Source organism: Xiphophorus hellerii, chromosome 16 (genome assembly GCF_003331165.1).
Source record: "Xiphophorus hellerii strain 12219 chromosome 16, Xiphophorus_hellerii-4.1, whole genome shotgun sequence".
Lineage (NCBI taxonomy): Eukaryota > Metazoa > Chordata > Actinopteri > Cyprinodontiformes > Poeciliidae > Xiphophorus > Xiphophorus hellerii.
The window spans coordinates 10,438,522-10,550,508 of NC_045687.1; the positions used below are offsets into that span (position 1 = coordinate 10,438,522).

A 111,987-nucleotide genomic window follows, 5' to 3' on the forward strand; every position below is an offset into this window, starting at 1 on the left:
GTCTAAATTTTACCAGTTAACTTTCTGATATGAGCTATTCTAACCAGTAAATAAAATCCTAAACCAATTGTTGCACAAGTGCATCTCAATTAATTAGAATATCACTGAAAAGTTAATTAATATGACTAATTGTTTTTGAAGCAGGTTGCTTTAAGAGAAGTTTTCAGTTCGTCTGGATTGTTTGGTCTGGCGTCTCTCATCTCCCTCTTGGCAATCCTCCATACATTTTCTATGGAGCTTAAGTTAGGAGAGATTGCACACAGTGATATCATGGTCACTAAACCAGGTGTTGGTACTTTTGGTGGTCTGAAGGGTTGCCAGGTCCTGCTAGATTTACATAAAGCTTTCTTGCTAGACAGCTGTGCTGACTTTGGACTTGATAAAACATGGTGGACCAACAACAGCAGTCATAGCTATGAAAATCATTACTGACAGTGAAAGCTGCAACTTGGATTTTGTGCCTCTTTGCTATTCCTCCAGATTCTGGAACCTAAACTTTTAAAATAAAATAAACTAAGAATCTATGTTGATTTAAAAGCAGTCCAGTCTTCTTTCTCTATACTCCAGGTAAGATGAGTCTGATGTTGTCTCTGGACTGGGAGGGGTTGTCTGGATACAATACTTACTTATAATAATTTATTGGCTCTTAAACACTTTTTCCTTCCACTGAACTTCCCATTATAGTACTCTATGAACAGTATTTTTTTAGCAATGATCTTTTGTGGCTTCCCCGTCCAACCGATCTGTGAACTGTGTCGGTCTCACAACACGCGGTTGTCACTGCATACCTAATACAGGTGTGTTGTGAGAATCTTTACCTCTTTTAGGCTAAATATTCTTACAACACCTAATATAGAAATCATTCCTCTTGCTTTTGGTTGATACAATATTAAGTTTTTTGCTTCAGTCAGAAATGCTACAGCATTCAATGTCTTTTTCTTTTTTGTAGCTCAATAAACCCCGTTAAGGAATGAAAAACAAATTTAAAATTCATCAGTGTAGTGGACATTCTACACATGCAAGATATGATCAGAAAAGCGAGATGCTTTGATACGCAGAGTCATGCAGCTCTTATAAAAGGTTCAATCTGCTGCTGAAAACCTCACATACTCTGCCTCAGGGCGGCGAGAGGCTGAGATGTGGAGGAGGGGCTGCACCTGATGAAAATGCGTTTCAGCATTTCGGTGTGGAAGTAAAGATGCCTGACTATTAGACCGTAGTATTGTCTGTGACCACGGCCCACAGGAGCTCGGAGCGGTTCTTGCATCACCCCTGAGTTATCCTTGTTCATCTTTTGTTTCAGATGAAGAGGGCAAAAGTCACATCCAGGAGCTGCTGCTGGCCAGTTTGCAACCCGGCTCAAAGCTCAGCATTTTCGGCAGCAGCAGCTGTTGCAGCACGCGACTGATAAAAATATGAGTACGTGGAGGTATTTGACCTGCTGACCCCGTCTGCTGCCACTGGTTTCTTCATTAGCAGCACTTTAAGCAAAAATGAATGACTATTACACATTTGAAAAGAAAGAGGACATGTATGATTATCAAAACAATTTGTATTTAACAGGAAAGGAAAGATTAATACATAAGAAAATAGTTTAAAACATGTGTTTCAGTATATTTTTCACAGAGAATACGTTGCTTCAGCTGTATGCAGCTTATTGACACAGAAGGTCCTTGAACTCTATTTATGGGCAAAGTTCACAGTATGTAGTTTGTTCAATAGTGTGTTTTGCAAGAAAAACTGTTTTGCTCAAACAGTCCCTGCCATTATCAGAAGAAATCTGCTGCTAGGGGGTGATTTCTTCACAAAAAGATGTGATAACCGGTGATGAAGGTGATTGATTGACGTTAATAAAATGCAAGAGAACCACCTTTGTTGTCTAGTGTTGTTCAACAAGATTTTCCCAAGGATTTAAAACAATGCTGACAGCGTGCGGGGCATCTGGAAAGCACTTATCTCTGCACACTCTGCAAAACTGTCAACCAGGTGATTGATTAGCTGCCCAAAAAGAGATAGTGTGAGAGGAGGAATTCTCAGAGTAAACATATATCATTTCAGCTTGGCGTCTCCACGGTGATCACATCAAATTTAGGTTTTATTTAGAGTAAAGAGACCGCCAGAGAGACACACACAAGAAATAACAGGCTCAGGTCTGCTCAGCAAGCCAATTTATATTGCTTTGACTCAGAGAAAAAAATTCACAAATTTTTAGAGAAATTACAGCTGAAAGGAGAGCAGAGTGTTGAATATTGGTCATTTTTCAAGCAGTCAATGTCATTTGAACTTCACTTGAAACAACCCCTGCAATGTCATCATTGTTTAAGGAATATTATCTCTGTTATAACATTTTTGGAGTTTGATACATATTCATTTTGGAATTATTTTTAAATCCTGATTTTAACTTTCTGAGATCTTCATGATCAAACTCCTTCCTATCTTATCTTCAAACCAAAATCTGCTCGTCCTGAGGACCAGCTATTGCTCAAGCAGATTGCTTTTTCCAGGCTTTTGCACCTCAACTGTTGATGAGAGTGAGCTTCATCTGTTTTGTTGAAAGCCTTGACTCAATTAAAAGCAGCTGAAGACATTCAAAGATATTTTTCCTATTTTAAAATTGTTTCTGATATTTCATCTCTATATCGTTTCTGTTGTTTTGTCTTTTAAATCACTTTTTTGACATATATCTGTGAAAGGAATTATATAAATAAAAATTCTTATTTAACTGTTTAGTCTTTCAGCAGCAAACAAAAATCAGTATAAGAATATTTTAATTAGTGCTTTCCAGGTAAACCGATTTCTTATGAACAGTATAGTACTATGTTCTCTCTTTTGGTTTTAAATACTAGCATATTGCAGTTTAATTTATTTTATTATGTTGTAATAAAATTAAACTCCGTGATGGTGCATCTTGTTTCTCTTTTTAACCTGCAGCTCCTGTTCCTCTTGCTAGTGCTGCAGTCACAAAAAGAAAAATTTCCTGAAGCAACATTTCCTTTGGGATTTTAGCTTTATTACTTTAAGCTTTCTTATGATGAACCAGCCCAGTCTCTTCTTAGAACCCCCAGACCTCCAGTTGTCTCCCATAATTGCTTAAATTTAAACGAAAGGTTTATTTATTTATGGAGAATGCGGATATTATTAGACCTAATTTGATTGTTTTTAGTATATATATCTCAACTAAGTAAGGTTTACCTTGTGTGCAAAAAATAAACATCATAGTGTGACCTTTCTTTGTGTTTGAACTTTGGTTTGCGCATAAACACATCTCAGCAAACGACAACCAATTATCCCTGATTGCTTTAAGCTCCGCCCTCTTTCCCAGATTCCACCGCATCCCTGCCGTAAATGTGAAAATCTTATAAAAAAGAAGTGAACACATGACACTGGTGATGTCTTAAGCAATTATGAACCCCCCCAAGTAAAGCTACTGAATAGGAAAAATACATCCAATTATTAAAATATTGTTTTCAAAGTGGAAAATGTTTTGACAGGTGAATACTAAAAACAAGAGAAGTCTCCATCAATAAAAACAAGCTGCACAAGTCCTGTGAGCACCTTCTTCACACTTTTAATAAATATAATTGGTCAGAAGCGCTTTGCGTCCATCTTTCGTCTCAACGAGACCAAGGCGACACCCGCACCCTCCTCCTCCCCCCCCCCCCCCGGCGTCCAGTTGCGTCACGCGGCTACAAGGAGCGGAGCGGCTGCAACACGCACACACACGCACACGCGGAAACACACATACGGCCACCAGCGCCCACCGCACGCAAACAACAAAGTGTTTCATTTCCTTTTACTCCTTCAGGAGTTTCGTTTCACGCCGCAGACCGACGGTGTTTCGCGGTGTCGCCGACAGGTCGGAGAACTGAACTTCTTCCTGAGGCGCTCCAGAATCTCTGTTGAAAGTTGGATTACAGCGCAGCGACCTGAACTGAGAGGGAATAAAGCTGCTCAGAGGATGAGCATTTGGGATATCAGCGGAGCTCAGTGCTGTCAACGGTAATTTGTTTCATTTTTATTATTAATAATACTATTATTAGAATTATTATTATTATTCGTAGTAGTGGCAGTAGTAGTCATAATAGTATTTGTTTCATTTTCTTTTTGCTGGTTGGGGTCAAGTTTACATTTCTTGATTTTTTTTTTCTTTCTTTAATTCCAGCAAATGCACTTAATATCTTTTATCGCTCCATTGTCAGTGCATTTCCATCAACACCATCCTTTCATCTGCAGCATTATAAACCAATCCCACGTGCAGAGAAGGAATTAGTGAATTTTTTGTCTGTGTAAACTGGTTTAATCTAAATTGCTCCAAATGAATATGACTCATTTAAGTTTTTCTTTGAATTATATTTCTCAATTTCACTTAAAATGAGAGTGCAACAGATCACATGAATGTGTAAATCCTGCCATTATTAGGCTAAACCAAGTGAAATATAAAGCGTATTTATATTTTCCCAGGCATGTTATTAATGTTAATTTCCACTATTTAATTTTTACAGATTAGAAAGGGAATATCTCAGCCTTTTCTATATGAACAAAACCACGACAGCTAAAGTTCTGCCCTCTTTGTTTCCATAATTGCGTGGCAAACACATAACTATATAACACATTAAAGGCTTTCTTAGTCCACGACATGTAACTATAATTACACACCAGGGAAATAGTACTTCTTAATGCAGAGTTTAACCGTGAATAAATCTGAATTTGATTGTTACAGGAGTTAATTGTCCAGGAACCATTCTGTTGTTAATTAGACTCACTTGAGCGGCATCATGCAAACCAACAAAAACATGTGGGTCCTCGGTCCCTTGTGCATCTTACCGAACTGGGTATTTGTGAAAAGATGGTACATTTTCTGATAAACACCCACCACACACAAGTAAACAAAGCGTATTCATTAGCAGCACATCTGCTGCAGTAATGCTACAGAGCAGCACAAACACCACCTTGGTGAGGAATCAGAGTCATGCTCTCAGGTGCACCACATGGCTGAAAGAGCTTTGGCTGCATAGAGTCTTTGAAGCTGATTTGCAAGCATTAGTGGGCAGTGAAGGTGTTTCAATGAATACTGAAAGTAAATTAGTGACGTTTTACAACGCATAAAGTGACCCTCTGCTCCGGGAGAGCTGGTGGACGCTGATGGACGACATTTGCAAGGCTCAGAGTTCAACTGTTTTTGTGGTTTAAAACAAGGGGTCTTAATTTTGGGCGAGTGTTTGCGCTTGGTCATTTATTTGAAGAGGTGACATGATAGAAACTCTGAAAATAAGGAGCACTTTTTGGTGTTTTCTTGGTTCTGTGTGGGTCTATATAATACATCTTTAATTTTCGTTAAGTGTTTTTTTTATATATCTTTGGGAAATGAAGGTTGTGAGGGACGGCTTGTAAACAGTAGGAGAGATGAAGCAAATAGGTTGAATACAGCTTTAAATTTTATGTTTCATTATCGTATGACTCATTGAATAGCCTATAAATGCATAATAAGTCACTGACATTATATGGTTAAAAATACTTCTGTAAATTAATAGTACCTTAAACATGATTAAATCATCTTTAATTTGTCATGTATGCAAATAATTTTCCCTATATTTGTCTTGACCTTATAGAATATGATTTAATTTTAATTTTTTTTTACCTTTCTATTCTTGTTAGAAAGAAAATAAAAAATGTAAAATTTAAAGCATTTAGTCATCTCGTGAAGGTATATGATAGCCTATTTGGAGCAAGAAATCAAGATCTGTGAGACGGCGGCTTAATATGGGCGAGCAGTATAAGACTTAGACGGGTTTGACAGCTTTAGCCTTTTAGTGTGATAAGTATGAGGGTTAGTGAAATTGATAGGTGGGAACAGAGAATAAAAAGGGCTCGTTTCTTGTATCCATCATTGCCTGTAGTAATAAGTGAAAAAACAGAAGGCAATGAAGAAGAGAAATGAAATTTTGATTTGAGCGAGACAAACCGTGAGTAAAGAGAAGAGACACGGCTACAGGAAGAGCCTCAGCTTGATCTTCTCTATAGGACGTGAGTGAGAGTAAGAGTGTTGGTGTCAGCCCACATCAAGTGATCAGGAGCATCATGTGGGGCACTCAGGGTTCTGATTCAGCTGGACCCTCACAATAAACCTAGCAAGGCTAATAATAGATTCCACAACAACGAACCTTCAGCCCAGATTGTGACAGAACTCTGATAAGAGTCTGTCTAGATTAGAATGCCTCTGTTCTCGTAACACCTTGTCAAAACTACACAGTTTGTCAGATCCTGAGGCAATTTGTTGAATTGCAAAGGAAAACTGAGAAGAGTCTTGGTACCAGGGATCATATTGGGATTTCAGAGAATCTTGGATGATGGTTTTAATGTTAGAGTAATTCCAAAAGGAAACTAAATTGTAAGGATGAATTATTTCATAGCTTTTCCATTGCTCTCCCCGTCACTGTTGATTTAACTGTTGATTTAAAAAAAGATAGTTTTGTATTGGTTCTGCCTCAGTTCACTGTATGTTTTGATGATTTCCCACTTTGGAATCTGGTTGGATACAGAATAACTAAATTTTCTTGAAGAATGTTAAATATGTGATGTTGGACTAACACCTGAGGACGAGAGTAAGACCAAATTAAAATATTACAGTAATATTATATTAGCAAATTAGACAGTTGTAGCAAAATGTACAATACAACCAGATCAGGCCACCCTCTAACCCTGTTAAGCAACACTTCTTCTGGGTTCATCCATTTTATTTTCTCCTCTGAGACTCAGTTCCTCTATTGCTTCTGTTTGCTTCCTGCAGAGGAGCATCAATAAGAGCTGAGCACCCAATCAGAAGATGACTTAATGTAATGTATAAAGATACCTCACGTTAGAATAGTCCAATAATATAAATGCATTCAATTCATATTTTCTTCATTTTAAAACACATTCTTTATATTTCAAGGTGAACGAAAATGGCAACAATCGTCCTATAATTGTTTCAAGACTGGGGCTGATTTCACATTCAAAGTTGTAATCATTGAAAAGTTCACCTTTGAGAGTTTAAACCAATCAATTTTTAAAGTTGTGCAGTTTTTATAAAGCTTTTTAAATTACAAAAAAATGGGCAAATAAGATTATTCACTTATATTGCTGAATTGAACACTTGTCAATGTCATAAAACATTCAGAATTGGGAAATTCTGGGACAATATGTGTGGAAGAAGAGGTGTAGTATTTAGAGAAAATGATTTGTTTTGTACTACTCAGTAATACACAGTGGTGCTTGTTGCCCTTTGTCTTACCATCTTACCTCTGTCTCTTAAAAATCATCTCAGAAAAATAGATTTTCCTCACGTTTTTGTAATCTAAAACCAGGCAAAGCAAAGATGTTTTATTAGACTGCTCAAAAGCAGTAGCAAAGAGAGTTGTACCTGTCAAAGTAACGACAACCGACAGGTTTGATTTTTTTTTATTTGACTGAGTGGCTTGACTATTTTGATAACTGTATTGTCTCTAAGGGAGCTTTTTGCCTGACCTCTCACACTGTACCAAGAACATTACATTGATCTGTACAGTTTGTTTATGTACAGGCTGACCCCAACTTTCTAAAAACTCAGTTTCTGTTGGATAGTTAGATGTATTTATCTAAGCCAGAGTACAAGCTGAGATGCCAAAACTCTGGCAAAATAATGGCACAGGAGGAAAGACAAAGCATGGTCTAAAATATCACATGTCTTAGCAAATTTCTGGTGCTGTGCACACAATGCTCATTCAGAGGGCGTTCCTGTGCTGCCAGACCCGTGCGGTTACAGATTTGGAAAGCTTTGACCATGAGTGAGTGTAAATCTAGATGTATGATTGGAGACTCCAGGAAATCAAATTTGAAATTTCTGATAAACAATAACATGGCAATTTATTTCCTCAACATCCTCTTTAGGGCAGCTCCACAACATCAAATTGCATGATGTGCTTAATTTAATTTAATTTATTTATTGCTTCTCTTCCAAACTGGAAACTTAAAAAATAATTCCAGTATAAATGCATCCTTTAGAGAAATCAATCTACATGTGAACCAACTGGTATTTGCAGCAGACTATATTTTGTGGTTAGATCAAACTTTTTTGAATGGAGTTCTTTCATGGGGTCAACTTAATGGCTGTGTCAGGCGGCTAATTTTTGTGTTTAAATTCAGTTGGATAACAATCTGAACTTGTCATTGGCTGAAACAAACAATTTCACCAGGAGCCTTGTTGAATGTCCCTGTGGTTGGTTGTTCTGGCTCATTAACAAACTGATTTCATCCACCTAAATGGACAAATTAAACTTGTAAATGCTTTGTGGAGTTAAAGCATAAAGGAATTTGGTTGTGTTGACCTCTTTGAAAACAGAATCACTTTAAATTTCACCTCTGCAGAATCCACTGGAACATCAAAACGGAAAAAAAAGACACCCTACGACAAACAGTTTTTTTCTAACATATTGGTATATTTAGATTTTTAATATAAATTTTTGACTGCCAAATATCTTTGAAATTCTTTCAGGTTAGGAATAATTAGGACACCTCTAAGTTTACTTTTGCTTGAAATAGCTAGAGTCACACAGTGGTTTGTCACTTTTGGTTACACATGATAAGAAAACCATTGCTCAGCATGTCAAAGTAGGTTTGCCCTGTTTAAACCTCTGACATTTAGTGTCATGTGCTCCTCACAGCTAAAGCAAGACTGATCACCATAGTAGGACTAAAGGAGCTAAGAGCTAAAACATTACCTGAAAGAAAACAAAGGCCAGAACTTCTGGAATAATGTTCTCTGAACAAACTAGTCTGATATAGAATGACTTTGGGCACCAGAAAAGACGACATGTTTGTTATAAAATAAGTGCAGCGTTCAAAGAAAAATAATCTCATGGCATCTTTGAAGCATGGAGCTGGAAATGTCGTGGTTTAGAGATCTTCTGCTGGATCCCTACACCATGTCAATAAATACAAGGATTGGTTGAGAACTAAAAATGGAAAGTCTCATCTCATTGCTGCAAACTTTACTTAGATGATGTCAGAGGCTGACGTCTGCAAAGTTATTTCTTCTAAAAGAAGGATATTTGCAGGCTAATAGGTGGAGGATGTCCTAACTTGTTAATAGCTTTTTTTTCATTACTGGAACAAGTACTTAGGTCCATTTAAATCACTTTATTTTACAGAGTTAAAAAAAAGTTAACATGTGAAGGTTTCATAATTTGGGTGACCTGTTTTTTTCTTCTAATTGCTAATCCTTATTGTCTAAAATCCCAATTGAACTTGAGAAATCAGGACCAGCAATTAACTTTGTGGAGCAGCAAACAACCAGTTTTTATGAAGTTGACCATTGACCATTGCTTCAAGCCACAGTCTAATGGATGATTGTGCTGAACTTTTAAGCACCTGCTTGCTTAAACCAATAAGACCCAAGTACACTCTAATAGTGTGTTAATAGCTGAATAAATTTCAGTTCCTGTAATGAAACCTCTTTAAATCAAGTTTGTTACTTCCAAAGCTAAATTGAACCTCTTCATCTTGTTTATTGAGCAAAAGTAGATGTGTTTTCGACTGCCAGAGAAGTTAACATCTTTGTGTTTTTTCTCATACAGACCAGCCACTAAGAGAATTATGGGCTTGTTTCTTTGCAGACATGTGCACACCTAATGTCTTGGCTGGAAACCATTTAGCCGTCTGCCCATTTTCAGCCATATTTTTCTGGTCTCTGGTTGGTGTTTGAGCCCATTTCCTCCCAGTTTTTCTTGTTCAGTACAGAAACTAGGATCAGATATTTGGCGCTGCACATTCCACCATTTACCCGTGGTTTGAATAGCTGCCAGCTGCTTCTAACCTTCTTGACCTAGGATACAATTCAAGACAGTATTTTGATGTTGTTTCCCTCTTGAGCTGGAAATTAAAATAATTATTGCAACAAAAAGAACCTCATTGTGCAAACCTCCTCAAATTTATCTGATTTGCTTGACATTTGTTTAAGCTCCATTCATTTTCTGTTCACTCAGTCAGAAACTGTTACGTCATACCATGTTTTTCAATTTCTCACACAGTGAACATAAGAAACCTATTATCATCTGTAACAGGCATCATTCTTGGTTCTGTAAGAGCTTTACGATGTCAGCTTCACAGCACGAAGACTCTCCACCACATTCATTTTGGACATCGGCCAGAGTCTGGAAGACCTAAATCACATTCTTTCTGTCTTCACTCAGTCGTTTGACTAAACTCTCACAAGTCAGGGGATCATCGATTCCTGTGATGTTCAAATTAGATGTTTGGAAATTTATTTTTAGTTTTAATTTCACATCTACTCACTGTTAATGTCAGTAACTTTTGGAGCAAATCAAATCTCTTTTGAGGAATTCTTCGCCATATAGATTTGAAGCTGGTTATCTCCGTGACTGTTTAACCGCCTTGCCCTTAGCCTCACATTTTTTTCTTAGAAATAGTGGAAACTTTAAGTATAGGTTTAAACATCCAAAACTGAAAGCTAATTTGCAGAGCTTGCTTGCTAATTTGCACAAATTTCCCCTGGTTGTTACTCTTATTTCAACACTTTCAGAATGACTTGGAGCTCCTGCACAGTGTCAGTTGTCTCTATTTAATGCGTCTCATTATGCCAATGACCAGGCTGTTGAAACTCAAAGGAGCAGGTTGTCCAATAATAATAAAATGCTGTAATGCAAATCAAGAACTCTTAAATTAGAGAAATTACCAGAGGGAAAAATTTAAAATTCTGTTCTATTTCCCCTCAAAAGGCTGCAAATGAAATCCTAGCCTTAAAAATTGTTTTAACCTGAAGAAGACTAAGAGAAGTTATACTAAAAGTTAGACATAGTGTAACTGTGATTAACATGGATTTCTGCATTTGTGAAAGGAGTCCAATCTGTAAATAGTTTTTTGGCTGAGGACCCATTCCACCGCTTCTAGTGACAAACTAGTGTTAGCGCTTGCTTATCACCAGTTCCTTGTGTTTCCACCATCACAAACACCGGCACTGATAAAGGCCAGACTAGCACTAGAACAAAATGAACTCATTATCCTTAATCTTTCCTGTACATATTTTGATATCGCCTCTCACAGAGTTTAATAGTAATAATTAATTATTTTTCAATAACAATGCTAAAAGTTCAGTTGGTTCCACCTTTTGTGCAATACCCTATAGTCGTAACAATACTTTTTGCAATTTTTTAAAAACAGTTGAACAGAGTCTTAAACATTGTAATTTGCACACAATATTAATGATACAAAATGCTCATATTGTTACGTCTCTAGCCCCGTTTTGTTTGAACTAGCATTAATAAAATAGGCTGGTGATATCACAACATTTGCTTGCAGGGATAGAGAGGAAAACAACTTGATATATAAGTGGCACCATGAGCTGCCTAAGAACTTCTTAAGTGGAAAAACTAAGTATGTAACATTAGGTTTAATCTCTGAGAACTTATCTGTTTAAGAATCCCGTGTCTGAGTTTGTTTTACAAACAGGGTAAGATGATGAGAACTCATAGCAACTCCACAGAACCCCATTTCAGTAAATGACAAATTTTTCTTTAAGTCACAAAAACATCTAGAAGTGGAGGTTAGTTTGTACAAGTGGCAGATCGAAATGAATTTGACTGATGGGACTGAACAAAATATATTTTTAAATAAAATATGAAAAAGTTGAGTCTTTCAACTGAAAGAAAAAACATAATTAGCTTCAGGGTTTCCTTAAAAAATAAGGTCATAAAGGCTCAATTTTCCCTATTGATGCCTTTAGGCTCCTCTGTCTAATAACACGCAAAGCAAACCCATGTGAGAAGTCACAAAAGATTTAAGTCAGATGCACAGATAATGAAATTTTGAATGAATAATTGTTTTAGGAGACCTTTCCATGGCATCATGACTAAACATTTTTTTTTTTCTGATTTTAAAAAAAGAATCACTTTTCAGATTGATATCAATCAATGATGTTTCTGTGCCTGGCCGCATTTAATGACGCATATGAAAAGCATCTTTTATACTTTGGTCTCAACTTTCTCTTTGTGACCAGTTTCAAGCAGGCAAAAAAAAAAAAAATCCCATGTGTTCGAGTCATATAAATCTATCAAACTGTCTCCAACTTCGATTATATAAGTAGAATAACAGGGATAGAAGCCAAAAAAGTCTGTTATTTAAGCAAAACAGATGCAGGCCAGCAATATTTCAGTGTTCTCTTTCATATGTTAATACTTATTCTAACCTCTTTATGTCTCTGGTAAGTAGCCGTCTGCAGAAAATTAGCATCCCCATTAAACTCAATCAGAGCCCAAAGATGAACTGAGACGTGCCTCATCACGCCGGAGAGGTCATGACTGGACGGATCTGAGGACTCATAAGTTATGCCTTGCTGAGAGGATTCAGTGGGTTGTGATGATGGAAACACACTGCTTGTGCTGTCTTTCTCTAAGATGAATTACACAATCAGGCTCAGCGTGGCCGATATGATTACCCCAGTAATGATCAACCTACACGCTACTGTGTTGACTGAGCAGGGGCCAAAGGTGCACGGCTCATCTGGGGTCACTCTTGGTTATCTGATATGTGAGTTTTTAATGGTGGCACTTAAGACGTTGTGAGGCTCAAATCTCACCCATTTGGGGGTGATAAAACGTGCCTGGACCCTCTTCCTCACAGAGAGAGATTTTGGCGGAATGAAAAAGCGCCTGCTTTATCATACAAAAGAATCAATACCTGCAGAAGGATTTGAAAAGATCAAAGAACACAAAAAAGCCTTAGTTTTTGTTTGAACTGCTTTGTAAACCCTGGAGGGGGTAAAACTATCGAGCCGTTTTCTGTTTGCTCAAATCTTCATCACTGATGCTCTAAAAATACCCCTCTCTTCCCTCGTAATCTGTGGGGGTCTAGGGTCAAGTGTGGTTCATTTTTGCCTCCTAACAGTGTGTTTTTTCGCCATCCAGTGCCCAAACTGCAGTTTCTGCTTCTCAATGGCTGCTCAGCTGGAAACTGTCGCAAACCCTCTCTTTGCCATGGGCTTTGGGTCGCACACCAACCACATGACAACATTTCTCCATCAGCAAACAAGTTATCTTCACATTCAGGTCCACTGACCACTTCAAAGTTTTGTCCTTTTTTAAGGCTCTTATCTTGAGTGTTTTTTTTTTTGTTGTTGTAGTTGTTTATTTTCTGAGTGAAACAGTTTGCAAAAAGAAAAAGATAGGGAAGTAAAAAAAACAAACAAACTCTGAAGCTAAATAACTCAGTCAGAGCCAAAGCACCAATGCAATGGATTCCTATTGTTATTGAATGTAGTGCTCAGCTGGAACGTGTGCCCATCTTCACTGAGAAAGAAGCAAACCACAGTGGAAATCTCAGCTTTTTTTTCCTGGAGGATGATTTCACAAGAAGATGTGAGCTGTGAAAAGGGGAAGCGAATTTAGACACACTACGCATTTTTTTCCCCACTGAATGGGTTTCAGCCATTACGAGTTATTGTAGCATACGGAGCCCAAAGGAGTCCAGTCTATTTCCACAGCTGTAAGCGAAAACGGTTTTCCATCATCTGGAGGAAATGCACTGTTATTTTTGAAAATATGTTGAATAAATAAGAATAAAAAACAACAAAATTAATAATGAGAACACAGTTTCTCATAAAAACGTCTACTTCAAGGGAATCGACATTATTTTTTCATCTTTATGTATTTTTTATTTGCTTGCAACACCATGTCAAAGAACTGAGGTGGAAGATTATGCAGAGCTTCACAAAACAAGGCACAAGCCAACGAGTCCTCTGCAAAAGAGCATCAGAATGTGCCTGCAATTACAATTGCTGAATGTTGCTTATACAATGACTGACAAGCAAGACTGGCTCCTTCTCCAAAATCCAAATTAGACGAAGCACATTAAATCTGTCCTTGTTTGTTCACGAAGTGAAAATTTACGAGTGCCCTGAAGAAGCAGTTCATCTGCAGTAGCGGCTTACTCTGGTGGCTTCAGTTCTCTGTTGAGGGTGCTTTCACACTGAATAAATAATCTACCATATTCTCCATGACCGTCTGCTGCATGATCCGACCACATATGGACACAGTCACATTACACTGCAGGCCACAAACTTGCAGAATGCAACAAAGTGTTGCAAGATCATGTCCTGCTGTTGCAGTGCTAAGGCCATTGTCTGGTTGTTGCTCAGACATTAGGTGAGCATGTGCAGCTGTGCCAGTGAAAGTCCTGCTCTGTTCTGTGTAGTAGTGACTGCATTCACAATCCACCATAGGAAACATTGCAAAGATCCTGAGTTTTGAACTTTTAGGTGGATGGATTTCTCCCTCAGTCTCAGAAGTTGAAGGATCTTGAAGTCTGCCTTGTTCAAGAGTGATAGTAGCGTAGAGCAGGAGATGAACACAAGGACTGGGGTCTTGTCTGAAGACGTGTGTCTTGATTAGTCCATTTCTGTGCTGATCCACAACTGTGTTAAACGAGCAGGTAGGATAAGATTCTTCACTAGTGTGGTTTAAAGGTGAGCTAGTCGCCTCTGCTAGGATGTTTTCCAGGGATATGCTATGAGGAAGACATCTCAGGGGCAACCAAAAACAAGCTGGAGGCCATAACCTTTTATAAACTAATTAAGAAAAACACAATATCCAAAGTAAAGCCATTCCCAAGCAGCACAAGCTTTCAAAAACATTGCATCTGAAAAATAACTATGAAACTTAAGGTCTTGACAAGGTTATCGGAAAACATTAATATTAGAGTTAATACTAGTTGACATAGCTTTTCCTTTATTGTTGGAGCACTAAAGTATTTGTTAAAGTAATACGTTGCAACAGTTTGCTCAAATTTTCCCCAAATTGGGCAGAACGCTCTATTTTCTCACGCATTTGGCAACACGAGTTGTAAAAACACAGCCAAATGCCCTTGAGCGGTTGCTGCTGCGGTCAGCAGTCTTGCTCTGTGCTGTTTGTTGTTTGTTCTGCTAGAAGTAAATAGTTGGGAATTAAGACCGTTTGTAAACGGATGGGATCCGAATTGCAGACGGTGTCCGGATATCTTCCAGCAACATGTTTTTGTCTGTGTTACCTTTGGATGAATAAAGCCTTTCTGTCTCAGAGGCTTGGATTGTTAGCTGGAGTTGAAAAACAACATGCGGTCCTGCGTCACCAAAGAGCCTGGTGATGTCAGTGTGTTAGTGACCCGAGGGGCGGGACGTGGAACTCTAAAATGCTGCAGATAATTCAGGAGACATTGACCTCTTTGCACATTGGTACAGTATCTTATTGTTCAGGGTCTATTTTAGGAAAATAGAAATCTCCAGTATATTTATTAGTGATTACAGTAATCAAATTTATATATTTTTTTTCATTTAGCATTAAAAGCTTTTTAACAATTGCCGTATTGTGCAATTATACCAAGCAAAAGCATTAGAAAAAGTAGGGGGAAAAAAATGTTACTAATATTATTGCTGCTGTTGAAATCCACAAATAATCCACCCTTTGGTGAGGGAGGAGTGCGTGTCTTACAGGAGATATTACTGTAGTACTCAATTTTCTCCTCAAAAAGTGACACAAAAGGTAACATGGTGAAAAATAAAAGTAGACTTTTTAAAATAATTGATTGAAAGTATTTTCAAATCTTTGTTGAACTATTTTACATTTCCGCTGTCTATAAGCTCACAGAATTGGGAAAGTTTTAATTGGAGGGCATTTATTTTTCTGTCATGACTTCATCACCTTTAAGCTGCTTGACATGTTGACTTTTTCTCGCTCCAACATGATTCACACCTCTGTCGAGCAGCTCTCTTCTGTCACACACCATCTTCTTTAAAGAGTTGCCATTGAGTTTGCTTACCCCTCTTCTCTGAGACAAGATGTCATCGACTAAACACATCAAATATTCATAGACAACTAACATCCTGATGCCATAAAGAGCTGTTTATATTCTCCAAATTAGTCTGTGCACTGCTTAAGGTCTGAACACTCAGGACACTCTGACAGCTTGCATCAATGTGTTGTTTCTTCTTACTTTCTGAATTAATCAGCTCTGGAAAAAATTAAGGGATGACTTAAAATGATCAGTTTCTCTGATTTTACTTATTATAGGTATATGTGTCAATAAAATGAACATTATTCTTTTATTCTATGAAGTACTGAAATTCCAAGCAAAAGTTTAGTATTTATTTGCAGAAAATGAGAAATGGTCAAAATAACGGAAAAGATGCAGTTCACATTCATTTAGAAACAATAACACTAATGTTTTAACTCAGGAAGAGTTCAGAAATTAATATTTGGTGGAATAACCATGAGGTTTTCAATGGGGTTCAGTGCATTATATACAGTATATATACAGTATATATATATATATATATATATATATATATATATATATATATATATAATCCAGTGACAAATGAAACAGAATGTCTTACAAATTAATAATCTATGCTCCCCATGTTAAACCCTCAGTGATAATACAGTGATAATAGTTTTAAGACTATTACTAGCTATAGTTTTATCATCTGTCCCTTGAGACTTTATGCATTGGGACTAACTTTCCATTGAAGAATTACAAAAATGACATACCACTCAAAAAAAGCGTTGAGTGTTAGAAGAACAATAAACTTGTTTTTTTTTTAAGAAACTAATTTGGTCTCAAAATCATCCAGGAAGTTGAAAAACCCAAAAGCGATCAGCATCATCAGTGGTCAGTAAGGAATATACAACACGAATCAAAGTAGCTTTGATGTTTACACGCAAATGACCTGAAAACCATATGACTCATTTTAATGTGTGTTGGCATAACCTCGGCGTAGAAGCCTTGAATGCACCTGGCTTATGAAACCAGGATGTTTTATAATATATGGCTCTAACACTCTGAACTTTTTTTGTCACATAAAATGCAACCTGATGACAATTGCATTACAAATATTAATGGTAAAAAAAAAATCTAGATACAGTTACAGTAAGGGCTTTAAAAATAAGCATTGAAATCACCCCAAACTCCAGCAGAGAGGCAGTGAGGTAAGGAGAGATCCGGTGTGTTATGATGAGCTCCTCTGAGAGGTTTAGAAAAAACAGGAGAAAAGAGTATAGACTGACAAAAATATCAAAAAAGAGAGTAGATAATGACATAAATAATGTTTGAGCAAATTTGTGGACTTAAAGAAGAGCTTATGTGTGACATAAAGGCAAATTTCTTGGAACCTCTGCTGACCTAGATACAGTAAATTTACATCATGGCAACACAAAAGATCTGACATTTGAGTTAACATTGACTCTTACTGTATCTCTATGTGTTATTACTGACTCATGTTCCCCAAAGAGCCCCTTGGTTTCTTGTTTTTTGCTTTCCAAATCCGGAGGTTGACATAATGTGACAGTTTGATATGCTTCTTCCTTGAATCACATTTTCTCTTGATTGACTTGAGATGTTGCTCCTGGACAGTTAATGTCTGGCTATACTAAAGAAGAACATTTTATAAAAAAATAAAAAAATACTTGAAATGCAAGGTTTTTGAAACGTCCAAACCAGTGTTGATCAGTAATGTAAAAGTTTAACTCGTGCATTTGCTGCTGTAAATCTCAAGTACAAATATCATTGTAAAATGAATTTATGCATTTTACCAAAATGTGATATTTATATAATAGATAAATGTGATATTACACAGAACCTTGTGAATTTCACCCAAGCTCTTGAAAGAGCATTTCTTCAGAGATGGAAGTTTGTGGACCTTTTTCTACAGCACTTTTTCCTTCCACTCAACCTTTTGCTATGATGCTTGGATACAACCATCTATCTATCTATACAAAGTGTAATGTATGTGCATCTGTACAGACTAAGCTGTTGATAAGGCGCATGGTGTAAAATAAGCCAGAAGAGTTATGAAGAGAGGGAGGTGCAGGTGGTAGATTGAAATAAATCACTTCAGTTTACTTCAGCATTGCATTCAGCATTATGTCTAAAACTTGGGACTTGTGTGTAATGTATGTTGCTGCTCAGGTGATAATTAGTTTATCATCAGCGAGCCAAACTAATGCTTAGTGATTTTCAAACTGAAAGTAAAGTAAGGATTTTCAGTTCTTTGCAACTGGAACGAAAATACTGTCAAACCTGTGGAAACTTGCAGTTCATCGCGCCACACACACACACACACGCACACCCCCACACACACACCCACACACACCCACGGACTCACACACATATTGTACAACTGTACATCTGTGGATGAATGAGTCATCGCAGTGGCCCGGAGGCCTGGATGTAACCAGCTGGGAAAAGCTTTGAGAGTGAAGCCACAATTCACTGCTGTTTGCTGGAAATAAAGCTCACGAGGGATTAATTTTATTTCTTGTTGTCAATAATAATTACGTTAATAAAGTGTCATTAAATGATTAAACTATTTTCATGATATTTTTGAAATGAAAGTTCACTACGAGTGATTCCTCCCTGTTAGAAGCCCACAGGTGAGATTTTTATTAACGCTGTTGAACGGGGAGCCGGTTGTGTTGTGGGTGTTGATTTTCATGTACCTGCCAGTGTAATAGTTTTCACCAGATAAATCAAATCCTAAAGCTTCATGATTTACTCCATCCTTACTCCATTTTAACATCTTCCAGCAGTTAAAATGATCTATTATTTTATATAATCTAATATATAAAATAATCAGTCTATTTATTGTCAGTGCATCTTGTAAAAAACAAACAAAAAATAGTCGTAATTGTGCTGTTAAAACATCCACTTGTAAAAAGAAATTTAGTTTTTACCATATTAAAAGATTTTCAAGCATGAAATATCAAAACATCTTCTAATAGTGCTTTGTCTGTGTTGAATCTACAGAGAACAACTTACAGGACATATTCACTTTAGCAGATATTTAGCAGAATGAATTATTTTGTACTTGCACCTTGTCTGAGGGGAAACTTAGATTTCCAAAGTGGACATTTTCAACTCAGCTTTAGGTAAATCTATTTAGATCAGAGAAACAAAGAAGCTTATTATTGCTGTTTAGAACCACTGCATCAGTAGTTTGTTATAAATCTGTCAACATGTAACTTTTTACTGGGCTTAAAAGATGTTTGCACATTGTCAAACTTCCCAGACTGCAAAGTGGCCTAGTTGTACTTTCAGACCACATGGAGTTTGTATGTTCCTCCTGTGAATGTGTGGGTTCTCTCATAGTACAAAAACAGGCACTTTAGGTCAACTGGATTCTCAAAATTGCCCTAATGACCACTGGAGACAGGCACCATTGACAATACAGGTGTCATTGTGTGGATGGAAGTGAAACTTTTTCCATTTTTAGGTCCAAAAAAATCAACTTGACCACTTCCAAAGTCCAAATTTTGAGTTGAGAAGTCAGGATCTCACCAAACTTGATGTCAAAAATCCTTATGAAATGTCATGTTGGGACATTTTTTCACCCCAGATGCCCTTCCTGAAGCAAACCCTCCCTGATTACTGCTGGAAAGGAAATGGTCTGAACTTATACAGCTCAAAGCGCTTTACACAAGAGCCACATTCACCGATATGCAGATAACTTGGGGCTAAGTTCCTTGCCCATCAACATGTGACAGAAAAAAGCTGGAATCAAACCAATAACCTTTGGTAATTATATGCACCCCAATGAACCAGCTGAACACATTAATAAGGTGCAAAAGACTACCATGAACCTAATGGTTAATGACAAAAGGAAATGGCATGATCCACGTTCTTAAAGGTAGCAAGGTCCTAAATTAGTCATCGAATCATTTGCATAACTCTTGTAATTTCTCTTTTGTTTTGAGATTTATTAATTTTTACCTGTTTGTTTTGTTTAGTGCAAAATGTTGAGCTTGAGATGGTGTCAAAGATTAACAGCACATACCCATACATATTTCTATTTTAAAAAGCAACAGTTTTGTTTTTTGGTTAAACTCAATACTATGCATCCAAACTGTCAAATATTTAATTTGGACAGCAGTTGAGTATTTTTTATTTGCTTCACACACTTGTCTAAATTAATAAATCATGAATATATCTGTCCTTAAAGGAGAGAACATAACTCCATCAGATCGAGTTGAGTTGTTGCAGGAAATTTCTGCCAGCTGGATAAATTCAATATTGGTTCAGTGTCTTTAGGGTATTTGTAGCATGAAGAATGCCAGCCTTGTATTCTCTGTTACTGTAGTGATTCAATTAGCATACTTTGTAAAAGACTTGCTCGAAGCTTCTCTTGGGAATCTACAGTATCCCCGAGCTATAATTTTTGTACAAAATGAGGATCTGTTTTGATAAAAGTGAAAAGACAGAAGAAGCATGTGAGTTTATTCTGCTGCACTGTCTTTTTTCCCCCTACCTTCTGGTTTAACTTGGTTTCCTCATCTGACAGCTTTCACTCAGACATGAACCCAAAGTTTAACTGAGCCCTTGCTGGGGCTGTTCATGCAGCAGAATAGCCGCTCCTCAGACATTGCAACCCAATCCCGCGGTTCTGCTTTGCATCCTTATAATAAACAGCACGGCCTTTTGGAGCAGCAACTTTTCCTTCATAAGTGATGGATGTTCTTCCTCTTTTAAACCGAACAGCCTGACTAAATACGGTTTCAGATATTCGGTGTATCTATGTCTGGGGTCAGAAATGTTCCACGACTCTACCACCTTATAAGATGTACCTCCCTAATGTGTGATAAAATCCAGGCTGATGGCAGAGTGACAGAGCAGTGCAGCAGAGCTCAGGGGATTACTGAGCATAAACACTTGCTGCCAGCATCCATAGGAGAGCAACATACAACAGATGTTCGTGGGAATAGAGTAGCAAATGGATGCTTTTGTATCTCGACTACTTATCCCATAAATAGCTCAGGGACCATGAGAAATTGGTATTTTTTGAGCTAGATACTGATTAAATATCATGCATCTCAAATCACTTCCAATAAGGTGTTTTTTTTAATTTTTTGTGTCTTTCTTGTTATCTACACATGTTGTGCATTTTGTCCCTTCGCCTCCTGTCAGCTTTATAGTTAGTTTAGATTTTTTTTTCCAATCCTGCTTGTCGAATATAAAGTACTGGCATGGTGTAGTTTGAGCTGCTTTCTTGCATTAAGGATGATGCCAAATTTATGACCAAATGTTTATTGATCATAATCAGGACACAAAGTACTTTGCAGATCTGCTTTGTGACTCTGCCAGGTCTGTTTTTACATTTCCTTCTCAACAAAGGCTATTTTTGTATCCCAGTTGGGATATCTACATCAAACTTGCATGGTTAATTTTTAAAGTTTGGCACTTGTTTATTCCGCTTGCCCCTAAATAAGTAGATTTCCCATTGGGCTTAATTAGGCAGTTTTATCTTATCAGCGAAGTTATATACAGCATTCCTTTAGACAGTTGAGCAACAAAACAAATATTTATTTTCACAGCTAATTTTGTCTTTTGCATCAGGATATAAAATGATCAGTGTGTTAAGTTTATCAATCTTTCAAATAAAGTCTGTTACCACAACACCGATATTCTCGCTGTTCCATTTTGGCAGAGATAATGCTTTCAGTAAATGCCGCCGTCAAGATGTTTTGTATTCACGGACGGCACAAAGTTTGACTCGTCCCTCTGACTTCCCGGTGTTGACAGGTGACACTGCAGAGCTGGCTTTCTGCTCGCTCGTTTGTTTATGCCAAATCTAAATTCAACTGGTGCAAGTGTCACTGAGTGAGTTATTACTGCGATAAGTCCAATTTATTCCCATGAGACAAATATGAAATGGTAGATTAATTTTGCAGCATAAGGTGCAATTTCTTTTTGGCTGACATAGCTCGCTGGCTGGCATAGAAGCTGGATTCATTCATTCAGCGACTTTTGAGTTGCTGGAAACTGAATTTAATCAAGCAGTATTGTGTATCTCTCTTCCCTGAATATGCCATTTGAGAGCATTTATTCATAACCTGTCTATGTTCTTTAATTTAAAGAAAGAAAATCAAACAGTCTTCGGAGTTACACTTTACCTTAAGTGATGTATAGTAAGTCTGAATTTAAAACTCGGCAGAAAAACCACTCACATGAATACTATAGGTTTAGTACTATAAATGTCAAGATTCAAGTCTAAATCAAAACTATTAATACCCTTGGAAGAGTTTAATTTCAAATAATTTTAATTAAACAAAAAAGTTTCATTTTTTTGGACGGGAGATAAGAAAACTATAATCCTTCTGTTCCTATTTACATTTTATATTTAAGAATGGCATACCAGAAATTACTTACCGCCCTCAAGATTCACTGGAAACATTTTTATCAGCATTACAGAAACCAAACCCTTCCTGTAATTGCTGACAAGCATTTTTTTCCAACTAGGATTTTGCATGTTTCCACTGGAATTATGAGGATTTATCTATGCTGATGAGCTCCAAGTCTTCTGTGATTGGAAGAAAAAAAAAAAACAATACAAAGACAAAATTATTTGTTTAGTTTGACTATTTTCTTGATTCCAACAAATTCATTGTGCCGTGCACCCTCCCTCAGACTTGTGACTTTGTAAACCATGGCACGCAGATTTAAACAGGAGTTTGAAAACAAGGTTAATTTCTTCTTTAAACTGTCAAGTAATTCTGAAAAAAAGAAATCCTTTGGGTGCGATTGCAACTCATTCTGCAACAAAGTAGAAAAATATTCCGCTGTCAAACAACACTCACTGTTAATAAACAAGATTATGGATTTTATTAGTCATCCCCAGATAAACCATGGGCTCAAATGAGATCTCCATGACCGATTATGTAAACCGTTTGGTTACGGCATTAAAACTTCTGTCAGCGTTTGGGTTCAGCCAAATCATTTGCAAAAACACAGGAAACCATGAAGGACGATGAACTTGGCACCCCATGATTGAAGGTTTCCAACAGGGGCTGTTGTTTGCAAAAAAAATTTTGGTCCAAGTGTAAGAATGAAAGCAGCAACAAAGCCCTTCCTACACAAAGTCCCACACAGAAAAGCCTCACCCTCACTCACACGTTCAACACATGGAGAACTCAAGTGCTAACATGTCCGTTTGTCATTGTTTTCCACCTACTTTCATCAGATGCGACCTCTGAATGGGAAACGTTTGTCACTAAACTCGCGCAATCAGGGGTTACGGTTGCTGCGCGTGTATCATCAAAGATGTGTCACAACACGAACTGTGCTCCCACATTGTAACAGGGTCAGTGACAAACTGAGATGTTCAGAGCTTTAACTCAGCAGCCGTAATCAGAGCTCCGCTTTTTTCAAATTGCTTTCGAGCGCAACAATACCTCTTCCTCTCACCGTTTTCCTCATGCTGTACTGCACAATAGACTCCTGTTATGTCGTTCTTTTGTAAATGTGGGACATTTTAAAGAATGGATTAGCAGCTCGCGGGGAGGACAAAGTGTAAAATGTGGAGTTTGTTTAAATGTCTGTGTGAGAGGTGGAGGCCGAGCCAAACCTTGACACGTTTTCCAAACACAGATGTCAGAGAGCGAGCGGGCGGCATCGTATCCTCTAACACATCCAACAAGCCTAAAGCAAGTTTACAGATGGATCAAGCCTGGCTATGAACATCTGAAGCATAGTGGCTTGTAGTGCAAAGTATTATTTTAAAAACTGCCTAGAAACGGTGTGTGACCATTCAAATATCTGGATTCTGTCAGTCACAGGCTGGAGGTTTTAAAAAAATTGTTATTCTCTCAATGAAACATTTACTTTCTTTTGTTTAATATAGCTCCACAGTATTGTTTTAAAATTTGTCTTCTTGTGTTACCTTTTTTTTTTTTTTTTTAGCCGTACCTTTAGAGATGAGGTGAAAACATTTTTAACATTACATCACAACTATATTAGATAGAAGCTTGGGGGGAAAAATATTTAAATAGCAAGACTTTAGTTTTTTAAGACACAAGGTGACAATAACCAAAGCCTTAAAGTATAAGATAATGGCTCAGAGAGATTCACGTCACAAGAACAGTGTCTTTTGTGCAACTGTTTGAATTTTTCTTTTAAGTCCCACCTACTTAGGCAAGACAAATATGCATAATTAATGGTTCTCAGAGGAGATTTTGGTGTGAAATAATTGAAAGATTAATACAAACATAAATCATGCTAAAGGATTTGTTGTTTGTTTTTTATTCCATTTTTAAAAAGTCTAAGTGCTGTTACCGGTTTTAAAAAATGTTGGCATAGTTGTACTTTGAAAACATGTGTGCTGCCACTCTATTGCATGTCTCCAGCATCACTTTTCTGTAAATTTCACAGTGTAATATTCACAAACAGATCACAGGAAAAGCCACATAAGCTCTTCATCTCTCACACACCATTTATACCACACATATGCTCAGCTGCTGCAGCAGTAATATCATTACATAATCTCAGGCAACACAGTGAAAATGCGCTGTCTGTGTTAATATTGATGCACCTTGCTCTGCAAACTCAAAGTTCTATTACCATCTGGCAAGTTGAGATTTTCCATCAAAGCTTCTTTATTTCCTTGAATCTGTAAACATCTAACACATTTTCCCATTTATTACTAAATGTGGAAAGACATTAAACAGTGTAGCAGCAGATTTATTTAGGATTTATTTAGCTGGTGTCTAAAAGTTTAAGAGCTACCGGTGTAGTGCGATTTGGCTTTCTGTTTTGCTACATCTATTGTCATTTCTTTTTGTCCATGTTGTGTCTCATTAACTCAATCCTGCAACTGATGTTGTTTTGCTACATTGTTTCCTCATCATTTAGTGATACAGAATTATTCAAATAGTTTAGTTTGTTTTAATGTGACCTGAGTTTGTATTTCTGCAATTTTTCACCCTATCATCAGATATATGGGCCTTTTTGTTGTGTATTATTTTATTTTATTTTATTTTTTCTTGTATAAAATAAAGTTGGAAAATACAACAACTGTTGTTTCAGGTTGTCAAACAACAATACTGTGGATAAACAGCTAAAAACAGATAAATAGTTGGTTTGGTTCCTAATAACATGTTAAGTTTTCACGAGATTTTAATATGTTTTATGCAAACACTGACATGCACAGCCTACTTTTATTTTTATTTTTTTATCAGTCTTTGATTATGTGAAGACAAGCCACGCTCCATGTCTACCTTCTAGTGACTGCACAGCAGTCCATAAAGGCATAATTCTTAATTTATTTTTAGACATTTCAATGCGACAGGTTGCTCTCCGGGTGCACTCAGCTGCAGCATCTTAGTCTTGTGCTGCAGTTTAATGAATATTTGATAGTACGTGGTTCAGTGAAGCAGGGCAGGAAAGTTACTTGTCAGGACGCATTTGTTGACTCACAGTGATCTAAACTGTAACTTTGCCATTAATGACCTTCTGGAGATGTCGCATCTATCGTTCCCCTGCGAAAGACTTTGACACTCCAGTCAGCACTACGCCTGCTCACTCAATATGCAGTTGTCGGTGTTGGATGTGTTGGATTTTTTTAGGCATATATGCAAAATCCCTACACTTCCTGTTGAAGAAAGGTAGAGAGTTAACAGAATTTCAAATGTGCCTCCAGATGAGCAATGCTTGTGTAATCACGGTAAAGGTTGAATGGGCAGAAGTGACACTAGAGGAGCAAGTTTATTGTATGATCTGTTGCTGCTGGCCTAAAAAAAAAACTAGGTAGTCAGAGTTTGTTGTTTGCCTCTTTGTGTTGGTAGAGGCAAACAATGTTGTCTTGACTCAAATCGTCAAGAGAACATTTTCTGGCCCTGCCAAAAAATGTGCGACTGTCTTAATAAAGACTTTTCCCAGTTCAGAGGGCCAAAGTGTGCTTGAGTGAGAAAATTAACACAATTCTACACTTTAACATGTACATTGAACATTGAAGGGGCAAAAAATATTTTTAGCATAAAATTAGGCTCCAAGATATCTAGATTTCAGCCCGAAGTCCTTTAAGTTGAATTTTATTGTGCACTGATGCGACACAAAAACATCTGATTTGATGTGGAATGTCAAACAATCAAAACATTCCTAGCTGCTCAGTTTTCAGCCAGCCATAAAAGATTGCCTCAACTGCTGCAACCAAGTTGTAAGCACATGTTTCAGCATGATGCCTTGTTCATTCTGAACTCTGCTTCACCCTCCTATGCATTTCACCATCTGCTTCCCTGAGGTATGAGGCCTACCGGGCTTCGCCCTGGGTAATAACTTCATGTGAGTTGTGCTGCAGTTTTTAGGATAATCGGCACTATTTCCTTTTACGGTATTTTAAAATTATTTTCCGCTATTTCAGAGTGTGAACCAAAGCCCTGGAAGATGAAAAGTGCAGGACGTCTCTGCATCGAGTCTTGTACCTTGTTTTGAAAAGTGGATGATAGATTGAAGATCACAGGCACATCTCCAGGCTGGGTGGCTGTTGTTTTTTCAAAGAGGTTTGTTTTTAGTCCTTGCTTCTCCCCTCTGCACAACATTCAACCATGCATACTCTCCTTTTGTAATGTTATTTGCTAGACAGCACAATGAAAGGCAAGTACTCTCCAACAAACAACAGTAATTGTTAGTGGCCATTGTATTAAGCCATTCAACATCCACTTGAGCACAGAGCGATTTAAAAAAAACAAACGCTTTTTTAGACGGTTGGGGCACGTGCGTCATCCAAGCCTGATTTTAAGAGTATTTTCCCCACAAATGTAAATAAATTTGCACACAAGTGTAATTTAGACAAGGAGTGGGGTACGGTTTTTGTTTAGCAGACAAAAGCTGAGGATAAGATGATTTGGTAACATGTTTTTGGCTGAAATAGCCTCGGGAAACGCACCCAAACGACTCCAAGAGGTCAGCTCTGCCTCTGCCTTCACAGCCCCTCAGCTGTCCTCCAACCTGAAGTCAAGATGTGCAGAAGTAACAGAAAAAGCTCGGGGATATTTGCTGTAACCTAGAGTTAGTGATGCTAAACAACATGTTTCCTGATGGACCTGGAAATATCTTCGGGTGCTGTGTGGCGGACCATAGCGGCAGCAGCTCTACCATGCTATTAAAACAGCCAGACTTACAAGCCTTATTAGCCTCACACCTTGGCGCTCATTAGTCCTACCTCAGCTCTCACTACATGTGCCATGTGGCCCTAATTATCCTGCAGTGAAGACACCCAAACACGTCCAATCTTCTAGATAACAGACACAGTTTGTCTTTAAAAAAATCTTTGCAACTTTAGCAATATTGTCTATTACAAGCAACGCTGTTTTTACCTTCAGCTTCACATATGAGCCAGTATGAGATCTTTACATTATGATTTTTACTTTTTTTTTTATTGGTAGCACTGTATTCAAATGAGCATTATAAACACATTCATATCTTATTGCTTTTGTTTTAAAGAAAAGCAACAATTACTCATTTTGCTGTTAAAATAATATGACTAATTAAAGTTGTAATATTATTAGCTTGTGTTATCCTTTTGATTTTGATATTTAAACTATGGAATAATATTTAGCGGTGTGTGACTGGATGCTTCATACAGCCAGAGGAAACTCCAGTCTCTCCAGCATGTTTTCAGAAATCATCTCCCTGAAAGAATATTAAACCGAGAAATGGCCCGACAGAAGATTTCCGTGGTTTTCGAAGCATAACTTATTAAAACCTCAGTGTATCATGAAGCAGGCCCAAGCATAATCAGCAGTGGTGGAAGTAATGCAGACATAAAGCAAATCAAAGCCTTAAATGATCAGATTTGTAGTAAAATCCCTGTAGAGATTTTCTCCAAGGAGAGATACCGTAAATTTTAAATAATATTCTATATCACGGTCATTACTCCTGCTCAACTTTTTAAAAAGCTGCCTGTGAACATAGTAATGTGGTCAGAGGCCAGGATGGAACAGCTTCTTTTTTTTTCTCTCCCCCACACTTTGCCAAAACCCGATCTCTCTGTTTCCCTTCCTTCCGTAATCTCTCCTGTGGGGATCGCTTTCGTTAATCATTGTGTGTCTTTAGTACTAAGTTGCACAACGTGGTGCAAGACGGGTAGCTGGGGAAAATTTGCCTCTGAATCTGTTACCTTCTGGGGGAGAGGGGGTGTCTTTTGGTGTGTGTGTGTGTGTGTGCGTATGTGTGTGAAGATGGAAAGTCAGAAAGCATTCTATGTAGTTATTCAACGAGGAACAGGATGATCTCTGATTCTTCTGTGGCTGAAATGATAATCGGAATAATTGTTGAATCTGTTATTGAAATAATCATCGACTAATTCAGTAGTCTGATCGTTAATCAGAGTAGACGGACTCAAAAGAAAGGACATTTAATGAAAGAACAACATGCAGTAATTAAGCCAAAACTGTACAAAAATAAATACATTTTATTTATTTATTTGGTAGCTAAAGCTAAATCTCCTAGTAAGCACCTTTTGCTATCCAATTTTGAATTGGTTAATACATAAGTAATGAACAGATTATCACTACACTGTGTTGATGTTAAGTCAAGGAGAAAGAGTTAAGCTTTTCACATTTTGGTGTTTACAGTATTTTTACCTTCTGATGCAACCTTTGCTTCAAATTATAAAGTGCAATAAAATGTTTATTTTCTTATTTCAAAAATGAATTTAATTATCTGTTTATTTGCATCTTTTTAATGTATTTGTAACATTACATAAAAAACAGTTAAGTGGTAGAATGAAAAATCTGCAGAATGTGCCACTTTTTTTTATCCAATTGATCAATTAATTGTCAGAAAAATTTATAAATAACTGATTTTTAAAATAATTGTGACAGCCCATGCAATGGGATACAATGGGTTGCAGGATGAAACCCAAATGACATCTGGCTAATCTCTGGTAAAACGTAATATTTCACAACGTATAGAGCTTTCAGATGCAGTCGCTCAGACCACAGTGTGTGGCTCATAATAAGTTGTTTTCATAATATTGGCTTTTGCTTAACCTCAAATTGTTGCAGAAACATTTTATAAACAAAGGTTGCTGACCACATTATATCTGATTGCGTGAAAATGTGCAAGAGTTTACGTTCTTATATCTACAGTACCAATCCTGTCCTGATGTCAAGTCAGACAACAGTAGCTTTAAGAAAATACTACAATCCTTCTGTGCTGCTGCTAATGCATCCAGTGGTTATTACACTGCACAGCCCATTTAGAAAGTTGGTTTCATTGGTTTAGATTTAATTGTATTTGACTTCCAGCTAGTGCAGCAAAAGGTGGCTAGAACATTCCAGCTGCAGTTTGAGGCAATATTTCAGAGCATTGTTGACAGCTTAGAACACAGAGTGACAGTGTTGAATATGGGCTTTCTGGACTCCATGCATCACAACTTGTCCATCTGTCATGACACACTGCTCTTATCTGTTGAAAAAATACCTGCCAGTAAGCTAAACACATCAGCATGATCCCGTCCTCTAATGCGCCACAGAACTGGAACAGAATGGAATTTGAAACGTTTTAGCCAAAAATGTTTCTATGGTCAAGGTGTTTTTTGCAGAAACGTTTCAGATTTCGTTCCGTTCTCCGGCTTCGCTCGAGTCCGTTGGGAGCTGGAGGTGATCGATGGCCAGGTGAGTGACCTCTGGCACACACTGAGAAACGCTCAACCAAACACTGATCGGTTTTAACGAGAAAGTGCAGCCAACTGCGAGTCACTGAGTGAGTGCAGCTCCTCTCTGCTGTGACCGTCTCTCTCTGATAGAAGTAGCAGCAGTTCCTGGAGGCTTTCGACCTTGTACTTAATGTCCTGAACAACTTGGTGCTTTATTCAGTTGCCAAGCTTTGCTTTTTTAAACAAAGACTGAATTAGGACTTATCATGCTCTCAGTGGATGCCCTTTCTTCTCCAAATTAGCCTGTTTAGATAAACATAGATTTCAGTTATGTTGTTTTTTTTTTATTTGCCTGCCTTCTAAATCTGGGAAAATTGCACTGGTGTAGACACGACCCAACCTTTTCCTGTTTTGGTCATCTTGTTATGTAGGGCTAATATGAGTCAAGTTAATGTGTTTTCAATGAGCTTTGATGGATTGTGTGTCTCTGTGTCCCTCAGGCTGTGTGGCGTGTGTAGATAAGCCCCTTATGAGGTGAAAATCCCTCCCCATCCTGCAGTATCCCCTCCCAGCACCACCAGCAGCTGTCTAGTGAATAAGGGATGTCACGGCTGTTCCTCTTTTTGGCAGTCCTCATTGTCTCGTGCAGCATCCAGGTAGGTCACAGAAGTAGCTCTTTGGCATAAACCAGAGCTTCTCAAACGTTTTCAGGCTGAGGACCACTTAACCCATTTAACAAACACTCACGGACCACCTAGCTTAAAATTTACCCGCAATGACACATCTAAATATGTACAACCATACATGCAAATATTAGCCTCTTAAAGTACTTATTGTCGTTTTCTTTGCTCATACATGCTGGATTTGGTAAATGTGAAGGGCTATGACAAAGCCACAAATTGTTTCAGAATTACAGATTATGTAATCCAATGATGCCAAACACATGGAAATAAAACAAAATAAGTTGTTCTTTACTTCCCAGTCTATTTGTAATTTAAAAGCACAATTTAAGAAAACAAAAATACTATTCTACACCATTAATTGTAAAATTATCCACCAATTTCTATTCTATAGGACAATGTATAAAGAGGATAGAGATCAAATAATATTGTAATTTACATTTAAACAAAAATAGATTCCCTACTTTTCTCTGAAAGCACTATAAGGTTTTTAAGCACTTCTCCAATGACCTTTCAGCTTTAGCAACAAGCTTCAAATCTTTAACGTTGGAAAGCCTCTGTGCCATCATCCTTATCTTTAGCTCCGTCTATATTTTCTTTATTGGACTCTGAGATAATCCAGAGTGTGAAACTGTTTGCTTTTTTAGTAGGATTTTGTACTGTGGCCATTCTTTAATCGTCTTCATAAGATTTACAAAACAACTACAACAAAAATCAGTGTCTTCAGTCAGAGGCTTCTTTTGAATCACTGTAATACAGACTGCTACAGGAGATCTTTCCTGCTCACAGCATCTACAAGAACTTTGAAGATTTAGATAAGTTACAATAACATTCAGTTTCCCTTTGGGATTGATGAAGTATTTTTTGCGCCAGATGCCTTTTCACATACTAAACAAATCTTTTACACAAGTCTAACATGTAAAAAACAATAACAGAACACTCAAGCTCTTACTTTTGACATTGTGCCACATGGATCTATAATCATATGTTGCCAAAAATGACACAAGACTGAATCAAAGCTAAATGTTTTTTTTCCCTTTCTAGCAGCAGCAGAAATGGAATTATTTGTAAAAAAAAAAAAAAAAAAAAACTTTAGGAGGAACATGACATTACAAAAAGTAATTGTTTACATATTGTACACAAACTTTATCTACAGTCAAATTAATATATTATAATTTACTAACATGTTTTTGTTGGAACTATGTTTTTTAACAGTTTAATTGAACTGTTTACTTGGTCTGATCACAGCATCCACAGGTAGCAGATCTTTAGGACATCACTGCACCTTTTTATTGAATTTTCTCCTGTGTGTGTCTAATCAGATGTCTCCTGCTGCTACCCTGGATAAACTGAAGGACGACTGGAAACGGTATAGGACAGAATGTGAATACAACAACAGTCAATACCCGCCCAGCAGTGGTGAGCTTTAGATAATGGGTCTATTTTTCTTTCTTTTTTTTTAAATTTTCATTCCTGGCTTGTTGTTACTGCAAAACTTTCAGAGAAAAAAATTGTAGTAAAGTCAGTTTTTGCCTTGTGTCACAAACAATTAAGAGTAGGTCTGCACCAGTTCCACCTTTGGAAGTTAAAGATGACATGAATCACATAATGTCGAATCAAGAAATTTGTGAAATACCAGGTGTGGATGAGTTATGATCTCTAAACACATGAAAACAGAGAACATACACAACATTTACCTCTCCACTTAATCACCATTATGTTTATTTTGTTATTTTTGACTTGTGTTTTGTTTCATTTGAGTCAAAAACTATCAGTTTGACCAAAGTTGTGTGATCTAGTGATTCAGTTAAGATTCAAAAAGACTTGAAACTTACCTTTTGTGCAACTGAGCAAAAAAAAAGATGGTAGGATTTAAGAACAGCCAGTGTATTTTCTGTCAAACTACTGTACATGTGAGCTCTGGATGAGAAGTAAGAAGAAGAAGAAGAAGTAAGAAAGTCTTCAACAATTAGGTAAATTTAACTCTTCAGGTGCATTACTCCCCATTAGAAAGTTCTGCCTCATCTTTTAAAACAAGCTGCTTCCCACACTTTATACAAAATTGTACCTCTCAGCTCTCCAACACGGCAGCTCTCACATAACATCCCTGCTGTTCCATTAGTGTGAGAGCAGCTAAGCAGCTATAGAGAACATAGGATACATTACTTTGTCCCCCAGAGCTTCCAGCGGTCTATAGTCTCACAATCATGACTGATGTCCACTGATGAGAGACATAATGACACATGGAAAGGGTGATTTTAAGAAGAAAGACCACAATGTACCAGATAATAACTTCCAGCAGACATCACTTCAAAGACCGTTTTGAAACTTAAAAGAGTCAAAAACGAGCGTCTAAGGGCGGTATTAATGTTGTTTTTACCCTCAGGTCTTGTGTGCAACAGGACGTTTGACGACTATGCCTGCTGGCCTGACGGATTCCCCAACACCACCGTCAGTGTGGAGTGCCCGTGGTATTTGCCATGGTACCATAAAGGTCAGAGTTTTAAATATGTTGTCTGAAAGAAACTGATAATATCTATTAGAAACAGACAGCTGTCTGTGATGATGAGATTTTTTGTGTAAAGTCCGTGTTTGTGTGTGTGTTTTTGCACATAGTTCAACACGGCATGGTATATCAGGACTGTGATGCCAACGGCCAGTGGGTGACTAAGTACAATACCACTGAGTGTGAAATCCATAGTACAAACCAGGTGAGGAAAATATGTAAATATAATTATTTTAAGAGGTACAAGGATAACACAAATATTATATAAGCAGAATGACAATTTTACTGACACATTAAATTTATTTTTAATGCGTTAATTGTTAAGTGAAAGGTGGCTTAAATACTAAAAACTTTTGAATATCAGGGGATTGAAAAGATTAAATAAAAAATATATTGAAAATAGTACTTAGAAAATCCCAAAATAAGAAAGTAAGTTATTGCAACACTGTGCTAAACTCTTGACGTGTTTCTTTATTCATTGTTTTGCAGATTTATTATAGATGTATCTGGATCATGTACACAGTGGGTTATTCCTTGTCCTTGGTGGCGCTAGTACTGGCTCTTGGTATTCTTATATTTTTCAGGTACTACTTATCATCAGAAGAAATTTATTGTCATTTTTCCTTTACAATGAAGATTAATCACTAAAAAGAGAATCAGTCAACTTTAAACCAGCTGACTGATTTTTTGAAGCACAACATTGTCATCAGTATCTTACCTGACATGGACAGTAATATTACATGACTGTTTATTTTTGGGAAAAAAACAACAACAAATAGTTTGATAGCAGTCTCCTGCAGGTAAGATACTGACTGCTGACACAAATTCCAGGAAAGAATCACAGTTTAACAAAAACCAAACTATTTCTCTTAAGTTGAAACAAGTATTTTTGAGAAATCCAAAGCAGGTCAGCCTTAAGCCCGTCTTGTTTGTTTTGTTTTTGTCAGAAAACTTCACTGCATGAGGAACAATATCCACATGAACCTGTTTGCTTCCTTCATCCTGCGAGCCCTTTCGGTCCTAATCAAAGATGCTCTGCTGGAGGCCAACTTCACATCGCAAAAGATCAGCGGAGACAGGGACCAGGGGTTCCCCAGTGAATCAATACCCCCAGTGGAGCTGCTGGTAAGGATGGAAGAGTACTACGAAGAAAACTGTTCCATAGTTCAAAGTTCAGGATTCATAAAAACACAGACAATCTTTTCAGGAGGTTAATTATGTGATTTTCTGAATTATTTCTCCCACATTTGCTTTTGTATCTCTTTATAACTTCAATTCTGTGCAATGAACTTATTCTCTATCTACCTTAGTAAGATATTTAATCATCTGACAATGAAGATTTTTACTGAAATGAAAAACAGGTGGGGCTAATTACTAGATGGAGAACAGCTGAGAAGGAGCAGAAACCCAGAAAACAAAAATCACATAAAAGGTGGGAAAGTGAGAAATAGGTGAAGTAGCAAAAACAGAAAGGAAATGGGACGCAGTGCACAAAAAAAGAACCAGAAGGCCAAATTAAAACATGAACTGAGATCTACAAAGAAACATTACATACAGTAAAATACGTAACAATATATACAGGATCAAAAACCCACAGAGAAATATGTAAAAGGAGTCCAAAGAAAGTAGTCAATAAGTCAGATTGCAGCAAAATAAAACTTTTTGCTGATATTACAAGAATGTATGATGTTAGGTGATGCAAAACAAACCTTTGTTGCAGCGGCAGCCTTAAAGTACTATTGGTTTGGTTGGTGGTTCTCACTTGGAGGAAGCTTTAATCTGAGATTCTGCCTGACAATCAAAACAAATGTTCTCATTTGAAATGGACACCTGCAGGGGGAACGTAAACATTCCTGACCTCATTCAGCCAAAAGTGAGTCAGTTGCCACGGTTCCTCTGCTGAAGATGTGCAACTTCGTCACAAATGTCTTGTCAGGTCATGTCAAAACTCAATAGCTTTAAGATAGTAATACAAGCTCATTATTTACAAAAGAAAGACTATACTTTCCACTGTGTGCTGAGCTGTGTGACACAGCTGGCTGTTAAAGCCGCTGCTTTTGTGGAACCCGATCGCCTTTGGCACAACGCCTGAATCCCGCTGCCAGAAGGAGATCCCATCTGCAGCGGCTCTGATCTGACCACGTTCAGCTGAAGATGCATGTGTAGTTTTGTGAAACTTCCCTCTGCTCTCTTGCAGACCACAGTTAGCTGTCGCACTGCCGTGGTGATGATGCAGTACAGCATCATGGCCAACAGTTACTGGCTGCTGGTGGAAGGCATCTACCTCCACAACCTGCTGGTCATTACCGTGTTCACGGAGAGGAACTACTTCAAAATCTACCTGTGCATTGGTTGGGGTGAGCTGGCCTATTCTGGATACGAGGATGTGTGTCTGCAAGTTCAGCATATAATCTGTTGTTTTTGTTTTTTTGTTTTTTTACAGGAACACCATTAATATTCCTTGTTCCTTGGGCAGTCTCTAAATATTTATATGAAAATAAAGAGTAAGTATTTCTTCTTCTTTTACTTTTAGTTTTGAAAGCAATATTTTTATGTGACCGTGTTAAGATGTTTTCAAAAGGTGGTTTGTTGAACTCTAAATGTGGGATTAAAATTTACAGCAGCTTGTTGTTGCTCTGAGGAGAAATTAAATTATCTCATGGTCAGGAGTTAAAACATTAAAATGTCAGAAATATTTTACTTTCATTGTCAAGCCCCTCTTGCGCGCTGCTTAGCGGTAAACAGAGGGACAGGAATTTCACAGCCACACTTTCTAAATGCTGAGAAAATGTCTCGTCCGCCAACATGAGACTCAGATGCAAATCTCAGAACAAAGAAGCTATAAATTACAGAGCAAATGTCAAAGAAGCATGTAAGAAATGTCCTGTAGTTGCTTCAGTTCCCTTCAATGTGTTTCTGTTTTCAGGTGCTGGGAGCAAAACACCGACATGAATATCTGGTGGATAATCCGAGCGCCGATACTGCTTGGCGTTGTGGTAATTTTCTGCAACATCCATTTTTCATTTCTAATTCTTTTTTTGTTCAAATTCAGCACAAATGTAATCCCAAGAAAACTCCAAATGCACGACTGGCATCTTGCCTTTCCACTTGACTGCATAGTGTTTTTGTCAAATGGTACCCCATGCAATATTAAAACCAGCTCATTTATTTATGAAGTGAGAAAGGTTGGCTGTGCTTCAGATCTAACGTCTGGGACGCATGTTAGGCCTCCCAGGGTTCTGGGTCAAACAAATACAATTATCATGCATTTTGTTCAGATCGTGTGCTTTGTGAGGATCAGTTCAGAGCGTTTATGTTGCTCCAATCGGTCATGCCGCCAGACATCCTGGCATTTTCCATGCATTAATCGTCCTGCTAAGTGGCCTGTATCCCGCAGGAATTCCTGTGTCAGAGTTGTTTGTAGGAATGGCGGGGCTGGTCCTCATTCCAGAGTTTCCCTCGTTATTCTGATCCCACCGTTTTTTTTTGTTCTTGTTTTGTTTTTTCAAACTCCGCATCAGAGCAGGAAAAGCCGAAACACTTCCAGAATTGGCAAACTACCAACGAAAAATGTTTAACTCACTTGCTTATCCAAAACTGTATCCTAAAAACCCATTATCTATTACTCAGGTCACATCTTAAATATTCAAAAAAAAACTTTTTTTTTTAAATAAACATTTTAGCTTTCATATTGCTCTGAACAGATAGAGATTAGAGTCATGCGTCCAAATTAAGTCCAGCATACTTTCCTAATTTAATCCTCGCAGAATGAACATGTTAAAGGTCACATCCTAATGCATGTTCATCAGAAAAGCGCCGACTGTTTCTTAAAAAACTCCAGCTGACATGGAAGATGTTCCAGTGATTAATTGTTTTACATCTAATCTGTATGTGTTGGTCAGAGACAGATTCAGTTTGACAAGAAACTTCAGTTTTTTTATTTAGTTATAAAAATGAGCTGCAGTTGCTGTTTGCGTGCTAACCAGATATTCTCTTCTTTAATTTCAGAGTATTTGAAACCAAATCCTTTTTTCTTAGAGGCATTTATTAGGAGCTAAGAATCTGTAATTGTTTTGAACATGATTGTTTAATTAATGTTCCCATTTGCCCTGCACAAAGTAAGCTAGGTAAAATAATAAGAACTGTGTTTTCATAGAAAGGGCAGAAGCTTTAAAGTATTTGGACCAGATTGTTAGAAGTTACATAAGAAGCTGTTGTTTATTTGCAGTGGATAAATAACCCTTAAGATTTGAATAGGTTGTCCTTGATAATCGGCCTAATTTCAGAAAATGTAATGCCTATCTGTAGTCTTTTTCCCTTGGTTGATTTCTTTTCAAGCTTAATCAACTAAACAAATCTTTACAACATTAACATAACCAGTAAAAAAATGTATTTTGGCGATAGTGATTCACTGGCAATAATCGCCAGGCGACTGGAATCAATCAATCATCAGAGTGGTTCTTTTCTCTTTTGAAAACCTTTGCAGTCTTTACCACAGCTTTTTGTTTCAAGGTTGTTATTTAAGTATAAATCCAGCTGTTCTCCCAAGGCCTCAGAGGTTTTCTAAAGAACATTAGGGAACAAAAATGCATCACAAAGAGCTGGGATCACAGCAGAGAGGTCGGGAATGAAGTGGTGGAGAAGTTTAATCTTTAGAAATCTTTGTGGGCAATGTTCAATCCATCATCTGAAAATGAAAAAGGAATGCTACGGCCACAAACCTGCCACGACATGGTTGCTCATCTAAACTACCGTAAATAGCCTGGCAAGGAACGCATTAATCAGAGAGATGGCTAGAAGCACAATGTTGTCTCTGGAGGAGCTCCAGAGATTCACAGTGCAGGTAGGAGAATCTGCTGACTGGAATCACACTAATCTTTATATAAATATAAATGAATATAAAAGCACAGCACACTTTTCAGATTGTCTGTTTTTTATTACATCAATAAAAAAACACTGAAGTGTGTGATAGTAACATGAAAAATGTGGAAAGAGTTAAAGTGTGTGAAGAGTTTCGCAAAGCACTCTTTAAGCCCAAGCCATCGCTCTGCCTCTAGAGATATATGCAATGATGATGCATCATTCAGATTTGAGTGAATCAAGTTTTTTGTTTTTCTTCCCTTCACATTGTCTTACAGGCGGTAGAGTTCCAATAAAGTTGTGTAATATATTGTTTTAATCTGGAGGATTTATTCCTGATGCTTATTTATGTTTTGACTTTTCAGGGGAAACTTAAGCATTTGCTCTTGAGAAATCTTCTATCTGTATTTATCATCAAATTTAGCAATATTCCTTCAGCAGAGCTTTTCACTTGGTTGGATGTTGCATAAAGACTTTCCTAGCTTACAACAGGCATCTTTGGATCATCCACAAACGTTACCTTCAGTGGAAGCCCAAGTCGTCTCATTTTGCTAACTACAATGTTTATATTTATTTGTCATTGCACAACAGAAAATTGGATAACAACATTAGGGGCCTCTTGAATCAGAAAGACTAAGAGACTTGACTTTTACCACCAAGCAGGGTCTTTCTCTGCTGGGGTCGGTGGCAAGACGATTTTAGTAAAACACTTCTAAAGTTTGCAAGATTCGTTGAGCTCATAGAAACGTGTAAGCTATGAAAAATAATGCAGGGTTAAGTTATTATTTGAAAAACAACAAAAGAAATGGCTGAGTCCCCGAAAAAGAATAGCCTGTAAAGAAGAAAAGGTCCTATAATTTTACAATATTTCCAAAAACAACTTCAGGAAGCAACTAATATTTTGCAACTTTCTTTTTACACGTTTCATTATGTTTATAACCCATTTTTGCCGTTTTTGACAGTATCTCTTGTCTTTCACAGATCAACTTTATTATCTTTATACATATCATCAAAATTCTTGTCTCAAAACTTCGAGCACACCAGATGAGATACACAGATTATAAAGTCAGGTAAGTTTAGATAATTAAATCGATCCTTTTAATTATAGTTTCTTATTTGGAACTTAGTTTATGTTCTTTTTCTACATCTCAGGTTGGCGAAATCAACTTTAACACTGATTCCTCTTCTGGGTATCCATCAGATTGTCTTCATCTTCCTGCCTGAGGAGACCACCAACAAGAGCTTGCATTTACGTCTCACTAAGCTCTTTATTGACCTCTTTTTCTCCTCCTTCCAGGTTGGAGCATGATTTTAAGAACAAACACATTTATTTACACGCCTTAGTCAAGTCATTTATGAAGCGATAGCAGAAAGAATAAAGAGTTTTTAAGAGTTTAAACTGCTGTAGTGGTGGGGAAGAAGTCCTGTAAAAAGTCAGTGTCAGAAGGCAATGCGTTAAAAATAATCTAATCTGCCAATTGATGAGCCAAATAAACCACATAGGAGGGAAGATTGTGTAAAAGAGAATCTTCTGAGTAAAAAAAAACAAACATAGGTGCACCTTTCCTCAAACTACAGATGACCCTCAAATACATGCACTCATTGTAGCTCACCGATTATTACCAACCTGATAAAAAACTTACTATCCATTTTGTCGTTATTTTTTTTTTATTTCTTATGCATTTGTTTCTCTCCGTGTTCATAAATAATAATCTCACCTCACAATGTGCCTCGTCTGATCAACCCTTCCCAGCTGTGTCCGTCCTCGTTGTGACACAACAGCTGTGTTGCTTCCCCCGTAAAATACTCGGAGAAAATTTGTCACAGATATTCCGGATCAGCGTGTGTGTGCTGTAGGGAAAATAACGAAAGAACGAAGTAAAGAGAGATGATGAACAAGATGTGGAAGATTACAGTTGAGCCCAAATATTATTCATACCTCGGGCATATTTAGGTTTGAAATATGTTTTAATTTTGACAACATGCTCCCTCTGACTGGAAGCAATACGAATGTTTTGGGTTGGCACGGCCTGAGCCTCGACTTGAAACTCATGGAGAAACTTTGGTGGGAGCTAAAGATTAGTGCGATGGCGAGGAGGCCCTCCAGCCTCAAAGAGTTGGAGCTCAAAAAGCAAAAACGCCAGTGGAAACATGCAAAACATGAATTTGCAGATGTTTCTGTTGATTATAGAGCAATTTTTGACAAAACTAATGTAAAATGGGAATAAAATCAGATTTAAGAAACACTTTTACCCCTCTCACATTTTTGCTTTTAATATCTTTTGAGAGAAGCCTCGCATTTTCTGTCAGAAACTTCTTGGTTAAATGAGAGAAACTTTAATATTAATCAGTCAAAGGTGTGAATAGTTTTAGGGCTTAACTGTAGGTCTTGGTTATGGTACTTTCTGCCCCCCCCAAAAAAACAAAATGCACGGAATTTTCTTTGTGCTGCTGCAGGGAAAAATAAAATGCTGTATTGCACGTGCATAGAACCAATAGATAACATGTATTTAACAATCTTAATTTGTCTATTTTAACTTGTGTTTAACTTGTCCATTCTTTTATTATTATTGCTTGTCATTTGTATATTATGCAGTACTCTGTTTGCCTTTGGTTATTTTAAAGTGCCTAATAAATAAAGATTTCATGGCACGGTAAGAGGTGTAACTAATACCCCTCTATCTAATGCTGCCTTGGGCAACTAGCCATATGGCTCATCACTGGTCATATTTGTGTGGATGAAAAATCTGTGAAAGGATATTCCTTTGGTCTCAAAAAGTGTTACATTTGGATAAGTTTTGGATAAATATCCGTTGTCTTCTCAGGGTCTCCTGGTGGCGATCTTGTACTGTTTTGTCAACAAAGAAGTGAGTTTCCTGACCTACATTAAATGTTTCCAATCTCTGATTTTTTATGTTGTCACATTTCTTAACCTCTCCTTTAACATTTGTAATTTCCATAGGTGCAATCTGAGATTCTGAAGAAGTGGAAGCGCTGGAAGCTAGGGAGGAACATCGAGGAGGAATATCGCCACACCTACAGCAACTCCAACAACACTAAGACTGCCAGCCTGCTGAACCACATCCCTCGGCTTCCCCACCTCCCAGACATCGCCAAATCTTCTGGCCCGGTCTGCCGTCCCGAAGAGCAAACGTGGCTCGTGGCTTGCTGCCACAACGGGATGGTCCACGGCAAGGAGACAGAAAACTCCAGCTCGCAGCAGAACGAAGGAACCAGCAACTGCACCCTTGTGGAGGACATCAGCCAGTCGGGGAAGACGCAGTGTTATGAGGTTCAGAGAGAGAATGTTGAGAGCCACCTTTAAAAGAAAGAAGGAGAAAGGACTTTCGGAAGGAAGTTAGACGGCTTTGAGCTCTGATGGAGCTCTGACTGAAAGCCCTACTTGGGTTTTGAAGCGGTGTGCCGACTGATTCACTTGTGGGAGCAGTCGTCAGTCATCAGTGTCACCGGGAGACGCAGCGGCTCTCAGCCCTGTAATATGACAGCAGTATGGCAGACATCCAGACCAGGATGCTCAGTGTGCTGTGAGTCTTGTGAATGGATGTTTTGTCATTTTAATTATATAAAGCTGCTGCCTGTTGAACAATTTTACAAACAATATCAACAAAACACAAATAACTACAATAGAAATACAAAAAAACCCCCCCAAAAACACACCAAGTCCTGGCGTGAGTCTTTGCTTCAGTGTTTAGCATCTGACAAATGTGTGTTTTGTGGTACAACAAACTGGATATTGGACTGCGCACACAATAAACAAGACCAAATGACACGGAACAAGAAGGACAGAAGGGATTGCTTTTTGTACTCTATATGCTCTGCTCTGGTGCATGTATGTTGCTATCTTGTTCATACTGATTTGAACGAAACTGTACAGAGAAAGGAAGAAAAAAAAACATTCTGGTGACTTTACAGTGAAGTAACCATAGTTATTGTGGATGGGAAAAAGGCAGCTGCTCCCCCCAGGTCCTACCTGGCATAGAAAAACAAATAAGATTGAGGTGTAAAGAACTAAATGAATAACATTGCTTTTCTTTTGGTATTGCTGAGTGTTACAGTTTTATATTGGTCACAGTTGTGAAAGTATTAATACCCCTTTTTCACATTTTGTTGCGTTACAAAAACACAAATTTCATTGAATTTTGTTGTAATTTTATGTAAAAGACAATCAGAAAGAAGCACATTACTGGCAAACTAAAGACAGAATATTTAAGGTTTTTATTTTTGTTTTAAAAATATTAATCTGAAGAGTGGTACGCATTTATAGCCATGCCACTGTCATAATATTTTAGCTACTCTAAGATGTTCTTCCAGCATTGCCCTTTAGAAATATTCCTTTAGATGCTTCGCTTTGCTGTAACAATCAAATCTGACTTGCTTCAGTGTTTCTCTGAAAGAAAAGCATCCCCACCGCATTAAGCTACTCCCACCATTTGGAAGGTCTGTTCAGGATATTAAGTGTTATTTTTCAGGTACATAGTGACATCAAGAGCTTTGATTCACCTCAGAATTGAAGTCATCGTCATGTTGCCGGGTCCAGTTCTTGTTGAGCTATAATTTGTTCAAGAACTATTTGACACATGGTTCAATTCATGATAGGTGAGCAGTGGTCAGGTCAAGTTTCATATCCCCAAAACATGACACCTCCACCTCTGTGCTTCACAGTTGGGACGAGTTGGTTCTTTTCTTAAAATGTTGTCAAAATACCTCAGATTTAGATGAATCTGTTTAAAGAATATAATTCCTATATAAGTCCTAGTCTTTGTCTGTTGCTTAGAGAGCAAGTCTTTCCTTCTTGTACACTTATCATTGAAGTTAACTCTGATTGTTTAGTTTATTTTTGATACTTTTTTTAGCATCCTGTTTTCTGCTTTCAAGGTGGACTGTGATAAGTAGAGTTATGTGTTCTGGCAGTTGTTTTAAATATCCTCCATGTATAGACTGTTTTCTGGAAAGTGGAATGACTTATTTTGTTCTTTTGAGACTTCTTTAAATTCAGTATAAGATTCATAAGAGCCTACAATATTAATTTTAAAGGTTGCAGATGGCTCTTTAGATCCAACCATGGTGTTCAACTCTCAGTTCAGCGATCGAAAGCACACCTAGTTAAATGTCTGAGATTTAAAAAATACAAGCTGCCTTCAAAACTCTGGCTAAGTGCGATAAGCTTATGTGTACATTTAGTCTTTTAAAACTGGAATTTATGTGGGACGTCCTAATTTATTTCTCAATACATTGATGATTGTTATTAACATTTGGCAGAAAAATTCAATGGATGGATGTTTCTAAAGGCGACTTTGCACTGGATTTTATTTATGGGTATCAGAAACTAAGGAGAATGAAAACGCATAACACAAACTTCAGATTTTTTTTAATTCGCAAAATTAAAAGACAACATGTCTCATCAACAATTTTGGTTGATTTGCCACATAAAATATCAATAAACAGATTGAAGTTTGTGCTTTTAATACGACAAAATGTAAAAAATTTTAAAAAATAGTCAAAGGGGTAAGACGTTTTGCAAGGCACCTTAAACTGTATGTAGAAAAAGTGCCAACCATGTGCCGCTACAATCAATGCAAAAACAAGCCAACAAACAACCAAGTGAAGCCACATTTCCATCACTTCATAATGGATCAGTGTTACTCAGTGTGACCCAGCACCTCCAAAACAGTGTATGTTTGCAGTATTACCTTGCCAGTTTAGCAGATATGTAGAGCTATAACTACCAACGTATGAGAATCATTCACAAAGTATTAACGTATGCCATAAAGTGACATCAAATACCGTACAAATGTGAGTCAGAAGGTGCTAGTGGTTACAGGCGCCATATTTCTCCATGGACAGTGTTTACCATGCAACCACATCCTGAAAGTAGAACAAAGCTTCTCCAGTTAGCTTTTAGATGCTAATGTTAGCGGTACAGTTGCTTGTAGATAAAAAGCGATGACCACCTACAGAGCATTAATCAAGCTTTGAGTTCCTAGCTGATCTGCGTGAGCTATGTAACATGATTTTTGTGTGAATGACTATTTGCATGGTGTTAATTTATAACAGCTAAATGTTATATGCACATATGTGAGAGTTTATATGCATAATTTAGCCTTCTTGTGAATGTGTGTTTATACAGGGTATGAGTACTTTTGACGTTATTATTCCAGATATGTGGATGTATTACACTAAGAGGAAATACATCCGCAGCCAAAAGGCTGCTGAAGAAAAACAGAGGAGCACAGAGGTTAAAGGCCGTTACAAATCAGTCAAACTCTGGCATTGCGCAGAACAGGACCACAGGACCTTCCCAGAATTCATGCCAATATAGTTTGTAAAGAAGAAAGAGCTCTGGCCTTTATTTCAAAGTCCTGATGGACCTCAGAGCAAATTTGAGCACTACAGCAACATTTTTGTTGTGTCAGATAATTGTTCTGCTCCCAGCCAGTTTCTACCGTTGAGTGGGTAGGAAAAAAATGCAGGCAGAAGCTATTTTCCATCAGCCGAGGGTTGTCACAGAGCAAGTAGACATCCAATAATTGAGCTGGGAGCACGGTGCTCACACAGGTGCTGCAGAAGTGGAAGGAAATGCTTGCACACTCAAAACAAATGAGTGATGACTGGTTTCGGCAAAACAGATGTATATTGCTATTTTCATTTCAAAGTAAAATCTGTATTTTAACAAACTCTGACTTGTCGGACTGACTCCTCTTCGTCTGAATGTATTGTTGGAAAGGCTCAAATCAATATGTTTCTTTACTCTTCTAGTCACGGTCGTTACATAAAGTATGAACAGGTTAGTGGAAGCTGACCACATTCAGGTGTAAACAGTCTGTCATATATTGTATTATATCTGTGCAAGTGGTCAAAGAATAAAATTTTATGTATGTGAAATATGAATTTACCTCACTAAGTATTTTGTATCATTAGATGCTTAAGACATTAAAGAAAAGAGAAAGCATATGCTGATTAAACTGATATGTTCTTTGGTGACAGTGTTCTGACTGATGAAGAAGTAGACCTTGCTAAAAAATTAAGTATTGATTCGTCGTCTGGTCCAGCTCCCGGTTTAAAAGCCACACTAATGAATAATTTTGTGATCAACTCTTTTTTTTTGGTTTTCTGTTTAGTTTTTTTCACAATATTTCAAGTTGCCCCATATGTTGCCTCAAACTAATGTTACACATTTTTTGGCAGAAAGGGAATGTAAATTTCTGACACACAATCTGATATTGATTTGGCTCAGGCACTGAGAAAAAAATGACTCACCGCTGCAGCTAATTTTCATGGATAAAAATCCTGCAGAAGGAACATTTGGAGGAAATTTTATATTTAATGAATCAATCTATGGATATCAGCAGGAACATCTTTGGGTGTAATGACTGTTCATGTGGGATATTTGTCCTTTAAGCGTTTTACTCGAAGTTAACCTAAACAGTAAAAATATTACCAACAGTTTATTTTTAAGCTCTAATTTGTCTCTGTCAGTTTTGTACAACTGAACCAAACTGTTGTGGTGTTTTTTCTGACTTTCTTCCCAGTTCCCTCTACTTTAGCGGCTTCCTGCCTGGTTGTTTGTGATGAATGCAAGAGAGGAAGATTACAAACTCTGACGAAATGCGGTTTACCATTGGTCTGCATAATGGTTTCAAAATATGAAGAGCACACAGAAGAAGCATATCCAATGATAACCTGCCAAATTTCTGACAAAAAAAACCACCCTGGCAAGGGCATTATATGAACTGACAGTAATACTTTTTTTCATTAAAGGTGAATTGTTTACATTATTTAATAATAGACGAATAATGAGAAGAAAATGTGGCTCAAACTCCCTTTATCTGTATACAACATGCTCAAAAGGTAAATGTATGTATTAGGGAGAAAGGTCAATATTTTCTCCCTCTGTCATGGGAACTGAGCCTGCAGTGACCTGATGTGGACGAACTGGTTATGTGTGATTGAGCCATAAAGCCAGTGAGTTATTTTCCACCTTCATGTCTCCGACAGGCCTTTGTGTCTCTCAAGCTGTCATCGCCTCCCAGGATCTTCATCGTGGCACAGCTGCAGAGACACAGCATATACTGAATGAATATTAAACATCCACAAGGACAAAGGGCACTGAAATAAAGTGTGAGTGTGTAAGAGTGGCATGAGCTTTTCATTCTGCTCAGTGTGAAAACAGCGATCATGTTTCATATCTGAGGAAGGGATTGTGTCATTGGTTTGAGTTTGTTTCCCATCAGCAAAATGAACGAAGACAGAGAGCTGTAGTACAAAATCCTTTCAAAACAGGCTTTCATTTTACAGTCCAGTGACTACAAAACTCAGAGCTGAAATATAAGAAACTGTCAGATATCACATTATTAACATAAACACAGAGACTTCTCTGTCAGAGTTAGAGTTTTATCTGTTCCGGTCTTTCCTTCTCATTCTTTCTGTCTCAAATTTTAGCTTCGTAAATGTCTAAAAATAAATACATTTTCACAGTTCAAGGTTAATATTCAAAACTTATCACACCCTGTAAGACCTCACCCAGCAAAATTGTGTGTTTTTGTAGATTTGCAACATGCTTCCTGAAGAAATTACTTTCAGTATTGTCAATCTCACTTACACCGAAACACTGTTGTAAAAAGAAATCATGAGTGGATAAATGTTTACATTTCTAGTATAAATGTGCTATGAGGAAGAGTTTCATACTTATAGTGTCAAATAAATATTGCTAAAGAACACAGACAGCTGTGTGAGATTTAAACTGACTGTAGGTGAGCCTGTCGCACTGAACGAACTCTGCTTCAAGCACGCGATCATCGTTATTTCTCTGAATTCTCTTAAAAGCTTTTATGAAAAATAAAATGAATAAGTTGCTCCTTTGTGGTACCAGAGTCTTGCCATCTCAACCATAGACTGAATTATGCAAGACCGAAGTGAAAAATTCAATAATGAAACAAATAATTGTTCCTTCATTGTGACCAGGCATTTGTGAACCTGATGATGCAACATTTTTTGTACAAGAAGGAGCTTGGTGGAAAAAAAAAAAAGTGTTGGAAAACACTGTGTGGCGGGGTTCCCAACAAATCTTTTTGACTTGGATTTTTTGACCAAGACAAAAAGTATTTTGACTTGGACAAAAAATGATAGGCCAGTGCCGTAGTTCACTTCAAATGGTGTTTATTGTGTTCATCTTTAAGTTAAAAAAAAAAAGAAAAAGTTGGAGAAGCTGTACAGCATATTTACAATGGATGTCCAGGCAGGTTCAAAATCAGACAAAAAAATTAAAAAAACAGCAGTACCGTCATAGCAGCTCAAAAGTCCTCATGTTCAGTGACACATGTTGGGAATCTACACTCAGACTGGCTCCCTGCTGTGCAGAGCCCTCTTTATAGTCACAGGCTCCGCCCACAACAAGAAAAACAAACACAAAAAAATAAAAAATCACTTCCAACTCAAGCAAACTCTTATCAAAGTATACAAAATAAAATAATCATAATACTGAAAAATAACAAACCTGTGACCAGAAATACAATACTCAATTTCTATACTTCATCACGTGACTCCGTCCCAGCGCGTTTAATCCGGAAATAGCTTTGTTTGAAAATCTAAGCTGTCGTGAAAATTACAAGCTAGGATGGATATGACAACTGAAGCAGGAACACCGCGTGTGTATCCACGATGAACCGCGCCAGTTTGTGCTGAAACCAACAAGTAAGTTGTGTCGGCTGTGCGTGTTTGTGTGCGTGTGTCAGCTGTGCACGGACTTTACTGCGTCCCAGCTCCTGACTGCTCCTCCCTCACACAGTGTTGGTGTGATATTTTTAAAGCCAAGTGCTTGTTTTATTGATGGTTAATTTAAAAGATGCATTTTGAAACTACATATATCGTATAAAAGACAAAATCTTTTCCCCTGTCTTTTCTGCTTCTCACAATAGTTTGCTTGAATTCAAGCCCATTCCTCAGAACTGGGTCATCTAAGTCAGATTTGTAAGTTTCCATGCTCAAACTAATCTTTCCAGCTCTGCATACAATTTTTTTTTCTTGGATTGAAATCAGGGCTTTGTGATGGTCACAACAAAACCTTAACTTTGTTGTCCTTAAGCCTCTTTGTAATTTGGAGGAATATCTCTGGATATTGTCAGTAGAAAAGCCTATTTGTGTCCAACCATTGTTTTGTTTTTTTCCCGGTTCATGTGTTGATCTGCTGTTTCAGTATTTTCCTTTAATTTCTTTTTATCGTGAATTTATTTAATTTGGAGGTGCACCAGTTACCACCTTCCTCAAAACAACATAACACAATGCTACCCCCTCTGTTCTTCACAGTTGTTACAAAGAACATAAGATAGTCGTTGTTGTTTATTTTTATTGCCGAGTGCTTTTACACGGACGTGCCGTTCGGTTAAACTGTAAATAAAGTAAGAAAAAACAAAACATCAATACTTAGTATTGCAGAATTCAATCAACACAAACTTAAACATAGATTTATTAGCTAGGCTTGACTAACTAGTTATAAGGCAGTTTATTCTTAGAACACTTCCGTCATATAATAAACATCGGCATTCAACTATCACAGCGCAGCAAACACAGCTAGCATTGGGCTAATTAGCACTAGCAAACTCAGCAAGCTCACGCTTAGAACAGATAACAAAAAACTCATCTCCCCACAGCTTAAAGCATTAATAACTCACCACGTTGGGCAACACTCATGAACGCCAGTAGAATATGATTTTATTGTAGCTTCAGCTTGTTAGCTTCAGCTAACGGCAGTCTCGGTGTATTACTGGCCTGCCGTAAGTTTCTTCTCTTCTTTCACCTCCCCTCCACTACCAATGCAAAACAACTACAGAGCCCCCTAGCGGAATGGGAGGAGTGAATCCAACAACAGTAATAAGTTTCCCTCTTTTCTTCTCCTAATGTAACCGTGGCGATTGTGGCCAAACTCATCAGACCACAGGCCTGTTCTTCAAAAATTCAGTTGTTTTTTTTTCCAGAGTGCATTTGCAAATTGTCATTTGGCTTTTGGAGTTAAAGTAAATGCTTGAAGATTTGCATCATAATTTGATCACCTTCAGACATTTTGTTTATGTAAAATCAGCCTTTCTCAGCTCTCCATTATGTTATAATGTCATTCTCTCAAACACATGCATAGAGTTCTGCTTTGATTCATTCATGCATCTTTGAGAAATCCTCGAATCAGAAATCCTGATAATACATAACCCCTTACACTTTAATAAACTTAGTCAAAGCTTAGATAAACTTGTGTTGTTTGTGAAAATGCTCTATAAAACTCTTAGTTAAGCTGAAGATTTGATTAGGCAGACATTTTTTTTGAGATATTTGTTTTTTTGGCAAAATGAGTTTCTAGGCATTCACACATCACACACAAAAAGTATTTTCTGTGCAATAGCAGTGTAACTGAAGAACTGTAAATGCATGCACATGACTTTTTTTTTTTTGGACAGTTTATGTTTATTTATTCCATATTCCTCAGGTTTCAAGGCTTGCATTCTGCTCTGCTAAATTAGCATCAATTGCCCTCATCCTCACAAGGCAGAGGAGTAAAGTATGATCACCATCATTTGTTTGGTTAGTGCCTTCACGTCATCGGCGCAGGCATCGGTTGCAAGAACTCATTTGCTGTATTTGAGAAGTCCTCTTATCGTGTCCCTAAAGCAACGCAGAGTCCCCTGAGTACACACAGTCTGGGTCAAAGCCAATTTACCAAAGCCACAACATCCCCGTGTAATACGAAGAAGACTCAGTGAACTCACACACAACTGAAAGATGCCCCTCGCCAGGGCCTAATAGTCTATCAACACCCCCGGTGCTGTCTGATCACAAGCGTGACAAATTAAATCAACATAATGTGGGATCAGATTGTAGCAGTAAAACATAGAATAGGCTGAACAAATTCAATCTCTCAGACATGCGGTGTTTTATAGCGGAAGCACTAAGGCAGAGTGACTGACATGGCTCTGGCTAAATTCATGGATCGGAAGTCAGATAACCAAGCTTTTCTCAGATTAAAAGTAAAGTTGTGTATAAAAATACTTGCATGCGATTAGTTGACTGGCAGAACTCGTATCACTGCATGCAGGTATGTGTGCAGAGTACTGGATAATTTCTATACAGCAAATTAACTATTTTACTCAAAATCAAAAAGGAATCCTATGCTAACCCGGGTCTGAATAATGTAACTTTATTTTCAAAGACAGTTGAATAGCATGGATGAAATCTGCCTTTATGTGTACAGCCATAACTCTTCCCACAACACTACGACTACACTTAAAGAGTGTGTAAGTTTGACTACCTCACTGCAAGACCTCCTGATATTTGGCAATAATCCACGGACTTTAACCAGCAACCAATTTAGACTTAGGGCAACAAAAAAATATTAAAATAATAAATGGAAAATAACCAGATGTATTATTTTTGGGTCAGATAACCAACCACTGAAATTGCACATGATGTCCAATACAAACACTGCTTTTGAAATATGCAGATATGATTTTTGTTTGTAATTATGTGCCTGATAAATGTAGCTGATACAAACTAATAACAGTCTACTATCTCAGTCAGGAGTATTTGTGAAGCAAAACTGGTACAATACAGTAACATGGAAACATTACTGTCATGTTCGGTTGGTTTGAGATAGAGATTGGGATCATAAATTCATTTTAATTGATAAATTTGACGGGCAATGAAACAACTGCGACAACAGGACTAGTCTTAGAAATGAAGTCTTTCTTGGGCTTAACTCCTCCGTCTGGAGTTCACCATTAATAGTTTGCCACCTGGTGGTGAGTTGGAGTTGATGACGAGGGAAGCTACCAGTTAAACCATAACATCAAAGCTGAACTGGTAAAGTGTGGTGGAGACCCTGGTTCATGTAAACTCCCATCTCAAACACTGCTTGAGAAAAATTCACATGGGTCATGTTCACAGCCGTCACTGCAGATGCAGTTTTCAAGAGTTGTACAGACCAAAAGTTTGGACACACCTTTCCAATTCAATGGGTTTTCTTTATTTTCATGACTATTTATAAGGCAAGAAATCCCACTTATTAACCTGACAGGGCACACCTATGAAGTGAAAACCATTTCAGGTGACTACCTCTTGAAGCTCATCAAGAAAATGCAGAGTGTGTGCAAAGCAGTAATCACAGCAATAGGTTGCTACTTTGAAGAAACTAGAATATAAGGGATATTTTCAGTTGTTTTACACTTTTTTGTTTAGTGCATATTTCCACATGTGTTATTCATAGTTTTGATGCCTTCAGTGTGAATCTACAACGTCAATAGTCATGAAAATAAAGGAAACTCGTTGAATTAAAAGGTGTGTCCAAACTTTTGGTCTGTACTGTATATATATAAAATCTTTATGATTTTATTTTATTGCAAGAAGCACTTTGTTCTAGAACACAAATCACTTTTCTATGAATAATAATGAACAGACAGCTTCGAGTCATTTTTAGAAATTGGGATTTAAATGCTTTTGAAATAACCTCAGGCATTAACTGAAAGGCAATTTCTATCTACCCAAATTGGCTGCTGCAATTGTTTTCAAATTGCTATGATTTAACAGACAATATATTACAACTATGATTTGCATCATTTTGTAGATTGGTTAACTATTATAGCTGATAATCCATTGGTAATTGGTGTGTTTTTTAGCATGATTCACTTTGATACATGAGCTAAATTAGCAGCAAAGGTCATGGATCTGTAAAATAAATAAAATGCTAGCCAAATCCATGTTAATGTGGTGATTTGATACTGTGGTAGGGATGGGCAATGTGCCTTAGAGCGCTAACAGTGGATGTGTTTTAGTGAGAGGAAATCAATTCTGACAAGCTGCAGAACCAGAAAGTTTATTTGTATCAGCCTGAGGGGCTTTATGAAGCTTACTCTTTTTTTTTTTGACAGATGGATCTGTGCTGCTAAGTGGAAATAAGACTGGCATTCAGAAAACACCTGAAGCACATGCTTTGAAAAATTAAAAAGACAACAGTAGAAATGTTTGTGGACAGGTAGAAAAATCCCAAATGCTGCTACTGAAACACAGAAAAAGTTGAAAAGTTCAACCTGATGATAAAGATTCTTATGATTGTAATGACATTGCTCCCTCATGTCCTACATAGCTCTGTCCAAAACTTGCTTTCTGTCATTTCCTCTAAGGAAATGTAACATCATTTGTCTATTTTCAAAGGACCCTCCAAAATCTGACCCATGTAGGAATGTGACTGATGTTAATCTTGCATTAGAAACCTTACAGCATCTCTTTCACCGGTCTCTGGCCAGAACAGCGAGAATGAGCTAATCAGGACCATGGTCATGACTAACCATGCTGCCAAGCTGTTGCTGCCTGTTATATTTCAAACATTTGGTTTTCTGCACTCCCAGGCCTGGCTGTTCAACAACAAACAGATGAACATATAAACCTGTTTCCATTTTGTCTCATTTCTAAAACTCTAACAGAAGAGCCATACTGGCACAACTGTACATACTGTGTTGATTTAAAAGAGTAACATTTTAAGCAGAAACATCGTTCCTATGTGAATAGTTTTCAAAAATCGAATAGCGCCACCAAACCTCCTCCTGCCCCGAAAAACGGATGACATCCAAAGCAACATGAGATCAAACCAGGGAAGAAATGACATGTCTGATATTGAAGGAAACGTCCTGCCTACAGTTTTCACATTCAAATAAAGGGCAAATGTGGATATTCACAAACAAAAATTAATTTTTCAAATAAATATGACTTCCTTTTACCTAGATAATTATTTAAGGACTTTACGATGTGTGGCAAAAATATTCATATTCATTCCTTGTGAATTACAATCACAAACTTGAGTGGGTTTATTGGGATTTTATTCAACATACAACGTAATGTTACATGCAAGGAAAAATGACACATTTTTTTACGACAACAAAAAAAATTGCAATCTGGTGTGCATTTGTAAGCATAGCACCATATTAATGCTTGGATCAAACCAGGTCCACCAAAATGGACAGGTGAAAGTCTAGACTTAAAACAAATAGTGAATTTGTGGCAAAAATTGTTCAAAGATGCTTTTCATTCAGTCTGACTCAGCTTGAACAGTTGAAAAAATAAAGAATGAGCAAAATTTCACAAAAATGTGAAAACATGTTTCCTCAAACAAAGGCTCCCGGTGTTAAGCCATATGGCCAATGGAAAGCTTTCAGATGAACAGAAAGGTTATAAAGTCAGTGTTGTCCAAACAAAAATAGGATTTTTAATTCATGTTAAAAAGGGACTTTCCGTTTTGCCTTAGTAATAGAAAGTTAACAATTTATTAAATTTTAGGGTCAACTGTCAAACAATATGACTGCACAGTTGCTCTGCAGCAAGAAGGTTCAAATCCCAACCTGGAGTCTTTCTGCATGGAAATGGCGTGTTCGCCCCGGTGTTACTTCCTAGTATTTTGGCTTCCTTGCATTGTCTTAAAAACATGACTGACATTTGATCACTCGAAATTGCATTCATCGATGAGTGTGTGTGTGTGTGTGATGGACTAGGAATTCGTCCAGGGTGCAAAGCACTTCAAGATAAACAAAATTCACCTCGACTTTCATCAGATTTCAAAAAGGTAAAATATCCGATGTTTCAACATACTTTGGTGTGAATTACATACAGCTCAGTGATTATGGTGTGCGGCAAACCTCATGTTGAGTTTAGGATGCCAAATAAATGCCACTATTTATCAGTGGTTTCTCTGAGAAATTGCAGAAGCCAAAAAAAAATCTACACAGGATTTATTAGGAAACAAATTCAAACCTCCAGGCTCTGCTGCTTTAATAACACCACTGAGAGGTGGTTTTTGAAACTGAATCCAATCCCATTCATAGCAATTTGTTGAAGCCATTGTTGAAGAAATGCTGAAATATCCTGGTAGAAATCGGTTGGTTACATTATCTTACCATTATAGCTATTTTTTTTTCATAGAAATATTTCAAGATTTCACAGGAGACTCTATAGGACATATAAACAAGTTAGAAATACTATTGGCAGTGAGCAAAATTAAAAATGCAATTTAATAAAATAAATTAGTAAAATGGCAATGTTACTGATAAAACTTCCCAGACTATATATATATTTTTTTACAATTATCACAGTAAATTTCAGTGATAAACAATTTGAAATACCTTTATGTTTTAAGGTAAAACACTAAGCAATTTACTGGTTGTGCTTTTAATTCAACATAAAAGAATCAACTTGCTCATAGTTTGGAAATAAGACCGTATGTGAGGGAAAGGAACCCATTAACCTATATTATACTGACATGTGGAGGGACAGACTGGGAACTGTGTGAGGAGTTAATGGGATTACATCATTAAAAGCTCAGTATTAGATATGGAAGGACAAATCATTATGAGATAACGCCCCAGTCTGAGCAAGAACAGCCCGAAATGGCTCCAATAGATTTCCCTGACCTCTGAAATCAATAAGACTTTGGACCAGAAGCAGACAGCTTGACATCTGCGTGACCTTCCTAATTGAACTCTCTGACCAGGCTATGACCTTCTTCTTTCTGCACAGTTTGCCCGAAGGACCAAATGTAACTTCCTGCTCAGTGTTTCATGACCAAAGTGATGAGCTCAATAAGAAGTTACCATGTCTTTTTCGCCTGGCCTCGTCGCACCTGGTAAAGCTCTCCACCTCCAACCCTTGGGCTTCATGGTGATCCATCTGCTGCCCCTGCTTTCTTCAGAAGAAGAATCAGCTCCAGTGAACAGGAGCTGCCAGGAGATTAAAGCCGCCTACCAAAGCCTCTCTGCATTCATTAACTCAACAGACCAGCAACAGAATACAGATGCTGTACACGACAATGAACCCCCTGGGTGGGAGATACAAACAGGCAAACTGACAAGTGAATGATTACCTTTTGGATTGTGTCTATCTGTCAGTACAAAACGAAGCTTGTTTGTGCACCAGTCATAAATTTAATCTGCCTTGAATTTATTCTCGTTCATTATTCTCACCGCATGTACTCCGTCTCAGGAATGCACTAAATCCTTGCTGGCAGTTCCTCCACCTGGACAGAAGAGTGCTGCAGGCAGTTGAAGCCTAACTGCAATACTTTACAGGTCACTTGTTTTGATTCAGTTCAAACATGATCTATTTACTGCTCCCCTGGGTGTCATTCATACATGAGGTAACCCAGAAAGGACACCAGAAAGACCTGGTGTCCAGAAAGGACATAAATAAATAAAAAAATAATTTTTTTAGTAAAAATTTTTTTTTTAAAAATTAAAAGATACATTTTCTCCTGAGTAAACAGTCAACAATATCAGATTGACACAATCAAACAAGCAAACTGCATGGTTTCATCCAATGATGCTTTTTCCATTTCCTATTCCAAATATTATCTACTTAGAAAACCAGTCCAATTAGCCTTTACATGCAGAGAACATAAGTTTCCTAGAAGTGTCCTTGCTTTTGATGCATGCACAGCTTTAAATGTTTTACTCAGCAATGAGAGATGTGACGTTCCCAGCTATTCATCTGGAAAAAAAAACCCAATTAACTCCAGATACATTTATTCCAATCTCTTCTGCAACCAAGGACTGTTGGGAAACTGATTATAAAGTAAAACACGAAGCCACATCCCGGGACCAAAGACCCACTCTGTCAGTGCTCAGCATCTCTGAGGTCGACATCCTGTGATAGCTTGGAGGCATCTGATATGAATGAATTAGGAACTGATAACATGCACAAGTAAATCAGTTGTCAACTTCAGATCCCACCTGCATTGGGAGTCAAACATGATGATTTTATTATCTTCCATGCAATGTATCGCTTAAGACCAACTCTGCAAATGTGTGTTGACACAGATACCTTCTTAGTGAACATGAGCCTCTTTTTACTGATGTGATCTGTTCCAGTGATATTAAACATTCTGTTACAATGTCCTTTAATCAAACTGTGCTGTTCAGTCCTTCATCTGAAAATAGGAAGAGTAGGAGGCAGCTGAAAATCTACCAAGATATGAGAAGAAGTCAAATTAAACTCGATTGTACAATGAAACATGATAGTGGCATCTTCATGCTATGAGACTGCTTTTGTTTCAAATGAACAGAGAAGCCAGTCTGATCTGAAGAAAAAGTAGATGGAGCTAAATAGAGAAAAATCCTGGAAGAAATGCTACTTAAGTCTGCAAATACCATAAAACTTGGGCTTTGCCAACATATATCACTAAGCTTGGGCTGTGCTGCAAAAGAGAATGAACAATTATGTCCCTTAATGAGTTTCTTGTTGAGCTGCAAGAGACATACCTGAAAAACAAGGGTTTTTTTTTTTTTACACCAGATACAAATACTTTTTCAGGGTGCTTTAACTTTTACCCTCTGGTGTATGTGTTCATGCAAAGAAGAGCTTAAATATAAATTAAAATATGGTTTTGTCAGACACAGACAGGCACAGATTGTGAATTAATTAAAGATGAATTAATTAAAGATTTTCAAGTGATGGATTTGGGAGTCTAAAGCCACTGTGATACTTTTACAACAGTACACGGGCTCAGCACATTTCTCGTTAATTAAAAGCCCCTTCAACAGAGTAACATCTGTCTCACTCCTTTCCCCGTTTTGTTGTTCTAATGGAGACTGAGATGCAGAGAACCTGGTGAGAAGTAAAACCAGTATTTAAGAAGCAGACAGAAACGATATTTGGTGGAGGAAAAAAAATGTGCAGTGTCTGCTGAGTGGGTTTGGTGGTTTTTGCCCTTTGAGTAAGAAGGACATCAAGTCTCTGCTTACACAGGGACCTCGTTAATTACGCCATCCATCCTCAACAAGCACCTACTTATTTACTTGGCACAGGTCTTGCAGTGCCAGTGAGTTGTGACGGCTTTAAACGCGACTGGTTATCCTCATGGACAAGAATGCTCTGGCACCTTGGCAATAAACCAACAAACAGCACTAACACAGTAGGCTCACAGTCATTTGTTACTATTTTACAGTATAAACCGGAAGCGTGGTTTTTATTCAAACTTAAAAGTTCAGTGTTTGTCCACTGAAACTTTACATACAACAACTTTAAAGAGTGTTTTGTTTCTGAATTGCTGATGTAATTTTTTTTTCTTCTGGTAAACAACAGTACAAGGCTTTGGCCTTTCTGTAACAGTAAATAGTCTTTTTGGCTTTATTGTCCTAAAGCAACTCAAGACCTTTAAAACTATGTTCTTTTGACTTATTGCTTTTGCACACAGACATCCATTATGTGCTTGCCTGAACAAAAAGCATCTTTGAAGAGCCAAAGGGCTTAGAAACTACACTTTTGTTTCCAGCCAGGTAACATCCTGGTATTTTTGCTTTGCAGCACTGAGATAACAAATCCCACAGGGAACTAGAACATTTCCAAAATGTGTTTTGTTTGTGATTTGACAAAAACAGTGTTGTGTTAATTTTTTAAAAGACTTTCGTGAGATTATGAAGTAAGGAGAAACCTAAACGTATCCAGGATATTAGTCACTGCAGTACAAGCAACTAAAAAAGTGATCTAAAAAGTAAATAAACTCACAAAATATATTTTATCCATTGAAGAATTTAAAAAAAGTTTAGAAAAGCACATTAGTTTTCTAATGGAAAATTTTTTAACTTTGGCACTTTGCAGTAAAAGTAAAAGTTTTCATGAAATTGGGCGCCTCAAAATTTTTGACTTCCTTGGAGGAAGTGAGAAAATGTTGGGGGTTTTTTTTCTTATCCAGTGGGTTTTAAACTTTATTTACTGATAACAGTCAGCATGGTCCTTTTTATATCTGCAATAAAAGAAAAATATATTTTTTCCTCCTTACTGCTGTATAATTGTTAATCCCATGAGTCTCTCAGCCCAGGGGAGTTGATGTCACCTTTAAGGAGCAAGTACATCTCGCTGCAGCAAACAGAAAGGGGCGGAGACGGACTACTGTCAGTCTCATACCTTATTTGGAAATGGGGCCATTGCACTCTGGAAATGAAGGGGGCGCTGGCATTACGGTTCCAGTAATGCCAGAATTACTAATAAATAATAAAGTCTTTCTGCTAGTCTGATTTAGTGATGTAATTATATTAGTTGTGTTACCACCCCCACGCCACGAGAGGCAGCAAGCCCGAAAAGATGAGAGTAAGGAGCAGATTTAGAAGTACACTGAAAGCTAGGGATTTGTTAAAAACTGTCAGCTGCGCTGAAGTAAATAAAAGAGAGAAGTTCAAATACATGCCGAGAGTGAAACTCCTTCCTACAGATGAATATTTATCTCAGATTTCAAAGGAAAATGAAAACGGGAGACCATGGATAATATAGGAAATAGCGCCCCCTTCACTTCAGGAGTGCAATGGTCCCATTTCCAAATAAGGTATGAGACTGACAGCGGTCCGTCCCCGCCCCTTTCTGTTTGCTGCAGCGAGGTCCAACGTGATTCACCTCTCCTTCAAACGAGTGTTAATACATTTGGAGAAAGATGCGTGTGAACACTACAAGCCTATTTTATGATAGCCATTTTACGCTAATGTTCACCTGTAAGGTGTAACATGATCACTTTGATGTTGTTGTGCCTGAAAGCAACATATACAGCAGAGTTCATTGGACTGCTTCTGACTTTAGCTGCCATCATGGTTGACCCAGTTACATTGGCTGCCTGTGTCCTTCCACTCCCTCCTCATGTTTAACACATCATGCATGCTTTAAACCATGAACATTTCTCTGAATCAGGAATGGTCTCAGATATTTTTGACAAAGCCTAAATATTTTAGTCCGTTTAAAAATGCACAAGTGTTCTTTCGGTTTCATTTGTGATTTTGTTACAAAATAATCGCTTCTTTCATTTGGGTTGCCAACTTTTGAGGAAGGAAGTTTCAGTAGAGAAAGGAAACATTTAAAAAATGGAGGGTAATGCTTTCCTCCATGAATGAAATGAGAATATCAAGAAAATCAAACATCAAAAGTAAAACTTAATATCTTGGGCTCTTAATAATGAAGCAACTACAGCAACAACTACATAACAATCTTTAAGACAGACTTCACTTTGATTGGTATTGGGATGTTTCGACATTGTGAGATTTCACGCTACAACATGTCAACTAACTAGACTGATGTTAAGCATTTCACCAAACGACTTCAGGGAGTCTTGCTGTTTAACACGCTAAGCGCAACATTAAAACCCTGTGAGAACATTAACTGTTATGGCCTATTAGTGGGTATCATTAGCAATTATTACTCTTCAAACATTGTGATTCCCATTCTCTGCAAAACAAGTAATTTAATTTTAATGTAGCAGGAATGGGAGGACTATTGTGAGGCATAATTGCAATAAAGCAGAATTGTTTGTGTTTGAGATCAAGGATCACATGTGGGTGTTTGTTTTGGAGAACAGCAATGGTGGGCTTCCATGTGGATGCTGTTTTCTTTACGTGAACAGGACGGAAATAATGGGAAATTATGTGTCACTTTTTATTCATCTTCATCTTACAGTGTTAATGAAACCATTCTGAACAAAATGAAATGGCATTTATTTAAGCTGAATTTCTGCTTTAATGGTTATTACTAACAGACGGTTAAGTATTCCCCTTTTACTTAAAAACCATACAACTCTTTTTTTAAATGTATTTTTAAGGATATTGTTCTTTAATGGGTATCATCTGTGTTATTGCATGTGAAGGCATTTTAATTTTACACACAATATTATGTTTCATTAAGGAAAGAAATGCATTTGTAGTAACTTTTGTTTGTGTTGCAAATACCTGAAAATGCATCTTAATAGTGCATGTCTTTTTACTTTAAATAAATTCTTAAAGAGCAACTTTAAAGATTGACATTAAAGCTGACTTCACACCAGCAGTTCAACAAACTCTTTATTGCCATTAAGAAGAAGAGGTGGAAGTGATATGTCTAGTTTTATGTTTTAATGAGGCATAAAGAACGTACAAAACATTGACATTTTCATTGCTTGTTTTCTGTTTGACAGGGACACCTTGTTGCTTTGAAATAAAATCCCTAATTTCTTCTAACCTTGATTCCACCTGACACAAGAACGATTCACAGTCATGACATTTTGACTCTTATGAGTGTCAGACAAGAAGTTATATTTTTAAAAACCCAGTTATCTTTGTAAGACAGATTTTAATAAGCCAGCCCTGGCACAGGAAATGGTGCAGTTCACACCTCACTGCAGAACAAGTGAAAATAGTTGGGCTTACAAGACATGTGGATTGGAAAAGGTGGAGCGGGATAATGCACGGCAGCTGGTCAAACACAACGAGTGAGATGGGAGAATTTAACACAAACAGTTTCCATCATAGTAAGGCCTAAAGATCTACTTATATGAGCACTAAAACATGAACAAGTAGGGTTCTGTGTGTGTTTCTGTTTGTTTTTCTATCGATGGCATCTAAATTCACACCAAATTACGGGCATTTCCATACCCTTGAATGCAAAATTTGATGGATGACACTTGCATTAACTGAAGGTCACAGTAAGGTTTGAGGGTTAGGGTTTAGGTTACGATTTATGCAGAAAAAAACCCTCAAACTAAATAAATATCAACATAGTTCACTTTGCATCTTCTTTAACTCTTTCCTTACCTTTTTTGTCTGTTTTCTAATGATGGGCCTTGTTTTCACGGACTTTGATGATGTTATATGAAGAATGGTGAACAGCTTGTGCTGGCGGAGGTGCTGCATGGCCACCTGGTAAGTAGGCAGACTGATTACCAATCTGAATGCTTGAAAAAGACATGGGATGTTTGCTTAGTAAAGCGGTTATGCATCATATCTTTTAGCTTTTGCTGCTAATGCTTAACTTGGGTGCAATTATGGATGATCTACAGTTACCTGTATGCAGCATGTAGACTCTGCCGCTCTGCTTTTATATTTGACCGTTTCCATAGTAACTTTTTGGATTAAAATAGTTAAGAGTTACTACCACTAGCTGGTGGAGAGCTTGTTGCTGTAGGTATTCATTTAAGGCTGGTGGAGTGATGTTATTTCTGACCGAAGAGTCAGTCTATCTGCATGGATTTGTCCTATCAAGAGGTCATTAACAATTTTCCAGATGTTTTTGGCCACCTTGTTATGGTAAAGCTGCTAATTTATAGGCGGTGCGGTTGGTCACGCAAATTGACACCAACACATTTAACTCCTCAGCAAGTGCAAGGGTAAATGTCTCTTGTATTTGGGTCTCACATGGTGAACTCAGCTGAAGATCGCCCGTGATCAGCTCTTAGTCACTTTGCATTATATCCAGAGCTGAATTTAGCACAATGAGACGCCCCGGGCCAGTCTGCTGCAGCCAGTCTGCGCTGGATGCTGAGAAAGAACAAAGATCAAGATGTGCGGAGTAAATCACTGTACAGTAGTTTTTAAAAAATTTAGTATTTGTTTAGAATTCAATTAAAATAAATGCTACCCTTAAGTCTATTTTAAAATTTAACAGAAATAGACTATCACTTTAAAACCTTAGACAATAACATCTTGTCTAAATTTGTGTAGTTTATCATGGCAAACCAACAAGTAAGACTAGAAAAATGTACATACTTTGCAAACAGTTTCATATTATTTAGCTATTTAAAGCAGCATACACAAGACATTTATTGCAATTTATTTAAAGAAACTGTACAGACATTGCAACTGGTGTGAAATACTTGTATAAAAATCTGAGACCTACATAATTTTGCTAAGTCAGACATTGGTATCAAGAGCATTCCACTGAAATATTAAAGAGCCAAAAAAAAAAAAAACATGTGGCCTTTTCTTTTTATTTTTTTTACTGCAAAACAAGCTGTTGAACCGTTCCAGTTTCACAAACTCCTTTTCGTTATGTGAAAATCGCCACTTTGGGGTTTAAGAAAAATTCTCAAGCTTTAGCTTCCTGGGTCTGCTTTCCTGTGCATGCCCCACTGCCAGTCTCAGTACAACTCCAGCATTTATTATGTAAGTTTTCACTTTGTTATCATTCAACACCAGGCTAACAGGCTTGGAGGGGGAAAGCAGAGGTGAGAGTGGTGCGGATGTCGTGTAATTAATCTTTCAGCCATGCCGCAGTTATTGTTGTGACTGACTGTGCTCAGGGCACATTAAAAACAACAGGGGCAGACTAAAGACAGTGATGAAAATAGCAACAGGGGAATGAGTGGAATGATTATTGGCAAGTAGATGGGCTTTTCCCTGCTGTTGCAAATGCTAATGGAATAATTAAAAGTATCTTTGATGGATATGTTTAATTAATAGCAAAACATTTGTCTTATAGAAAAAGATTAAGTTGTCTGTAATGTAGAAGGCAAAAAGAAAAAAATACTGTGCAAGTGAAATGCTTAAATTCAGTATGTCTAACACTCACTGCAAATGGATGTAATGTTGATGGAATAGGTGACTCCTAAGAGGTGTATTTACTGGTTTTCTTAAAGTGGCATTGGAAAATCAATGCCATTACAAAATCTGTCCGAAATAAAACGGAAGCATCTGGATGCAGCAGCTTGGTGCTTGTCTACTGTTTACTAATTCCTATGTATATCCATTATGACCACTATATTGTATTATAAAAGCCTCTTTTTACTTTTTTTTTACTTTATATTACAAAAAAGTCGGATTTTTAGATTTTTTAAATTTATTTTCTTACTCCAGATGTCTTTCACGATTTTGTGTGAAGAAGTTAAACATCTCACCAAACATATGTGGTTTCTGCTTGTTTTCTTAATAAGTTTTAGTGTTTATCATTTCCAGGAAAACTATTCAGAAAAATGTTGCTGCTAATGTTTCAGCAAGTCACTTTTTTTTTTTTTTTTTTTTTCTTTTGAGACATGGCCATATACATACAACTAAAATTGTGTAAAAATATTGTGTTTCCGTCAGGTTCTCAGGTTGCTTTGGGGTTGTAGATTCTTATTTTGTTATTCCTATCAGATCAACTTTGTTTCTGTTCTACATTAGTTCTTATTATTTTTATTTATTATTTATTTCTTGTGCTCATTTTTTTGTCTTTGTTAAATTTGATTTCCCTTTTCGCCTGTTTATGTTTTCTCCTCTTCCCTCCCTTGTGTCATTCTCTCTCTCTCTCTCTCTCTCTCTCTCTCTCTCTCTCTCTCTCTCTCTCTCTCTCTCTCTCTCTCTCTCTCATCACTCTGCTTTCTGCTCTTCCTCCTCTCACCTGCAACTTGTTCATCAGCCTGGTCCATTGTTCCAGCATCCACTCTCCCAGTATTTGCTCTTTCTCTGGTCCCTCCCAGTATACCCTGTTCATCTCTGTGTACTGGTCATTGGTTCTTTCTGTCCTCCTAGTAGTTCATAAGTTCTTTTTTATTTTTAATTTAATCACCTACACTAACATATTGCCTCAGCTTGTCTGCTTCTGGATCCACTCACTACCAAACAATACTTCCTCAGAAGTTTCTTTTTGCTGTTATTTTTTGTCACATTCAAATGTTTCATGATAATTTTATTTTTAAGAGACAAAGAAGCTGTGCAGACTAGCCTGGCGATACATGGGAAAGTAACGGTCCCTTTAATCTAATAACTGGTTGCGGTATTAGCAGCAATGACAGTTAGCAAACATTTTTTTCTTAATTGGCAGCAAGCCTTTTACGTGGTTGTGACCCTATCTTTTTTGCAGAATTGTTTTAATTCAGCAACACTAGAAAGATTTCCAGCATGACGGACCTTAAACTAAATCAGATTTCATTCTGGGCCTTGTGACTGCACCACCCCAAAGTCTTCATTTAGATTTTTTTGAGTCATTCACCTTTGGATTTGCTGTAAGGGGAGGCATTTTTTCCAAGTAGTTCCAGTTTTCTTTTGTCAGTTCACTGAATATTTTCCTTCAAGTCTTGGGGATCATCAGAATATTTTTGGCAAGTTTAAGATGTACATCTGTGCTCTTGTTGGCCAGCTATAAGTTGTTGGATAATATTTATGCTTTAGATGTTGTACTGGTTTCTTTTTGTTCCCTCCTGGATGAGGTACCAACCTTAACGCTAAGATTATTAGTGTTCTGGAACAATTTTAATGTCATGGTATGATCGTAGCCTGGTGTGATGGTAAATTTTTGGAAGTAATGTTCCCATTGACATTTTTACATCAAACTCTATATATATACCTTAAATAAAATTTAAGAAGTTGGGTTAAAAAAACTGAAAATTAATGCAATTATGAAAGCAACAATTTCAAGTGCAAACCTAATATGTTAATACAGTGAAAGGTGAGAATTCCTGCATGCACCGCCGCTTATATAAAGTGAGCAAAAAGCAGGAAAGTTGTGGTTGCTGCTGGGAGTGATTATCCGGTGATGAAAACTGGAAACATTTTAAACCCCCTTCACGCTCTTTGTTGATAGATTTGCTTTGAATTTGGTAGGATATTAGGAAGAAGTGTTCCATTCAAACATAAGCAGCCAACAAGAGAAATCAGAGATTTTTATGTTCTAATGTTTTTCTCCCAGTGCTGTTTGAATGATCTTTGTGAATTTTAACAGGCATAATTAATCAATTATAGCTGTAAGTGGTTTGTTGTGCTCTCCTGCCAGGGATTAATAGGCTCATTGATGTGATGGCAGAGCAGCAATTTCACCAGAGGCTCTAAAGCTGTGTTAGAAGCGGCCTTCAGGCAAAACCGAGATGAGATTGCATCCGGGTGCAGTGTTTAAATTACCTTGTTAGACTGCCAGTCGGTAGTAATCATGTTCCACTGGCTGTACCTGATAAGCACCAGCAGTATTTCCATTCAGGCTCTGTCATATCTCACAAGTGTCATTTCTGTGCATCATTTACCAGCTCTGTTCTTCTCTCCCCTCTCCCCCGAGACACCTTCATCCGAGAACCAGCAGCCATAAAGACGAGCGATCCTCCTGACGACAGGGACTGATGTTCAGCACCAAATAGCAATCGCATGTCTCCTCCGTTCCAACCACCCCTGTATCTGGATTACTGTCATCAGCCACGAACGGTAGGAAATATGCACAGAGAGCAGCGCATTCCTTCACCTTTTTTGTTTCAAAGTTACAATCTGAAACAAAGTTCACCTTATTAGTTTAACTATCAAACCCCAACTTACCACATTTACAAATTATCCACTTAATCAGATATATAAGTGTAAATGAATAAATACTTTGCCTCTTGGATTGTAAGCTATTATTGGTTTTTAAAACTTGGCCCCTTTCCTGTACAAAACTGATGAAAGAGCTGCTACTCCAAGTAGATGTGCTCTGATTTGATCCAGTCGATTTAACTGTTTCTTTCTTCTATGAAGTCAGTAATGAAGCTACTATTAGCTCTCTACTTTTTTTAAACTGAACGTACTTCTGGACCAGCGCTTCACCACTTTTGTGTCGAGTCTGTCTTCTCAAACCCACATTCTCTTTTTTGATGACCCAAAAGCAAGAAACAGTGACAAGTGATTTACGTTTAAAAGATCAGTTATATAAATATTAATCATTGTATCTTAACAGGTAGGTATGAAGATGTCCGGGCTAAAAGAACAGCAGAATGATTAGAAGAGGTCTTATAATGATGATGGATTGTAAATCTTGTGTGACAGAAAGGATAGTGAAATGGTGAGCGGTGGTTGGAAATGCAGGAGCGGCAGTGCTGAAGGTAAGTATGGAATTCTCTTCCTGCAGGCTGAACACCTGAGTGAAGGTGTGAATGTTTCAAAGAGCAAAAGTGGGTAAGTTCAGGTAATCATGAGGACGTGGAAACGAAGGCAGAAGGTGGGCAGGTGGGTAAAAGCGGGAAGCATAATCTGAGGTAAAAGCCTGTAACAATTGTAAGTGAACAGACTTGTTCACTAAAGTAATTAACATAACCCACTGACATTAACATTAAAATACAGCATCATTTTACCATCTAACAATTTCTTTTCTGATCCTCTTAGAGAGGTGCAGTGAGGTAAAACCAGGTCATTGTAAAATGCAAAGTACCACAATAATAATCTGGTTGCTTTTAGGCTCCTCTCTGACCCAACAAATTTATTTAGACTCATTTTGGTTAAAGCTACCCAACAGTATAAAGCCAGTGTTTTGGTGAAATATATAACCCAGCAGTTTTTGAGAGTGTGTTCCAGGATCAATTAAAAAACGCCTCAATCCCAACTTTTCCATGATACGTCATTCAATCCAGTTCTTGCCTTCTTATATTAATTTTTCAGCTAAATATAATCTAACAACTCAAAAAAATAAAAATCTGTTTATTATATTTGCTCATCTGCATTCATACACCCATTGTTATTCCATAAGATTAATATGAAGTCAGTAGATTCTTTGCAGCTACACCAGATTCACGTCTTCTGGGAAGGCTTCTCTATAACTCTTTAGGAGAGTGTTGATTGAAGTAATTTGGGGAATTTTCTTCAAGAGACGGATTTGTGAGACTAAAAACTGATGTTGGGTGAAAAAACTTGGGTCACTGGACCTGAGGAGCCGACACTAAGCATCACAAGTAACATAATGCAGACAGAAAAATCAACACATTTTTGGAAATGCCACTAACAGCTGGCTATGGAATAATTATAAGAGAGGAAATTTCATGATTTGACTTATTGCACAAGTAGCATCTTTTGAATTTACCACGTGGCATTCACTGAGCTCTTGAGAGCAACCTATTCTTTCACTAATGTGTGTGGGAGCCGTCCGTATGTCTTTTGCTGAAATGTAATCACCTTTAGCGGGTGAAGGGATGAGGAAAATAGGAAGCTCTGGGTGGATGAATGAGTAATTTAGTGTATATATGTATATTAAAAACGAGCTGGAACATGCTGTCCATATTAGGGCTGAAAATAAAGTTAAACCTGATGAGTTGTTATGGATTCTGTCGCAGCCACTCTATGAAAATAAATCTGGATAATGCTCCATTTGTATAACCTGTCGTAGGAAGCTGCTTAGTGAACAGGTCAGTATACCAACTGACCTCTTGACCTGCCTCATTTCAGGAGGAAACTATTCAGTCATCGCCCGATGGCACCCTGCTCCACTAATAACGAACATCCGCCTCCGTTAAGGTTGTTCTTTATTAGGGGTCCAAGGGGGCGTTCAAAACAACATCCCTCTGACCCCGTTCTTCCGCTCTCTAGTAGAAAAGGTATATTAGGTTCATAATGACAGGCGCCCAAAAGAACATTTCAGCTATAATGTCAGGTGTTTCTATTATCTTAGATTTGCATTTAGGCTAAATCTGTTGTTTGTTTTAAATCAAGTCAATTTGGCCACAGGGCTAAAATATAACTGCTAAGGAAATGAAAGCAATTGTTTTGTAATACATGCACAAAACAATATTTGACTGTTCTTAGGCGTTAATAGATACATGACGATTCAAAGTGCATTTATGCAAAACATAAATCACATTTAGAGGCCGTCGAAGACTGGGGGAAGTGAGTTTATTTTAGAAATCTATTAGGGCTAAATATCCACCGAATTTACCATAAATGAGGCTTAAATGAAGGAAAACATTGCTGTGTGGGTTTTCATTTAACTCAGCGTGTCCTACAGGATCCATTAGGAGTTTTCAGGAAACTGGAGACGAGTTCTCATGAAAACAAGAGAAATTCATATTAAAATTACCTTTATCTCTGTCAGAAATGTAGCAAAGTTTTGTTGTTCTGGTTTGTGGAGGCAGATGTTAGACTTTCCATGCTTCAGGAGATTAAAGGAGAACCTGGGGATGACCAATCAAGTTTATTTGAATTATTTATAATCGTTTGAGATGTAACTTTGACTACATTTGGCTTTTGAGCTTTTTGAATTGACTAGACATGACTATATAGCGACTGATTGCATTGTTGTCTGTACATACGTACAAGCTCCACATGTTTTGGAATAAGGACTTTGCTTTGACTAGGCCTAAAGCTGGCATACTATAAATTTAACATCCTTCATGTTACTCAGAGGTTTTTGAAATCGTGCCTTACACTTGTATTTAGTGACAAAATTTTCCATAGTGACTGGAATTGTGTTACCCATTACATACTTATGTATCGGTGCTACTAGATTAAATTGAATATATCACAAATTTTATTGTCTAAAATGGAATATGTTTATTTTTATCTTTTTTATTTCTGGAAATAAAAAGCAACTGAACCGCAGCTTTACACCGCTGCATCAACCTTGCTAATCCTTTCCTTCAATTCACTTCTCTTGAAATAATTGGATGACTGGGAGGAAGATGTTTGTAAAATTAAATCTGCTAAATTAAAACAGTTAATTTTGAATTTCAGAAAAAAATAAATAACGAGAAACTGAAAATGTTTCTACTGAATCTTTGTTAGCTGTAAAATATAATCATGAACGTTAGCAGAAGTAAAAACACTTAAGATATGCAGGAAATTAATCTTTGAGTTTTACTTTTGAAGTGAAATATTAAAATAAATTAACTTTAATATTTCAATTTAGTGGGATATATCTGCATTAATTTACTTTTTGTTTGATGGCATTAAGCAGCTGTAGTAATTTTTTTGTTGGTTTCCTCTATTAAGTCAATCCTTCCTTGCTTACAATCTTTTTTTGAAAGAACACTTTGGGTTCCAGAAACATTTTGTCATATCTCAAATATCAAAAATTGTTAAATTAACCCACAATGTAACCTCCAAAGCCATTGGAGGCTGAAGCCTCCCACAAGGCAGATGGTTTGAGCTCCACCCTCACATAACCCTGAGAAAAAACCAGGCATAGTTAAAGGAATGGATGAAAAATGCTTTCTATGATGGAACACCTGTCAGATCTCTATTCTGACAAATGTTCTTTTCACCCTTCGCGCCCGGCCAAGAAAAAACCCGCTGTCTGAAAACGAGGAACCCATCTGTCTAAGAATCTATAGGATTGTTTGGAAAATGGTTCACACGCGGGGTCAAAGTCTCGTCTTCAAGGAAAAATAACTCTTTGCCCTCCTGATTGTTATCAGGACAAGGATAGATTTTCCATTCAAATAAACCCACTTTCATGTCCATGTCAAACTCAGCATTGTGTGTATTTTATCAGCCATGAGAAACAAGAATGTTCTAATGTTTTGTAAAGGTGGTGAAAAGTAAGTATCTCTTTGGAAGGAAGAACCGCTGCGACCACACCATCGCCGCAGGAGCAGAGGGTTGCCAGAGGACACCGAGTTAAGAGCTGAAGCCTCTGCTGTTCGTAAAGAAACCAGACACAGGAACCAAGCTGGAAGCCTCAAACACTCCAGCAAAGAGATTAATGATTATGGAAAGAGCTCCAAGTTCAACAGCCCTTTATTTGGAAATGCTTCCTGTATTAGTAGCGATTAAGTGATGGGATTAAAAGCCATTCGGTCAAGTGCACAATCTTTCCGCTGGAGCCGCTGCGCTGCAGTCCTTGCACAGAAAGCTGGATGCTGCAGTGAGACATCTGTAAGCTATTTATGTATGAAAACATGTAGCGGGGAAGCTGTGTGGTCCAGTAACCATAATTTTACACTTTCCTGAGAGATGAAGTAGCAGCTGATGTATTTTTCTTTCACAGATTTAAAAACAAGAAAATGCAGGACTATTAACGGCAGCGTTGATCCAATTTATTTTTTTTCTCTCTCTCTCTCTTTAGGCGTTGCCATGTTCCCTTTGTGAATGGGTTCACCGTCACTATGCACTGCTGTTCTGTGTTAGGTTAGAAAGCAAAAATGACTACTTTTCACCATTATTAGCTCCTGTTCACCCAGTGCTGTTTTAAGCACTATAATGAATTCTGACTTCAGAGGCTGAGGCATAATTTTGGCTAATTTCTAACAGGCTCCATGGACCAAAATGAAAGCAATGCCTAAATTGCTCTGACAGGAATTTATTTTAAAAAAAATAAAAATCAGCCTTGAAAATTTGGACATAACACCACATAGCCTCTCCAGGTCTGCTGTTGCTTCAGATCGGGGAGTTTCTTGTTTGTGGAGCGGAGTGGTTCAAAACTGAAGCGTCCATTTCAAAAAATAAAAATATGAGAATAAAATCATGCAAACAAATTTAAATGTGAAAATCTGAGGAATGTGATCCGATTCACACCGAGTTTCACAATCATTAGCAGTAGTGAGCAGCAGCCTCTTGTTTTTGTGTTCTCCTTGTCTACTGGAGTGTGAGCTGCAAAGGTAAATTCAGGCAACTTCACAATCAAATACCCAACATATCATGGATTCTTGGCAATTAAAGGAGGACAGATCATTTAAGAAATTTTGTTGCGTTTTCGCTTATTCCATTTTAAATGTGGGGGACAGCGTGGATTCTGTTCAAAAGCAGCAATGTTTTTGAGTTTTGTTGCACTCGCCCGTCTGAACCAAAAGGTGATTCAAACCTGATGTTCTGGTTTGCCTGTCAAGACTCATTATCACCCTTATGTAAGACTTTTATGACGTCTCTCTTGGCTTTAGTACCTGTTTATGTGAAGATCAGAGCTCTGCCCGGCTGCAGAGGGTCGCAGCGGACCTGAGCGGAGAGGAAGAAGGCACGTAGGTTTCGATCCACAGTCAGACCTCAAGAGAGAAAAACAACCCAAAAAACTATCTTTGGCCCCACTCTCCATCCCACAAACTTTTCCATAATGTAAAACCATCGCTCATTCTTTCAGCTCTGTCATCTGTCCAAACCAAGGACATCAACGCTGTTACCACGCGGTGAAATACTGGCAGCTACGCTTGCAGTTAGCGAAAAGCCTGGGATCTGCAATACTGGGTATTTTTCTTAGTAGGATATGATTTCTCAGATTTATGGCTCCTTTGTTGCACGCAGACGGTGTCTAGAGGGTCATCTGAATTGCGTTGTAAAAGCGGTTTTGCAGCACTTTAATATTTCACCACTTTCCAGGGCAGGTCCAGGGTGGCACAGGTGATGAAATGATCAGGTCCTCTAAAAAATAAAGAAAAAAAAAAGGCAGAAATCCAACAGACACGGAGAGTGAGTTAATGTGGTAAGTTCCTGAAAGAAACCCAGCAGGTTCTGCCTTATGATGTTTGTTTAAAGCTCTTACTTTTACCCTCAAGTACTTTCAACTTTCACAATGAACCGTCTCATTGCTGCTGTGGTGTCTAGCACAGAAACCTGCAGTTGACAAGTGTAAAGTAGAACTCTGTATCTTTTTAATAATCTTAGAATATCTAGTCCACACGGATAATCCACTAGATTAAGAAAAAAAAATCTCCCTTCTAAAAAGCATTTCTTTAAATGACATTTTTGTTTGCATGAAAACATAAAGTGCAAAAGTGAAACAGGAATTCCACCAGGAACCATATCTGGTCCCATTCGTTTTGTCGTCCAGATGTGTGATCTCATATTAGACTATGCTGATGATCCAGTTGCTCATGTTGCTGGTAAAATCCCTGATGCTGTTGCACAAAAGCAAAATTCACATTTAGGAGGCTTGGTGCTTAATCGAAGGTACAGAGAAAACAAATATATATATATAAAAAAAAAAAATTTAATACCACTGAATAGATACTGAAAGAGATTTTCATCATACTTTCTCATCCACATTTTAGAAAATGCATTTTAATTATCCTAAATGTCTGAAGAAATGTACACCTCAACTTCTTTTTCAAAGAAGTGTGTAGTGAGCACAAATACACGGATCTGACTGTTCTTTCACCGACAAGAACTGCTTTCAACAAGTCCTTTCAAAATGTCAACTCATCCTAAACATAAGTGTTAAGTTCAAAAAGGAGTGTTGTCTAAATATAATATGAGCATGTAAGTAGTTTTAATATGCTAACTTAGAAATATTAAAGTCTTGTAAAATATTTCTTGAGTCACAAAATAAAATGATTTCTAGATGTGTTGAAATTTTAACATGGTAAAAAAAAAGCTGTTTGGGGTTTCCATGTTCCCACCCTGTGTGCATGAGTTTTCTCTGGTTTTGCAAGCTAGGTGAATTTGGGACTGTAAATGTTCCTTAGACGTGTGTTTTGGGGGGTGTGTGTGTGTTTTGTGTTTAGCACGATACCAGTGAAACAACAGCTTTGAAAATACTTCTGTCTAAACAAAGATAAACAAATTACAAAGTTAAAAAGTTGTGTTTAACTGCAAGCAATTTGATTACTCTGTCAAAATATGGCGATCTCACTTTCTGTTAAAATATGGACCTAAAAATCTGTTACAGCAATTAACATCTCAGTTTCAGTCTTCGTTTCCGACATCAATGTGACGTTCGGTGTGTTTCTGAGCTTCACAGTCGAGTTTGGGGACTTTTTCCTGTCTACGAACAGAAAGTGGCTGAACAAGTGTGAAAAATCATGCCTTCTTCATGACTGTAATTAAAATCAATAACTATTAATAGAGCATCTTTCATAATCCAAGAGTTACACAGTGCTTTGCAGAAAATAGAAACCAAAAGAAACAAATGAATAAATACATCTTACCTCTGGTAACTTGTAAAGGATGCACTTTCACATCTAAAATCCAAAATAATGTCAGTTTAACATATAACAGCACTTGCCAAGAATGTTGATAGCTTCAACAACAAAAAAGAAAATAGCATAATATATTTATAGCTAAAATAAAATAATAAAGAGGTAATACACACCCATTAACTTTAATTTAAATTTAAACTGAATAGATATCGCTTGTTAAAAACAAACAAAAAAACATCCAAAGTCACTAACTGGTTCTCTTGTGGATGTTTTTTTTTTTTTTTTTTAGCCAAGCAGTCTGTCTGTGGCGGCAGGAGTATCTGATAAAGAGGAAAAAACTAAATCAGGATGTAGACTAGAAAAAGGCCGAGCCAGATCTAGATGTCCAGTACTTATAGTACATTATCTGTCATTACCAACCTGCATCAAGCTCTTTCCACAAGCTCCATTAGAAGCAAGGATAACTGCATTATTAGACAACTACTTTTGCACATTTAACAAGGTTATATAATGTCTAAATTATCAATAAAAAAAACTCAAAATCCCACTTTGACTAAAAGTTCACATGATATTAAAGATCATTTATTTATATTGTTATGCTTAAATATTTGTTTCTGCAGTCTGATTTTTATTTTATTTCAAAAAGATAACATCAAACATGACTTTAGTGCCTCCCCTGCTGTAGTTATTACAGAAAAGAGTCGACATGGAGAGCTATCCCAGTGTTTCTTGAGCATGATGGATTGCACATCATTCTATAAGCGAAAACCTGGGAAAATAATACCTGAAGCCTTATTAAATGACATGTAGCCACAAACCCACATCCAGCTGCAGAACTGGGACATGCAACTCCGTTAAATTCCTGCTAATGCTCCTACCCTGAAGCTCTCCAGTCTGTACCAGTTAACCCAGCCAGGTTACAATTTGAGCTTAAACAAAAGACGATGGGACAGGACGTCTCCTGATGTCCAACCAAAACTGACTGAGGTAGGAATGATAAACACAGCTGCGTATTATTTTTCTGTGTAACAGTGTCCCCCAGAGGGCAAAGAGGGGCCTTGTCTGAAAAGGTAGGCATAATTTATCATTGAATATTACTTTAAGAGACTGTTTCCATTTTAGTTTATTAACCCGTCCCTTGGGTCACATTTATAGCTGCTCCGTTTGTGAATATAAATAATTCATTTGCCTTTGTAACAGAGAAGAAAAATATACATCACTTTTAATTTTATCCTGTGTAACTGAGAATATATTTGAATATAAATCACGTTCACTTTGTATTAAAGTTGAAGAACATCTAGCACACCCAGGATGGCATTTTCTCTTAGCTCCTTTTGACCTTGGATAAGAGCTCTCTGTCAGAACAAGCTGTCCAACATGGACAGTCTGTGACAGCTAAAGTGTCCAAGGCAAGTCAAGCATGATCGTCCTTTGGCGTTCTTAGACGACGACCTTCTCACCAATATGTTGCTTCAGCTGCCTGAGGATCACAAAAGTGAGGACTCTGTAGGGGGACGAGGCGGCTAGTTTCAGGGACGAGACCCCAGGGTCAAATCAAATCCTTACAGGAGAGTCCGGCTTGAGGTTGAAGACGGCGCTGTTTTTAAAAACAAAAATAAAACCGTGAGAGTGACATATGCCTTCTACAGTTTCTTTGGCTGCTTTGCTGTTTTCACTCACACAGTGAAACATGCTGCAGGAAGGACTCAAAACCACAGAGCCGAGTCACTCACCCTGGAGCGCATGAATAAAAAATACATGTCAGAGTGATGACATTGGTTCAATTAATCCCAATTAAACCACCCAGAACCCAAAATACAGCTGCAGTCATAAACTGATGCACTTATGATGTGATTGAGTTTCTCCATTTTTTATGTTTAGAATAATTATCCAGCATATATTTTAAGAGATGTGTAAAAATCTTTAATTTAATCAGATAATATTTTGTATATGTTTGCAATATCAAAGAAACAAAAACGTATCTTGCCTCCTTTTGTTTTTTTGTTTGTTTTGTTTTTGCCTTTAATTTCATACTTGAATATTTCAGATCTTAAAGGACGTTTTAATGTCATAGATATTATGAGTAAATACAAAATGTCATATTTATAATTTATTTAAAGTAAAAAAAGGCTAGCAAAGTAAGAAGTGTTTCCTTCTATCACTCCTTGTTCAATCATAAAACAAACCGTGATCTACTTTTTAATTTCAGTCCACAGTCTAGAAGCTTGTTGAAAACTTGAAGACAGAGCAAAAGAAATTAGTAATTTTTTTAAGGAATTATACATAACATGACTTGTGATGGACAACAGTCCTAATTAAGTGAAAACGGAAAATTTGAATATTTGTTTTTTATTTAGTAAACTTGAGTCATGCTTTAAGTGTAGAACAAATGGGAATATGAATGGGAATGTGAAAGAAGCCTGTAAATCCCTAATTATCGTTTCTCTAATCTGCAAAAAAAAAAAAAAAAAAAGGTTCAGCACAAAATTCCTTGTTTTGCGAGCCCCTGTTGTGCAACAACGCAAAAGAAAAACAGACAACAAAGCCGTTCAAGTATATTAGTAATTATAGGTCCAGTATTCCCATAGCATTCCTGTCTATGAATAGTGTGAACTTTCAACATGAACTGTTAACACTGCAGAATAACAGATGAAAGTGTTTCCTGTACGAAACACCCGCCCCACGTTTCAATTTTGCGTTCATTAATCTTGTTTTGACAACATGAAGGGCTTGGCACAGGACTGTGGTGTGCCCACCATGTGCAAAGCAGAAAACAAGGAGCCTTATTTCATAAAATATTATGAAATCTTTTAGAGTGTGGCCAACTTGAATCGCTCACTCTCCAGTAATTGACTGAGAATGTTATTGGCTCCCAGGGTCAGCTGTTTGGACCGGTGAGAACAGATAAATTACACATACTTTGTCATTTATGCTGTAGCATTTTTATTTATCTATTGGTCATTTTTTTTAACATCTGTATCACTGATGACGTGCGAGAAAAAAAAAAAGTGCAGAAAAGCTCAGCCTAAAAAGACGGATTGGACCTGAGAGTCAGTAAATAAAGTTCATTCATACAAACTAGTTTATCATTTCTGCTATTAAGTCTACATTGGCCATAGTGTTTCAGAAATTTTTAGACAAAATTATCAGAACCAAGTTATTAGAAGTCAATAAAGTGACCATTTTTCCATTTTACAATAGATCTTTCCCCATTCAACAAAACATATAAAAGGAAACAATTTTACCTTTTATTGTTCAAGACTCCACAGTCCATCAAGCGCCTAAGTGTAGCTGAGACAGGAAAGAAGTCTCACAATGTAAGTCCTTACAAGGAAAAGGCTGATAATCATTAGTAATTATGCTTGAAATAGAGCGTGCTTCTATTTTATCACATTTTCGTTTCTTTGAGCCCCCGACTACAGTGTTACAGCGTCGCACCATTCGTCATTCTGAGGTATAAAAGATTTAAAACGACACCATCACCACAGTGAATATGTCACCTCTAAAATAATTTTAAATTGGTCTATTAGACTGGAATTGCAAGTATTTACGGCTATTCTTAACTACTTCTGTCATGTCAAAAACCTTTTGTTGTAAAATTCAAACTCACTGAACTTTCATAAGGTCATTTTGGGGTCACAATTTAAACCTCCTATACAACAAGATAAAGAAAATAAATTGTCAAATACACAATTTGAACAAATTCAATCTTGACAGAGTCATTTTTAGAGAGGCTGTTTTTTTTTAACCACCTCCTAATACACTGTGAATGATTTTCTGATTACTTTTTTTTGTTTATCCTCACTGAGTCTCATGAGTGGCAAAATGTGCAAGAAAATGTAGTTATTATTTGGAAAAAGGGTAAGAAATGTGAATATTTTGTAAAAATGCAGCAGTTATTTTATCAAGTTTAAGCATTTGTTAGTTTGCATTTTTGTACTTTGAGTCCATTGGAGAGAGACACATAACCTTCTCTTCTCATCCCGATCTTCTTCACCTTCACCTCCTGCTGAGTTTGTAAGAGTATCTGGAAATGAAGCCCAGCGAGTCGGTCACACCTGTCCTGAGAGCCGCAGCAGGTTAACAGGTGACCATCAGCAACGTTCAAACTGAACATTTGAAGAGACGTGTACGTTTAGCTGCTGTAATTAACAAGATAATAAAGGAACAAATCATTTTCGGAAGACAGTGTCTTCTGAAAATGATTTGTCATCAGTCTTGTGTGATGCTGATAGGATGCTGTCCGTGCCACATACAAATGGAAAAAAAAAAAAAAAAACATCTTTCTGATGTTAAACTAATTTCTGGACATTTTGAAAATCCACGTAGTTGAATTCAGGCACATGTGCAAGAATGGACCCTTCAGCCTTTTTGTTCCAAGAAAAGGAGTGCAGCTGGTTTGTGGGAGGGAGAGTATGGAACTCAAATAAAAATAGCTTGATTGGTGTTGTAGTTTCACTAATATAGACTGCTAGCATCCTGGGATTCAAATTTGAAGACTTTGCTTCTAAAATGTTATAAATCTTGGACATTGCATTAAGGAAAGCGTCATTAAACTGCCATCCCGCTGGGTTAAGGTTTAATGTAATCCAAGTTTTGCTAAAGTATGAATAGGAATCAGACAGAAGAGGGAGAGCTTACTCAGGGGAGAAGAACAGTAACCTGTCAGCAAGCTTCTCAAATATCCATGATCAACAGACTAACATTATAAGAGCCACTCGTTGTGTTCAGAAATTATTCTGTGCTCCTTGCAGCTCGCTGGCTTGCTTAATAAAATTAAGCTTCCTTTTTGCTGAAGGTAATGCCATCTGACAACAAAGGCCTTAAATAAATCTTCCCCTGAGAAGAAGCTTTAGAAAATATTATGAGCAATGTAAAGTAGGAGGCCTTTTTCTGACTCAACTGCTTAATATCAGCTAAGAGGTTTTATCTTCTACAAGTGTTTGGATTTGGGGAAAGCTTTGGTCTGACATTTATGAATAGTTAGGAGTCAGACAAAAACAAGAAGATATGATTTTATCTTTTCATTATTATACCCAACACTTACATGAAAATTGGAAATAAGAATGTCTTCATCAAATTCTTTATTTTTTCTTTCTTTTCACCTCTGCACTCCCGACACTCGTGTCACTCTCGCAATGCCACAAAACAGTGCTGATGCTTTCAGCAGTGTGAAAGCATCATCACTGACTCAGTGGGGTGTTAGTTCATCCTCCAGCAAAGCAATTTTCTGACTCCCACTGGGACGGATATCCACAGACTTTTCTCACTCAGAGTAAACTTTATTTTAGTAAAGCCTCTCTCGAGGTTTTGGCAGTGGTTGAGATGCTTAATTACAAATATTTCATTAATCAGTGTGTTGGTTGTTTTTTTTAGGCAAACGAATAAAACTTTTTTTTCCTAAAATCTTTGTTATGTAGCAGCTGGCATAGTCAAAAACGCTGAGAGTTTTTGACATAATTTACTTTATTTTCCATATATTAAAAAAACGTGTGATGGTAAAAGGGCTCATCTTTGAATGAACATTCACCAAATCATGATCACAGCATGACAATCATTATATCTGACAAACATTTTCTGTTTGGTCATTATTGAGTATGAGTCTTTTTCTTTATGTTCTTTATTTCTATTTAATCTAAACATATCTGTCAGCCTATAGCCTTTTAGGAAATATCTACAATTGTTTTTAATCCCTAACATGCACTTGTCCAATTGTCAAAACTCTATTTACAATTAGTACAACACTGGTTTGTTGTGGCATTTATAAACACATAGCAACAACCACAGTTTTAGATTATTTTTTTTCTCCCATCATTGTCTTGTACACAGAACAGCAGAATAGAAAACTCAATATTCCAAACCGATACAGAAGAAAATCATTTACTCCAGCAATGAGAGGCAATAAAAAGTATTTTAGGGGGGATTTTTGATGGTGTTTTCTGTTGAAACAGAACAAAGGTGAAGACAAATTATGTCTGGACAAGGAAGAGGAAGAGCTTGGAGGACAAAACTTGGTGATAGGAGCAGGTGGGAAGAAGAGTTTGGCCACGGAGAGGGACAGTTGTGCCCAGAGGAGGATCTGGTTCAGGAAGTGCCAAAGCAGACGAGAAAGAATGAGTGGTGATGGTATTTTGAGTGCCGCAAACATTAGTAAATGCTTAAATAAGTGCCACGATCATCATAAATCATGTGATAAACAATGGTTCGTAATTAAGAGAAGACAGTGAGGCTGCAGATCTTGCCCCATTTTCTGCATCATCGACCAAACCAGCAGTTAACTAAAGCATTTTTCACAGGGTGCTTCTGTTTTCACTTGCCATGTCTCACAGTAAGGCCATCAATAATACTAGTAATCCAAATGTGGAATTTTTAAGTTAACACAAAGGCCTTGCAACGCTTACAGAGATTTTCATGAGCAAGTTTTTCTTAAACATCATGAAAATATTATAAAGCTTCATTTTGTGTGCGAGTTCAGAAAAATTTATTTTCTTCTGACCACCAGATGGCTGTTTTGTGTCTTTCATTCAACATTTAGTGTTTTATTGTCCAGTTTTGAATCTAATTCGTCTTGCTCATTCTTAAAGGCTTTTTGTAATCCTCGACTTAGAGCTTTATGGTCCACTATTTGATCCACAGACAATATGGCTGCCTAATAAGTATTTAATCTCTTTAGCCTGCTTAAAACCAATCCCTAACTAAACAGCAGGACAGTTAATATAAAGATTATAAAGTGATTAGTAAAGAATGAATCAGATATCAAAGATGTTTGTCCAGGTGAATCTGTTACACATTTCAGCTCCGCTCGGTCTTTTTAGAAAACGTAGACTACCTGCGCCACCTGGTGGCAAACAGTGAGCGGTGACGAATTTATAGATTCTGGCTGTTTCAGAGGCCTGTACGCCCACTTTGCTCTCAAAACACCAAATAAATATAACACTTTTCTTTTACAATGTCCAGGGGGAACAATTACGTTTTTGATAATTACGTTTACTTTTGTACTTCACTGAGATAAAACCCATTTGCAAACAGTTAAAACATTTTCCTTTAAGTTTATTTATGAAGTTTCTAATTGACTTTTGGTTTTGAAAATTGCATTTCTTTTTGTCAATGCCTCTCCGTAAGAGCAACATATTTCAGCTCCAAGTATTCACACACACACAGCCTGTGTTATTTACAGTGCATTTAGACATTATTTAAAGATTGTGGATTACCTCCAGTTATGGACCCAGGCGCATGGCCATCTCAATAAATAAAATCATTTAGAAGTATTTTATGCCAGCACAATAATTTGAAAATTGAAAACTCATCCATTCCACAGAATGACATACATTTTTGTAACTGTGGTGTAAAGCAACAAAATTCAGTTTCTCATGAAAATCATAACAAAAACATATTTATATAATACAAATTTTAAAAAGGACATTTAATACAAAAGATACTGTGTTGTATATGCATTCAATGCTTGATTTGGACATCTTTTACATGAATTACTGATGCAGCAGATCAGTCTGTGACTGACCTGTGTCAGATGGCTTTATTACCCAACCAATATCAGACTTTTTACTTCCACTCAGCCTTTCGACACTTACATACAGCACTCTGAACAGACAGGTTCTTTAGAAATAACCTTGTGTGACTTACCTTTATGTGGAGAAAATCAATGACTATTAATAAAATCCTATTTTTTAAAAATACGGTCTCATGGAATATTTTAATTTTCTAATAAGCTGATTTTGGGATCAAAATTAATTGAGATTTTACTTGAACTTCAGGACTAATATTCACTTTTTGATTGAAATTCCTGAAATTAACATTTCAATGATATTCTACATTTACTACACACATTTATGTGTTTATAAAGAAAATTCTGACATGCACTTTTGCACAAAAAAGCATCTTGTCTTCAGCAGGATAAAATATTAAAGTTTCTTAATGGGTAAAACTGTAGTTTTCACTTACAGTGCTTCTTTAAGCACTGATTGAACCCATCTAGAAAATACTTATGTTTCAAAATGTTCAGTCTGACACAAAAACAGGACCAAGAAGCAAGTGAAATAAGAATGATTCAGCTTTGATGACATTATTAAGAACTTTAATGGACTCAGCGTTGACATCCACTGCGCTAGATACATTTGGTGTTCCTTCACGTTTGTAACCATTCTCCTACAGCTCAAACCTTTATCTGTGAACAGTTGAACATCAACACAGAGTAATGCAGCGATTCTTTTTGGCGTCCAAGCCTCTTCATTTCTGTAGCTTCCAAGCTACGCAACACGTGAGCGCATAACCAGGGAGCGCAGCAGTCATTTGTGGAGGCTGATTCTCTGGAAAGTTCACCCCAAGTTGTACCACCCCACCTGACAATGCTAAAGGACGGGAGCATTGGAAAATGTGTTTTCTTTCCATTTCTCTTGAGATCCTCTTTTTTTCTCTTTGAGTTAAAAAAAAACAACAAAAAAATATATAGATGATGGATGAAGTGCATGAACAACAAAACTCCAGAGTAAACGGGGCGAGTGGTTCCACGGCTTTACTCCAGCACCACAGTGCCACCTGCTGCTTCCAGAGCCGCTTTGAGTTTTTCTGCTTCTTCCTTGGACACATTCGCCCGGATTTCCTGGGGAAGGGACTCCACCAGTTTCTTAGCCTGGTTAAAGGTGAGAGAGAGAAAAAAAGATTGGACTCAGGCAATCTGCAACACTGAGCTGGTAGAAAAAAAATATTGCACATTTTGTAGCTCTTCATGCAGTTCTCAAGATTTAGAATATAAAGAAACTAATAATATAAAAACGTTGCAAATTACATTAACTGAAGAGCATCAGATTAAGACAATACATCAAAAATTAGTTAAACTGAGAGGTGCACATGTTTATTTAAATATGAGACAACCATCAGCACTGAAACTGACTTAATTTTTCTGCGACTTTTGTTTTCTTTAACATTAAATCACAGGAGTCTGCAACTTACTTCTTCTTTAATTAAGCAGCATAAAAAGATTCATTTACACAAATACTGTCCATTTATGATGTTTGCCGCTGACAGATTAAATAATACAACCAACATGTTACGTATGAATTACTTTTCCAACAAAATAAATATTTGTAGCAGTCCCAAAGCGCCTAACAAAGAAATACGGCAATAGTTTTACTGTTCAAAAACCAATATTGTCACGTATCTCATCTAACTAAAGATCCTATTTCTATAAGCCACATATTGTTCATGCAAACCTGCAAAATGCAACTACAAGTTGTTCTGCCTTATGATCATCTACAAGAAGTTTGCTCATTTTTTACAGCTGACCAAACACCAAATAATCTTTTACACAGAAATATACAAGTGAAAACCTTCAGACAATAAAATAAACAGACATTAATTACTCTTACCTGCACCAGATTCAAGCCTTGGATGCAGTTCTTCACTTCCTTTATAAGCTTTACTTTTTCAGCTGCTTTTAACTCTGTCAGTTTTACTGTGAATTGAGTCTTTTCTTTCTTTACTGGCACCTCATCTTCTTCTGTGGCCTGGATTCACAAGAAGGAAAACGCACAAGCAATGTCAGCCAAAATTACAAGCCAGATGTTAAGATTTTAAGTCATCAGATCATGTTGTTTTATGGCAACCAGAGTCAGAGTTTGTACCTGAGCTGCAGGGACAGCAGATGCAGCCATTGCCCCCATTGGCATCATTCCAACATCTTGAATATTCAGAGTTTTCTGTAAGTAAGAATTAAAAGATTAACCCAGAAAAACGTGAGTTGGACCAAAGACTCCAGTTATCCAGGTTCATAATTGAAAAAAGGGGCTTTTTCCACAAACCTTGAGGAGCTCGTTGAGGTCTGACACCTCTAGCAAGGTCAGGCTGGCGATGTCACTGACCAGCTGTTGGATTTTCGGTGAGTACTCTTTGGGCGCTCCGTCTAGAGGGGGCATGGCTAAGGCTTCTGAAAAGGAGGTCGAACTGGTTTTCAGAAGCCGGACAGAACACAGAGCCGGTGCCTGCTGCTGAAGGTGGTGCCTGAAAAACACATGACTGCCTCTGGTCATTATCTGGAGACACGACACAGATCGCTGTTCACATCGACGACAAATAACAGGGATTCTGCAGGAGTTTAGCTTTGGGAATATCTGCTCCAAAAGCAATTCTCATTCATTTGACGAGTTGGAAATGGGATTCTAAAGATGCTGAAATGTTGCAAGAAATTATTGCTTCTGTATTCAACGTATCATTTGAGTTGCACATTTCTTTCAGTATTATTATTATTAGAAGCTGAATCTTTTGAGAATCACAAATTTTCAGACTGATCAGAAGGCAGCAACTCATCTTTCAGCAGAAACAAAAAATAACAAAGACAACTTCCTTGGGATCACTCCCCTGACTTTCTGCACATTTCAAATTTGATTTGAAGGATTGTTGTTTTTTTTCTTCAGTTTTTACATTTTCTCATTCCTCTCAAATAAGTTATCTATTAAACATGTGCAACCAAGTCAACGAGTTAAGTCCACAATGTTTTAAAGCAAACATAAAAGTGTGATCAAAATTTGTAAAGAGTAGTCCAAATCTAAAAGAAAAAAAAAATCTCTGCATAAGTCTCAAGTTTTGGTTATCTTTTGGTTTAAACAGAACATTTTACTTTAGTCGAACTACTTTCATTGCTTTTTTAGTTTTTGATTTTCACATTCATTCATTTTATCACACATTACTGGATATACATCATTAATTTGACTGCCTTAAAGCATTCACATTCTTGATATACTATTTCTCTTAACATTTCATTTTAACAATAATTTTGAATATATATATTAAATGTTACTTACGCATCTTTATCAAACCTACTTTTGACACCTTAGTTTTAGTAATACTTACTTTTGAAATTACAATATTTTACAAAGTACAATTGTCTTATACATTCCTGGATACTTTCAAATATTACCTATCACATTGTAAATACGGAACTACAAGTATCTGTGACTTCATACTAACAACTCGATGCCATTTTAAAAACAGTAGAAAGTTACCGTACATTGTTGCCAGATCTGCTCTCTCCAGGTGACTCTGTATGTTTTTTTTTTACTTTTAAATCTGAAATATCTGGCAACCAAATTAGCAACAAACAAACTCCAAAGAATGTCAGTAAAAGCAACCTAATGAAGACAGAAAACGGCCCATCCATCCAAAGTGGATTTTAAAGTCTGTGTTTTACAACATCAGTAAAAATAGTAACATGATGCTGCAGCTGCAGAGCCAGAGAGAGAACATTAATCACCGGCTAACTCATCTAAAACACCTTCGGTAACATGAAACTGGGTTTAAACTGCAGCCTAATACAGCATGCAGTATTTCCACGACGTTAGCAGAGATAAACGCGAGATAATGTGCAATAAAAGCGGCATCAGAGACTGGCTGTCTGCCCTTGAAGAAACCCCCAGGAAGACGCAGAGATGAGCGGCGGTTCCAGGGTTACGTACCGGTGAATGTTGGCGGCGGCCCGCAACGCGGTCCGGAGGCAGCGTCTGGTGCAGTACATGCTGGCGTTAACCGGAGCTGTGGAGCCCAAAGTCCCACTGAAACAGAACAAATCGAGATGAGCACAGACAGGTCCAATTCCAGAGCCTCAACAGCACATGGCGTCCTCCCTGTGCCTGACCTACCCACAATGCATTAGATGAACTCGAGCTGTTAGCAAACTTACGGGAGCTGATAGGGGACAATGCGCGCCAACGCAATTATGGTTCTCCAAACAAAATGATCAAGACTGGTATTTAGAAGAGATATCGGAAAGACAATATAAGAGAATTCACAAGTACAAACTGGAGCAAGTAGCCAGTAGCAAATGCTCTGTTCACTTGTCCAATAAAAAAAAACAAAAAAGAAACATTATTTCAGTGTCAAAATAAAGAGAAGTTATAAGAATTTGCATTCCAGACTAGAATTAATTTATGCTCCAGTTATTATTAGTCAAAGACAACCTTTGACTAATAATAACTAATAACCTTGATTTAAAGGAATTCGGTGTCTCTACATTTTTGCTGTTTTTTTTGGAAGTTTGTTCCAGATTAGAGAAGCATAAAAACTGAGTACTGCTTCTCCATGTTTGGATGAGGTCTTGTGCGAAATTCTGTCGACACAGGAGGAACAGATTTTCACAGGGGAACAGAATTTCGCACAAGAGCCTTTATGTGTCTCTGTATGGTTCAGTGAGCCCATCACTACAACCAGATTTTGGATTTTATTTTAATTTCATGATTAATTGACATAGTTCATACAGAGATAAGTTTTTCTTTCACTAATAATTGTGATGTTACAAAATGCACTTGGATTAAGTTGTCAGAAAAAAAACCCAATTTGTTTTCTATCAAACTTTTGACAACTGTCCTTTTATTAATGTTTAATACAATGTAAAAAAGCACAACATTTAATTTGTGGCTGAAAAAAATAACTTGAGCCAAATCAGTAATTTAAATGTTTAATGTAAAGCATTAAACATTGTTTTCACTTACTTAGTTGGATCACACTACTCAAACGCACCTTTGTAGTATTTATATTATTTTTTGTTCTCAATTTACGCTTGTGTCCTAGCCTTACTACCATGGGGTGGAGCGCAGAGTGAATCCTCTTAACCAGGTAATCTGTCAACCCATCTGCTGTTACAGTCCACTCTACACCAATATGTCACTTCTTAGATAAACTCTGAAAACCCACCACAAGAGAGGGTAAGATGTAACCTTTGGTATAAGAGATTAATACATTTGACATAAAGATTTGACCCGTTGTTCTATCTTTCTTCCAGATCATGCTGCTGTCTCCGCAGGCAGAGAGGAACTGGGAGGGTATCTGTGAGGTGCTTGAAGACGTGCTGGACGATCAGTCTCACAAGCAGTTATTTGCTTTAGAGATCGGCTCCGGAACAGGACAGCATGTCATACGGTTTGCACAGAAGCTACCTTTCGTTACCTGGCAGCCATCGGACATCAAAGAGGAGTGCAGAGACAGGTTTGTCTCTCACAAAAATGTACTTTTTTTTTGTTTTTTTTCTCCAACAAGTCATGTAAAAAGTGAAGGGATGTGTATTCATTTTCAGCATAAAGGCATATATAGCTGCAACCCATGTGAAAACTGTGCTGCAGCCAGTCCTGCTGGATGCAAGCGAACCTTGGGACAAATGGCCGGGTGTTTCTCGTAACTCCTGTGATGTTATTATCGCCGTTAACCTACTGCAGTACAGCTCCTTCAAAACAGGACAGGTAGGCATCTGAAAGACCAGATGGAAATCTGCCACTCTTGAGAAGCTCAGACATTTATAACCAATGTCCCTTTTGCATCTAATATTTTTCCAAGGGTGTAATCAGTGGAGCAGGACAGATCCTCAAACCAAGTGGCCTTTTGATAACATATGGGGTATGTTGTAAACAACTTGCTATGTTACACACTTCACATCATCATCAAGTTGAACATACAGTTAAAGTCAAATCATGATACTCAATTATCATAGCTATGAATGTCGCAATCATTTGGATATTTTAATGAGCCATTTGAACCGCTTCTCATCCACACCGGTTGAGTAAAGTTTAAAAGGGAGAATCTTGTGCACAAATGTGAATTTACTTTAATCCACAGAGAGCAAAAATATGTGTTAATGTATTAATGGAAGAAAAAGACACATTTTTAATGTTTGTGTCAGTCAGGATTATCACAATAATTTATATTGGATAAATGTTAGAATAATGAGGAACTTTATTAGAGATTTCTATTACTTTCTTTAAATTCAGAAGTTTATATTCACTAAGATTACAGTGCCTTTGAACAATTTGAAACATCTCAGATGATTCACACTATAAGTACAATAAATCCAGACTAAGTTAAAACTTGTTTAATCAATTCCCATTTCTTTTGTTCAATTATTAAAAGCTGCTTATTATCCACTGATATGACATTTATGGTTATGATCACAATGTACAAAAACATGATCCCACAACAGGCTTTAAAAACTGACACCTTGCTAAATATTTTTCAGGTCTACGCCGTTAATGGCATCATTACACCAAGCTGTAATGAAGTTCTGGATGAAGAACTGCGGAAACTGTGAGTAAAAACTGATTCTGTTGTTTATATGTAGATGATGGAGCTGCTCAAAATATTCAGAAACATTGTTGGAAATATGTTGAGATGTTAGATGACTTCTTTGCTATTTTATTGTTGAGTGTTTTAAGATCTCGTAAATTGAAAGTGTGAGGAATTTAGTTTTTACTTAAAGCAGAAATATCAAACAAATTTTTATTTTGGACCATATCAGTCTTGAATGTTCTCAAAGGGACGGTGTTCCAAAATGTATTTGTAAAACCCATCAACAAACTGCTGAAATATTAATAAATGGCTGCCTCTACATTCGATACGTACTTCTTAAAGTTAACTCATATTGAACATCTTTACATATTGACATCATTTAGCAGAAGACAGAAAAAAACAGATTTGATTGGCAAAAATAATATTTAAACACACAACTGTTTAAATAACAGCTGGAGTAAAGCTTCATTCTGTTGGACAGGAATCCAGAGTGGGGTCTACCAGACCTTGATGTCCTGAGACAGCAGGCCTACGGAAACGGGTTGCGTTTGGAGAGAATGGTGAGAAATAATGTGCTAAAAACTCTCAATGTATTTGCTGTACAAACACCAAGATATAATTGGTAACACTTTATTTGATGAGGTGTGCATAACACTGACATGACACTGTCATAAACATGACAAAACACCTACCATGAAGTCTTTACGAATGTCTATGACTGTTGTCATGAAGTGTAATTCGGTAAATAATGACATTTTTAAAGCAAAGTTGATTTAAAAGTTGAACTAAAAGTGCCAAATGTGCATGATTCTGTAAATAATGACACTTTAATGCAAAGTTGGCACTTTTAATGGACTTTCAATGCAACTTCGCATTAAAAGTGTCATTATTTACCGAATGACACTCCATAACAACAGTCAGATATTCATAAAGACTCCTTCATGTTCATGACAATGTTATGTCATGTTTATGATAGTGTCATGTCAGTGTTATGCACACCCCGTCAAATAAAAGTGTTGCCACATATTTTATGCATGTGAAATTTTACTTTCAGGTTGAGATGGAAGACTACTACAAATGCCTCATCTTTAGGAAACTCTGAAGATTATCCCTGTAGCCAGACATTATTTTAACAAATCCACAGGACAGAGGAGCACTAAAAAACAAATTCACAACCACAACAAATTCACAACCATTCACAACCAAATTTTGGATGGAATATTATTGTGGAAATGGTCAATTTACTTAAATATGTTAGAAATCTGAGAACATTTTATACAGTTTAGTTTGATTGGATGTACATAATCTACCAGCATGTCATTTCCTCTCATCACTTCTGTTTTACCACACCTTTATTTTTTTACGTTTTTTTTCCCTTTGTTCATTCTAAATATTGTAAAATAACTGAAAAATATAGTTTTTTGTATCGTCACATGTATTTATAAAATATTAAATGCACTGTTCATGTCTCATCTGTGTATCGCAACTTCCTTATTTAAATTTCTTTAATTTGCATTCATTTGGATGAACATGATGTAAATATAACTTGTGAATTTTTTAATCCAGGTGGGAAATAAGACAAAGTTGAAGCAAGTGGACAGTAAGAATCTGAAGTTTATTAAATATATCTTTAAAATTACTTTAAAGTCAGATCAGAACGATGGAATTAAAGAAGTTCACACATGGAAATTGAAGAGATACAGAAAGTGTGATACATACATGCAGCACATTTTCATTCTATAAGCATTTCCATATTTCTAAAAAAAAAAAACAACAAACAAGTACACTTGAAAAAGAGTGCCCACCTGAACTTTCTTTGCAGCTCATCTATTACACCAGAATGACCATGAATTAAATCTACACTTATTTCAGCCATGTGATGTTTTACTTGGCAACAACTGACATTTTATTAAAAAAAAGTTGCATGTCGTGGTTAAGGTTTCCAGGCTGATTTTAGTATTTGTTGGTAGCCAACAGTAAAATGCAGTTATTGAGCTATTCAACGAGGGTTAGACAACATTTCTATAGCATCCCTTTAATGCATTTAAATATAGATTTTAGAAACTATATTCAGACACTCCACAGTCCAAACTGCGCAAAACAAATAAATCCCAAAATAGAAGGAACCAAATTTGTGTCCATGAGGGACACCTGGAAAACCAGATGATGGCCAGCTTTCAAAACTCAAACAGCCCTCACTTGATCCACAGCTTCTTTATCACCACAGACAGATGTTTCCTCGGTTGCTGACAAAACGAGTTGTAATATTCGACTTCCATTCCAGAAAATCGTAATTCAACGTGCTAATGATTTATTTTAGAAAAATATTAAACAAAAGAGGCTCGTCTTATTTTTTTTCTAAATAGTATCATATTTTCTTATTCATGTTATCTTGAACACGACTGATTATTATTTTTGCGCTTCAGTTATTCGTTTAATAAAGAAATACTACATACACATCAGCCGAAAGATGACAGAAGATGGGGGTTGTGGGTTTTGGGGCTCTCCGTAGCAGCTTTACCCCCATATTCCCCTCACTTCATGGGGGGAAGAGGCAAGGAGAGCAGCAGTTCTGCAACATCATCACAACATTTCACTTTGCCACAACATCACAGCAAGGTGGAAGGTGGGAATTTAGTTTATATTTCCAAAGGGAAAAATCTGAGTCCAGGAAAGGGGTGTTAAAGGAAGAGAGAAGGTGTAGTGTGTGAAACTCTGCAGTGTGGGAGCTTTCAGTCGAAGGAGATGAGCTGTGCCTCTGCACTGCCAGGAACCGCATGAGGGACCTGCTGTTGTGCCTGGGGTTGCTGTTGCTGCTGCGGTGGGCCACCAGGGGGAGCAACCTAACAAGACATAAACACAAACGTAAAGAAACAGAAAGATTAGAGAGAAGACATCTTAAAATAACTTGGAGTTTTTGAATAGAAGTCGCAGGAGTGAGCTTTGTTATTATGCCAGTCTGCAGGAACCACATAGTTAACGTTAAAATGTCCTTAGAGTCCTACAGAGGAATTACTCTACCTAAAAAGTGCATAAGTGACCTGAAGAAAACATTTTGACAAACCAGTTTTGGATTAGTTACAGGCATCCCATCATAAATTCAGTACCTTTCATAAAATTGTTCATAAGTGTGAAGTGGATTAATATCGTAATTGGTTTTTAACATTATTTATTGGTAAAAATCCGAGTGAGTGATTAGCAACTGTATCCAAAGCTCTTTGCTCCGATGACCTCAAATAAAATCCAGTGGAATCAAATCCATGAAAAGAACAACAGACAAAAAAATAAATAAATAAAAAAAGTCAGACACTTTCTACTATGAAAAGAAGAATGGCAAAAAGCATGTTTCTAAATGTGCAAAGCTGGAAGACACCACCACCAAATAGATGCTGCTAAAACTTCAGCAAAAGGTGTTTTTACAAATCAGTGACGCAGTTTAAACAAACTCATTTCAGAGTTTTACTTATATAACATATCCTTTTCTTTTAATTTCTCTATTAGGCACAGCTTCAAATAAAATGCATCTCCATCCCAAAAAACTATGACACAAAATATGAATACTTTTGCAAAGCACGGTATAACTCTTGGCACTGCTCTGACCCCTCTCTACCAGGAGATGGCGTCTTAGTAGGCTGCTCTTTCTGATCTTTTTCTCCATGTTTAATGTAATCCTCTCACACGAGGAAGTTTCCATCCCAACGACTGGAACTTCCTGGTTTAACCGTTCAACAGCCTGGGTACTGTCACAGCTCTCACTCTAAACTGTGGCTCTCCAATGCCGAGTCCTTTATCCACAACATTAACACCCACATGACACCATCATGATGGACTCCATTAATATAAAACCACTTTCTCAGCAATACTGACTACTTAAAGCACTTTAGCAGAACTAGGACTGTATGTGTTGGCTACGTAATAAAAATAAAATAAAAAAGAAGACAAAAATAGTATATTTAAAAGTGAACTGTAGTTAATGAACATTTAGTAAAGAATACACCAATATTTAACCGACCTGCTGGTACATGGGTTGCTGTCCCGGCATGTAGGGCTGTTGTGGGGCCATGTTGGGGTCCTGCCCTGGCAACGCTGAGATCATGTTCTGCATGTTATATGGTTGGTAACTCATGTAGCCCATCCCGTTGGTGGGAGCCGCCTGCGACATGGGGGGGATGCTTTGGGCTTGGGAGACCACATTCTGCACACAACATAGAACAGTAAGGTGTCATCACTTTAAACGGGCCGGTTTTAGTTCTAAATGATCAAACATTCGGATCGAGGCATTTGTACCTGGTAGGCCTGAGTGGGCGTGGGCTGATAGTTGGAGTAGGGTGGGCTGGTTGTGGGCGGGGCCTGGCCTGGAGGAGGCTGTCCGTTGGTGCCTGCAGGCTGGTACATATATGCACTTACCATGTTGGGATCTGGCAAAAAAAAAAAAAATAGTCACACACATTAAAATGTTACAACTTCGGTGGGTATGATTATTGACCTTAAAACACCATCATTTTCATCAAGAAATATATGCATAACAGCACTTATGGTTCATGATGAGGGAAGATCATCAAGCTCAACAATTATTAGAAAAAATAAAAAGCAAGTTTTCCAACAGTATGTAAATATACAGCCCTTCCAACATGGTGGTAATAGATAACAAAAACATAGACAACCGTTTCTAAAATCATTATCTTCATCACATCTTACCGGATCGTAATGATCCTCACCCTCAGCTGGTACTAATGAGCCACAGTTTGCAGATGTTGCCAGATGTAACAAACACAATTCTTTCTTGCGCAACAAGCCAATAAGCAAACTTATTAATAAATTTGAACATTGGAGAGCAACTTTTTATCGACTTCAACTGGCAGTGAATAAAAGATTTAAGCTTCCCAAATGAAGTTTATAAAAACTCTTCAAAATAAGAGACTCAGTACTACACATGTTGGAATATTACACTTTGGGCTTTTACAATAAAATAGATGCTTCAGAATGTCATAGGTTATAATATTTTCAACATAATCTCCACAACAGGAATGGAAATAAATCGGTAATGAAAAAGTGATTAAGAAGACCTTTCAGAATAAAGTTTACTTATAAAGGCATGCTCCACATTCCTCTTGGATTATTAGATGACGAGTTTCAAAAACATCTAAAGTTGAAACACAAATTGATCTCACTATAGACAGAACTCCTTTCCATAAGGAATATGAAGTAGATCTTTATCACAGCACAATTAAACACATTTTAATAACCATGGTAAAGACTGGTACTCTGTGTTTCAACTACTGATGGTGGACGAGCAGAATAAAAGCAGTGTTGACATATTTATCACACTGCTGGGTTCAGAGGTCGAGCTGTTCTGTGCAGCTGGTGTCAGTAGACAATTTACTGTGGCGTAATTTCAAAGAATCATGTTTTTATGAATTAACTGGGAACAAACCGTAAACATAACAGATTTTCTGGTGAAACTAGAGACCTGTGGGAGCAGGGGGCATGGCCTGGTACTGTCCCGGTGCAACCTGCCCCGGCTGATTCATGTACATATTGTGCATAGGCGAGCCCTCCACAGAACCAGCGGGGCTGAAGGTGCCAGGGTAGCTGGGTGGACCACCAGGCTGGTATACCACCCCTCCAGCGACATTAGGAGGCAAAGACTGCATCTGCGTAACAGAATAAGAAATATTTTATGAAAAAAGGTTGGATTTGTTTGTCAGAAGGAGAAGTGTTCTTTTATTGGACTGAAGCAATGAGTACCTGGGCATAAGGCAGAGAGAAAGCAGGCATCTGGGCTCTCATCTGGATCGTGTGTTTCTGCTGCTCCAAACGCATCTGCCTCTCCTTCTCCTGCTCCTGGAGGCGCTGAATGGCCAGCTGCCTCTGCATCTCCAGGTACTCCTGAAGGTCAAGTAAACATGTTAGAATGGTAATGAATATTACAACAACACATCTGTTATTAGTGGAAAAAAACAATACCTGCTTTTTCTGCCTCATGATCTCCAACTTCTGTGCCAGCTGGATCTGCCTTTGCCTCTCTGCCTCCTCTGCAGCTCTGCGCAGCTTCTCCCTGTGTTCGTCACGGAGCGCGTTGAGGGCGGCCCGGGCGTCGCGCACCTGCGCTAACTTGTCCTGCAGCCCCTCATAGTACACTGACAACATTCAGGACACCACAGTTCAGGGACTGGACATAAGACAGAAAGACATTCACAAAGCGGAAACTCACATCGCTTTTCGTCCAGCTGGTTCAGGATGTCCAGCAGCTGAGGATGCATGTTGTTGATGGACTGGAAGAGGGACAGCACAGCGCTGTCGTTGGTAATGCTGCGTCCACGCATGTGGTTGCTCTTCATGCGGTTGAGGAACGTAGTAACAGCGTTCTGCAGAGCCTTGAGAAACTGCTCGTGGTTCTCCTCCGACTCGCCGTTCTGGTATGGTTGCTGAGGAAGCGGCAACAGAGAAGACATGAGCGGGGAGCTCATTGTTCAACAGACCCAGGTCAGTTTGGGCGTCCGTGTAAAATTTGGACATACCTCGACTATGCTGACGGGCTGGACAGGGACGTGACTCTCAACAGGCTGGCTGATTGGTGGAAGGGGCTCAGCCAGTGACACGGGAGCAGGAGCTGAGGGGGTGGGACTCTTCCGAGCGTCTTCCTGCTTCTTTTCCCAGTACGTTCTATTCAGGTAGCGCGCCAACTACAATTAAAAGACAATTAAAAATTAAAAGTGGGGTAACACTTAATTTGATGGGTTGTGAATAAGACTGTCTTGACACCATCATGAACATGACATAACACCTGTCATGAACATGAGTAAGTCTTCATGAATATTTATGACTATTGTCATAAAGCGTCATTCAGTAAATCATGACACTTTTAATACAAAGTTGACATTATTCAAAATGTCTTTTTTATGACAACTTGACATTAACCAAGAAATCATGATCTGACATAAATTGTTATAAAAGTATTACTGACTAAACTTTAAAAATTACATAGCTTTATGTTATTAAACCTAAAGTTTAATCAGTAATACTTTTATAACAAATTTATGTTGGATTCACAACCAGTCAAATAAAGTGTTGCCAAAAGTGGCAACTGCTTCAGGGATAATATCAATAAATTAATTCAAATTCAAGACATTGTGCTGAACGTACCTCAGGGTCTACTTCTTCGGCAGACGGAGCAGAGGAGTTCTGCAACACACAAATGTTTAAAAGTGATCCATAAGGAAACGTATTTATAATGTACGTGATGTGTAGTCATATTTTTTATGAATATGACACTAATGTTTATTATTACCACTGGAGAAGTGTAAAGAGTGCTGACTGGAGGTGCTGAGGAGGTCACTGGGGTAGGATCAGCTTTGGGATACATCGAGTATGAGTTCTTATGTCTCTGCAAGTGACCAAATGAGTTAGTTTTTTTTTTTTCCCCCCCCATCTGACAAACTGGCATTAAATCATCTAGTCACTCAGCTGTGCAACTCTAACCCACCATTCTCTCCTTCTCTTCTGCCTCGCTTTGGGAAAGAGCAATAGCCAGCTGCAGCTCCTCCTCCTCCTGCAGAGCTGCTTCATCTCTCTTTGGAGGCATCTGGTCAGAAACAGAGGCAAGAAAAACATCCAAAGATAAGAGACTCAATACTCCAGGATGAAGAAACAGATATAGTCACACAATTAGTCTACAAGGCAAATAAAAGTATGTAAAAAAAACTTAACAAATTCATCTTTTGCTGTAGGATCATATCCTCACAATTTTGAAAAATTCAACCTTGAAATCAAGTACATGTACTTGATTTCATGTACATGTACTTGAAATTTAATTCAAATCATGTTCTTGATTTAAATCAAGAATGTACATAGATTTGAATCTAAGTACATTCAAATCATGTACTTAGATTTAAATCAAGTACATGATTCAAATCATGTACTTAGATTTAGACTAAATCATGTATTTAGTCTTTTGTTTGCTTTTTTTTAACTAAATATTTATTTAGTAGAAGTTACTGGTGGCACAATTATTGGTACTACTGTTTTGTAAAAAATAAAAATAAAAATTTGCCAACTTGTTTTAGTTTTATTCAGTTTTCTTATATTGGCCCCCAGATTTGCAGTCGAACTCTTATGATTCGTGAGACAAAGCGCTCTAGCAGAGTTCCCAATATCCTCTGGAGCAGAAACAGGTCCACTGCACCCCAGGACCACCAGTGAGCATCAGGTGCCCTGAGTTTAGGTGGCCAAAAGCCAAGTCTTCTCACTAAAATGTGTAGTTCCTATTTGGAAACCCCACACATTTAGTTTTCTGATGGTAGGCCAGAAAAAAGCTTTTCTTCTGATCAATTGTGCACTAACCCCTTGTTGCTGGTATGGCCTGCAAAACAACCCGATTACATGTCTGGTTGCTATTGAGAAAACTGCAATGTAAATTTTGAAGACTGTTATTTACCTCCTTCACCATTCTAATTGTTGTGTTTAGCAGCAAGATGAATTTGAATCCTGGCCTGGCCACACGACTAAAAGCAGTGGGCCTTTGAGTTGTGTTATATTTAGAAAAAAACGGAAACGCAAATCCCAGGATTATTAATTACAAGTTCTTGAAATTGTTGATTGACTTCAAAATATAAAGACAGAATAAAAATGGATTCAAAAAGTGTTTACAGAACCCCTAAAAAATACCAAGTATGACCCATGAGTGATTAATGACTAATATTCCTAATAAATAGCTACATTGTTAGAAGTACATACAATTTTATAACAAAGACAAAATATACATTTGAAAACGTTTTACAAATTTATCCCAAGAAAACTTTGGGCCAAAGATGTTAAAAGATGCTTCTCTGTATGTTTCTTTACTAAATTTAAGTATGAACTTAAAACCTAAATGACAATTTCACACGCAACTCAAACAGGTCCACTTAAAATTATCCAGTTGATTTTAGATGAAATAAGCAATAATTGTACCGCCAGTCATTTTGTTAATAAATATTTATTAAGATGTGTTTCTTTCTCCATTGAACAAATCTACTCAAATTAGAGGATGGATTTTTCTGAACTCATCAGTTTAAGATTATGCTACTATAATATATTATCTATTTACTTTGAAGCTCTTGTACATATTCCACAGACTAAAGTAAGTAAATACCTGAGACTGTTGGGACAGTGGGCTGGTCAGATACTCTGGAGGCAGGTCAGTCGAGCTTGAGGAGGAGGAGGAAGGGGCTTTACCTTCGGCTTTCCTAAGTGGAGGAGAGAGGGAGGGGTGGCTGGTGAGGAAAGGGGGTTCAGGGAGGACAAACAACCTTGTGAATTAGAGAAGAGCATGCTGATGCAAACACCTGTGACTCTCCAGACACAAAACAAGCAACAATGAGCACTAGCAGGACATATTTACATAATTATTAAATTATTAGTTAAAAGACATCTACAGGTTACAGTTCACTTCAAAACATTATTATCTGTGCATTACTGAATTCAGAAACAGTACATTGTCAACATTTACATGTGGTGTTGTTGGAGTTACTGACACAAAAATCTGAGGAAAAGCCTCAAAATGGATTTTAAAAAAAAGGAATTTTTTTTTTTTTCATAAAACAACAACAACAACAAAAAGTCAGTGACATTCACACAACTACAAAATATTACCAGAAGCTCAGAAACATGGCTGGTTGTTTACTGCTGGAAACACTGCTGTCATCATATTCTGAAGCTGCAAGTAATATTTGCCTACATTTTCATATCTTATTTTAGAGATTAATGGGCTTTTTGTATCTGGGGTGGGGACAAAAAGTTTTCTACATATTCGTAATATCTCTGCCAGACTTTAGTTTCATATTCAAAGACACTCGTGCACTTTGGTCAGGGAAACTCACTTGTTTAGCTGCTCAAAGCAGGGCTCACAAACACGCACTTCCTTCTCGATGCCAAACTTTGGAATGGTGGAGTACTTAGATGAACATTTCCCACAGAAAATCTGCCCACAGGCTCGACAATGGTGCTGGAAAGGAGCAGAAGTCCAAGTAAATCCTGAGCTGCAGCTTTAAGCAGTCAACCAGACAAACCGCTTTGATGTAAGAAAGAAAAACCATAAAATCTTCATGTGGCCCAGTTAGGAGGAAGCCCAGCCCACCTTTCTGGTCATTACTCCAAACTGAACTCTGCACCTGTGACACTCCTCAGCGTCAACCCAGTCAGGGGCCTGCAGAAGGTGAATATGAGGTATTAGATAAGGTGAAACATACATATTTCTTTATTTCAATCCATCAAGAGTCTGTTTTTTATCATTTTTAAAAAAAAGCACTAAATTAGTCATTAAAACAGTATAAAAAAATCTCACTCTCTCAGCTGCAAACATGGCATCACTCTCCTTAAACTCAGGAAATACATGACCTATATATAAGAAAAAGCAGTTAAGAATACAAAACGTATGCAATTCAAGAAGAGTTTCATTTCAGGAGAGATAAGTCATACAAGTATTTATATAGTTATAAATACAGCTTCTGAACACTTACCTTCCACTTTTAAGATCTGGTAGGTGTCTTGAACCACCTTGTATTTGGGTTCGTTTCGGAAAGCATGAGCCCAGGCTTGGATCAAGTAAAGAATCTTGTTTCTGACATTTGGTTCTGTCTGTTTCTGATGGCAATAGAATAAATCACAGTCAACAAGGAGCCTTAACACATTTGAAGTGAACCTTTTTCTTTTAAAGGTTTAAAGGTTTTTATTTAAATGTTTAAATAAAAACATTTGTTGTCATAACAAGCCAAATGAATTCAACAGTATTTAGTGAGGCCATAAGAAATAAGGGAGAAATTCCCCTGCTGGTTTTGTGATGTGAAAACACTCATGTCACAAGACAATTACCTCAGCAGGAAGTCGTAAGAAGAATGTGCTTAAAAATCTAGAGTCACATGATGCAGTGTGAACCAATCAGATATTGCTGGCTCATGCTGCAACACGTGCAGCAGCAGGAGAGCAATTTGCACTGATTGAGTCAGATAAAAGGGTGAGAAAGGGACACAACTTCCTGAGAAACCAAAACTGCTCTTTCCCAATTTCTCAAAAATGTTTTAATTGTTATTTAAACATGGAGAGTGGAGAGGTAATGTAAAGTTGCACAGAAGTATTTTTAGTCAAAAGGTCAAATATATATTACTTCCAGCTACTAATGAATAATAATTTTCCCTTGGGGATCAATAAAGTACATTCCTTTCTATTCTATATGAGAATTATATAGTGACACTGAGCTCGACTCCAGAAAAATGTCTATAAAAAAGCAATAAACTCTTCAAAATAGAATGCTGTCATTCTATATGTCAAAGTGCATAATTAGGTTAAGTTAAATAAGAGGTTAAAGTTGAGTGAACATTTTAAGACAATTGAAACAGGACAGAAGAGATTTAAATTGTTTTAAAATTCAGAAGAAGACCACCTTAAATAGATCCTTCAGTTCTTCCATGGTTTGTTTACTTGCGACCTCATCGTGGATCGTCTGACCGCAGTTCTTCACCACCGACTCCAGAACCTGAAGAGAGACGGCCATTTTCCTAAATGTAATCCTTCACACTGTTAACCCCACAATGTGATCAGTGCAACATAATGGTATATACCAAATAGCCTCTCATTCTCATGTTTATTATTTCAATTCCCCAAAATTTTCTATTCTGTTTTGTTTTTCATAGCTTTGGAGTATAGCAGCTGACAAACATCTGAAGGCTTTCTGTCACTATGTTTAAAATAGTTGCAAAAACTACAAACAAATGAAAAATTACACAATTCTAGTAGAAATGCCATCTTTACAAATCCATATTCAAACTCCTGTACAACAACACAAAAAAGTAAAACATGAAGTGTGCTTTTTATGGTTGATTAAAATGAATAAAATGGGGATTTTAAAAACTTTATAAAGTTCCCCTCATGATCAAATTTCTAATTTTCCCCCTTGTAGCTTCTTACCTCAAGTCCATAGAGCGCCACATGGGGATTTTTGTCATTCAGTTTCTTCTTAATGGCAGCAATAGCATATTTAGCTCTTCAGGGAGACAAAACGTTTACTGTTACATTTAAAAGTCAAATATACTAAAGATATGATAGTTAAGGATATCAGACTAAAAGACTCACTGTGTGTCTCCTTGCCGAATGAGATCACAGATCTGAAGAATAGACTCCCAGTCAGTCTCCAGAAGCAGCTGACTGGTTGCTTTATCTGCAAGCAGCAAAAATTATTCACTATTCAATGATCCAAAAGATTTGGAAAACACAGTTTAACAATTTCAACAGCATACTTTGCCATTTATCATTCAGATAATACCAACTTTTATCCATCTGTCACTAAGAAACCTTTGCATTTTAAAACCTTGTGTGATCCCGATTGGTGAGATTTAAAAATACCTGGTGGTCAGATTAATCTGGAGGAAATTTTAGCCTGTTTCTGTGGCAAACAGAAAGTTGTTTTCTTTCCTCAAATGGACAGTTTTCTTTTTAACACTGACCCACAGCTGGATTGGTTTCAGATTACATTCCTGTACATAATTATAATTGTTGCTTCTTTATTGTTGCTTTTTGACCCACATTATTTAAAATATTCAGCTGACAGATGTCCTCTAACTTTCCTTTAGAATTCAAACTTCAACACCTTTACTTTTGGCTGCCAAATTAATTCAGGACTTTCTTCATTGCAAGACTTTTGAAACTTCATTTGCAAGTGTGAGAGACCTCTAGTACAGTAGAAGTTAGCCTGGGTATCTTTATGATCGCGGTGACAACTACAGACTTTGTGCTTCAGGCGACATACTTTGTTCAACCAGAATGGTTGAAGAAAGATTAACATAACCTTGGAATTTCTTTTATTTGTAAACAATTTAGTTAAATATTCTTCACCATTTTAGAGATGCTTTTATACATGATTCAGTTTATTGACTTTTGATGGACAAAAAAAGCTGTTCACAACAGGACCTTTTGCAGGGACCATATTTCATACCCACTTATGATCTATACTCTGTCAACAGGAAATGTGGTTATGTGACTTTAAATATCATCTACCTGCAGCAGATTACATAGTCATTTTTGACCAAGGATCATAATATCTCATACTTAACAAGAAACTAAATGAGAATCTAAGCCATAATTAATTAAAATAATGAGGATTATGCAGAAAATAATGTATAACTGAATTAAATTGTGATTATTTATCCACAGAATTCACTGAAATACTAAAACAGCAAAATAATTAAACTGAGAAATTGTTTCTTGAAAAAGAAATGGTCCCCCCCCCCAGCATTATATTCAAAACATTTTATTAAGACGGGATGTTCATCAGTTGGTCTTCAAAATTACAGTTACTAATCACCAAGTTGCTCAGGATGTCTGCAGTATTAGAGATAACTAACAGGCTACAAAATAAACTAATCAGGGACAATTTCCAGACCAAATCCATGTGGCATTCCAAATAATCCCTATTTTCATATGAATTAAAAGAAATGAGGCCTTGTAGAATGAAACTGTAGGTTTGTGTTGTCTTGATTGGCTCCGAGTTGAATTCTGTGGCTTTCACACCAATATCGTTATGCGTTAAATTTTACACAATCTTTCTGTATATTTTCAACTAGGGCAACACAATATAAGAAAAATCTCAATACTGATATATTATTACGTATTTTGATGGTGATTTCAATGGTAAATACATATTGTAGACGCTCCTCTGTTTCTCACTCAACAATATTGTGCTTCCAACTCTCTGTAGGCTCAAGGCTCCACCTTAATAGCTAAATAGATGACTGAAATGCAGATTACAAATACCTGACAATTAGAATATAAAAGCCAACAAATATATTATTTAAGTTATTTGTGATATTGATGTTGCACTGACTGGTATTGGAATGATAATATATTTCCAATGTATTTTGCTGCCAACATGTTGATATACTGCTATTAAAAAATACCATCTTTAATCCCTTTGCCATTATCCTTTTAAGTTTAGCAGTGCTACCAGCCCCCACATTCGACTAGTACGGTTTTGTTACTTGCTGTGTTTTGAATTTGGGGATAGGTATGGCAAAAGAAAAGCAGCAGGTCGACGTCGATGAACCACAATAACATGATGAAAAAATAGAATTTGTTTATTTCCTTTGGGGTGATGGGTATTTCACCCCAAAGGAACTTGGAGTTTTCTCGTCACTAAAAAATATAAATTTGTACCTGTATCATTTTAATTTCTCCAACTGACTTAATCCAAGAAAATCATTTTTAATTTATGACTTTTTGATCATATCAAATGAATGGATGTAGAATTAGACTCTTACCATGTTACCGTCACTAACCTACTACATTGAGAAGAGAGTCTATAAATACTGTTTACACATTGGTTTCCAATTATATCACGCTAGCAGCTACTTAATGGACCTGTTGTAATCTCTAAAAAGAATACACTTTAACCAGTTACATAAATGACAACCTTACAATTAGATTTTTTTCCCGTCTATTTTGACATGTAAAGAACTGCATAGTAGGTGTCAGCAATGATTTTACTGTTAGCTTATATACTTCCGTTAAATAGACATAAACACATCCGCGGAAACTGCGGATTTATCTTAACCTCAGTTTCCGCGACTTGAGAACATCGCGTTTGAATAGACAGCATAAACTGCATCTCCAAACTTATCCAGTTGTTTTAATAAATTAAGCGAGTCTGTCAGGGCCTCCGAACAATAGCAAGCTAAAAGAAGCTAGCTGGCCTTAGAGCCACAGCCCTGTCAAAACAATATGCTGTAAAACATCGCACTTTCAGACTCATGGTTGAATAAAAGCTGACAACTATTAAAGGAATATGGTGTGAACTCACCTAGAAGCCTCTCAAAAGTGCCTCCACCTTTACCCATTGTCAATTCCGTTTCTAAAAGTGACCGACGAGGCGCTTCGTTTGACCAGCGGATCCTGATATTTTCACCCACCGCTGCGGTTAGCCCGTTAGCTTATGTGTTAGCCACCGCGTACAGCTGTGTTTTAGTCACAACTCTTCCTGCTTCTCACGGCGACAGCCATTGGGCGTCTCCCCCTAGCGACGAAACGATGACATCACAAGAGCAGTACATTTGTAGTGGAATGGGTGATCAACATTTTATTATTTCACGTTAAAACAAAATACAAAACTGTTATTCAACAGCAATAGTTCCCCAATAAAAGAAAAATTGCTGTTTAGTCAGCAGTTTAAATGATTAAGACTGTTTCAAATTTTGCTATAACTATTGTAACTGGTTTCTTTTTTGAATGGTTCCTCAATTTGTGCTGACCAGATTTTTGTGTAATGCACAGATTACTACAGTTTCTAGCTAAAATATTCATACTTCTTGGATTTTCATTTATATAGTAGATTTAAAGCAACAGCTTCAATACGGATAAAATGAGAAACTTTAGTAAGAACTATTACACAATTAGAATGGACACATCTCATTATGATTAAAAGCTAAGTAATAAAATTGAGTTGTCAAATGGTTTTCAAAAATGTCTAATGTTGGGGAGGAATTGAGGTGAAGATACAGTCTGTTCCACAATTTAAGAACAAAGGCCCTTACTACTCTGTGCTTTAATTTGGACCTCAGGATAGCTAATAGAAGACCTCACAGATCTAGAGGAGGAGTCTTCAAATCCAGGTCTCCAGGTCAGGTGTCTTGGTCCCTGGTTCAACACACCTGATGCAAATAACTGAACCTCCTCACTAAGCAATCGAGTTCTCAAGAGTCCTTCTAATGATCTCATTATTTGACTCAGGTGTGTTGAAGCACAGACACATCTAAAAGTTGCAGGACACCGGCCTTTGAGGCCTTGATAAAACAGTAGTTGAGGCAAGATTAGATGAGAAGTAAAGGTTTAATCTGGCTTTAATCTGGAATCACTTAATCCACTAGTTTGTGTTGATCTATCACATAACATCCAAATAAAATACACCAAATTTTGGGGCTGCAAATCTAGAAAAGGGAGCTCTAGAGGTATAAATACAGATTCAAGACATGGTGGTGAAACAGATCTACAGCTACTCAGATTGGGATCAGTAAAGAGTCGTCATGTCCTAAAGACTGTACCTTACTGAAGTGACATTGTTTAAACTTTATTGCTGAATAATTGCTGTATATCTTCTCATTGTAAATTGTCATCAAACCTTAAAGTGATTTTAAAACTGGACCAAGTGTTTAATATATAAGCTATGCACTTGTTCCACTCCGCCGCTTTACAGTTGGACTTTCAAATAACGCAGACTTACAGTATTCACAGCCTTACTCCACAATCACTGGTGCAGGCGTACTTAGGTCATGTATGAGTCACCACCTGGCACTCAGAACACTGGCCACTGTTGTTACGTTGTTGGGATAATGGTTCTATAATGTGGCATTGTGTTGCTCGGCTTACGAAGAGAAAGGAGACAATCTGATGGGGGTGATGACATCACAGCAGAAGATAAAAATAAAAAGTCTGAGAAATCCTGAAAAAGAAAAAAAAGCTATTTATTTGCTTTGTATGCACTGCGTGTGATGACTCGGGAGAAAGATCCAGTACAAAGAAATGCTCCCTGGTACTCATTTAATCACATATTACTGAAAAATAAGTACACCTACATAACTAAATAATTCTCAATGTAGCTTAGTGATATTTATCATTGATTAATAAGTTAGTGGAAATATCTATTATATTTTAAATAGGGCTACTTTATTTAAACTGTTCTATTAAAAAGCATTAGCAGAGTTTGGTTGATTTAAGTATGATCCCTCACCGTAATCTGTTGATGTTGTTTTGGGGGTTTTTACACTGTAAATCATGTAAATTATTTCTTTATGTTCCTGGCACAGTGCAGCTGGGACAGGAAAGAGGAGATGGTAGATAGGACAACACAAGAACACACACACACTCTTCTCAACAATATGGCTCCTCAAGTATATGTACAACACTCCCTATTGTTCTATTGTTTCTTCTTCATTCAGCAGAAGAGATGTTTATGTATTCCAGTCAAACATGGTTTTCCTTTGAAAAAATTCCAGTTAATGCAGTTCTGATGTAATGCATCTTTGGTAAACACATACAGTTCAAAGGTTTTCAAAAGAGATTTTATATCTGTAAAAATGTGCACACACAATTTTCCTCATTAGAGGATACAACTTTTATTGTATTGGACAGACAGACAGAAAAAAATGTTATTCAAAAAAAATTGGGTATGAAATCATAAAAAAATTACATTTTCTCTAAAAAGATTCATGTAGCTTTTTTTTAAAGAAAAAAGTAAACTGGAGAAACATTATATGTATAATTATGAAAAGGAACGAACTCAAAAGGAGCAAAAATGAGTCATAATGTCATAATTTGGGGTGGATTTGAAGCTCTTGAGGCGTTTCAGACGTAACCTTTGACCTGTGTTGCGGGAGCTCTGCGGGGACTGCTTTCTCCGCTGCTGAAGGTGGGAGAACCCGGGATTCCAGGGGGACTGGACCCCCCATAGAGCAGAGAACCACCAATCAGAAGCAAAGCTGACGCCACCCAGCCGATGTAGAGGGCAGGGCCGAGTTCTCGCTTGTGTGGAGCCGCCACATGTGGGTCGTAGAAATCCCTGATGATGGAATGGGCCGTCCAGCAGACAGGAACGAGGTAAAGGAACCCTGCGATGGCAAACATGGCACCAGAAATGCGAGCGATGCGGGCCTTGAGGCTGTTGACGCCTATGCATTTGGTGCACTTGACTCCAAGGACCCCCAGAGCCAGAGCGACACCACAGAGCAGGATGGAGAATACAGTGAGGCCACGGGCAGCCTGCATGTCGCTGGGCAGAGCCAGTAAGCTATCATACACCTTGCACTGGATCTGACCTGTGCTCTGCACTATGCAATTCATCCACAGGCCTTCCCAGATGATTTGAGCCGTCACTATGTTGTTGCCTATGAAAGCAGTGACCCTCCAAAGGGGGATGGCACAGACCACTGCACCACCTACCCAGCCTACAATGGACAAGATCAGGCCCATCAACTGCATGCCCGTGGTTGCCATAATGGAAGGTGTTGCTTGAATCAAATGGATTTGTCTTGGTTTTATGTAAGCTTGAGGTCCAGAGTCAAATCAATGTCCCACAAGAAAGAAAACAGTTTGTGTTGCTGTGAAATGTTTGGGTCTTATTCCTTCCTCTGTGTCAATGTTGATGAGATCAGCTTGGGTTCCACAAGAAATTCCTGAAATTCAGGAAACAAAAGTTAAACCAGTAGAAGTTTTAGAACATACAGAGGGATATTATTACAATTCAAATGACATTTTTACAACATTATAGGGTAATTATGTTATGGAAGTTTAGTGAATATATTTATCATAAATATTTGGACACAGAGAGGCCCATGTTGAGTGGATTCCAGGGAGCGCTGCAAAGAATAGCCCTCTTTGACACACAGATGTGGGTGTTAAGCTACGCCTGGCTGGGTGAGTGGATAATCTCAGAAAAACATGAAGGGACTCAAGTGAACACAAGCAGCTTTCATGAGACACTCGTGGAGTGGGCTAACAGAACCGGTTTCATCCGTTTATTACCGCTCTCTCATTTGACACCATCATATAATAAAAGCAAACATCAAAGGGACTTACTGCAGACACTTATTTTTAAAAAAAAGGGTTTTATACATTCTTAAAAAAAAAAAAAAGCATATTAGATTTGCCTAAACTGTTTATAACATAAGTTCCTTGGGAGGCTTAAAACTTCCTGGAAGGCCCAGATTACTGTTTTTTTTTTGTTTGGTTTTTTACCTCTGTGAACCTACAAGATTCACTGATATCAGTGTGTTACATAAAACGGGCCTTTTAAGTTATAAAAGTTGTAAACGTGGGTTATCTTTATCTGTTATCCGTTCCTTTTTTATCAGAACTATTACATAAAACACACTGCCTTTATGCATGCATTTATTTGCTGGACATAAGTCAAGGTTTTTACCTCCTCACTTCTCCTCCTTGAGATGATCCACAGGTGTGTTTGTTTATTGCTCCTTCCAGCAGACGATGCCTGGAGTTGCCCTGAGAGTTCAGCAATGTCAGCAGAAAGGCATCAGGGCTGTGAGGCTCTCTGTCAGAGGTCGGGTGAACTGCAGCAGAGAGGTACGATCAGCTTCCAACACCCTGGACAGGACCGGACTGGGCTGGAGATGGGGCTGCCCTCAAGAGATGCCAGCTTGAGTCTGTGTGGCGGTGGGCAGAAGCACGAGCTTGTGTGTGTGTGCACGAATGTGTCATTGTGTGTCTCCCAGTGCCTGGTGTATGAACACAATGCCCTGCTGTTTGGCTGTGCCCCCTCTGTCCCAACTCTGCAGCCCTACACATCCATCCCTTTATCTCCTCTTATTCGAGGGCATCTTCTTTACTTTAACATTTTACCTTTCTTTGTTATTTGTTTCATGGGATTTACTGTAGTTCTCAAGTGTAACGAATCAGTTATTTTCACAGAATAATATGCGGTTTATTGAAGATTGTACAATATACATCTCATTTAATAAATTAGACAGAATCAGATAAATACTAAGAGGGAACGTCAAACACAGATGCTCAAATGCTGCAGAAGCTTGAAGTGATGATCAGTGGGGCTGCGTTCTTGCCACCATGCAGACGTCCAGGACTGAAAATTGGGTGAAGCCGGTCTTTAAACCTATCCGTGAAGGTGTAAATGTGCATTCCTGATTCGGCGCAGTAGAAGGACACACGGCCTTCGGCGTAATCCAGGAGCACTGCCACAGTTCTAGGCCGCTGCTCAAGAGCCACAAAAGTGACCGGAGAGGTGTTGGCAACATACTGGCCTACACTCTTCAGGCTCAAAGTCCAGAAGCCATTGGCTGGGCAAACAGTGAACTTGCCTTTCCTGTTTATGGACTGCCTGGCAACGCCCAGGTTCCACTCAATCTTGTCACCAACCTCCACCTCCCAGTAGCACCTCCCACTACTGAAGCCTTCCTTGCCCAGTACATTGGCCACACGGTCAAAGCGTGTGGGATGATCTGGAACCTCCTGAAGCTTGTCGGTGTGCCTCACTCGTTTCCGATCATCTGAGACGGAAAGGAAAGGGTGGGCCGTCTTTCCGCTTAGGTTCACCTCCACTGAGAAGGAAGACAGCGGAAAAGCAAAGAATAATTGAAACGTCATGGCCAGACCATCTGAGATACAAAGATAAAATACTTTCCACTTGTGTTACATCATCAACAAGACCTTACCTGTATACTTCTCAAGTCTTCTTAGTTCTGAAGACAGAAAAAAAAAATGTTATTGCCACCTAGTTTACTGCATAGCAGTAACATAATATACAAATCCACAGTCAAAATTACTCACCAGCTTTGGAAAGCCTGTTGACTTCTAATTTAATTTTTTCCAAGATGTCTGACATTGCTCTTCTTGTGACTCCAATACAAGGATCTGTTTCAATGCTGACCTTGGACCAGTCCCTCATGTTAGTGGGCTACAAAGAAAAAAAAGAACAATGCTCAGCAGGGGATGACAATAGCACCTCAACATCATTATATTTTCTGTTTCACATGGTAATTCTTACTAAGGGGACTTGCTTCATGTCGTCATTTTGATCAAAAGCCTGAGGATCGGGTTGATTCATGTGGTTCCTCAGTTGCCCAATCTCTTCCTTGATGTCTTTTATCAGTGTTTGCACTCTTTGCTCTTGCTCCTTTTGTTTCTCTTCAATCGCAGAGACAACAGCTTTATGAGTCTCCTCCATAGCACACACCAGGGCCGAGAAGACCTTTTGACTCTCGCGCACCTCACGCAGGTAAGAACTCTGATTAAAAAAAACAAAAACACGGAGGACTCATTAAATTATTGAACAACTGAGGTATTGAATTTGTGTTTTTTATGCCAAAGTTTCAACTTACCTTTTGGACATCCAGAGAACATTTTAGCCTCTCTATTTTCTGCAGCCTGTCCTTGATCATTTGCTTAACATCTATAGCCTGTGGACATAGAACAATAACCTCAGCAATACAGTGTATTTTTAAAATCCTTCTTATTATCAAGCAAAGTTAACCTGAGAAAATACAAAATTTAGTTTTCAAATCATGGTTGTATTTATTAAGGGGCATTCAAACCAACCTTGTTCTATGTAAAAACACATAATTGCCCACTTTGTAAAATCATGAATTAACTGATTAACCACATTTTCCATAAGTTACAACAACATCTGATCACTACCAGACCTGTAAAATCAATGAATTACAGAAATGGAACCCATCTAACAACATAAATTAGGCTAAATCATCTCAAAACACTCTGGTACCCTAAACTAAACTAAAATTCAAAAACATGAAAAATAAAGTCTCTGACATTTACCAGTCTGGAAAGTGTTAAAAGTCATTTATAAACCTTTTCAACTCCTGAGTCCATAAGTGGGAATCAAAATTACTCCAAAAGCTCATCAAATACTCATCCAAGAGGTCCAAAGACAGAACATGAAATAATTTTCCAGTATTTTTGACCGCCTACAATCCTGCAACCTTCACCTGCCTCAGCTGATGTAAGTGTTCATACATGGAAAAACATTCTGTACTAACAAGGCAAAAGTAAAATTTCTGTAAAGGTGGTTATTCTGTTAGTTCTGGCAGGGAACTAACACAGCATTTCAGAAAAAGAAGCATCGTATTATTACCAATGTAGTGTTGGTAGTATGATGACCTGGGGCTGCTTTGCTGATTCTGGACTTGGAGGACTTTCCAAAATTGCTAGAACCATAAATAAGCTCTTTATAATCCTAACAGAAAAGGTCAGCCCATCAATTCATAGTCGTAAGCTTCAGCGGACTTCATTGTTCAGGAGAACAATTGTCCTTACAACATCAACAGGTCAACCCTGGAATGTTGCTAAATTAAAGCAATTCTGCAAAGAAGCTTGGGCCAAAATTCATCCACACCATGAAAAACACTGACTGCTGCTTATTGAATATGCTTATTGAAATAGATGTGCCAAGAATGGAAGAATCAAATATTAAATTTAAGGAGTAATTACTTTTTTAATATATACCCAGGTAGGTGTTGGTATAGCTTTTTTTCTGTGCTGAATAAAGTTATCAGAAAATAAGTGTCACAAACAAAGCAGAAACACAAGAGAATTGTGTTGAGGCAAGTACTTTTTCACATGTCTGTACACTTGACGTTTTGGACTAATCAATGTGTAATATAAGCAAAAAAAAGTACCTTCTCTTCTTCCGGTGGTTTCTGAGGTCGTGCTGTTCTATAATTTTCGGAAATATCTGCCAAAATATGGTTGACACTGAGGTCAGGCGTTTTGGTAAACAATCTTCTACAGTCAGGGCAGTATTTGGATTGGCGTTGAGTCCAGAACTGGCTGAGACAAGTCAAGCAGAAGCTGTGTCCACAGGGAATGGTCACTGGGTTGGTGAAGATGTCTCTGCAGAGGAGGCACAAAAAGTGCTTCTCGGGGAGGAGGCAGATGGAAGAATCTGTCATCTGCAAAGAATGATTACATGTTTGACAAGAAATAAGGTACAGTATCTTAACAAATATAATATATTTTCACAACTGTAAATTGGTTACACTATGAACCCATAGTTCTTGTTTCTGAAGGTATTTAATTATCCTAAAGTTTTTTTTTTCTTTTGGTACAATGCTAAATCAGAAGTAATTAGTCAGAAATGGGAACATACTTTGCAGTATTTCAAGATGAGTAAGCAAGATATCCCCGTAAGCTCAGAGGCACTGAGAGCCTAAATGAAGAATATAATTTTAGGTTTTACATGTTGAGCTGAAACATACCCCTTTGACTGTCTTCTCTTCCTTGGTGCTCATTGTCACTCCCAATGGTATTCGCGTTTTCTGCGATCTTGGTTCAGATAGATTAGCTGAGAACCGAAGCAGAAAAGTATGTAGTCAAACAGGTAACTACCAAAGATATTAGTCTCCCTGTAAAACTGAAACTTCTACAATTCGGTTTTGATTTCCTTTGAGTAGTCTCTCCCTGTTTTATTACGCTGTGATAACAAAGTAAACCCTTGTTATATAAGAGGCTCATAAAAAGCTCAAAGAACTTACATAAAGGATCATAAAGTCAATTTTTTAGATAAAAGAAAGCAATCTTAAAAATGCTTGACATAAATGCAGTCTTACCTTCCACTCTTTTCCACAAAGCAAACTTTTCCACAGAGAAACTATTAAATTGAGGTAAGAACAGAAGAATACTGAACCTTTTTGTTCTGAACAGGTGTGCTCAGCTGTGAGTGTTATCAAGGAGAATGGGCAGGTCTTTGTAGGGAATGGCAAACATGAGCAAGCTTTAACTCCACCTCTTATGGTACTGAGTCGTTCCTTAACTCATTGCACAACAAGGGAGTGAAGGTGGTTCAACATACTGAGTGTTCACGTGTCAACAACAAACAATATACTGTTCAATCAGAGTTGAGTGAATAATTTTTATTCACCACAATATTTTAAATTTAGACACCACCAACAGATCCTTGAAGTATCTAAATAAAACAAATACATCTTTTTGCATGAAAAGCCTTAAAACAAATATAACATTTATTGCAATCGGATAAACTTAATTCGAGAAAAATGAAAAAATTCAACACTTTATTTGAATACATGTCTTTGTTCTTATTACAGACATATTAAAATTGAAAAATAATTGTTCAGCAAAATCACCATTTTCATTCCTCTTTACATAGTCTTAGTAGATTGTTCAGATTTCTAGGACATATCCCTGTGTTCAGATACAGTAGGTCCAGATATCTCTATGTTTGGATCATTATGGTTTGTTTAATTTATGCTGGAGGACACTGAAATAAAATGTATTTTAAAGAATTCATAATGCCATGCACACAAGGTTATAAGTCATTTTGGAAGACAGACAAGCCCACAGCATCACATATCCTCCATGGTGGGCATGAAGTGGGATATTATATGGGCCCATAGTTGCCTGTCAAACCTGTGAAAACTAAGTGAAAAGCAATCAATGTTCTAAGAAATACCTTTCAAAGACTTTCAAAATAGGTAAAAAAAAAAAATGCTTAAACACACTGAGGCATCAAAAGAAAGCCTCAATCAAAACAAAATATGATGAATGAGAAATGACTCCATGTGTTTCAACTTCGGCACAAATAAGCAAAAGCCAAACATTTCTTTCTACACAGAAAAATTAAGTAATCATCCTGTCATGTACGAGGAACTGCAAAGAAACGGTTAATGAAGATAGAATTAAAATTGAGTCTAGCTGGTGGGGCAACTCTGTTCTCCATATGCTTGATTGCCACATGAGCAGTTCCGCCTGCAGATCCACCAACCACCCCACCTATAACACCATAAAGAACTATTCCTCCCACGCCCTCAATAGATCCAAAAAGTGCACCAATCACGGCCCCCACAACTAAACCAGTCCCCAGCCCTCTGGCCAGGGATGTTCTGAGCCAACCGTTATCAAGCTCTGCCTTAGCCTGAATCTCTGCACGTACATTGGCGATGTAGGCATCCTTCTGAAAACACAACTCCTCTGACGTATACTGCTGCTCCATCTCATTCCATGTTCGCTTTATCTCCTCTGCCTTCTGTTTCCGGAGCCTTTTCTCCTCCTTCCTCACGCTGTCCTCTGCCGTTTGGAAAGTTCTGCTGGAGAAGTGTCCCCCTCCCAACGAAGCCACCATCAACTCAATCTTTCGCAGAAACTCCTTGTCCTGGCTTCGATCTCTCCAGTTCTTCTTGAAAACATGAAAGCGCCCGCCATACTTCTCAATCAGTTCTCTCAGATACCATTCAGTCTTCTTCACCCTGTTTTCCAGAGAAGCTCCATCCAAATTTCCTTCATAGGCAAAGAGAACCATGCAGTGTTTCAGGCAGTTTGCTCCAAAGCGTCTTTTTAGCAGCCAAGGAGTTTTCATGTCATTTGGGGAGATTTTCTCAATGTCAAATGCAACAAGAAAGGCATGGGGACCAGGTATAACTAAACACTTAGACCTCCTGAGCTCCATTTTCCTCTTTGCATGAGTTATATCCTTGTCATACATATTTGGTCCGTTGACCACTGCTACTGGTCGACCAGACAGCTCTCCCTTGTTCTTCACACTTGCAGAAATACTGATAACATCCTTTGAAAAAGCCTCCTTTCCAAGTATAGCATTGGTTAGTTGGAACTGAGAGGGTCCGCTGCTACCGACCACCAAAAGCCTCAGTTCCTTCGGAGATCCTGTCAAGATTGGAGTCTGAGATTTAATTTAGCTTCAAATAATGCTCTGAATTGAAGTTTTAGCTGTAAATTTAAACAGTTCAAAAGGAATAAATAGAAACATGTTGCTTAGTTCAATCTCTTTCCTAATACTAAAACTAAACATCTAGTTTCATCTGCATTTCTACAGTATTAAATGTAAAGTCTTACCTTTCTTTCTTTTATCCATTTGACTCTGATTCGTTCTCTAAAGGTGGTTTACATAAAACATGATCACTATGTATCTTGTGCGCAGTAAAAATGTATCTGTGTCCTTTGCTCTTGTCTGTTTTAGCCTGCCTCTGTTGGGTATCAGATTTGATATTGGCTGGAAAATATCCTCAGGGTCAGAAACCAACAGTGAGCTCATCCACATTTATTGACGTGTCAAATAAAAATCTTTGTTTAATTATTTAATACATTTTCCTGTTTTGTATCATGTGGTGGAAATCATATGGTATGGCAAAGAGTTTAGGAATATTTCAATTGTTGGTGATGAAGTCTGTTTGTTTTATTATTATTATTTATTTATTTATTTATTTTTAAAAAAGCTTATTTTCTGTTTAATTATTGATCTTTTCTCTGTAATGATAAAATGGTTTGATTTTAACCTGGGACCAGCTGATGCTTGAAAATTCCAGTAAAGTGAACTCAACAACTTAGTAAATGTAGCAATATTTTTATATAAATAATAAAAAAAATTATTTAGCAGAAATAATTTTTCTGCTAACTGTACGTATTTCAGTTTGTATCATTTAGTTAGTTGTTTTAAAATGCAGCCAACATTTGTTCTAAGTTAAAATAAATTTCTAAAATCTAAAAATTTTTTGATTTTTGGAAGACAAACAAGCCCACAGCATCACATAGATTTTTTGTTAGAGGTTAGATATCTAACAAAATTATACCATTTTTGTGGCATCTATATCTGTCATGTTTGAATACTTGGTAAACA

At 37.5% G+C, this 111,987-nt stretch overlaps 7 protein-coding genes and 1 long non-coding RNA gene across 11 annotated transcripts; 2 read left to right on the forward strand and 6 right to left on the reverse strand.

Moving 5' to 3' along the window:
* The first annotated feature begins 3,680 nt into the window (after positions 1-3,680).
* Positions 3,681-44,380, forward strand: gcgra (glucagon receptor a). The gene is made up of 14 exons (XM_032588240.1): positions 3,681-3,999; positions 29,926-30,081; positions 31,428-31,524; positions 32,492-32,599; positions 32,722-32,816; positions 33,101-33,195; positions 33,559-33,736; positions 34,809-34,968; positions 35,055-35,115; positions 35,538-35,607; positions 38,453-38,541; positions 38,624-38,768; positions 40,297-40,338; positions 40,434-44,380. The coding sequence occupies exons 2-14, from the start codon at positions 30,028-30,030 to the stop codon at positions 40,794-40,796; spliced, it is 1,557 nt and encodes a 518-aa protein (XP_032444131.1). The 5' UTR covers positions 3,681-3,999; positions 29,926-30,027; the 3' UTR covers positions 40,797-44,380.
* Positions 44,381-46,915: 2,535 nt separating this feature from the next.
* On the reverse strand, positions 46,916-48,337 carry LOC116734834 (uncharacterized). The gene is made up of 3 exons (XR_004342271.1): positions 48,156-48,337; positions 47,548-47,552; positions 46,916-46,932 (listed from the first exon to the last, which is right to left on the reverse strand). It is a non-coding gene; the product is annotated as an uncharacterized LOC116734834 (long non-coding RNA).
* A 31,504-nt stretch (positions 48,338-79,841) lies between these two features.
* On the reverse strand, positions 79,842-83,447 carry mrpl12 (mitochondrial ribosomal protein L12). 2 transcript variants are annotated; one of them, XM_032588519.1, is made up of 5 exons: positions 83,243-83,447; positions 81,593-81,806; positions 81,416-81,490; positions 81,161-81,298; positions 79,842-80,424 (listed from the first exon to the last, which is right to left on the reverse strand). In XM_032588519.1, exons 1-5 carry the CDS (start codon positions 83,299-83,301, stop codon positions 80,308-80,310), a joined length of 603 nt encoding a protein of 200 aa, XP_032444410.1. In that variant the 5' UTR covers positions 83,302-83,447; the 3' UTR covers positions 79,842-80,307. The 2 variants fall into 2 exon arrangements, with proteins under 2 accessions (XP_032444410.1, XP_032444411.1); XM_032588520.1 differs by having other exon boundaries at positions 81,593-81,791; positions 83,243-83,442.
* A 657-nt stretch (positions 83,448-84,104) lies between these two features.
* Positions 84,105-87,274, forward strand: LOC116736043 (methyltransferase-like 26 B). 2 transcript variants are annotated; one of them, XM_032588258.1, is made up of 6 exons: positions 84,105-84,767; positions 84,856-85,018; positions 85,113-85,172; positions 85,789-85,856; positions 86,320-86,398; positions 86,893-87,274. In XM_032588258.1, exons 1-6 carry the CDS (start codon positions 84,568-84,570, stop codon positions 86,938-86,940), a joined length of 618 nt encoding a protein of 205 aa, XP_032444149.1. In that variant the 5' UTR covers positions 84,105-84,567; the 3' UTR covers positions 86,941-87,274. The 2 variants fall into 2 exon arrangements, with proteins under 2 accessions (XP_032444149.1, XP_032444148.1); XM_032588257.1 differs by lacking the exon at positions 86,893-87,274 and having other exon boundaries at positions 86,320-86,645.
* A 160-nt stretch (positions 87,275-87,434) lies between these two features.
* hgs (hepatocyte growth factor-regulated tyrosine kinase substrate) lies at positions 87,435-100,809 on the reverse strand. Of its 2 annotated transcripts, none has more exons than XM_032587697.1 (20): positions 100,666-100,809; positions 97,947-98,031; positions 97,782-97,857; positions 97,258-97,350; positions 96,338-96,461; positions 96,163-96,215; positions 95,956-96,024; positions 95,699-95,823; positions 94,972-95,092; positions 93,325-93,423; positions 93,130-93,225; positions 92,985-93,023; positions 92,360-92,524; positions 92,053-92,266; positions 91,806-91,978; positions 91,587-91,727; positions 91,309-91,492; positions 90,126-90,256; positions 89,851-90,033; positions 87,435-88,681 (listed from the first exon to the last, which is right to left on the reverse strand). In XM_032587697.1, exons 1-20 carry the CDS (start codon positions 100,700-100,702, stop codon positions 88,571-88,573), a joined length of 2,319 nt encoding a protein of 772 aa, XP_032443588.1. In that variant the 5' UTR covers positions 100,703-100,809; the 3' UTR covers positions 87,435-88,570. The 2 variants fall into 2 exon arrangements, with proteins under 2 accessions (XP_032443588.1, XP_032443589.1); XM_032587698.1 differs by having other exon boundaries at positions 94,972-95,065; positions 100,666-100,702.
* Positions 100,810-102,901: 2,092 nt separating this feature from the next.
* cldnk (claudin k) lies at positions 102,902-103,883 on the reverse strand. Its single transcript, XM_032587937.1, has one exon. It carries the CDS (start codon positions 103,848-103,850, stop codon positions 103,203-103,205), a length of 648 nt encoding a protein of 215 aa, XP_032443828.1. The 5' UTR covers positions 103,851-103,883; the 3' UTR covers positions 102,902-103,202.
* Positions 103,884-103,960: 77 nt separating this feature from the next.
* On the reverse strand, positions 103,961-109,114 carry btr02 (bloodthirsty-related gene family, member 2). Its single transcript, XM_032587934.1, has 9 exons — positions 108,950-109,114; positions 108,599-108,684; positions 108,020-108,292; positions 106,706-106,783; positions 106,372-106,611; positions 106,155-106,281; positions 106,040-106,066; positions 104,776-105,925; positions 103,961-104,029 (listed from the first exon to the last, which is right to left on the reverse strand). The coding sequence occupies exons 2-8, from the start codon at positions 108,629-108,631 to the stop codon at positions 105,381-105,383; spliced, it is 1,323 nt and encodes a 440-aa protein (XP_032443825.1). The 5' UTR covers positions 108,632-108,684; positions 108,950-109,114; the 3' UTR covers positions 103,961-104,029; positions 104,776-105,380.
* Positions 109,115-109,342: 228 nt separating this feature from the next.
* Positions 109,343-111,652, reverse strand: LOC116735817 (GTPase IMAP family member 7). The gene has a single exon (XM_032587936.1). It carries the CDS (start codon positions 110,836-110,838, stop codon positions 109,993-109,995), a length of 846 nt encoding a protein of 281 aa, XP_032443827.1. The 5' UTR covers positions 110,839-111,652; the 3' UTR covers positions 109,343-109,992.
* Between the last annotated feature and the right edge of the window lie 335 nt (positions 111,653-111,987).

Excerpts from the sequence above, each read along its gene's own strand:
- btr02 (XM_032587934.1), bottom strand. The coding sequence starts at position 108,631 with ATGAGCACCAAGGAAGAGAAGACAGTCAAAGGG. Across the intron at positions 106,784-108,019 it reads AACCACCGGAAGAAGAGAAG|GCTATAGATGTTAAGCAAAT; the intron begins GTACTTTTTTTT and ends CTATGTCCACAG. Across the intron at positions 105,926-106,039 it reads AAGACTTGAGAAGTATACAG|TGGAGGTGAACCTAAGCGGA; the intron begins GTAAGGTCTTGT and ends CTTCCTTCTCAG.
- cldnk (XM_032587937.1), bottom strand. The coding sequence starts at position 103,850 with ATGGCAACCACGGGCATGCAGTTGATGGGCCTGATCTTGTCCATTGTA.
- hgs (XM_032587697.1), bottom strand. The coding sequence starts at position 100,702 with ATGGGTAAAGGTGGAGGCACTTTTGAGAGGCTTCTAG. Across the intron at positions 95,093-95,698 it reads TGCTTTGAGCAGCTAAACAA|CCACCCCTCCCTCTCTCCTC; the intron begins GTGAGTTTCCCT and ends TTTCCTCACCAG. Across the intron at positions 92,267-92,359 it reads AGCCCGTCAGCATAGTCGAG|CAACCATACCAGAACGGCGA; the intron begins GTATGTCCAAAT and ends CCGCTTCCTCAG.
- mrpl12 (XM_032588519.1), bottom strand. The coding sequence starts at position 83,301 with ATGTACTGCACCAGACGCTGCCTCCGGACCGCGTTGCGGGCCGCCGCC. Across the intron at positions 81,807-83,242 it reads GCCGCCGCCAACATTCACCG|TCATGTGTTTTTCAGGCACC; the intron begins GTACGTAACCCT and ends GACCAGAGGCAG. Across the intron at positions 80,425-81,160 it reads AAGGCTTGAATCTGGTGCAG|GCTAAGAAACTGGTGGAGTC; the intron begins GTAAGAGTAATT and ends ACCTTTAACCAG.
- LOC116736043 (XM_032588257.1), top strand. The coding sequence starts at position 84,568 with ATGCTGCTGTCTCCGCAGGCAGAGAGGAACTGGGAGGGTATCTGTGAG. Across the intron at positions 85,019-85,112 it reads GCTCCTTCAAAACAGGACAG|GGTGTAATCAGTGGAGCAGG; the intron begins GTAGGCATCTGA and ends TATTTTTCCAAG. Across the intron at positions 85,857-86,319 it reads GATGAAGAACTGCGGAAACT|GAATCCAGAGTGGGGTCTAC; the intron begins GTGAGTAAAAAC and ends TCTGTTGGACAG.
- gcgra (XM_032588240.1), top strand. The coding sequence starts at position 30,028 with ATGTCACGGCTGTTCCTCTTTTTGGCAGTCCTCATTGTCTCGTGCAGC. Across the intron at positions 32,817-33,100 it reads AAATCCATAGTACAAACCAG|ATTTATTATAGATGTATCTG; the intron begins GTGAGGAAAATA and ends ATTGTTTTGCAG. Across the intron at positions 34,969-35,054 it reads CTACCTGTGCATTGGTTGGG|GAACACCATTAATATTCCTT; the intron begins GTGAGCTGGCCT and ends GTTTTTTTACAG.
- LOC116735817 (XM_032587936.1), bottom strand. The coding sequence starts at position 110,838 with ATGTATGACAAGGATATAACTCATGCAAAGAGGAAAATGGAGCTCAGG.